General features: G+C 44.9%; 1 protein-coding gene across 2 annotated transcripts; it reads left to right on the forward strand.

Moving 5' to 3' along the window:
* The first annotated feature begins 10,840 nt into the window (after positions 1-10,840).
* CRTC3 (CREB regulated transcription coactivator 3) lies at positions 10,841-104,956 on the forward strand. Of its 2 annotated transcripts, none has more exons than XM_069466586.1 (15): positions 10,841-11,092; positions 19,584-19,682; positions 61,019-61,138; positions 69,219-69,280; positions 70,693-70,755; positions 72,807-72,907; positions 80,362-80,397; positions 85,000-85,085; positions 86,418-86,467; positions 91,921-92,138; positions 94,972-95,270; positions 99,281-99,466; positions 99,555-99,635; positions 100,994-101,096; positions 101,548-104,956. In XM_069466586.1, the coding sequence occupies exons 1-15, from the start codon at positions 10,961-10,963 to the stop codon at positions 101,754-101,756; spliced, it is 1,845 nt and encodes a 614-aa protein (XP_069322687.1). In that variant the 5' UTR covers positions 10,841-10,960; the 3' UTR covers positions 101,757-104,956. The 2 variants fall into 2 exon arrangements, with proteins under 2 accessions (XP_069322687.1, XP_069322688.1); XM_069466587.1 differs by having other exon boundaries at positions 101,551-104,956.
* Positions 104,957-144,179: the final 39,223 nt, after the last annotated feature.

Raw genomic sequence — 144,179 nt, forward strand, 5'->3', positions numbered from 1 at the left:
ATCACCTTAGGCAAATTATCCAAGTTTTTTATCAGTGATGGGACAATTTGACATCATGTACCTCCTGAAATGATAAACTGAGAAGAACACAACATTGCTCCTGTGCTGTTCCTACCAAAAGTGCAAAATTTGAAATTAATCATGAGGAAACAGAAAACAAACCCCAATTCTACAAAGTAACTGGCCTGTCACTTCAAAAATTTTCAGTCATGAAAGACAAATAGACTGAACAACTGGTCCAGATTAAAGGATTCTAAAGAGATATGACATCTGAACACAATCAGTGGTGTTAGATTTTCTTGTCCTGGGACTGTTGGCATTTTTTTTTTTTTTTTTTAAAGAGACGGGTCTTGCTCTGTCACCCAGGCTGGAGTGCAGTGGTACAATCATAGCTCACTGCAGCCTTGAATTCCTGGGCTTAAGCAATCACCCTGCCTCAGCCTCCCAAATAGCTGGGACTACAGGAATGTGCCACTATATCTGGCAAATTTTTAAAAAAATTTTTGTAGAGATGAGGTCTCACTATATTGCCCAGTCCAGTCTCGAACTCCTGGCCTCAAGCAATCCTCCTGCCTCAGCCTTTCAAAGTGCTGGGATTATAGGCATGAGCCACTGCTCCTGGCCATGTTGGCAAAATTTTTAATAATATCTGTAAATTCAATAATCGTATATCAATGTTAATTTCCTGATTTTGATAATTATAATGTGGTTAGGTTATATGAGAGAATATTCTTGTTTTTATGAAATAAATAGTACAGTATTTAGGGGTAAGGGAGCATCATATCAACTTGCCCTCAGATGGTTTAGAAAAAGTGAACATATATATAGAGAAAATGATAAAGCAAGGTCAGTAAAATGTTACCATTTGGGGAATCTGGGTAAAGAGTATATGGGAATTCTTTGTATTATTGCAACTTTTCTGTAAGTCTGAAATTACATAGAAAGTTTTTTGAGAAGAAATGAGGATTTTTACCTGAGTGCATCAGGATAATTTTGGCTGCAAGAAATGGAAAAATCAGCCCGATACACTGGCACTTCCTGTAGTCCTAGCTACTTGGAAGACTGAGGCAGGAGGATCACTTTAGTTTAAGGTTGTGGTGCCCTATGATCGTGCCCATGACCAGCCACTGCACTCCAGCAGTCTGGGCAATATAACAAGACCTCATCTCTTAAAAAAAAGAAAGAAAGAAAGAAAGAAATGGAAAAACTGACTTCTAATGGTTTAAGCAAAAGGGTTTTCCTTATTTCACATAATAAGACTAGAGGAAAACAGTTGCCAAGTGTTGATTTAGCCACTCAACAATGCTAACACTGATTTTAGTTGTTTTCTGCTTTCTCTTTTCATGGCTGCAAGATGGCTCCGTAGCTCCAGGCGTCAAGCAGAGTATAAAGGAGAAAGGGCCAGCTCCAGCTGGATAAGTCCCTGTTATCTGAAAAGCAAGTTTCCTAGAAGCTCTCCAGTAGTCTTTCCCCTGTGTCTGAAGAACCAGTCTGGCCACGTGGCCAACTCTATCTGTGAAGGAGGCCGGAAGTGGCTTTGTCTCTACAGTCTCTGCAACAGGAGATTGGAAGGAGTATTGGCCATAACAAGGAGTTGATTATTTTCAATTTTAACTACAGACCATATTAATTCTTTGACCCAGTTTATGACTCCATTCTTAATGGCAGTTTTTCTTAATTTTTGACCCATAGATCACCTATATCAGAATCAGTTGTTACAAAGGTAGAATCCTGGGCCCTAGCCCTATAAATCACAGCCTCCAGGGGTGGGAACCAGGAATGCAAATTTTAAACAAACAGCTGGATTCCAACAAAGTCATAGGCAAAGGTGAATGAAAACCTAGAAATGCTGGATTACAACATAGCAAAAAATGCAGTGCATAGTTGAGTTCACAAGAAAATCCTCCAGTGACTGAAAATCAGATAGTAAACACAGGGTTATCTATCCAATAATCCAGGAGCTTGTGTTTGCTTGCTTGCTTGTTTTTTTTTAATTAACTAAAATTCATATTTTGTTCTTATTTTCCTAGTTTTTACCTAATGTCCTATTTCTGTCCCAGGATCTCACTCAGGATACTACATTGCATTTAGTCATCATGTCACCTGAGGCTCCTCTTGGCTGTGACAGTTGGAGTTTCAGTTATTAACACCCACTGGGTAAAAGGAGACAATAGACTGACATGAGTCCAGGAATTAGACCTGGAACCCAAGCCAGGACCCTCAGAAGGCTGCACACTCAAGAAAAGGTGTGCTAGGAGGTAGTCCTCTGTGGGCCTTGAGCATACCTAGACATTCTTGCTTGTTATGCCACAAATGCAAAGCTCTGATCACTCTTTAGTGGGCCATTTCTCAGAGTTGTGTTTGCCGTGAGCAACTTTGAGTGATGAGGTAATGTCTCATGGGACAAAAAGCAGGTTGTTCCTCTCCTGTAGCGGAGCTCACTGCATGTGCAGACGATCTGGGCCCTTCCGCATCACCCCTGGGGGACTCAGTGGGCAAGAGGAATTGACACAGAAATGATCTTCATGCTGCCTGCTGTGCAGTGAGTCATAAACTGTCTCTGACCCAGGAAACTCACGCCTCCTGCAATCACCCACGAAACAGTAACAGGTTAATGTACTAGCTTGTAAGTTGGGTAAAATTGCGTATCTGAAAAGGTAAAGTCTACCCACCGGCAAAGTTAACAAGGGAGTTTGACTATCTCTGGCTAGGCTGTGGGAGGAATAAAAAGCCCCTTGAGAAACTAAAAACTTGGCCCAACATGGGCTTTAAGGTATAGATTTACAGTATCCATGTAATAAAATTCCCATGTCTGGTCATTGATACTCTATGACTCATGGAACAAAAACAAAACTGTACTTGAGTCATATTACCACTACCCAGGATTCCCACAGGAAAAAAAAAATTAGGCTCCCTAAAGATAAAGCATAGTTAAAAACATTTGGAATAATCCACCACGGGTAAGAGCCACCAGATACAACAAACAGGAGTAGAGCTCCCAAAACTTGAGATAGGAGAGCTACGTGCTGAAAGAGAATATAAATATCAGTAAAAGTAAAGGCATAAAAGAAGGAAGAAAAAAATAAGAAAAGAACAGGATTCTGAATAAAGAGTAGGCATATTTGAAAAAGAACTAAATATAATTTTTAGATGGGAAAACATAGTCCTTGAAGAAGAAAAAATGAACAGGTTAAACAGCAGACACAGCTGAAGAGAGAAGCTAGTAAAGTAGAAGGTAGATCTAAGGAAATTACCTAGAATGTAGCACAAAAATAATCTCCCTTTTATATTTGTGGGAAAATATAAAAGGGAGATTAAAAGACTTGAAAGATAGAATGAGAATGTTTAATATGCATCTAACTGAACTTCTACAGAGAAAGAATATAGAGAGAATATGGGGGAGAAGCAATATTTGAAGAGATTTTGGAAAATTTTCTAGCCCATTTGAAAGATACGGGTAGCAGAGTCTGCCAGTTGTTCTCCAGTATCTGCTCTCCTGTCATCTACAGCCACGGTCCTCAAAGTGAGGTCCCAGAGCGGGCAACATCGACACCATTTGAGAACTTGTTAGAAATGCAAATTCTCAGCCCCACCTCAGACCTACTGAATCAGAAACTCAGCAGTGGGACTCAGCAATCTGTGTTTTAATAAGCTTTCCAGTGATTCTGATGGGCGCTAAAATTTGAAAACCACTGGTCTATTATAATAGAATATTGGTTTTAGTTGGGCACCTACCTGACTGTCTTGTATCTAGGTATGGCCATGTGACTAAGTTCTGTTCAATGGGATAAATATAGAAGGAAGTTCGTGTGGAAGCTTCTGGGAATTTCCTTAAGAGACAGAATGAACGTACCCTTCTTCCCTTTTTCTCACCTTTCTCACTCATCTTGCTGCTTGGAATATACATGTCACCATCTTGCATCATAAACTTGAGGCTACGAATGGCACAGCAACAAGATAGTACCTTAACTTTTTTATAACAAAGAAATAAACTTTCATCTTTTTTAAGGTCGCTTTTGGGGAAGTTTTCTGTTACAGCCAAGTCTAACCCTGACTGATACAAGTCATCAGACTGAAATATACTCTTGAGTTCTAAATGAAATAGATAAAACAAATCCATACCTTGACATATTGTAACAAAACTGCAAAGTAATTAGCCAGGCGTGGTGGCGCATGCCTGTAGTCCCAACTACTCAGGAGGCTGAGGCAGGAGGATCGCTTGAGCCGAGGAGTGCAAGGCCGTAGTGAGCTATGCTTGTGCCACTGCACTCTAGCCAGGGTGACAGAGTGAGAATTCGTCTCAAAAAACAAACAAGCAAGAAACCGAAAGTAGCCAAGAAGAGACAGATTCTCTACAACAGAACAAGAAACAACAATTAAACTAACAGCAACAAAAGAGGCCAGAAGACAAAAAAAAAAAATCTTCAAAGTTCTGGGTTTGACCCAAGGATATTAATAATTGATACTTGCGGATATGGAGAGATTCTCTTATTAGCTTTACCAAACATGAGAAAGTTTGAGGACAACCTAGACCAGGGGTCACCAAATTCAGTCAATGGGCCACATCTGGCCCACTGTCTGTCTGTTTTGTAAAGAAAGTTTTATTGGAATACGGTCTGTTTGTTTATGTGCTGTCTCTGGCTGCTTTCATGCTACAATGGCAGAGGTGAGTAGTTACAAGGAGACCAGACCACAGGGTCTGCAACACTTAAAATATTAACTACATAGCCCTTTACAGGAAAAAAGCTTGCTAGCCCCGACTCAGACAAAGGGTACCTCTGAATGGGTGTGAATGCCGTGTTTCCTTTCTACTCCTTGAGAGCGGATGTCCAGGACGGTGGTGGCTGTGGTTGACAGGCTTGAGGAGCTCCAAAAAAATCTCTCAGGTTTGTAATTCTACCCACTGCCAGAGCAGCCGCATCAGCCCTGGGGACAACTTAGATTAAGGCAGCACGTAGGGAAACAATTTTGCTACTGTGCAAGCGAGGTCATTTGGGCCCTGCTTCGGAGTCCAGGTTCTGGGGCCTCAGATTCACAGTGTGTCTAACTGGTGCCATCTCTCTTTGCCTGTGCCTTACCCTTCTTGAACTCGGTCTAGGCAGGGGCTCTGCAGCGGCAGGCCTGGCCACAGCCCACCACGCACGGCCCGATGGTCGTCCACAAAGCAGAGCATAGAAACCTGAAACCAAAATGCGTGGGAGCCAGAGCGAAGGAAGAAAGCTAAGAAGCAGCGAATTTATCCTAGAGAACTTCAGAAGGACCTGTGGCACCAGAAGGAGAGCGACAGGGCTGAAAGTACACAGATTGGTCGAAAGTGCGTACAAGGAGCAGTTAGACCCCCTCCCCGCCTGCTCAAAACCAGGTGACTCCCCTTTCTTCTCTGACTGTAGACAGGAGGTTAACTCCGGGCAAATTAAGCCCGAAAGATTCCAGACTTAGGGTGAGACTCAGCAGAGGCTGGGAGCGAGGGGCCATCTGAAAACAGGGAGATCAAGAGAGAGTCTACGCATCAGCTCGCAAGACCCCCACTTCTCTTCTCTCACTCAGCGCCCAGACCACCAGCAGCCAGGCTCGTAGGCCTGGGTATGCGCCCGGAGGATTCTTCAGGCTGGAGAAATTGACCCGCCTTAGAGAAAAGCAAACAAATAAACAAACAAAAGCCCAGACAACAACCTGGACATACTGACATTTGGAGACATACAGTGACAAGGCCGGGTCTCCACCCGGTGCCCCTGCGTGCGGCTCCCCAGTGAGGAAGCTCCACACGTGCACACAGAGCTTCCACTCAGTCGTTCAGAACTCAGTGCTATTCTTTCTTTGTTACTTTTTCTCATTTCACAGTAATACATACTCGCTGCTCAGGTGAGGCTGACCTGGGAACTGACCTGGTTGAGTTCTGGGGTCGATGCGGAATTTGAGTAAAAGACAAATTGCAAAATTTGCTAGACATGCACTTATGGGAAACTAAAAGAAGGTAATCACATCTCTGATCTGGAGGAAGGGGGAACGGGGGAGCCCTAAGGAACTCCACTGCTCTAGCTCCTAAGAGCGCGGCTGGCATACAGTAGGGGCGAAACAAATGGTGGACTACATAGCCTTTACGTCTTCATGATATTTTGATACGTTTATAAAAATTTTTCTATTTTTCATAGGTCCTAGTTCAGTTTCCATAACAAAGGCTAAAAGAACAGGGCTTTAAACAAAATTGATGCTTATCTGTCAGTCATGCACTAGGCTAGAAGAAGTCCAGAGCTAATACTGTGGTTCTACAGTCCTGGGACCCGGGTCCCTTTGCTACCATTGTTCTGTCATTCTGCACACATGGTGTTCACCTAATGGTCTAAGAGAGGTGTCACCATTTTGTCACCAGATCCACAATGCAGTCAGTGAGAAACAGAGAAGAGGAAAAAGAAGGTCATTTCGTTTAAGGACATACTCCCAAAGTTGCACCTATTACTTCGGACCACTGGGCAGGGCATCGTTGCATGGCCATAGCTATTTGCAAGGGAGAATGGGAAACGTAGTCTTTAGCTGGCTTCAGCTGGGCCCAGATGTGCTCAGCTAAAGCTCAGGGTTTCTTTTAATAAAGGAAGGAGCAGAGATTGAATATTGGGAGACAACTAGCAATCTTTGCTACAAAATAGATACAAATATATATTTACTTTTTTTATTTCCAGAAGCAAAGAATCTGTACATATTTAGTGTTTCTGTCTTAATTATGAATGGAGAGTGAAGGATCAATAGAGGTTTGAGGAAAGTCTCTAGATGGAGACCAAAATGAGCAAATAAAAATATGAACTCGAACAAAACAGAGGCGGACAATGTATGGAATAGAAGAAAATGTAAAAACAGAAATAATCTACAATTACCATCCCATCCATGAAAGGAGTACAGGATGCTATTTAAAAAAGGGACCTCCGGAACAAGAAAAAGCTCTTAGAAATTAAAAGGTTAATAGCAGAAATAAAAGTTTGACAGAATAGCTGGAAGATAAAGTTGAGAAAATGTACCAGGAAATAGAAAAATAACAAAAGACAAAGAAATAGAAAATAGCAGAGAAAAGAAAATTAGAAGAGCAATCTAGGATACCCATGAACTGACTAACAAAAGTTTCAGAAAGAAAGAGACTTAGAAAATGAAGAGAAGAAAATTAATAAAAAGAAGAGACAATTTCCCAGAACTGAAAGATATGAGAGTCTAATTTCCATACACGTGCCCAGTGCCCAGCACAATGAACAACCACGGAAGAACAACACCAAGACACGTCATCATACAATATCAGAACGCTAAGCCTTCAGAGGTTTGGGGGGGGGGGCGCGACAAAAATAAATAAATTACAATTCTCAAGAACCCAGTCCTCTACAAAGGAAAAAGAAACAGAATGGGAGTGGCTTTCCCAACAGCAGCACGGGAGTGAGAAACAGCGAAGCAATGCATTCGAGGAGCTAAGCGAAAAGGATTTCCAACGACGACAACTGTTCGCAGCCAAACTAACAATCTAGCATGAGGGTAGAATGAAAACATCTTCACACATTCACAGTCTCAAAGATTTTTACCTTTTACGTACCCATTACCACCCCACCATCCCCACCCCTCCCCGGGAAGCTACTGGAGAATGTGTTTCACCGAAATGAAGGTGCACACATGGCGAGAGGACTACCTGGGATGTAGGAAGCAGAGGTCAGAACGCAGGAGACGCCGCAGGGCATCAGGGGGAGGGGAGGGGACACTCGGGGCCATAGCGGACAGCGGGCTAGAGCGCAGCGGCCAGGATGCAGAGGAAGGCGAAGCACCCCAGGAGAAAGGCTCTCCCCCAAACCGTCATTTGTAGATTCAGCAATATATTTCACAGCTCTGGCAAAGAGTTCGAGAAAGGATTTATAATAGGTTGAGAGAAATCTAAGCAAATCAACAACACAGGCAATTTTTAACTCCAAAAAAGAGTTCGTACCAAAGTGGAACTATACTACATTATGTAAACACTTAATATGGATTTACCAAAAATGATCCTAAAGCTACACTGAAAGAATGAGGGCAGGTCAAGTTATATTTTTGGTGGGACACAAAATGGCCAAATCATTCTTTTCTGTAATAGAAAATTACGTTAATATGTAAAAGTTGAAAAATATCATAAAACAGCAAGTAAGCTTATTTAAAGGGGGACTTGGGAATTCTTTTTACAATTATAAGCCTTGTAAATTTTACTTTTTATATGATTCCCATGTATTTATTTGATTAAAAAATTATCCCAGCTAATTGGGAGGCTGCGGTAGGAGGATGGCTTAAGCCCAGGAGTTCAGCCTGGGCAACAGAATGAGACTCTGTTCCTAAAAAAAAATAAAATAAAAATTTAAAATGACTAAGTTAATCACAATAAGAATAGAAATAGAATAAATATATTCCAAATCAGATAGAGGAAATACGGAACAGAGTGCGGACTGGCAGCTGCCTGAACTGATGGGCTGACACGGAGGAGTCAGCGCAGCGCCCACTCCGTGGTCTTTCTGCTGTCCTTCCCGCTTTGCAGACGCTGAAGGGCCAGAACTACATTTCCTAGATGATCTTGCAGCAAGGATTCTGGACAGTTTTGGTTCTTGCAGTCGCTTTCTCTCTTATGAGATGTGTAGGTGGAGGTGAAGCACAGTCCACGTATGCTGTTTCTGCAGGGGAGCACAGTTGTGGAGGCATCTAATTTTTCTGCAGTGGCTTCTCATCATGGCAATACAATACCTGTGTGGCTCAAGAGCTGGTAAGTGTAGCGACAGCTTCCCAATTCAGTACATGACTCACTGAGTTTAGAAGAGGCAGTGGCTCCGTTCTGCAGCGCTACTCTCAGAGTCATTCCTGAATGTTCAACTTGGAGTCTGCGGCTTCGGCCCTCCATCCTATACCTGTAATAATACTTTTGTACTTAAAACTATCTAGAATGGCTCTGTTCTCTGAAACTGAACACAGATAATGTAACAGGAAAGCAGAAAATAAAATGTAAAGAAAAAGCATGGTAAATAGCACAAAATATAACAGAAGAAATAAATCCAATTATAATTAGTAAAACAAGCTAAACTCTACCTAATAGAGATATAGTCTCAGATTAAGTTTCCTAAAAGGTTCAGCTATATGCTACATATAAGAGACATGAAAAACATAATGAAATACTACGCTGTAGTTAAAACAAATGAATTGATACTAATAAATCTCAAAAACATAATGGTGAATGAAAAAAGTTACAAAAAGATTATTCACCGTGATGTCATTGTTGTAAAGATTTTTTTTTTTTTTTTGAGACACAGTCTCACTCTATCACTGGGGCTAGAGTGCCGTGGTGCCAGCCTAGCTCACAGCAACCTCAAACTCCTGAGCTTAGGTGGTCTTCCTGCCTCTGCCTCCCAGAGTGCTAGGATCATAGGTGTGAGCTACCATGCCTGGAGATTTTTGTAAGGATTAAAAATAAAATTTGGTATTTATTCCATATGTAGTTGCTAGATCCATATGTCATATGTAATATAAGTATAAAAACACAAATGAGAATGATATGCAGCAACTTGAGCACAGTGACTATCTCTGGGGAAGAAGGAGAGGAATGAAGGTGGGGCTTGAGTTATGTCTAATTTTATGTCTTTAATAAATCCCAATTACATGCTGCAAAATGTTTTGATATCTGTTTAATCTTGATGGTGGAGGGTGTGGGTGGGTGTCATTAATATTCTTTTCTTTCTTTTCTTTTTTTTAGGACAGAATCTAGCTTTGTTGCCCAAGCTGGTGCAATGGCCCAATCACAGCTCACTGCAGCCTCAAACTCCTAGGTTCAAGCATCCTCCTGCCTCAGCCTCCTGAGTAGCTAGGACTACAGACACATGCCACCATGCCCAGTTAATTTTTCCTTTTTTTAGTGATAGGGTCTTGCTATATTGCCCAGGCTAGTCTTGAACTCCTGGCCTCAAGCAAAAGTCCCACCTCAGCCTCTCAAAGCACTGGGATTACAGGCCTCAGCCACCATGCAGGCCTTATATAATATTATTTTCTGTTCTCTTCTGCATAGCTCTAATATTTCCAAATTTACAAAACACAGACACAAGCTCAGGGTTCACCAGGACATCTTAGTGCACATCAACGTTTACCCTGAGTAGCTTCTGGACTGCAAAAGAAGGGGGAAAGCCCCCCAGGCTGACGTGGCAGGTTTTAGAAGGTGGGATTGGCACCTGCTGAAGCTGGGGTTTGGAGAGGCCACAGGGAGACCCTCAAAGCACCTGGAAAAGGGGCCGGGGCTGTGGAGGTACGGCTGCACCAGGGCGTGTCTCTACTTGGGGCAACACAGGAGATGGTTTGAAAAATTGATATCCAGATTTGGTACTTTTGGGAAGGGGTTGCTGACAAGACGTCAGGAGAACAAACGGAGGGAGGACGGCGAGCGGGAGTAGGACCGGTGGGCAGGCATGAGGCCCCTGCCGGATTTAGCGCGCGCCCCGCGCGGGGACTGAGGCGGAGATAGCTCAAGGTTAGGTCGCCCAGGTTCACCGCTGAAATAAATCACCCTAATTTGGAGAGTAGCGGGGCCGGGATACGGGCAAAACTCTAAACGAGCCGCGTAAACCCAAAGGCCATCCCCCGGTTGGAGAATTTCAGTAAAGCGGCAGCCCGCTGCCACCCGTCGGGCCGTTCCGCTTCGCAGACTCGCCGCGGGGCCCGCTCTGGGCCGGGGGGCCGGAGCAGCCCGCGGTGCGGAGCGCCCGGCGGGCGGCGGGAGACGGGAGGCCGCGCCGAGGGCGGGGCCGGGCGCGCGGGGGCGGACCTCGGCGCGCTCCCGGCCGCTCGCGGGCTCCGGGGCCGCGGCGGCTGCTCTGCCGGGTCGCGCGGGACGACGGGCTTCGGGCGGCGGCCGGGCGGCCTGCGGACGGACGCGCGGGCCGAGACGCGGGCCCCGGCCTGCCGCCTCCCTCTTCTGCGAGCTCGGGCCCGCGCCATGGCCGCCTCGCCGGGCTCCGGCAGCGCCAACCCGCGGAAGTTCAGTGAGAAGATCGCGCTGCACACGCAGCGGCAGGCCGAGGAGACGCGGGCCTTCGAGCAGCTCATGACCGACCTCACCCTGTCGCGGGTGAGGGCCCGGGCCGGCGCGGGCGGGGGCGGCCACGGCAGCGGGCGGGCCCCGCGCGGCGGGTGAGAGGTCGCGGGGCCGAGGCGGTGACGGGGCCGGGCCGGGGCCGCGCCCGGGAACCGGTGCCCGGGAGCGGGGCCGGAGCGGCCGCGGCCTCGACGCTTCCCCGCCTTGAGACCACCCGCTTGCCATTCGCGATCGCGGTGGAGGTGGGAGGGTCGCGGGGCCCAGTGTGCCCGGAGATGGGAAGGGGCCGATCCCGGGCAGGCGGGCGGCGGTGCGAGGGCGGCCTACGGGGAGGGATGACCGGAGCCCCGGGAGGAAATCGCAAACAGCTTGGAGGCCAGCCCCAGCCGCGCGTCGGCCCGGGCAGCGCGGCTTCTCCTTGCTCGGAACACTCACCGCCCGCGAGCCCTTCTGGACTGGCGGCGGGGAAGGCCGCGGGGCCCGAGGGTCCCGCGCGCTCCTCAGGAGCGCTCTGTGCACAAGTGAAGCCAGGGCCAGCCCCGGGTGGCTGGGGGTCTTGGTACTTGGAGACGATTCCGCGTCGAGGATGAGGCTCCCCTCTTTTAATCCTTGGAGGTGCTTTATCAGGTCCAGCTTACTTTGTTCAGCCCCGGATACGTAGTGAGAACTGACAGGGTGCCCACCGAGGAGGGGCCCCGAGGAACGAGTAAGGTGCGAGCCGGGACAAACACCTGGCAGGGTTAGGTAACTGTTGAGCGAGGCAGTGGAGGATGGAGAGCCAAGCGGAGTGTCGGCGCAGGACTGCAGAGAAGGGGGGTCCGCGTGAGGGGGGCAGGCCTTGAGGATCCTAAATGCTGACCTTGAAGGGCCATGGGGGGATGGGGGAGGCTGTGCAGAGGCTGGGGGTGGGGGTGTTGGCGGCTTGAGGGGGAGCCAAGAGCAGACTTGCCAACTCGTGGTCCCCGGCTCACTGAGTTGCAGACACGTTATTTTTTTGACCAGCCTCAGTGTTTGGGGAAAATTCTTAAATCTGTTGCCAGAAATTTTTAATTGGTAGATTTTCACACAAAATCTGAATTTTCTTATTCATATTAAAAATTGGGAGACCTGATAACACAGATTCTGAATTCCCATATGACAGCCACCGTCTGGAGCTGGGTGGTGGTTGCCCCTCAAATGGAGCATGAGCTGGAGTTTGCCACAGTCCACACTGCGCTCTGTCACGGTCCCCCGTGCCAAGGCTAGGTGTCAGTTGTCGTATATCATATTTGTGATGGTGTTTTCTTTTAGTGAAGTTAAAGGGGAAAGTGAAATTTTTCCTGTATTTACATTTCTGTCACACTGAGAGAAAAACATATGTATATGGATAAAGAAGGCTGAGAATTTTGTGAAAATGTTTTCTTCTGCCCTAACCACTTCACTGATTTATTGCTCGCCTGGCATCCCGGGGTGTTTACATTTGTGACCTTCCTCAGATTCAGGGATGAGCTCTGCAAGCTCAGAGCACACTGAAAAGAATGGGCGAGTGAAAGCTGGTGATTGTTGGGGCCTTGCTGTTACGTGTTGTTTAGATACATACTGTATGTTGTTTATGTCCAAATGCATGTGCTGTCTATGTCTGTGTACCCAAGAGTTGATCTGATCTCTCACCCAACTTAGGAAGCCCCCTTCAAACATCCTTAACAGATGAGGTCATGAGTAACATACAGTTTGTTTGTTTTTTTTAATTTTTTCACAGATCCTCAAAGTTCACTTAAATTATTTTGATTATATTATTCAAATATGTTCAAACATAAATTTGTATACAAAGTCTTTTGCTTATAGCTGTGATACAGCCATAAACCAAAACACGTGTACAAAATAAATCCAACCGAACTTACAAATGCAATAAATCCAAATTAACATTAATATAGTGTGACAAATGCTATTTTGCCAAACTAAATTGAGACTTTCAATGTAAATATGGTGCTAACTGCTATAGCTCAATTCTCTTGAATTCAGCAAACCTAATCAACTGGCCCGTATGATAATTCAGCCACCACTTTATTCAAATTACTACAAAATGATCATGTTACTTTGCCCTCACCTGATACAGGGACTCATTTACATGTTAATTCTCTCTGTGTTTTCTTTTTGTCCAGTTTCAAGTGAAGTAATACTACTTGGCTCCACTGTGTTCATAAACACATAAATCATGACATTAAATTTGCTTACTAAAATTTGTTTATTTAAAAAATTTCAGGGTTATTTTCATAAATAAATCACAAAATTGAAACACGTGTCATACAGAGCTCTAAGATTCCCCAAACATGTGAACCTCCAAGGATCCAAAGATCGAGCTGGAGAAAATTCCATCTAGTTCATAATTGGTAAGGGGATGGCAGATCTACTGACTTCCCATTACCAGCCCATGACAGACATCGCTAATCGTTGAGACAGACATGGCTAATCGATTCAGTCATCTTTCCCCTCTAAGCCTGTGTTGGGCTTTAAGCCCTTCTCTGCGTAATCACAGCCAGTTCTTCAGAGTTGGAGTTAAATCCTATTCACCTAGTAAGTAGCACTGACTAGATAAGGCAGAATTTTTCACTCTGGCTTTAGAGGTTCAGCCTTATCAGGAGGCAGAGGGAAAATCTGGAGAAGAGAGTGCTTAGAATAGTAAAGAGAGGGAAGAAAATAGAGGCAGGTATGCCTGGGAAGAGGCTGTTTTGTTGTTCGTTCAATGTATTCACTTGTCAGCACTCGAGTGCCTACTACGTGGTTAATAGGGTCCTGTTTGTTGGGGAGAACGGTGGAAACATGGTGCTTTCCTTCAAAAATCTTAATTAATTTGTTCCACAAATACTTATGGAGTCCATAGTGTGTGCCACGAGTTAGTATGGACACTGGGGATACAGTAGTAACTAAGCAAAACACAGCCTCCTGGTGGATTTTAGGATTTAATGGGAAGACATTCATTGAACAAGTAAGGGACACATTTTGATGAATGTTAAAAAAAAAAAAGGGGAAGTAGATGGAGCTCTGGTATAGTAGGGAGTTCCCACCTCTTCCAGTGGCCTAAAGTAGGGGTCCCCAACCTTTTTGGCACCAGGGACCAGTTTCATGGAAGACAGTTTTTCCACAGACTGATGGGGGGGCGGGGAGCGGAGCTCAGGCGGTGATTCGCGGCCTGTTTCCTAACGGGCCGTGGACTGGCAGTGGGCCGCAGCCCCGGGGGTTGGAGACCGCAGGCCTAAAGGATCAGTGGGAGTGGGGAAGGCCTTTGAGGGTGTCGAGAGAGGAAATACGCTTCGGGCACAGAGGACAGAGGTTCGGCAAGGAGACGATGAGGGTGATTTGAGATGAGGCTGGAAACATTCACAGGGATCAGGTTGTAGAGACAGGATCTGGGACTTGATCCCAAGAACAATGGAAAGTCATTGAAGGGATTGAACCAGGGGAGATTTGCATTTTAGGAAGATTCCTCAAGCTTCAGAGTGGTGGCTAGAATAGAGGAGGAGGCAGAGGAGCCTTTCTGAGGCTGTAATTTTGGTCTAGGAGATGTGGGGGTGGCATTTGCTAAGGTGGCCGTTACGGGGAGACAGAAGAGTGAACAGATTGATACTTAAGAGGTAGAAAGGACCAGATTTGGGAATGGATGAGGAAGGTGAGGAAATGTCTGAGGTGCCTTGAGGCCCATAAGGAGAGATGGTCCAGCAGGCAGTTGCTTATATGGTCCTAGAGAAAAGGAGGAAAGGCTGGGCGAGTGGTATAAATCTGGGATCTTTGCTGTGTAGCCACAGAAGTAGATTCGGCTGCCTGGGAAGGTTTATAGAGCAGATACTATAAACTGGGGCCTAAATTCTGTATTTGGCCCTCTGATATGTTTGTGGTTTTGGCCCAGAATGTATTTTTTTTTTTTTTTTTTTAAATTAGGGCTGGCTGGGCATGGTGGCTCATGCCTGTAATCCTAGCACTCTGGGAGGCCGAGGCAGGAGGATCGCTTGAGGTCAGGAGTTCAAGACCAGCCTGAGCAAGAGTGAGACCATCTCTACTAAAAACAGAAAACTTAGCCGGGCATGGTGGCACACGCCTGTAGTCCCAGCTACTTGGGAGGCTGAGGCAAGTGGATAGCTTGAGTGCAGGCGTTTGAGGTTGCAGTGAGCTACAGTGATACCGCTGCTTGCTACCCAGGGTGACAAAGCAAGACTTTGTCTCAAAAAAAAAAAAAAAAAAATAGGGCTAACAATGAATATTGAGATTTTACATTAAAATCTGGACTCTGGCTTCTTTTGAAAAATGAGATCACCTGGCAACACTTACCCCACATTTCTGCATGGCAGCAATTGCCTGCAGCTGAATAGTGACTGCCCCCTAATTAGATAGGGCATGTGTGTGCTTCAGTTTGCCACAGTCCCCAGCACTCCCCGTGGTACTCCTCACAGTGATTCCAGACTACTTCATTTACGTTCCCTACTTAGCAACCGCAGGCATGTGCGTCTGTGACCCTGCCATAAAGTGAAATGTGAAGAGGGCCTAGGAGAAGCCCAAGGAGCTACACCATTTAAAGGGGAGGTAGAGAAGAAGGAGCCGGCAGGGAAGACTGAAGAGCGCCCAGAGAGGCAGGAGAGAAGCCGAGAGGGTTATTGTGAAGAGGAGGGAATGTCAACCAGCTGAGCCCAGTGCTGCTAACTTGTTCTGACACAGAGGATGTGTCCTTTGTTCTAATCATGTGAAGGTCATCAGTAACCTTGGTGAGAGACACTGCATTCACAGGGTGCTGGGTGGAATGTGGGTTGTGAGGCATTGAGGAGTGGGTGGGAGGCAATGGAGACAGAGTTGGAAACTTGTCCAAGAAGTTTGGCTGTGAAGGGCAACTTGTGTTGAGAAATGACCGGAGTGTTAATTTGGCTTGAATATTTGGGAAAACCCATCATTTTAATATTAAAATAAACAAACCATGGTTATGTTATAGAATAGCGAGGTGTCTGAGAGAGGAGTAGAGAGAGAAGAATAGAAGGATTGAGTTTGGCTTAAGTGTTGAGGACTCTCCCCGTGCAGGGCACTTTGTCATCCCTTTACATGCATTATTTCAGGTACTCCTCAAGGTGACCCTATGTTGTGTGTGTGTAGAATTTTTCTCATTTTGTGATGAGCAAACCGAGGCTTAGAGAGGTATGGTGGCATTGTCAGTAAGTGGCAGAACTGGAGTGTGAATCTGGCTGTCACACTGCATGTCTGTATACTCATCCAGTTGTGTCTGTATTATTTGTTGAAAAGACTTTTCTTTCCCCGTTGAATCGCCATGGCAATTTTTTTCAAAAATCAGTTGGCCATAAATGTGGGAGTCTATTTTTAGATGCATTTTGGTCCCATTGATCTGTGGGTCTCTCTTTTTGACCCCAGCACCCTGTCTGTATTACTGTAGCTTTATGGTCGGTCAACTTAAGCCCTCCAACTTAGCTCTTTTTAAAAATTGCTCTGACTACTGTAGGTCATTTGTACATCCATAACTTTTAGAATTATCTCAATTTCTATAAAAAGACCTGCTGAGATTTTGGTTGTAATTGTGTTGACTATTGTTGAGACTTTCAAAAAGGAATTAATGAGGCTTGGCTCTCATTTCATATAGGCATTAAAGAACATTCCACTAAAGTGTGTGACTGTAGGCCAAAGGTTGCTAACTCAAGTTAACGGTAAGGCGGGAGAGGAAAATGAGGGGAGGGCCTGGAATGAGGTGACAAATGGTAGCTGATACTGGGCCACACTGGAGGAATGTGGCACAATGAGGACTTGGGCAAACAGGAGGACTCCAGCCCTGTCTGAGGCGGGGGGCAGCTTCTCAGCTCCATCCAGTGTTGCCAGGCAAGACCATGGATTCCGTGTTGTCCGATATTTCAGTCAAGAGGAGTTGGAAATCCAGATTTTTATGTAGTCTCCTAATTTTTTAAATCAAAATTTAAAATATTGAATAGGTCAGCATCTTGTAGATCAGATGGAACTCTCTCTAGGCTAAATGTGGCCCAAGGACTGCCAGTCTGTGCCCTCTGCCTTAGGCTAACCATTCTTTGGTCCTCATTTGCATCATCTGTAAACATGAAGGTGTTGAAGACAGTCTCAAGGTCCTTTCTAACTCAATGATTCTAAATTTTAAAAGAGGAAAACATCAGAATGTTTCCTCAAGGTTTTAAGAGGTAGCTGAGAATAGCAACAATAATGGTAATACCTTGAGAAGTTGTCCAGAGCTTTGCGTTTTATGTGCCACTGTCACGTCTGTTCTCTCGTAATCCTCACATCATCTTTGTGAAGGGAGGCATCCGAATAATTTGCCCCACGACTTGGGAGCTCCAGGTTACCAAGTCAGGTCTTCCGATTCCAAGTCCAGGACTCTTTCCTGCAGCACAACAGTCTAGGCTCTGGAAGTAGGTGCTTTGGGAGGGAGAGCAGTTTGGAGGACTGTGAGGGCCTTCAGCTCAGTTGAAGGGAAGTCCCTGGCTGGATTTAGAACTCAGTTTGGTTGAAGTGTCAAGGCTTCCGAGTAAGAGTTGAACCCTTTGTGAGAACTCTCTGAAGGCAGGGACTTTGCATGGATTCATTTTATTAAGCCGGTGCCTGGCATAGTACCTGACACACAGTTAAGTTTTTGCATAAGTAAATAAATGACAGGTTGATCCTTTGAAGAAGAAATTAAAGACTTTAGATTAAGATAGCTGGGAATTTTGTCTAGAGAATTTTCAAGGATAGAGTCAAATGCTTCTGTTAAATGCTTTTAGAATGTTGAGATCAAAAGCTGGGAGGCTTTTTTCTTGTAACTCAGGTCATAGATGGAAAAAGTTCACCATGTCCTCCTTCTCATATTTGACACTGAGATCTGGGCTTTGATTAATAGATTATAACCATCTCCCGGTGCAGTATGTTTGAGAAATCAAATACTGTGTGTGTGAGGGAAGTTAAGGCCACTGAAGGGTTTTGTGTGCCTTTCAAATTTCTAAACAGATACAAGCCCTCGTCTTTTGGAGGTACTAACTGAAACAGAATGATGTGATGATACCTGAGATTTCTTTCACTGGGCCATTGTGGGCAGTGGAGGGGTAAAGATGAGAGAAGATTGGATTGAAGTTGGCAGTTGTTGAAGCTAGAAGATGGATAGATAGGGTTTCATTATATTTGTCTCTATTTTGTGTATACTATTTGAAAGTTTTCATAATACATGTAAAAATAAAACAAAATCAGAGAGCTTCATGGGCTCAGCAGTGCTTTTGGTCAACCAAACTTTTACCTTGTCTTCGAGTTTGTAAATAGTGTGATCACTGAGGGAGAAATGGAACCCAGGAAAAGAGCGTGGCAGAAATGGGAACATGGGCTTTGTGTTCGACACTTGTGGCTCAACCTCCTGCTATAGCTGGGGGACCTTGGGCCAGTCACCAACTTACCTGATTCTGGGTCTCCAGGTCTGTAAAAGCGGGATAATTCAGTCTTCCCTGTGTGTTTGTGGTGAAGGTTAGGGATGAAGTGGGCAAAGCATCTGATGATAGCACCTGGCCTATCCTAGGGGCTCAGGTCTGGTAGCTTTTATTATTATTAGAGAGAGTAAGGAAAGGGTTAAAATCTGCCTTGGGCTTCTCATCTATAATCCCTTTCTTCCCTATATGAATTATAAGTGCCAAGGGTTATGTAACCACAGAGCTAATTTATTATTTTAGAAATAGAACTCTTACAGGCCAGATTGGACCACTTTGGGGTTTACAAGAACTATAACCGGTTTATTGCCTTTTGAAAAATGAAGTAGGGAAGAACTTAGAGAAGAAAGGCATATTAAAGCAGTGGGGTACCATTTTATACCTGTTAAACTGGCTTCCTTCCTTGCCGAAATTAATGATAATATCCAACGTTAGTGAGTTTTTTGATGAAACTATTTTCTCATAACATCTATTGGTAAGCCCTTTGGGAAAGCATTTTGTCAGTATGTATTGAGAGCCACTGGAGGACCCGTATCCAGAGATTTAATAATCACTCTTTGAAATGTGTTTAGGGAAATAATTCAGAAGAAGAATTGTTATATAGCCATTAATAATGATTATTTAAAATTGTAGAAAAGGCTTATGATGTAAGCATCCAAGATTGTATTTATGATCACAACTATTCAGTTCTTACACATACACGTAAATGGAGAATGGAAAAGAACGCAGAGAAGGGAAAACAGTTAATGTGTTAGGGCTGTGGATAGTAGCTTAGTTTTGCTTTAAGAAATTCCTCTATTGTTGTTAAAGACTGTGCCTGCACACCTAAGACCAGAGACTCAAAGACCTTGCCCGGGTACCTTACTGTCATAGCACATGGGACATTTGGAACATGGGTAAGTTCTTTCCAAAAATAGAGTAACCAAAACCAGAAGGCACTGGAAACATGAGGGTTGTGATCATTTAAGTAAAGAAGAAATCGAAACCAAGACTCTTGAACCATCGTACTTCAAAATACCACACTTTGATGCCTCTTTCAGATATTTGCTGTCATCTCTTAACATTCTTGAAATTGCTGTTTCCAGGTTCAATTTCAGAAGCTTCAGCAACTGCGCCTGACACAGTACCATGGAGGGTCCTTACCAAATGTGAGCCAGCTGCGGAGCAGTGCATCGGAGTTTCAGGTACCTCCAGATGTGTACTTTTCTTTCTTCTTTTTCTTTCTTTCTTTCTTTTTTTTTTTTTTTTTTGGTTGTTTTTTGAGATAGAGTCTTGCTCTGTTGCCCCAGGCAGAGTGCAGTGTCATCATCGGAGCTCCCTGCAACCTCCAACTCCTGGGCTCAAGTGATCCTCCCATCTTGGTCTTCCAAAATGCTAGGATTACAGGCGTCAGCCATCATGCCCAGCCTAGTCTTTTATTTTTGACTTAAAAAAAATATTTTTGATTTTTGTGACCTTGTCATTTGTGAAGATTACAGGCCAGTTATTTTGTAGAAATAACCCCCCAGTTGGGGTTTGTCTGATGTGTCTTTGTCATTAGATTCAGATTCTGCATCCTTGGCAGGAATAACACAGAAGCGATGCAGTTGCTGTGCCACCCTGGGCGTGCGATTCTGACCCGTCCTATTAACTACCACGTGCCCTTTTATCAACTAGGGTGGTGTCTGCCAGGCTTCTTCACTTTTCCCCCTTTGTCATGAATAAGTATTTTGTGAGTACTTTTTTCTGATCCTCATTAAACTTTCAAACTGTATGTTTATTTATTTGTTTCTCTGTATATGGTTTTATTGTTTCCTATTTTATTCAATGTTTTGGTGTTCACATTATCCCTGATTAGGCTGGTAGGGGCCCTCTTCTAAACTGAGAAAAATTATTGACAAACTGAGAAAAAAGAGAATCCCAGAGCACAGATTTTTTTTTTTTTTTTAAGTAAACTTCTTCAAGGTACAGTTTAATATAGTACACTTTACCTTTTTTGGGTACACAGCTCTATGCCATATAATCATCATCACAATCAAGATGTAGAGCAGTTCCATTACCCCAGAAAGTTCCCTTGTGTCTCTTTGTAATCAGTCCCCACCCCACTCTGTCCTCTGGAGACCACCAACCTGTAGTTGGGCCTTCTCCAGAGTGTCCCGTGAGTGGGATCACACATATGTCGTCTTTTGAGTCTTTCACTCAGCACGTTGCATTTGAGATTCACCTGAGTGGTTGCACGTATTAGTTTCTAGGGCTGCTGTAACAAATTTCCACAAACTTGATGGCTTAAAAACAATAGAAATTAATTTTTTCACAGTTCTGAGTCCAGAAGTTCAAAATCAAGGTGTCAGCAACACCGTGCTCTCTCTGAATGCTCTGGGGAAGAGTCCTTTCTTGCTTCTGCCTAGTTTTTGTTGGTTGCCGGCAATCCTTAGCTTGTAGCTCCATCTTCTCTCTGCCTCCGTCATCACTCCGCCTTCTTCTTTGAATTCCTCTTTGTCCAAATCTCCCTCTTCCTTCTCTTATAAAGACACCAGTCATTGGATTTAACTTGATTACATCTGCAAAGATTCTATTTCCAAATAAGGTCACATTGACAGGTTCTAGGGGTTAGGGGTTGAGCATTCTTTTTGGGGGACATAGTTTAACCCACTACATTTTTTTTTTTTTTTTGAGACCGAGTCTTACTCTGTTGCCTGGGCTAGAGTGCCGTGGTGTCAGCTTAGCTCACAGCAACCTCAAACTCCTGGGCTTAAGCGACCCTTCTGCCTCAGCCTCCCGAGTAGCTGAGACTACAGACATGCACCACCATGCCCAGCTAATTTTTTCTATATATTTTTAGTTGTCCAGCTAATTTTCTTTCTATTTTTAGTAGAGAGGGGGGTCTCACTCTTGCTCAGGCTGGTCTCGAACTCCTGAGCTCAAACGATCCACCCGCCTTGGCCTCCCAGAGTGCTAGGATTACAGGCGTGAGCCACCACGCCCGGCCTAACCCACTACATTGCATTCATTGGTAGTTCATTTTTTTTTATTGCTGAGTAGCACTCCATTATAGGGATGTATATAATTTGTTTATCCATTCATCAACGTATGGGCATTTGGATTGTTTCCACCTTTTGGCAATTATGAATAAAGATGCTATAAGCATTCATGTGCAGATTTTGTATAAATACCTAGTAGTGGAGTTGCTGGATCACATGGTAAGTGTATATTTAACTTTAACTTTGTAAGAAATTGCCAAGCTGTTTTCCAAAATGGCTGTACCGTTTCCTATTCCCACCAGCAAGGGATGAGAGTTCCAGGACGCTGTATCTTTTCTAGCACTTGGTATTTCAGAGTTTTTAATTTTTAATTTTTTTAATTGTGGTAAAAAACACATAACATAAAATTTATCATCTTAACCATTTTTAAGTGTACAGTTCAGTGGTATTAAGTACATTCATATTGTTGTATAACAGATCGCCAGAAGTTTTTCATCTTACGAAACTGGAACTCTACACTCATTGAACAAGAATTCCCCATGTCCCCATCCCCCCAGCCTCTGGGGACCACTGTCCTTCTTTCTGTTTCTGTGAATTTGACTATCCAAGTGCCTCATACAAATGAAACCATATACTCTTTGTCTCTTTGTGACTGGCTTGTTTTACTTAGCATAGTGTCCTCAAGGTTCATCCCTATTATGGCATGTGACCAGATTTCCTCCCTTTTAAAGGGTGAACAATACTCCATTGCAAGTGTGTACCACGTCATCCGTCCATCCACTGATGGACACTTGTGTTGCTCCCGCCTCTTGGCTATTGTGCATGATACTGCTATGGACATGGGTGGGCAAATACCTCTTAGAGGCTCTGCTTTCAGTTCCTTTGGGCATATGCTCAGAAGTGGGATTGCTGGATCATATGGTGATTCTGTTTTTAAGTTTTTGAGAAACTGCTGTGCTATTTTGTATAGCAGCTGCTCTACTTTACATTCTTACCAATGGTACACAAGGGCTCCGTTTTCTCCATACCCTTGCCAACACTTATTTTCTGTTTTTTGTTTTTTTGGGTTTTTTGGATAGTAGCCATCCTAATGGGTGTGAAGTGGTAGTATTTCCGTTTAAAAAATTTTGGTCATTGTAATGCATGGGTAGTGGTATCTCATTGTGGTTTTAATTCACATTTTCCTAATGACTAATGATATTGAACAACTTTTTGTGTGCTTATTTGCCATTATTATATCTTCTTTGATAAAATGTCTGTTCAAATCTTTTGTCTAGTTTTTAAATTGAGTTGTTAATTTTCTTGCTGAGTTGTGAGAGTTCTTTATTTTGGATACCAGTTTTTATCAGGTATGTATTTTGCAAATATTTTCTCCCAGTCTTTGGCTTGTCTTTTCATTTTTTTTAAACAAAATATTGAATAGCAGAGATTTTAAATTTTGATAAAGTCCAGTTTATCAATTTTATTCTTTCATGATTTGTACTTTTTGTGTCTTATCTAAGGATCTTTTGCCTAACTCAGGGTCACAAAGGTTTTTTTCCCATGTGTTCTTCTGTTAGTTTTACAGTTTTGGATTTTACAGTTAGTTAATTATGAGTTAATTTTTTTGTGTGATGCAAAGTATGGGTTTGAGGCCCACTTTTTTTGTGTGGGGATGTTGCATTGTTCCAGTACCATTTGATGAAGACTTTCTTTTCCCTATTGAATTGCTTGGCACTTTTGTTGAAAATCAATTGACCATAAATGTGTGAGTCTATTTCTGGACTCTGTCTTCTGTTTCATTGGTTTCTTTGTGTGTCATTTTGCTAATACCACACTGTCTTGATTACTGTACTTTTATAGTAAGGGTTGGAATCAGGTAATGAGAGTCCTCTAACTTTGTTCTTCTTCAAAGTTGTTTTGCTTATTTTAGTTCCTTTGCTTATCCGTAAAATTTTAGAATCAGCTTGTTGATTTCTACAAAAAAGCCTACTGGGATTTTAAATGGGTTGCATTGGATCTGTAGATACGTTGGGGAGAATTGACATCTTTGTAATATGGAAACCCATGAACACAGTATAGAAGCACAGGTTTTGATTCAAGTGAAGTTGCTTATAATCATTTATTTATATATAATCCTCTTATTTTTCCTTTATTATATTTAGTTATATATTTTTAAATTGACAAATAAAAATTTTATGTATTTATGGTATACAATTTGAGCCCAGGAGTTCCAGGTTGCAGTGAGCTATGATCACTCCACTGTACTCTAGCCTGGGTGACAGAGCGAATCCCTGTCTCAAAAAAATAAATAAATAAATAAACAGAAAAAAAGAAACATACAATTATTTTTAAATAGTTGGTGGCTACCGGATTGGACAGCGCTGCCCCAGATATACGCATCCTCATGCTGCGTTCTCCTTCCCACTTTCCGCACCAGCGTAAGTCCTCACCTGCCTCTAAAAGCCCAGCGCTCTAAGGTTCTCTCTCCCATCTTTTCTTCATCAGCAATCAGATTTCTGTGCCATGGCCAAAGTGCTTATTTGGAGTGATAAGAAAAGCACTCTGAGTAAATTTCATATCAAAAACTTTTAGCCTCCACTTAACTATTCTGAGGTACCTGAATTTCAAAAGAGGATGCCTAGAAAATCAGATCTCTGGTTGGTAGAATTTCACACGGTAAAAGGCAGCAGTTACTCAAAGGCTGTGTGCTAGGGCTCATCCTTAAGTTACAACACACACACAAATTAGGTGGTCATCTGAAATGAACAGGCTGACCCTGTGAGACCTTTGTGTTCTCTTGTTCCTGCTCCCCTCTGAGAGTGGAGTTAACTGCTTTTCTTTTTCACTCCTCATTAATTAATAAATAAATAATTAATTTAGCAAATGTTTCTTGAGCACCTACTATGGCGTCAGTCTCTGTGCTAGGCTTGGGAAACAGAAATGAATAAGGGCCCCTCCACAGAAGAAGTGTGCAGCCCAGTTAGTCCTTGTTTAATGCCATCAGCTTTGTGCCCGGTGTTGGAGGCCTGGGCAGTGTGCATCCAGCCACTGCCCGTCGCTGAAAGAGGACTGTTCTGCTCTGAGCCACAAATGACCTTGGAATCTCCGGAGACCGTTCCAGAATGGTTCTATCTTGAGTCACAGGTCAGAGAGTCTCTACTGAGACCTCAGAGTAGCTTCTTATGCCATGTAATGGTCTTTGGAAATTTTGTCTGTATTGCTACGGGCAGCTCCCAGCTCCTCGTGTTTCCTGAACATCTCTCATCTAGTTCTTTTGTCTCCTGCGGTTGTGGCAGTGACGTGCCCTAAGCCGCTGCCTCCCCTGGGTACTGCCCAGGGTGAGCTGTGGTGCGATAAAGAGGGTGGGTCCAGGTGGCAGACAGACCTGGGTTTGAGTCCTGGCTGCACCACCCTTGATTTATGATTTTGGGCATTTCTTTGTCTCTCGCAGCTTATTTTTCGGCATATGAAATAGGGAGGATGATAATGACTATCTGTAGGATAAACTGAGATGGTGGGAGGTGTAGGGCCTTGATCAAGGGATTTGGGAGCCACAGTGTGTTAAGGGAATTGGGGTGTAAAGATAACTGAGTCCTTCCCAAGCCACTAACTAAACTCTGGTCATGGGTCTTGTGTTCTTCATAGTTTGTGGCTTTTGTGTCATAGTCATCTGCTCAAAACTTAAAAGTGAGAGGGAATTTTGTTCCCCAGGTCGTAAACTTTAGCCAGCCCTGCTCTTGCTACAGCGTGCTCTCTGCCAGCCCTGAAACAGTATATTAGCACTTTTATCGAAATACTGTTAGCTATAATGAGATAGGGTAGCAGTGACCTTGGGTTGCTGCATGAGATTTAGAAGACCACATTTACAAGTTATTTTAGTATGAATTATTTCCAGCAAAGATTTTCACTGATTAATAATATCTATTTTATGTTGTGTCTTATTTTCTTTTTCAGAGATTAACACTTTTCTGACCTTGTCTCTAAATTCTATTTAGAGACATACCTTCCAAACTGCATGCACTTTGCAACTGTGATTTTTTTTTTTTTTAACTATCTCCATGTTTGATATGTTCGCTGGTTTGCCTTTGATTTTGACTTCCAGCAGCATGTTCTTCTATTCTGCCTAAAAAAATAGTGAGAAACACAGAAAGTTAGAGGGTTACTTAATAGTTTTGGAATGTGCATTTGTCCCAAAATAGGAGCTGTGACCAAGAATACGGTTGCCATATTTTTAATACATATTTGAATATTTCTTTTTTCCCCTTCCTTTTTATCTGACCATATGTGTTGAATAGAAGACTTATAGAATATGAGAGAAAAGTAGACAACTCAAGAATCTCTAGTAGTCTGGAATAAAGACTTTGTTTGGAATTATGGAAGGGGCAGGGCAACACTGGCCCCGTACACTGAATGGGGAACATCTGTATCCATGAGAACTTGAGCAAGAGAGCTGGAATGTTGCCATTTTCATTCTGCCTTTCATGTGCTCTCAACTGTCCATGCAGCGGAGGGTCAGGGATAGCGTGGATACTTGAGGGCTTTAAAATATCACTCCAGATAGTGCTTTAAAAGACCAAGTCATGTTCTATTCATTTAAATTTTTCAGGCCAGAAAAGTTGGAAGACATAGAAACTTCTGAGAAGTCTATCCATTGGATAAAACCAGTAGCCTACATGAAAAGAAATGCCACAAGTACTAAAGTAACAACATACATTTTGCCTTAAAAGGTTTAGGGCAGTACAGAGGCTGCATAGTATGGTGGGTAAAAGGTCACACTCTGAATTCAAATGCGGCCTCTGCTACTTTCTAGCTCTGTGACCCTTGGCAAATCCCTTGGCATCTCTTTGCCACAGTTTTCTCACTGTAAAATGGGGATAGTAGTAATGCCAATATCAAAGTTTTGTTGTGAAGAATAAGAGTTATTATACATAGCACTCTTAGAACAGCCCTTGGCAAGCACATTAGAGGTGTCTCCTCTTGTTACTGTTACTGTTGCCCTCGCTACGGCCACTGACTACTTCTGCCATCACTGCCACTGCCACAGCACGGCTTCGGCATCAGCCTGGGTTTGCGTTCCAGCAATGCTGCTTACCTAGTTGCTAACAAGCCTAAGCCTCCATTCTGGATTTGTAGAATAGGGGTGTTGGTAGTGCCTGCCTCACAGGGTTGTGGGGAGGATGAAATGGACTGAGACATGCGAAGCGCTGAGCTCCCTGCTTGCTGTGACAAATGCTTGTTGTCTCGTCATTGCTGGTGTTACTACGGTGGCGCTCAGCCAAGGAGCTGCCCACTCCAGCGTGTTGTACTCTGCCGTGAGTTGTGCCACAAATAATTTGTTCTCACTAGTAAAGTACCAAGGCTTGAGAATTATCTTTTAAACATAATTAGAGCTCAAGCAAGGTTATCGCCACCCTAACATTATTGCTGTTCACTTCCATCTTGAGAAGTGGGACAGCCTGAAGGAAACAGCCCGTGCTCCCAGGGTTGGCCGAACGTTGGCTACACCTGTTGGGACGTAGGTCCTGCATGCGAAAGGCGAGTACCTGTGTGGAGGCAGCAGATGAGGTCGAGAACTGCTGGCCTTGGGGTGCTGTCGTTCCTGCCCGAGAGGGCACCCTTCATGATCTTCCACGTTCGTGCTCTCGCGTTTGCCAAAGCGCTTTTCCTTCCGGTTGCCGGCCCGGAGCACCACGGTCTCCAAGCCCGGCTGTTCCTATCTTGTCCAAATGCATATAGATGCTAGGAAAGTGCTTGTTTTGACTATTAAAATCACTTTTCTATTACATTGAGCAGCTACTACAACTTGCCCTGAACTTATTCATTAATAAATAGTTAGTGCCTTTAAGCGTAAGATATTGTTGGCCGGGCACGGTGATTCATGCCTGCAATCCTAGCACTCTGGGAGGCCAAGGGGGGAGGATTGCTTGAGGTCAGGAGTTCGAGACCAGCCTGAGCAAGAGCAAGACCCCCCCGCCCCCGTCTCTACTAAAAATAGAAAGAAATTATATGGACCCTTGAAAAAATATATATAGAAAAATTAGCCAGGCATGGTGGCACATGCCTGTAATCCCAGCTACTCGGGAGGCTGAGGCAGAAGGATTGCTTAAGCCCAGGAGTTTGAGGTTGCTGTGAGCTAGGCTGACACCGTGACACTGTAACCCGGGCAACAGAGTGAGACTCTGTCTCCAAAAAAAAAAAAAAAAAAAGGAGTAAGATATTGTTGAGTTTACTGTCTGGTTAAGAAGCTTATAAATAAGTATATGGTAGACTGAGTATTTACGCAAGAGCCATAGCATAGAAACATTTACTGTAGTGTTCTCTTTCCTTCTTACCTTCCATTTTTAAACTTTTACATTCAGGAAAAGTAATACATTGCATTTGTTTATAACTTAGTCCTTAATTCTCTGTTTTTCATTTTAAAAGTAATCTCTGCTCATTGTATAAAATTTGGAAAATATGTAAAAATTAAGAAGGAACAGAAAAAATTAGCCCATCTTTCATCAACTAGAAATTATTTTAATGTTTCATTTATTTTTCATGTATCTTTATACAGGAAAAATCACTTTCTATATTATAGTAATAAACACCTTTAAGTATGAGTTGTCAATATTTCTGATCAGAGATTTCCACCAGTAGAATTATTTAGTCAAAGAGTATAAATATTTGCAAGCTTATTAATACATGTGGTTTCATTGTATTTTGGCAATGATATTTACCTTAACAAAATTTCTGACACTGATTGATTGGATATTTATTGCCTTAAGTACAAGAGATCCTTAGCTTTTTCAGATCTAACATTCCAAGTGCGTGTTGACTATTCAAGAGTGACTTCAAAGTTCAAGACATAAAGTAGTTTGCATATTTACTGAAGCACAAAATTTAATCACATAGGCCTAGCGGCTGGTGAGTGACCAAGGCTGCCTAGCAAATGTTTCACTGGGCTTCGTGGTTCTCTATGTAATACTTCTCATATATTGATTTAAAAACTCAATTTTCTTGAATGTAGAGACTTTTCTTGTGAAAATTTAAAAGGCTATTTATGATATACAATTATGCACAGAAAATCTATGACGGTGAGAGAAATGTGACTCAAGAAAATACCAGGAGTGTGTATAAATACTTTCATGTTAAAATAGAAGGTTTGCAAAGGTCGACTGTTTTCTAATTGCTTGATAGTATGTGTTAACATGTCATTTTTCAAAAGTAAATCTAATTTTGTTTTTAGAGCCAACTGAAGGAATGATTCCCTTTATAATAAATCGTGAAATAGTTATATATGTCTTTATAATGAAATATGAAAAATAAATACATTAATGAAATCATCAGTGAGTTGCTATAGATGTTTGCCTGCTATAGATATTTGCCCCTTACTTGCTTTAATTTTAGAAGAAATTCTTTGTATTTTGGCAGGAATGTCTTACTCTAGCTAGGAAAGAAAGTGTGTGGAAAACAATTTAGTCAGTGTCTGGGATTCTGAGAACAAACTTAAGAAAAGAGACTTTGCTTAGACCAATCACAAGCTTACCTTAACATCTCTGCTTAACCTTGTACTTCTGAGTAGAACCACACACCCGCCAGCCCCCAACATCATGGTCTAAGAGCAGCTTCTCACTCCCCCACTGTTTTGAACTGTTCCCCTTGAAGTTGCTTTCTCCTTCTTTGCTGTCAGGGAGGTGGGGATAGCTGCAGTTGCCTCCCCTCTGGCCCTAGAACGTTTCTTGCTTTTATTTTACAATCCATGACAAACTAGCTCTCCCCTTCTTATCTCAGGACCCGCCTCCCCAACCCCGAGAAGGTCTCAAACACATACAAAATGGTGGCCCTCTTGGAGGGGCTTGTGCTCCCACGGATCTGAACCTTTCACGTAGAGATCTGTCAAAGGTGTAGAATCAGTTTATGATATGCTGGCGTAACCCTGATGATGCAGGGGTGGGTGCAAATGGAGCCAGGTCTGTCTGGCTTCTGGCTTCTGTTGTCGCCTTCTTCCCCAGGTTCCTGGGCCCACTTGACCCCTGACTAGCCAGCCTGTCACCCGCCTCTAGGACCCAGCTGGATCTGAGGCAGAGGGACTGAGGCTGCCTCACACTCTGTAATTTGGCCTCAAGTCACCATTGCTGGCCTTGTGCCTCAGCTCTGATAACTGGACTCTTGTCTGGTTCCTGGGTGCCAGAATCCATGGTAACCTGCCTCGTGTCCCTGTGCCTTGTTTTTATCAGCTTCCCTCTCAGGGACTGAAGCCTGCCCTGAAACACAGTGACTGATGCACTTTCCTGATGTCAGCCACCCAGCTTGCCCTTCTGATTGCAGTCCAGAGTGCCCTGAATTTCTCTTTGTTCTGCAGTGCCCGCAGTCAGGAAGCCCCTGTTCTGGACACTTTTCTCAATAACTGGCAACGTGGTTCTTCCAGTTATTCAGGCCAAGACCTTGGAGTCATCCATAACTCCTTCCATTCTCTCATGCCCTGCATCTGAGCCTTCTGCAAATTCTTGGTTCTACTGTAAATGTATATCCGGAACCTGACTACCCTGGTCTGACCCATATCATCTATTCCCCGAATTCTTGCAATAGCTTCCTGACTGGTCTCCTGGCTGAGAGTCCTGTCCCCTTCCAGAGTATTCTCAACAGTGCCATCCGAGTGATCCTGTTGAAACATGAGCCACATACTATCACTTCTCAGAATCCTCCAGCGGCTTCCCATTTCTCTCAGCGTAACGCCAAAGGACCACGTGTGAACAGTGCCCTGGAAGGCCCCGTTACCTGTGCTCTTACCTGCCCACTGCACGTCTGCCCAGTACCCGTCCTCCCTCCGCTCCAGCCACACTGGGCTCGTTCTCTGTTCCTTGAACCCTCCCTAGGCTTTCTTTGCCAGGAACGTTCTTCCAGATATCGGAATAGCTTACTTCCTCACTTCCTTTAGCTCTTTATCCAAATATCAGCAGTCAGTGAGGCCTTCCCTCTCCAAAATCACAACCTTCTCTACTCTCTTCCTTGCTTTATTTTTCTGTTTAGTACTTACCACTATCGAACATACTGTATGTACGTATTTATTTATATTCTGTCTCCCATTAGAATGTAAGCTCCATGAGGGCAAGCGTGCTTGGTTCGCTACTGTGTTTCCAAAGTCTAGAACAGTACCTGGCCAGAGTATGAACTCAATAACTATTTCCTGAATGAATGAATCAGATAGTTGAACGTTTACTCATGTGTTAGCACTGTTCTGAGCATTTTATATGTGTTACTCATCGAATTCTCACAATAACCTTATGTGAAGGTACTTGTGATTCCCATTTTACGGATGAGAAAACTGAATCTTAAGAAGTTAAATGACTTGCCCAAAAAGATCTGAGCCACCACACAAATATTTGCAAAGGGCAGCAAGTTACAACAAACAGACTTTATTGTTACATAGATCTGTGTTCAAGTTTCAGATCTGTCAATTATTGGTTGAGTTAAAACTTCTCCAAACTTCAGTATCCTCACTTATAAAATATGGACAATGAATCTACCTCTCAGGTTATTGGAAGGGTTACATGAGATCATGAGTACATTATTTTTGTATGTATTTTTCTGATTGCTGGTGAACTTGAAATGTTTTCATCTATTTTTTGGCCATTCAGGTTTCCTCTTCTGGGAATTTTCTCTTCGTAACCTTTGCCCAGTTTTGGTTTTGGTTTTTTCTTATCAAATTGTAGGAGTTCTTTGACTACTAGAGATACATACTGTCTTACATGTTACAAATAACTTTCCTCACACTGTCATTTGTTGTTTGGTGATGTTTTGGAACCTTCTTTTATTCATCTAGTTAGGGATCCAGTGTTAGTGGTTGATCAAGTCAATGTGAATACAGATTTATTGGCTTGGCGCAGTGGCTCATGCCTGTAATCCTAGAACTCTGGGAGGCCAAGGCAGGAGGATTGCTTGAGGCCAGGAGTTCGAGAACCTACCTCTATAAAAAGTAGAAAAACTAGCCAGCTGTGGTGGTGCAAGCCTGTAGTCCCAGCTACTTGGGAGGCTAAGGCTGGAGGATCACTGGAGCCCAAGAGTTTGAGGTTGCAGTGAGCTATGATAATGCTACTGTACTCTAGCCTGAGCAACAGAGCGAGACCCTATTTCAAAAACAAAACAAAACAAAAAGAAAACAGATTTATTCATTCATTCAGTCTTTATCGAGAGGTAGAACTTTGTGGGATATCCATCCATTCCGTCAGGACACTCTAAATCCTGACTTTCAGTTTACGTTACTGATGATGGCTCTCAGCTTTGGTTTTAGCAGATTCTTGAAAGAGAATGTGTTTTCTAAAAGCGAAGTAGACCCAAACATTTCCCAAACTTTGGCCACATAATCAGAAATTTCAAAATAGTTCCAGGATTTATGGGCTTGGCTCCAAGTTATCAGGCATATGTTGTCTTCCGTGTGGGCAGATTTTTCTTTTAGCTTACTCCACCCTCCCTCAACTACGAGACATGAACAGGGCAGATGCTGAGTACTTCAGACATCTCCTGTGGTGAACTGCAGGGGCAGTCTCAGAAACTAGCTGCGTAATTCATATGGTCAAAATCTGGCAGGCTTTTATGAAATCGTGTGACTTCCCATCAGGCCACCGGCTCTGCACATCCTCAAGGGCTGGGCGTTGCCGCAGCGGGGAGTGAGTGCAGCACCCAGATGCCGCCTGCCCGAGGACAGGTTCTATTTGAGTCTGAACGATAAAAGGCCCTGAATGGATCACCACTGCTCCTGAGTTCACCCTCCAGGTTCAGGTTTAGTTTGTGGAGATGTCTCACGGAATAACTGTTTCGTAAGCCACTTGGGGGTTCAACAAAATGGATCTCTCAGATACCTTTAATACCACACAAGTCCTTTTCTTTGGTAAAACAGCTTCAGTAAAATCTCTTCCACGGTTTCTACAACCTGCCATCCAATGCATCAAAATAAGCAAAACTTTCACCATCTGCTTTGGTGGTCAGGAGTGCAGTTGCTTCACCACTAACTGGCACGGGGATCTTAGACAAGGGCCTGGGTCTCTCCATGCCTCGGTTCACTGGCTTGTCTGTGGCTACCAGATGTGGCTACTGATAGTCTTTAAAGTTATTGTGAGGATTAAATTAGGTAATACATGTGTATCCTTACAATAATGCCCAGCTCATAGTTATTACTCAATAAATGTTGCAAAGTTCCTGGTACAAACTCTCCTGTTGAGTGAAGCACTGGAGGCTGGGCATACCAGCCTTCTAATTTGACGTCAATAAATTGTTGGTTCCATTTTGCCCCTCTACCATTGTGGGTTCCCTGTCTAGGGCTAGAAAACTAAGCTGTTGCTGTTTTGGGGTAAGTAGTTGCATCCTACTTACTCATCACTGACTGAATAAAAGCACTTATGCTGAAGTCTTAACTGGCCTATCCTGGGGTCAGCCAGGCGGTGCCCTGACTCAGTCCAGCTTCCAGGAGAGGCAGAAAGAACACCCAGAGAGAAGACGAACCTGGGCGGTGGCAGGGTCAGGGCCAGGAACGAAGCTAGGCTCCACATTCCCTCGCATTCTGTTTCTTTGTTAAATTCAAATCATGTTAACGTGAAACAGTCGATCTTACCTTTCTCCTTGAATCCAGCCTCTGACTGCCAAGTCGTAAAAGAGGGGAGAAGAGGCACTACATGTAAAGTAGTGATTATAAAGTCCCCACATGTTTTGGCTGTTGAACCAGCCAAAGTTTTGTTCCAATTCCCTACAAAATTTCACAATAGTCAGGAGATAGAATTGGTCCCTATGTTATGAAACAGCTAGTTTTTATACTTTAAACTTTAAAATGAAGCTTTGGTTGTTTATTATTACTTTGGATGTTTTCCAAGAGTCAGAATAACATCTGTGGAAGATTCTACACAGGCCTCGATGCCAGACACTGTAGTTTCCTTGCTCAAAGGCAGTCGTCTGTGCTTCAAGGAACTCCTGGGCTATGGAAATTGGCTGCCTCCACAACAAATAGCTAATGTCTCGGCTCTTTTCAGTCTTCACTTCCCAGCCTCTCTCCCCTCCCATCTCTGTAACCTCTTTGGAGGCAGTCACCACGGTAACCACCTTCTTTTATGCTCCTTTTCTCGAGTGCAAGGGAGACACTTCCCCGCAGGCCTTGGGCAGGGAGAGTCCCTGTGCTGTGCTGTGTGCCCTGCATCGTTGGATCCCTCATCAGCCCTCTGAGATAGGTGTCGTTATCCCCATTTTACTGATGCTTAACCATTGCCATCCTAAGGTCACACAAGTGGCAAGTGACAGGACTCAAGCCCAGATTTGTCTTTCGTAGGCCTTTGCTCTTATTTTGTCAATTAAACAAGTATAGACACACAAAATCAATTCATTTTCACTTAGGAAAAGTGCCTTATTATTCCTTTTTCTCAGTCTGGACAGCCTTTTTCTAGTCCCCTGGAGCCATCAGATGCCCAGTTTAGTGTCACTTTTGTTTGGTTCCTTCTGTTAAATTGTATTCTGTTTGTTCTCTCCCTCAGCCACCTGAGCAGTCTTTTTCACTAGTTTAATCTGACTTTTAGTCCAAACTAAACTTTCCTTCCCTTGACTACCTAGGAAATCTGGCCTTGGATTAGTCTTACCTCTCCCCTGAACTGAGACTTTCTCACTGGACCTTGGTTAAGAAAGGCCGGGCAGCCGGGGTGGAAGAGGGAGGTCAGTCCCGGGGGGAGCAGCCAGGCCAGGAGGGCCGCAGGGTCCAAAAGATCAGAGCCCAGCGATGGTGGGACGGGCCGACAGGAGCAGACCAGGCCACACGGGTTATGACTTCCCCGTCACTGCGGCTGCTGACTTCTTATCTCTTCTGGGAGTCTGTCACCTGCCATCTTGTCTTTCATGGAATTGCTCAAGAGACGCTTTCTACCAGTCTGTGCCTGTTCTGTCTCTAAGTAGTTTTGGGGGTTTATTTAGCATTAATTAATGTAGCACTATCATTTAAAAGCTTTGGAGCTTCTTATGAGTTAAAATGTAACTCAAAATGAAGCAGAGAGAAGAATATTAAAAGGGAAAGGTTTATGAGAAGCAAAGCGTAGCCTTGGCTGGGCTTTCGCCAGTAGGGGATGGCTCTAGTTTGGCACGGACGTCCCTCCATATCTGACTACTTGCCCTGGCAGGTGACTCAGAATTCCTAGAACCAGGATGGCCCCTGTGGCTCTCTTGATGCAGCACTCCCCCTTTATAGGTCAGAAAACTGAAAGCAAGAAAAATTAGGTAATTAGCTTAATGTTACTCAGATAGTAAGCGGCTGGTGCTAGAATCAAGTTCTGCTTAGTCTGAAGTTTTTCAACCACTCCGTACCATTTGATCAACGTATTTGCCCTTTGTTTCCGAATGAAATGGAAAGGAAATTTAATTTTTTCTTCCTTTTTCCCCTCCTTTCTCCCTCCTTTTTTTCCTTCCCTCCTTCAAACAAGATTACTACCATTAGTGTGAGTGCTACCATTTTTATCACTACCACTACCGCACTGAACTTGTGCCGTGCCTCAGGCACTATTGGCTAAGTGCTTTGCGTGCATTGTTTAGTCTTCCCAGTAACCCCGGAGTAGGTACTATCACTGTGCCTATTTACAGGGGGATAGTGGGGGCTCAGAAGGATTGAGCAGCTTCCCTGATCACACAGCCCCGAGTGGTCCAGCCAGAGATGGAGTCCAGGCTCTTTGATTCTGGAGTGCGTGCTCGTACTACTAGCTGTCCTCCTGGCAGTCTTTTGTTCGTTTGCTGAATTACTAAAACAGAACTATTTTCTCTGAATGCAGAAGTTGAAACCTGTTGAGGAAATTCAACCAGAGTATTTCTTGAAGAAAAAAGAAACCATTTCCTGATTTCTTTATTCGTTAACCCTGTGACATCATTAGGGCTGGTACTTGCTGCTCTCTCGCCTTCACACGCAAGAATAAAGCAGAGAGAGTTCTTTAGGAACTTCTGAAGCTGTTTGGGGGGCCAGAAACTTGGCCCTCCTCTTTGAGTTTCTTTGCCCTACATCTGGTCCTTTAAGCCTGTGGAACTCACCATCCCAGCCATCGGATAAATAAAAGCCGCAAAGGCCCCGAAACTAGTCCCTGCGATTACTGTAGATGTTCTTTTCCGGTTTCCCATCTGCTTTTACTACAAACCCTGTTTCGCCCATTGTCAAAACCTTATCTCTGAAATTCCAATTTCTAAGCTACTTCTTATCCTTTGAATTTGTTATATTTGCCTGGGGTAGAAAAATCAGGAAACAGGAAACTTAACCAGCAAAGAAACATTTTGGGAGTATATTTGTTGTCACTATGAGCAATGACATATAGATTAAAACAATCATGAGGCTGGGCACGGTGGCTCACTCCTATAGTCCCAGCACTTTGAGAGGCTGAGGCAGGAGGATTGCTTGAGGCCAGGAGTTCAGGACCAGCTGGGTGATATAGCAAGACCCCATCCCTACAAAAAAGAAAAACTAAAATTAGCCAGGTGTGGTGGTGCACACCTGTAGTCCCAGCTACTCCGGAGGCTGAGATGGGAGGATCACCTCCTCAAACCAGGAGTGTGAGGTTGCAATGAGATATGATCGTACCACTGCACTCCAGCATGGGCAACAGAGCCAGACCTGTCTCAATCAATCAATAAAATAATCATAATATACCATAGGCAGGAGTGGTTAGAGTATGGACTCAGGAGTTAAACAGCTTGGATTCAAAGCCTGTCTCCACCTTTTATGAGCTTTGCTTTCAAGAACATAAGCTTTTGGCTGGGCGCAGTGGCTCACGCCTATAATCCTAGCACTCTGGGAGGCTGAGGCGGGAGGATTGCTCGAGGTCAGGAGTTCGAGACCAGCCTGAGCAAGAGTGAGAACCCCGTCTCTACTAAAAATAGAAGAAATTATATGGACAGCTAAAAGCATATATAGAAAAAATTAGCTGGGCATGGTGGCACATGCCTGTAGTGCCAGCCACTCAGAAGGCTGAGGCAAGAGGATCTCTTGAGCCCAGGAGTTTGAGGTTGCTGTGAGCTAGGCTGATGCCACGGCACTCTAGCTTAGGCAGCACAGTGAGACTCTGTCTCAAAAAAAAAAAAAAGAACATAAGCTTTCCAAGCCTCAGTTTCCTCATCTGTAAGATGGGAATAATAATAATGCCACTTCACAAGGTTGTTGATTAAATGAGACAATGTATATGAAGCATCTAGCACTGTGCCTAGAACATTGTCAATGCCACTAAAGGCTAATTTCTATCAAAGTAATAATTTAGCCTTTTTGCCCCTTAATAACATTTTGAGTTAATACTCAGTGTTTGGAGGGTAACGAAATTCGTTCTTGTGTACAGGCATACCTCGTTTTATTGCACTTTGCTTTATTGAGCTTGGCAGATAATTGTGCTTTTTGCAAATTGAAGGTTTGTAGTAACCCTGTGTCAAGCATGTGCTCACTTTGTGTCTCTGTGTCACATTTGGTACTTCTCACAATATTTCACACTTTTTCATTATTAATCTATCTGTTATGTTTGATTTGTGATCAGTGATTTTTCCTGTTGTAATTGTTTTGGGACACCACAAACCGCACCCATATAAGATGGCGAACTTAACGGAGAAATGTTGTATGTATTCTGACTGGTCCATCAACCGGCCGTTCCCCCATTTGTCTCCCTCATCTTGGGCCTCCCTATTCCGTGAGACACAACAATATTGAAGGTAGGCCGGTTAGTATCACTTTAAATCAAAAGCTAGAAATGATTAAGCTTAGTGAAAGCTGAGATAGGAAAAAAGCTAGGCCTCTTGCTCCAAACATTTAGCCAAGTTGTGAATGCAAAGGAAAAGTTCTTGAAGGAAATTAAAAGTGTTACTCCAGTGAACACACGAATGATAAGAAAGCCAAACAGCCTTGTTGCTGATACAGAGAAAGTTTTAGTGGTCTGGATAGAAGCTCGAACCAGCCACAACATTCCCGTAAGCCAAAGCCTAGTTCAGAACAAGGCCCTAACTCTCTTCAGTTCTATAAAGGCTAAGAGAGGTGGGGAACCAGCAGAAGAAAATTTGAAGCTGTCAGAGGTTGGTTCATGAGGTTTAAGGAAAGAAGCCATCTCCGTAGCAAAAAAGTGAAGCAGCAAGTTATCCAGATCTAGCTAAGATCACTGATGAAGGTGGCTACACAGAGCAACAGATTTTCAATGTAGACAAAATAGCCTTCCATTGGAAGAAGATGCCATCTAGGGCTTGTGTAGCTAGAGAGAAGGTGATTCCTGGCTTCAAAGCTTCAAAGCACAGGCTGACTCTGTTAGGGACTAATGCAGCTGGTGACTTTAAGTTGAAATCAGTGCTCATTTACCATTCTGAAAACCCCAGGGCCCTTAAGAGTTATGCTAAATCTGTTCTGCCTGTGCTCTGTAACTGGAACAAAGCCAAGATGATGCACATCTGTTTACAGCACGGTTCAATGTATACTTTAAGCTCACTGTTAAGACCTACTGCTCAGAAAAAAAAAATTCCTTTCAGTTACTACGTAGTTCAGTGCTTCTTCTTGGTTGATAAACAAGTAAAAACCAAAATATTACTGCTTATTGACAATGTACTTGGTCACCCAGGAGCTCTAGTGGAGATAGATATACAAAGAGATTAAGGTCGTTTTCATGCCTGCTAACACAATATCCATTCTGCAGCCCATGGATCCAGTAGTAATTTTGACTTTCAAGTCTTATTATTTAAGAAATACTTTTCTTTTTGTTTTCTTTTTTCTTTTGTTCTATAAGACAGCGTCTTGCTCTGCTGCCTAGGCAGGAATGGCATGCAATGGTGTGTGATCATAGCTCGGGCAGCCTTGAACTCCTAAGCTCAGAAGATCTTGCTTTAGCCTCCAGAGTAGCTAGGACTATAGGCGAGCACCACTATGCCTGGTTAATTTTTTTTTTTTTGGTAGAGGTGGGTCTCATTGTGTTGCCCAGGCAAGTCTCAAACTCCTGGCCTCAAGCAGTCCTCCCGCCTCGGCCTCTCAAAGTGCTGGGATTATAGGTGTGAGCCACCGTGCCCAGTGAGAAATATATTTTATAAGGCTGTAACTGTCGTAGATAGTGATTCCTTTGATGGATCTGAGCAAAGTACATTCAAAACCTCCTGGAAAGGATTCATCATTCTAGATGCCATTAAGAACATTCATGATTCGTGGGAGGAGGTCAACGTATCAACATTAACAGGAGTTTGGAAGAAGTTGATTCCCACCCCCATGGCTGACTGTGAAGGGTTCAAGACTCCAGTGGAGGAAGTAACTACAGCTGCGGTGGAAACAGCAAGAGAACTGGAATTAGAAGCAGAGCCCGAAGATGTGACTGAATTGCTGCAATCTCATGATAGAATCTGAACGGATGAGGAGTTGCTTTTTATGGATGAAACGAAAAATCTACTGGTGAAGATGCTATGAACATTGTTAAAATGACAACGAAAGATTTAGAATATTACGTACACTTAGTTGCTAAAGCTGCATCAGGGTTTGAGAGGATTGACTCCAATTTTGAAAGCATTTCTATGGATAAAATGCTAATCAGCAGCAGCAGCACATGCTACAGGGAAATCTTTTGTAAAAGGTAGAGTCAACTGATAGGCAGACTGCGTGGTTGTCTTATTTTAAGCAATTGCCACAGCCTTCCTCAGCCTTCAGCAGCCACCACCCTGACCAGTCAGTGGCCATCAGCATCTAGGCCAGACCCTCCAGCTTGCTGAAGGCTCAGATGACTATTGGCATGTTTTAGTCATAACATAATTTTAAATTAACAATATACATTGTTTTTTAGACATAATTCTGTTATTACACAGTTAATAGACTATGGTATAGTGTAAACCTAACTTTTATATGCACTGGGAAACCAAAAATTTCATGTGACTTACTTTATTGCGACATCCACATTATTGCAGTGGTCTGGAACGAAACCCGCAGTATCTCTGAGGTATGCCTGTACCTTACTGCAGACATTGTAAATTGGTGTGCAGCTTTTGGAAAGCAGTTTAGGAATATGTATGAAGAATGTTCAGATATTCATATTCTTTGATAGATTCTACTTCGGGAACTCTGTCTTAAGAACATAATCCAATATATGAGAACAAAACCTTAAGCCTGATAATGTTATAGTATTATTTATCATAGTGAATATTTGAGTTCAGTATAATATGATACATCTGCTCAGTGCACTTTAAAATTAGGAATATAAAGACTGTGCAGGCAGGGTGCGGTGGCTCACGCCTGTAATCCTAGCACTCTGGGAGGCTGTTGCGGGTGGATTGTTTGAGCTCAGGAGTTCGAGACCAGCCTGAGCAAGAGCGAGACCCCGTCTCTACTAAAAATAGAAAGAAATTATATGGACAGCTAAAAATATATATAAAAAAAAAATTAGCCGGGCATGGTGGCGCATGCTTGTAGTCCCAGCTACTCAGGATGCTGAGGCAGGTGATTGCTTGAGCCCAAGAGTTGGAGGTTGCTGTGAGCGAGGCTGATGCTACGGCACTCTATCCTGGGCAACAAAGTGAGACTCTGTCTAAAAAAAAGACTGTGCAGCTACATTGGAAAATACTTGTATTACTATGTTCAGCAAACTATTTAAAAAGGGATACAAAATTGTATGTACTGTTGATTATGGGAGTGTATAAACTTTTCACACAGTTGCTAGGACGTAGCTCATTTGTCCCTAGGATCTCTTTGACACTGTCACTCTGATACTACTTTTCAAAAAATATGGCTAAAAAAATCATCAAGTCATGAGCGATACAGAGGACTTCTTCCTATGCCTGCGTTTCATCCCCAGTTGCCAGCCTCTCATCTCGGGTGGGGGTCAGGGATGGAAAGATAGTGAGGGGTGAGGTAGGGCTCAGAGATGCTGTGAGGTTTCACTTGTATCTTATGTGGGTTTCTTCTCCAATTCTTGAACTGACGTTTGCAGGCCTTCGGCGGGGAAGAGGGGAGGAGTATGTGGGTATCAATATGATCTCTTACTCTTGACTTCAGCACTCTTAGGAACATCCTCAGAGAAACTCCTTCCTAACAATTTCTTCAGTAATACATATGCTATATTGATGTTCTAATAACACTTCTTTATAGTGATTACTTTGGGAAAAGAATAATAATTCTTTAGAAGCTAACCCAGCAGGCTATAAAATAAATCATTGCTTTTAAAAAGTGTAATAGCTGTTGTCCAGCAGTAGTCAGAAAAATTAAAATAAATAAATAAATAAATAAAAAGTGTAATAGCAATGCATCCTCATTAAAGTTTAAGCATCCAGTAGTTAATGAAGTGTTATGCAAAGTAAAAGTCCCCCAAAATGTGAGGTGGGTTAGCGATGAGAAAGCGCCTGGTTGTTCGTGGTCTGTTGTGCACATTACTTGATGTTAAAAACACCGATCCTTACTTTGGCTTCCAGAAGCTTCACACTTCGACAGAGTGCAACAAAATGTTCCCTGACCAGAATGACTGTATCAGAAGGGTCTTGCTAAAATGTCCACCTTGGGAATAAAACTATGAAAAACATGCATAGGGGAAAAAACACTGAATGTTGAATAAAAACAGTAGTTGTATCCACCCCCCTTTCTATGTTCCCAAATTATCTATAATGTGTTATATTTATTTTATATAATAAAAGTCCAATTTTAAAAATGTTTATTGACTGCTGTCTGTGTGCCAGGCATTGTGCTTAATGCCTGAGACACAACGATGACCCAGACAGGCACAGCCACTGCCCGCAGATCTTCAGTCCAGCGGGAGAGGAAGATGATCTTACAAGTCGTCGTGACACCGTGTGATAAACGCACGGCCGAGGAGTAGAGGGGTCGGGCGAGTGCTGCCTAACCCAGACCGGGGCAGAGGGATGGGGAAGGCTTCCTGGAGGAAGAGACGTCTGAACTGGGCCCTGAGGGCTGTATAACTAAAGATTGGAGTGGGGAGTGTTCTAAGCAAAAGAAACCGCATTTGGCCAAGCTCGGAGGAACTGAAAGTTTGGTGAGACAGGAATGCAGATGGAGTATGAGAAGGGAGTGGCGAGAGATGAGGCTGGAGGGTGAAATGGGAACCAGACGACGGAGGACCTGACTTTCTTATTATGAAATTTGGATTTTGTCCTAAGGGGAATGTAAAGCCATTGGGAGAATATTCATTTAGTTGCTTACCTGCTTGTTCATTTATTTATTCTATTATAAATACATATTCTTGTAAAAAAAACTCGAGTAATACGGAAGCACGAAAAGTAAAAGTCTCCTTTCTGTCCTCACACCCTCCGCTGGTCCTAATCCCCGGAGGCGGCTCTTGCTAAGTGTTGCATCTGCACCCTGCTGGAGGTTTTTGTGGAGTCTATGCAAGTACGTGTGTTCTGTGCATGCTGGACACAAAGGGAATTATGCCATACTAAATAACTTCCCTCTTAAAAACCAAACGACACTAATTAGGTGTCTTTCCTTATTGGTACATAAAGATGTGCATTCTTGGCCGGGCGCGGTGGCTCACGCCTGTAATCCTAGCACTCTGGGAGGCCGAGGTGGGCGGATCGTTTGAGCTCAGGAGTTCGAGTCCAGCCTGAGCAAGAGCGAGACCCCATCTCTACTAAAAATAGAAAGAAATTATATGGACAGCTAAAAATATATATAGAAAAAATTAGCCGGGCATGGTGGCGCATGCCTGTAGTCCCAGCTACTCGGGAGGCTGAGACAGGAGGATCGCTTAAGCTCAGGAGTTTGAGGTTGCTGTGAGCTAGGCTGACGCCACGGCACTCACTCTAGCCTGGGCAACAGAGTGAGACTCTGTCTCAAAAAAAAAAAAAAAAAAAAAAAAAGATGTGCATTCTTTTTAATGATAGCACTGTCTAGCTTTGTATAGCTGTACCGATTAAACAACTGCTTTCCCACTAGCTCCTGGTGATCACCATTCTACTTTCTGTTTCTATCAAGTTGACTATTCTAGGTGCCTCATGTAAGTGAAATCATATGCTATTTGTCTTTTTGTGACCAGCTTATTTCACTCAGCATAATGTCCTCAAAGCTCATCCATGTTAATAGCGTGTGACAGGATTTCCTTCCTTTCTAAGGCTGAATAATTCCATTGTGTGTACATACCACACTCGGTTCACCCACTCATCTGTTGATGGCACCCGGGTTGCTCCCATCTCCTGGCAGTTGTCAATAATGCTGCTGTGAACATGGGTCGCAAGGATCTCTTTGAGACTCTGCCTTCAAATGTTTTGGATGTAGACCCAGATGTGGGATTGCTCGATCATATAATAACTATTTTTAATTTTTTGAGAAACTGCCATACTGTTTTCCACAGTGACTGTACTATGTCATATCCCCCACTAGCAGTGCATAAGGGTTCTAATTTCTCCATATCCTCACCGGCACATGTTATTTTCTATTTTTTTTTTTTGATTTTTTTATAGTATCCATCCTAATGGGTGTGAGGTCATACCTCATTGTGGTTTTGATTTTCATTTCTCAAATGATTAGTGACGTTGATCATCTTTTCATGTGTTTGTTGACTATTTGTATAACCATCTTTGGAGAGATGTCTATTTCATCTTTGCCAATCTAATGGCATCTCATTGTTTAAATTGGCATTCCTTAGTTATGAATGAAATTCATTCATTCATTCATTCAACAAATAAATATTCAGTGGCCCCTGTGCATCTGGCACTGTTCTAAATTGCTGGGGATATAACACAAAAGACAGGCTGAGCATCTCTTTATGTTTCTTTGGCTATTTATATATCCTATTGTGTACACAATATTTTGCTTATTTTTATATTGAATACTTTATCTTTTTATTGATTTATAAGAACTCTTTATTATCTATTAAGTAAATTGGTGTTTTGTGTATTGGTTTTCTATTGCTGCATAACAAATTACCACAAACTTAGTGGCTTAAAAAGACACACTTCTAAAATTTAACTTAATTTGTATTTGTATAAATTTAAGGGGTACAAATGAAGTTTTGTTACATAGGTATAATGTGTCATGAAATCTGGGCTTTCAATGTAATCATCGTCCAAAAAGGACACAGATTTTTTTTTTATTTTTTTATTTTTTTTTATTTTTTTTTTTTTGAGACAGAGTCTCACTCTGTTGCCCAGGCTAGAGTGAGTGCCATGGCGTCAGCCTAGCTCACAGCAACCTCAAACTCCTGAGCTCAAGTGATCCTCCTGTCTCAGCCTCCCGAGTAGCTGGGACTACAGGCATGCACCACCATGCCCGGCTAATTTTTTCTATATATATTTTTAGCTGTCCATATAATTTCTTTCTATTTTTAGTAGAGATGGGGTCTCGCTCTTGCTCAGGCTGGTCTCGAACTCCTGAGCTCAAACGATCCGCCCACCTCGGCCTCCCAGAGTGCTAGGATTACAGGCGTGAGCCACCACGCCCGGCCAGATTTTTTTTTTAATTTTTAATTTTTTTTTTTTTTTTTTTTTGAGACAGAGTCTTGCTCTGTTGCCCAGGTTAGAGTGTAGTGGCATCAGCCTAGCTCACAGCAACCTCAAACTCCTAGGCTCAAGCGATCCTCCTGCCTCAGCCTCCCGAGTAGCTGGGACTATAGGTGTGTGCCATGATGCCCCGCTAATTTTTCTGTTTCTAGTAAAGACAGGGTCTCACTCTTGCTCAGTCTGGTCTTGAACTCCTGAGTTCAAGTGATCCTCCTGCCTTGGCCTCCTAGAATGCTAGGATCAGAGGCATGAGCCACTGCGCCTGGCCTCAGATTTTTTAATCTGACAGTTTCTGTAGATAAGAAGTCCAGGCATGGCTTAACTGGATTCTTGGCTTCAGGTCTCACCAGGCTGCAATCCAGATATTTGCTGGGGCTGTGATCTCATCAGAGACTATTTCCAAGTTCCCTCTGGTTGTTGGCAGAATTCATTTCCTTGCGGTTGAAAGACCAAGGCATCGGTTTCTTGCTGGAGGCCACTCTCAGCTCCTATAGGAAACACGTCTGTGCCGTGTGCACCTAATTCATGGCAGCCCTCTTCCTCAAGGCCAGTGAGGAAGAGTCTTTCTGGTGTCTTTGCTAGCAAGACAGGGTCTTATAAATATCATAACATAATCATGGGAGTGACATCTCATCACCGTTGCCAGGTCAGAAGCGAATTGCAGGTCCTGCCTACACTTAAGGGCGGGGATCACACACAGGTACGAGCACCAGGAGGTGGGGACTCAGTGTGGGGGAGGGGGCTTGAAATCTGTCCACCGCAGTCTTCCATGTATATTCCAAATACTTTCTCCATTTAGTAATTTTTGTTTGAGAGTTTTTTGCTCTAACTTTTATGGGTGAAATGTGTTGGTCTCTTTGTGGCTGCTGTGTTGCAATTTCTACTGTGTTTAGAGTGGGCTTCATCACTCCAAGATTTTTCAAACATTCACCTATTTTTAATCCATATTTTATTCTAATACCGTTATTATTTTGGAATTTATTTGATGTGAGATTTGAGACAGAGATCCCACTTTTTTATGGCCAACAGGCTGTCTCAATTGTTGAATAATTTATTTTTTATGTGCCTCTTTCTCTTTTTTTTCTGTTTTGTTCCACTGATACAGCTGTCACTTCCTCTGTCCATTTCCACATCAGTGTATTACTGTTGCTTTAATATGTTCTTTGATTTTAATGACATGTTTTTTGGATAGAGATATGTGAACATCTATTCATTTGGTCCAGTCTCTGTCCTCGTTACCCAGTTCACTCTCCCTAGGCAACCAACGTTACCACTTTTGTTTATTCTTTCAGGGATGTTTTATATACAGTCAGCAAACATGAACAGATAGTCCATCTCACCCCACACTTTTCCCCAGAAGGTAGCTAACCATGTACATTTCTGTTCCTTGCTTTTTTCACTTAATGTATCTTGGAGATCTTTCCACATCAGTTCACAAATTGTACCCTTATCTTTTTTTTTAATGATTACGCAGTATTCTATTATATGAATTTACCAGGATTTATTTAACTAATTCCCCACTGATGAACATTTAACTAATTTACAGATTAAAAACAAACAATGCTGCAATGAACAACATTATAGACATATAATTTCATATACATGCAGGTAAAGCTGCAAGAAAAACGTCCAAAAGTGAAATGTTGGGGCATGAGTATATATACATGAGTAGCTTTGATAGATACTGTCAACTTGCTCTCCCTAGAAGTTGCACATCCCTCTCTGCCGTGTAGAAGAATGCCTGTTTGCCCACATCCTCCCCAACTCAGTGTTTTGTCAGACTTTTTGATCTTTGTTAATCTTACAGATGAAAAATCATGTCTCTGTGTAGTTTTAATTTGTATTTCCCTTATGAGTAAGGTGTGTTTTTTTCCTACGTTTATGAGTCATTTGTGTTATCTTTACTCTGGACAATCTGTTTATATCTTTTGCCTGTAATTCTTTTGGATGATTGATCTTTTCATATTGATTTTTAGGAGCTTTCTATATATTAATGTTAGAAAAACTGGCCATTTATCTGTGAATATGAGTTGTAAATATTTTCCCAGTTTGTCAATTGTCTTTTGACCTTCTTCATGATGGGATGTTTTTTCTAACAGAAATTTAAGAATTTTTATGTATCAAAATTTAATGTCTTTTTTAAATTGCTTCCAGAGGTGTGTTTTTTTTTTTTTTTTTTTTTTGCCATAGTCAGAAAGCTGTCTTTTCTTGTTTCCTGCATTTTAAATTTAAAATCTTTGATCTTCAGGAGCTTATGCTAATGTAAGGTGTGCAGTATGGATCTGGCTTAATTTTTTTCAGTTTGTGGCCTGTTGTCTCAGCACTGTTTACTGAACAATCCTCTTTAATCATTTGAAATGCACTATCATATACTAAATTCTCACACATGTTTGCTTGTATTTTGAGATTTCTTATTCTCTTTTATTGATCTATGTGTCTATTCATGTTCCAGAATCACAGTTTTAATTTATTATTATAGCCTTATATTACATTTTTAAAATCTGGTAGGATTAATTCACTTTCGTTCTGCTTTTCAGTGATTTTCCAATACATGTTTATTTTTCCAGATGAACCTTAAAATTGGCTTGATAGCGTCTTTTTAAAAAATCCTTTCATTAATGGGTTTTATGCAGCAAATCTGATGTGATCAGATTTGTGTTTTAGGAAGATTACTCTGACTGCATGTGGAACTAGGTTGGAGGAAACAAGATTAGAGACAAAAAGATCTGTTAGAGGGTTGTTGCACTGATCCAGGGGAGAAAGGGTAGGTGGGCAGTTGGGGATAGTGCTGGGCTGAGAGGTGTTGTTTAGAAGGTCAAAATGATCAGGCTCGGTGATGACCGGGATGGGCAGGGATTGGGGAGGAAGCACTCAAGGATGACCCCAGACTTGCTGTGTTAGGCACTTGGCTGTCACCATTCCTCGAGATTTGAAACACACAAAATAGAGCTGGTTTGGGAGGAAGATGCCAAATTGTCTTCTAAGCATGTTGAGTTTGAAGTGCCTGCAGGCAGTCCTAGAAGAGATGTTGCGGGGGCGGCGGGGGTGGGGGGCCATGGAATATACAAGTCTGAAGTTCTGGAAAGAGATCTGGGCTGGAAATAACAGAGTTGCGTGGCAGAGCCTTGAAGAACCCCAGCATTACAGATGTTCAGGAAGTTCAGGAGTCTGCAAAGAAGGCTGGAAATAAACACTCAGAGAGGTAGGAGAATAGTGGGAGAGCGTGGAGTCACAGGAGCCAGGAGAGAACGTTTTCAAAAGAGAGCGAGTTGTCAATAATTTCAAATGCTTCCAAGAGGTCAAGTAACTTAAGAGCTGGAAAAGTCCATTTGGATTTAGTAGTTACCTTTTGGGAAATTTTGGTGGAGTAGAGGGGCAGGGTGCTGAGGCCTGAGTGAGAGTTGAGGCACCGCCTTCCTCACTAAGGTTGGCTGTGGAGAGAGAGGCGCGGGGTGAGGAGGAGGAGAATGATACATCAAGTTATCAAGTCATGTTTCTGTTACCTTCCCCCAGCTGCACACGGGGGAGGCTGGGCCTTGTTTAAATGCAGATGGAAAGAGCCAATAGACAGAGGAGGGAGTAGTTTGTGGTCCTGTTCTTTGAGGACCCTGTAATCTTGAGAAGGATATAGAGCTTAGAGAAATTGGCCAACGTGATCTGTCTGGAAGGAAATAATCCACTTATAGTGTTGGTATTTGTTCCCTGACAGTTTTGACTTTTAGTTTTGTTGAGTTTTCTAATATTTTTGTTTGGCTATTTAGAGAAGGAACTTCTAGGAAATTGGGATCAGGTTTAGAGATTTAGTTGAAGATTAAGTTTAAAAAGCCAGGTACAGACAGTGTGTTGGTATGCTGCCATTTGTGTGAAAAAGGAGGAGCAGAAGTCACAGATACTCGTATTTGCTGCACGTACATAATCACTATTTGGAAGGATTCAAAAGAAGCCAGTAACCTGGTTACTCATTGGGAGGTGGGAACGGGGTGGAAGGGGAATAAGGGTTGGAGGTTGCCTTGTCACTGTCCATATTTTTTATTTGTTAAGAATATAAATATATTATTTATTCAAATAATTTGATCTAAGTTGGTTGGTTATCTTTAAAAGTGATAATTCCAGCCGGGCCTAAATTTTCTTAGTTCCTACTGGCTCTAAGTGTCCGTGATCTGTCTGTTCTTCTGTGTCTAAGGACAGCCAAGACGCCAACTCTTGCTTTAATCCGACGTGGATCTGTTCCTATACAATTGGCCCTTTGCACCTGTGGGTTTCGTATCTGTGGATTCAACCAATTGCCGACTGTGAATATTTGGGAAAAAAATATGTCTGGACTGAACATGAACAATTTTTTTTCCCTGTCATTATTCCCTAAACCAGTGTAATAACTGTTTATATAACATTTATATTGTATTCAGTATTATAAGTAATTTGGATTTAAAGAGTGAGGGAAGATGTGCATAGGTTATATGCAAATACCATACCCTTTTGTGCCAGGGATTTTGTTATCTGGGAGAGGTCCAGGAAGCAGTCCCCCAGGGATACTGAGGACGACTATGCTCTACTCTTCCACTGGGGACCAGCAGCCTTAGGGGAGTGGACAGTCCTGGATCTCGGGTCAGAGAAGAGGACTATGGCCTGGAACATCCTGGGTCGGTCTGTTACAGTTTGACCAAGTGGGCTATAAGGCTGGCTTGCAGGGGAGGAAAGGAGAAAGGGAGCAGTCACTATCCTGACCCAGGTGATAGCCTCATCTCCCCTTCCCGGCTGTGGCACATCCCAGTGACAATCCCGCAACTTTCAGTCTCCCCGTTACCATTATAAATTATTTCTAGAAACTGCAAAATCTCAAAATTTTTCCCAAGAACAAACAGAAGTAAAATATACAAGAAATTAAAAAAAATCTTTACCATCTCTCACTTAAGTTTCACTGTGGTTTTAGAGCAAATATCTGAATGATCGCATTGATTAAACATACTTCAGTTACAATCTCTAGTTTTATCTCTGGTTTTATGTTGCATGCACATTGCACGTCTCCACTAAGGAGCACCAGAGGAAATACAAAAAATCACCTCAAAACTTTGAAAACCTACCAAAGTAATCAGGTTCCCTAATGATTATTTCTCCTCATATATTTTTTAAGGTACCAAGTAAAGTAAATCTCCTAATTTGAGAAATACATTCAGTTAGAACTGTGTTAATGGTGCCCAGTCTGAGTTCAAATGCCACCGATTAAAGTGCTCAGCTGAGCTGTATATATCATTCTTCTGGAGACTGAGGAAGCTGGTTAGTCACTGTGCCCGGGTCCCACTGGTGCAGAGCTGAAGCTCAGAGCCAGTGGAGGATCGGATTGTTAGCTTTATTCCTTAGTAACTCCTCAGGCGCACCAGAGTGGTCAGTTTTCCCTCCCCTGTCTGTAGGCCGAAGTGGGAACTTGCAGATAGGAAGAAAAGGCTTCCTTAGTTTTTCTATTTGACAAAAGGAATGCCAAACCACCGTAACGCAGAGTCCCCAAGCAAGCAAACAGATTCTGTTGCAGTTTTAACTCAAATTAAATGGGAAATCTGGTTCCATGGACTAATCCTTCTCCTGTTTTGTTTTGTTTTTTTTTTTTTTTGAGACAGAGTCTCACTCTGTTGCCCAGGCTAGAGTACCGTGGCGTCAGCCTAGCTCACAGCAACCTCAAACTCCTGGGCTCAAGCGATCCTCCTGCCTCAGCCTCCCAAGTAGCTGGGACTACAGGCATGCACCACTATGCCCAGCTAATTTTTTCTGTGTATTTTTAGTTGTCCAGCTAATTTCTTTCTATTTTTTTAGTAGAGACAGGGTCTCGCTCAGGCTGGTCTGGAACTCCTGAGCTGAAACGATCCGCCCACCTCAGCCTCCCAGAGTGCTAGGATTACAGGCGTGAGCCACCTGGCCTGGCCCAGTCCTTCTTCTTTTGATAGCTTGGTTCTTCATGGAGACTAATGATCTTACCATGATGAATTTTTAGCAACCTTTCATCTGGGCATTTCCCCAAGACATGGTGAATGCTTTGAGAACATTTTACAGCTCAGCCTAAGGGAGAAGGTACCAGAAGCATGGCTGTATGAAAAAGGAACGGCCTGCCTGCGAAAGTCGTCCATCCCATCCTCAGAGGGGCTGGCAATGGCTAGACCGCCGTAGGTGAGGATGCTGCCTGGTCGCCTTGGCTGGCCGGAACATCATTCCTGACTCTTGTCAAGGCTTGTGAGTCCAGGCAGAACAGGACACACTGTGTGTGTCTTCTCATGAGCAAGTAGCCAGATGAGAAAAGCACCCTATGCTCTTTTAATTCAAAAAACAGGATGTTAGGTTTTTTTTTTTTTAACTCAATATGCTTTATTTAGAATTGCCATGTGCTGTTATATTTAACTAAATGTTCCAGATAATTTTATTCTTTCCAGACATGTTTTCTCATGCACTTTTCTCATTCCTTTGTGAAATTATACACTTATGTTGTCCTTTAAAGGCATCAATAGTGTGAAAAAAATTTTGTTTGCCGGCTATATGCTAGAAAACTTGACCTTCATCTCTCTTTTTTAATTTTTTTTGGTATGTGCATAGAAGTTATTGGGTTGAAGCTGATAAAAGCACCCTTAATTTATTATACTGTCATAATTTTAATTAAAAATTTAAACTTTTTATTTGGGAACTTAAACTATACCCCAAAGTAGAGAGTAGAATAAAGAACCCCACATACTCATCGCCAGTTCCAGTGATTTCAACATCTTGCCACTCATTTCATGCACCCCGCCTTGGTTTTTCTTTTTCTTTTTTTTTTTTTTTTTGAGACAGAGTCTCACTCTGTTGCCCAGACTAGAGTGAGTGCCGTGGCGTCAGCCTAGCTCACAGCAACCTCAAACTCCTGGGCTTAAGGGATCCTCCTGTCTCAGCCTCCCGGGTAGCTGGGACTACAGGCATGCACCACCATGCCCGGCTAATTTTTTCTATATATATTTTTAGCTGTCCATATAATTTTCTATTTTTAGTAGAGATGGGGTCTCGCTCTTGCTCAGGCTGGTCTCGAACTCCTGAGCTCAAACGATCCGCCCACCTCGGCCTCCCAGAGTGCTAGGATTACAGGCGTGAGCCACCGCGCCCGGCCTGGTTTTTCTTTTTTAATTCCACATCACCGATCTCTCCTCAACTCAGTGAAGTGTTTTACCCAGTCGCATCCCAGAGGGGAATCTGGTCTGATGGAGAGTGCCTCGGGGCGGGGAGAGGCTGGAGGGGATGAAGCGAGGCTTGGGCGTGTTGACTCCTTCCCTGCTTGACCTGAAATGCCTGCCTGACCTTTCTGGTGTCCAAGGGCGCCTTTGGCCTTACTCTGTCGGCCAGCCTGCCCTGTCCCTGCTCAAGGCTTAGTGCGTCAAAAAACCAGTTCTTCCCTTCCATAGTCCTTCCCACCCCATGAGAAGCAAATCATCTCCCTCTGCAGGAGATCAACGGGGGCAGACCCAACTCACCCAGAAGGAATTTCTCTAGTCTTTGTCATGGTAGCATTGAAGTTAACAGGGGAACTATACTCGACTGAAGGCCCCTCACCACCAGACATCACAGCGGGCAGGGGTGGGGATGGAACAGGGACTTTAAAACTTCTACTTCTGTGGGGCTCGGGTGGCATTCCCTGGAAAGACAGTAAAATGCCCTTAGGGGCTTGGGTCTGTGTGCCGTGCCCACGGCTATCCCTGAGGATTTGAAGTTGAAACTCCTCATTTTATTACGGAAATTTGTGGCTATAGAGAATAAGAATTCTGCTCCCGTGTAGCCATCACCAGTTTTATAATAAAAATTATCAATATTTTGCCATATAAACTTTTTGATCATGCATCCTACTAGTAAAAAGAGTTTTCTGTTCCCAATTTGGAGATGTTCTCTGTTTATAAATTGTGTACATATACTATTCTACTGTTACATTAAGTACACAAAAAATAGAAAACCAAGTGGAAACAGAACTTGTAATGTTTTCCCCATACCCTTTATTTATCCTGTACACCCCCTAGGGGCACACACGCCACTTTGGAGCCTGAATATTTAGGAGCATCATATAATTCACCAAACATGTGTTGGAACCCAGTAGGTGGCAGACACTGTGGGTGCTGGAGGGAAGGCGCTGGGGGCAGGGGCAGAGGTCACGCCGCCTGCAGCCTGCCCCGTCAGGGTCGTCAGGGTCTTCAGGGTCGGGAACTGCATGCGACTCTCCACGTGGGAGGCTGCCTTCCACGTGGACCGTGAACTCTAGACCCCTCACTCTGGGCATGTTTCATACTTTGTTGCTATTTCTTATTCTGACAGATGATTTTTCCTGGTTTTCTGCGATCATTTCCGTTGTTCCGAATTTGATCTTAGTTGCTTTAAAAAACACCCAAACTACTGTTTTATCTCTGTCATTTTCTGGAGTAATCTTTTAGCTTAGTTTATCTTATTAAATTTGCTTCCCTTTTATCTTTCATTTAAAAATGAGGACTAGGACGGGGCAACACCAGGGACACAGATGCGGTGACAGACCGGGTGCTGGCACCCTCTCTGGTCTGTTCTGCGTTTCATTGCTGCTTTTCATTTTTCACAGCAGGACTTGTTTGGTCCTTTGGCAAAGATTGCATCCCAAGTTCAGCTAGTCAAAAAAGGCATAGCCTCCGTGTTTTAAAAAAACAAAGACAAAAATAAACTACCCATCCAGGCGGTTCTGGGGTTCTTACCCCTGCAACACTGGAATAGACTAGCCCTGCGGTCCCTGAGCCCCGGGGCCTCGGCCCGGTACCAGTCTGTGGCCTGTTAGGAACCACATCATGCATCACTGCCTGAGCTCTGCATCCCCGGGTCCATGGAAAAATTGTCTTCAAAATTGTCCCCAAAAATGTTGGGGACCATGGACGAGCCCCAAAGATAGTGTAGTTAGTATTGGCAAACGGCTTAGGGGAAAGCCTTACTTTGTTCCCAGAACAGCCAGGAGCCTTGCGGGAGCTTTGGGAACTGAAGACCCCGCCTGCTGGCAATGTAAGCACCAGCTACTGCTGGCTCTGACGGGGCAGAGGGCAAAGGAACAGTGTGAGGGACCGCAGTCAGGGAGGCTGGCTGGGGGCTGGCAGGGCTGACCCTGGAGATTGGTAACATATTTTGAACTTCTCTTTAAGTTTTTCTTTTTAGATGGTGGTATAATAGAGTCTTTAACCAAGTATGAAATCCTTTTTTCTGCTCAGTTTATAAGGTAGAATTAAAATGGTCCATTTAACCTCAAGGCAGTGAATTAATAGCATGCTCTGTGTCGTGGGCAGGTCTTCAAGACTACCTCCCCGTGTCAGGAGAACCAGAGGAGGTGCTGTGTGGCCGGAATGATGCCCGGCTGGGTTCCCAGGAGCCAGCTTTGTTCCTTTGTTACTTAGACTTCCTTTTTTAAAAAAGAGGGAGCCTATACCATCTTTCACTAACTAAAGCCTGTATATAAATAAAAAGCCCTGCAAGCTCAAGGAACCTGCCCTACTTCCTGAGCTTGTTAAGTCTCCATTCTTCACCAACAGAAATTTATTCAGTACTGGGGATTATTTTTCACACATTTACCAAGAACTAAAGAAGCAAACTACAGAAAAACAAAACAGCATCATGGGCAAGCTGGAGGTCTGTAGAGCTAAATATATGCCCTCGGGGCCAAGCATTAAGGACCCTGTCTATTAATAGTACCTTTCCTACCAGCTAAACTTTCAACCAGCCTCCTATCCTACTCAGGCTCTACTGGAGAAGTGGAAACAGATGCAAACCCAAGAATATACAGAAATTTAGAATGATGGAGGTAGCATTTTCATTCTATAGGAGGCAGCATGGTTTGGTCAATAAATATCTTTGGGACTTTTGGCTAACCATTTATAAAATATTAAGTTAGATATGTATCTCAAGTAAGACTACTGGATCCAATATCAAGTTGTGGCGTGCTGTTTATACTATGACATGGTCAGATGTCTTAGCAGGGCAATTATCTTCTTAATTGAATCTTAGATCTTCGGTAGATTTACAAGAACGTAATAAAATTTATGTGGAAAATTTCTTAAAATCTTTTTACTTTCCTTTGCACATGTGTGCAAATATCCACTTAAAATCTCAAAAGTGATTAATTTTATGTAGGTTATTTAGCAAAGAAGGCAAAGTGGCAAGGCGAAGAGAACATGGAATGAGGTCAGGATGCTGAGTTTCAGATTTCCGGGCTGCCACACACTAGTTGTCTGGCCTTGAGAAAAATCACTTCATCTCTCTGGATCTTGGTTTCTCATCTGCAGGAGGAAAGAGTGGAATTCCATTGTGGGCAGCGGTTCTTCTTGCCTTTACTCGTGTAGCTCACCTTGACAAGCCAGCAGCCCCTGTCCCCTTCCTTTGCTCATCCCCACCATGTTTTCCCCTGCTGTGGGCTGTAAAATGAGGTGACCCAGTTTATTAGGCTCAGGTGAGGTGTAGTGGAGAACCCGAGGAGGGGCTCCCTCCTGAGTGCTCTCCTCTAGGGTTCTTACTTGTTTTTGTTGTTTAGAGCTGCAGTCCCCAACCCCAGGGCCACAGACCAGTATTGGTCCAGGGCCTGTGAGGAACCAGGCCACACAGCAGGAGGCGAGCTGTGGGCAAGTGAGCGAAGCTTCTTCTGTATTTACAGCCGCTCCCCAGCACTCGCGTCACCACCTGAGCTCCGCCTCCTGTCAGACCAGCAGCAGCGTTAGATTCTGCATTATAGTGAGTTGTATGATTATTTCATTATATAGTATAATGTAATAATAATAGAAATAAAGTTCACAATAAATGTAATACGCTTGAATCATCCTGAAACCATCCCCCTTGCCCCCCAGTCCATGGAATAATTGTCTTCTCTGAAATCGGTCCCTGGTGCCAAAAAGGTTGGGGACTGTTGCTTTAGAGGCTTTCTTTGCTTCCTGGTTTGCTGCTGAGATGGTTGCAGTAGCCACGTAAGTGACCCCTGGTTCCGGCTTGCACACTGTCCTCGTAGCATAGAATAATGATGACAGCACTCTCCGGTGCAGTTTCTCTGTGATGTCGAAGCTTCATGCCAGCACACGTTTCTAGTATTGACAGTGATATTCCAGAAAGATGTCTGTTGCCCTTGCAGGAGTTTTATAAGTTTTTTCTTGTTCGCCAGTCATCATAATGTCTATAAACGAAGCTCTTGAGAATTGTCTTATGCGGGATTCCTTCTGTTTGAGAGTATGACTGGGCACCCCTTTGTAAAGGTGCTGAGGTTGTGGTATTCTGGATCAAGACTTTGCAAAGGAACCATTTATACGCTTAATCCTGCTCTTCTGCATGTTTTGATATATTTTTAAAAATATGGTAGAACTTCTTACATGCAAAAATGTATTTGGTCATCCTATTAGCATTTAGAAACCCATATTTCACTTGAAGGTATTTGCAAATTACATTTTTCCTCTTTTTAATAACCATGCATGGAAATACAACTGTAAGCTAGAATTTTCTATTTTGCCACAGAAGAAAAAAATGTGTCTTGGTTGTTCACACATGAAGCATACGCTGAAGCACGTATACTTTAATAATGATAAAATCTCCCTGAGTTGACAGCAACCAACTCTCCCGATCTCAAACTGCACCTCATTTCCTGACTAAACATGGGCTTAGTAGGAATCTGCCCATGGTTTAGCAGTCAAGTGAGAAAGATCTGGGCTTTCTGATTAGCCACAAACTTAACGATATGCCAGCAATGTGGTATATCTACTAAAAGAGTTAATGCAAATAAATGTAGGTCACGTTGATAGATCAATAGTGTCTAAATTAGAGGAAGTAATTCCACTCCCCCCTGACCCCAGAAAGGTGAGGAAATCCAGTTGCAACTTTTCAGCCATTCATCCCTGGCTGCAGCTTTCAGACATGATATGATGAGGGTACATACATGTTGTGGCATGTAGACGGGCACCCACACATAAAGATGCCTAACTGAGATCTAGATCCCTTTGGGGAGTGCTCTGAGGGTATGGTACTGTCTGCCATTAGCTCTAGATTTCTGTTGGGAAGTCCACAGCTCTGCTTCTTTTAGAAGATTCACACGTCCTGTTTCATTTCAGAAAGAGTTCTGCCATCCACGTTAGCCATGTCAGCCCCCTCCCTGGTCTACCTATGGGTAGCTTTCGTATGTGAGGCACGGAAGCCCTCCCTTCCTCATTTGGTGTCTGGGTTCCCTGTTCTGAAGCAAGTTAGTGCTTTTCAGAGCCTGTATCCAAGGCCTTCCTTAAAACATGTAGGTACCAATTTGTTGTTCTTTTGACTTTATACCTCCCTTGTTGCTCTTCAAGAAAAATGAGACTGTTCATCTCATTGCAGTCTCGCTACCTATTAGCTAGCTTTGCCATAGTAACAATCCAAAAACTCTGGGACTTTCAACAAACATTTCCTTTTCACTCATACAAAGTCAGTGGGACTAGAATACCAGCGTGGCTCTCCTCCATGTATCTTCTTCTTCTGCAACCGAAGCTGAGGGAACATCCCCTATTTGGGACGTGGTATTCTCATGGCAGAAGGAAAAGAGTCTGAGAGTTTCCGTTTGGACAAGATGTGTATCACATCTGCTCATAAACCACTGGCCAAAGCACATCACACGGCCCAGTCGACTCTTTTCCAGCCATCCATCCCAGGCTTCACCTGTCTGGGGACGTGGCGTGGGCAGCAGATGGTGCCTAATGGAGACCTAGGCCCGTTGGGGGAGACTTTGAGAGGCTCAAAGTGCTGGGGAAGCCCCTGATAGTGATGCTGCTTTTCCTGACCACAAACGGACTCCGCAGGGCAGCCCTGCCTTTAAGACGCTTCCCAGCGTCCCACCTCCTGACATCCGCCCTCCCTCCTAGTGCCCAGGTATCCCCGCGACAAGGCAGCTCCCACACAGGTAATCTCATTTCATTTTCACAACAAGCCTGTGAGGAAGTTATCATCATCATCATTTCTAGTTTATAGACAAAGAAGACAAAGTAACTTGTTATATGTATATATTAAATAGTAAGTAGAAGATCTTGAGTTTGAACTGTTTCTCTGACTCCAAATCCTATGTTCTCTGAATGACAATGTGGAATGTTAAAAATACTGTATGTACTGTGTGGGTACAACAGGGTCCATGGTGTAAGAACTATATATGGATAAAAGTTGAAAAGGAACAGAAAAAATGAAGTATTTGGCCTTCAGGATAGCAGAATTTTATTTCTTTTTATGTTTTAAAGTTGACTTAATAAATACATTTTTTAAGTAACAGAATTTTAGCTCTTAGCAAGCAAGAGGTTGAAAGTTGGTGGGAACGGAAGAATCAAGCATCTGTTTGTCACTAGCTTTTTTGGGACCCAGAGACTTAGGCCAACTGTCAAACACCATAGTGTTTGACAGGTTTCTTCATTCTAAAACCTCCTTCAGTCCCCAGCTTCCGTGTCTGAACAACTGCTCTAGCTCATTTGATGAGCAAGGCAGGTTCCTGTGAATTGAGAAGACTAAAGCCAAATATAGTTTGGATTAAGATCAGATACTGCACAGAGAGTTGAGGTCGGGCCACAGTGAAGAAGAGAAGAAAATATCAAATGTTTAACAGAGAGTATCGCCTAAAACTGAGTACAAGCAGTACTGCAGGATTTGGGCCAGCAGGGGTGAATGCAAAAGAGGCAGCTGTAAATAGAAAATATAAACGTAATAGGAAGTCTAGAGGCATTTCAAGAGCTTTCTGCTTTTGAGAGCCCCTTCCAAAGACCCTTAGCCCCACCTTGTAGACTGGCCTCTGGGTGCTCAGTCTGGCAATAACTGTGCTCCTAGATGGAAACTTTATGTTTTCAAGTACATTTAACATTATTGTAGTAAGCATATGATGATATTAACAGAGAATCCTCCTTTTTCTTTTATCTTGGAACAAAGTTATCTTTCTCTTAAAATTATTTCTATCTTGTATAATCAAGTTTCTGATAATAAAATGTACTATGGGCATGCGTCCTCTTGATAAACAAAGATATTTCCATGTATTTATTTTTGGTATTTATAGTAGGGGTTTAGTTTTATTTAGACACATTTTTATTTAAGTCATATTTTCTGAAATATTACATTTGAACCTAGTAAAAAATCATTAAACAGTTAGCTCACATAACAGGTATGACTGGGATCCCGCAAAGCTAGCCTTATAGAAGGTTGAATTTTACGTGGAAGAACAGACTAAAGGTTATGTATCATTTGCCCAAACCAATAATGTAGTTATTTTTTCAAGGTAAACTTTTAATAATTTAAAAAGTAACAAAAGTGATTGTAATTTTTAGATGTTCTTAAAACATACAATTAATTTTGAAGGCATTCAGATTTTACAGATGAGAAGCCTAAGAGCCCTGCTTCAAGATCTATGCCTTTGTTACCAGATTTTAGACTTTTAAACTCTATTTTGAAAAAATTTCAAACCTTACAAGAATAGAACAATGAATTTGTACGTACCCTTCACCTAAATTCACTAATTATTAGCATTTTGCCCCATTTTCTTTTTCTGTCCTTCTCTTAATATGTGTGTGTACATACATTATGTTTACTTATTTTCTGTGCCTCCTAAGAACAAGGAATTCTCTTACATAACCAGAACTACACTACAGTGATCAAATTAAGGAAATTTAAAAATTGATACAGTATTATCTGATCTGTAGATGCTATTCAAAATTGGCTAACTATGCCAATATTACTTACAGCATGCCATATCTCCCTCATCTCCTTAAATCTGAATATTTCCACAGGTTTTTCTCTTTTTTTGATCTTTTATGACTGATATCTTGGGAGGAGACAAGCCAGTTGTTTTGCAGAATGTCCCTTGGCCATTTGGGTTTACCTGACATTGCTGCATTTTTATTCAGGTTATGCGTGTTTGGGAGAGTTACTGCTATGTGAGATAAGAGATGGCGTGTCCTCTTGCATCATGCCAGGAAGCACCTGATGTCAGTTTGTCCCATTATTTTTTAGGTACTTAATTTATTATTCTCTAGAATACGCATGTATGCTCTATTGTCTGAGATCAAATCCAGCTTACCTATGTCGTAATAGATATTTTTATTTCAGCCCAGAAGTTGTTCCTCACTAAGATCTCTTTATTTTGTAAGTTTATAGATTTGGAGTATAAAAACAGATTGGAAGGGTGGACGCGGTGGCTCACTCCTGTAATCCTGGCACTCTGGGAGGCCAAGGCGGGTAGATCGTTTGAGCTCAGGAGTTCAAGACCAGCCTGAGCAAGAGCGAGACCCCGTCTCTACTAAAAATAGAAAGAAATTAGCTGGAAAACTAAAAATATATAGAAAAAATTAGCCGGGCATGGTGGTACACGCCTGTAGTCCCAGCTCCTTGGGAGGCTGAGGCAGAAGGATCGCTTGAGCCCAGGAGTTTGAGGTTGCTGTGAGCTAGGCTGATGCCACAGCACTCTAGCCCGGGCAAGAGAATGAGACTCTGTCTCAAAAAAAAAAAAAAAAAAACCAGATTGGAACTGATAAACTAAATTAGCCCAGACATTTTATTAATATTAGTCTACTTAGGAGAAATAGGAGTAATTCTCAAATCCAGTCTGAAGAAATACATGTTTAACAAAGAAAAGTTAGTTCTTAGCTAATAAAGGAAGCTCCTCTATAAAGACATAATCTGTCATAGGATTCCTTTCATAGTAAGCTATCTGTTTTATTATATGTGATTCAATTTATATAAAAGAAACTGTTTTAAATTATAAATATTAAGGTGATAGATATGTTAATTAGCTTGATTTAATCATTTCACTATATGTGTATGTATATATATATCAAAATATCACATTGTACACTGTAAATATGTACAATTTTTATTTGTCAGTTATACCTTAATAAAGCTGGGAGGGAGTAAGTCTGTTCTCATGTATCTGACAAAGACATCTATTGTGTAACATATACACATTGCACCATTGTGTGAGATTTAATGGTCTAGCCTAGGATTTGGTTTTTGACAACCAAAAAGATTGCCCTTTATGATGCCAGTCTCAAAAATGTTGAGAATGTACCCCAAGCATCCCTTAAGAAAGGGTTTTGGGCCAGGCGCGGTGGCTCACGCCTGTAATCCTAGCACTCTGGGAGGCCGAGGCGGGTGGATCGCTTGAGGTCAGGAGTTCGAGGCCAGCCTGAGCAAGAGTGAGACCCCGTCTCTACTAAAAATAGAAAGAAATTATTTGGCCAACTAAAAATATATATAGAAAAAATTAGCTGGGCATGGTGGTGCATGCCTGTAGTCCCAGCTACTAGGGAGGCTGAGGCAGGAGGATCAATTGAGCCCATGAGTTTGAGGTTGCTGTGAGCTAGGCTGACACCATGGCACTCTAGCCTGGGCAACAGAACAAGACTCTGCCTCAAAAAAAGCAAAAAAAAAAAGAAAAAAGAAAGGGTTTTGGATTTATTGATCATGAATTTATCTTAAATCTGTTTATATTTTCATTTGTGCCAATTGGGAAATAATGAGTTGCATGTTCCACTTGTATGTAGGTATTATTCCTTTTTTCCTCCTTCATTCAGAGGTTACAATCTCGACATCTAACATTCTGAGTCAGTGAAGTGGTCTGCGTATAAGGACTAAAACCATGAGAGTGGATGTCTCAGTACCGGGAGTGGCCACCCTCAGCTTCGGCGTATCACTGCCACGTGGGACTGTGGGGCCAGAGTGGCCAAGATGTTCTCATTTTTCCCTAGAGGCCTCACATCTGAATTTTTAAACATTGTGCATTCAGCAGAAAAATGTAAAAGACGCTGCAGAAAATAGATATCTCATGGCTTCCTAGTTTATCTCTATCTGAAATCTCTCTCTTTCACATTTCAAGTGTACGTTCTAGTTTCTGGGATTTTGTATGAATCCCTAGTCCCCCCGATTCCCCACCTCCTAACTGTGACAACTTTTATCACAGCATTCTTTCAGCTTTCCTCTTAACACTAAAGACTATTTTAAAGTTATTCTGTGATTACTACATAGAAGCAGCTCCATGTGCTACATTATTTTATTGCCCTTGACCCAAGGCACACTAACATACGATAGTAAAATTACAGAATCAGTCCTTTCATCTGTTGCTGTTATCAGTTGTTGTTCTTGAGGGTGAGTGGCAACTTCATGGTCGGAAGCCAACTCTTCTAACCTTCTCTCTGCAGCCGTCATTTCATCAAGCTGATAACGTCCGGGGAACCCGCCACCACGGGCTGGTGGAGAGGCCAGCCCGGAACCGCTTCCACCCCCTTCACCGAAGGTCTGGGGACAAGCCAGGACGACAAATATCCTTTTTTGCTGTCTGAGGGGAGTATGAGTTTTGAAATGTGTGAAAGGTCTTCAGGTTTATCTTCCCTGCATTCCCCTTTGGCCTCAGAATCTGCATTTTATCCAATGAACGGAGGCACTAAAAAATAAATGAGCTGGAAACTAGAAACATCTCTGCAGCCAGAATTTGGAAGGATCACAGTAGGTGTTTACTGTATGAAAACATCGATAAACATGTAGGCCAGCCCCATTGCAAGGTGTTCTCAGCATTTTCTTCAGAAATCAACAAAGGCAGAGTTAAATCTGCCTTTGAATCAGGTTAGAGAGATTTAGTCTATCTAGCAAAAATGGATATACAGATTCGTGATTTATTTGTATTTCTCTTGATGTGCTGATCTGCTTTTGGAACTTACAGAAGAAATGTCATGTGATTTTTTTTATTTGTGGAGTTTCAAACTCAATAAATGACAACTAACCTATAAATCTAGTATTTAGGAAAATCTTATGCAGTGATGTGTACTCACACCAAACTCTGCGGTGATATAGAAATAAAGAAAAGGAGATGATGAATCCGTTTGACAGTTTCATGTAATCAGTACTTCCTGGGGGTGGAGGGGCGTGGTGGGGGCGGGTGCCACTGTGTGACCGGCATTGTGCCGAGGGCTTTGGGGATACAGAACTGAGCTGGGCTTTGTGGGAGAGGACGCAGAAGTGTGCCGGGAGGGCCTGTGCTCTCGCTTCACTCTTCTCCGCACTCAGGCGCAGGGGTGGTGGGAGGAGAAGAAAGGCGGGGTGAGTCTCACCGCGGAGAGCTGAGTTCCTGGCAGTGAGGGCAGAGCTGGCTTCAGAGCCTAGAAACCAGGAAGTGGGGGAGGGCACTCATGTTTACGGAGCACCTACCCGTGCCAGGCACTGTGCTGGGTAATCTGTATGTCGTTTAGTCCTCAGAAATCACTGAGTCCTTTATTTTTTTAACCCCCATTTTCTGATGAGGAAACTGAGTTTCAGAGTACCTTGACTTGCCCAGGATTCCACTGCTGTGGATGTAGGATCCTGGATTCAGTCCAGGTCAGGCCCGTATTTAATCTATGTGGAGGCAAGGACAGTAACACCAGGGGATGTTTGTGTCTCCCCTCTCTCGCCCTCAGGGACACACCACATGTGGGCCACAGAGGTACCCGGGCTAGTTTCGTATATTATGTGGCCATTATGAGGGAAAGTAAAAGTGGGAAATGATCTTGAGAATTCTTTTCTGGAATGTCTGATAACTTTAACATAGAATGAAAAGGGTAAGAGGGAATTGAGGCAATTCTTCCCTCATTTGCACGTGTGGGGGTGGGTAGCACGTCACGTCTTTGTCCACATTGCTGGGAATTTTCAAGCTAAATACTTCGAGTGTTTCTTTGCTTGATTTAACTATATATATACATATATATTTAATTTCTCAATTGCCGCTTTCTCCTGTCAGTGCTCTCATATCTGTATATGATACATTATATGTATATGTGTATATATGGCCATCTCAAATACTTTTTGAAGCAAGTATAGTCTAAATATGTTGTGTATACATAGCTTTATTAACCAAAGGAACAGAAGAGGAGGGAATTGAAGAAAAGAGGAAGAAGAGAATATTAATTCCTTAAAAATTTTGTTAAGTATCTACTAGTGATCAGGCACCATTTTAGACACTGTGAACACAGCCCCTGCCCTTAAGCTGCTTGTAGTTCAGTGGGCGAGGCGGCTTAGCAGACAAGCGGCCACAGCACGGTGTGGCATCTGTGGCTGAGGCATCGCAGGGCCTGCGTGAGCACATCAGAGGTGCGACCTCAACCAGTCTCGGAGAAACAGAAAAGGTGTCCTTGGGCAAAATTTAAGGCGTGAAGGATAAGAAGTAATGGCATAATGTGGTCATTCAGCAGATATTTACAGAGCCCCTCTCTGTGCCAGGGGCCGACCCAAGCACTAGGGACCTGGTGATGAATTAGGGAGACAGAGTCCCTGCTTTCTTGAGTTTGCAGTCCTGTGGGAGAAGACAGACAGCAAACAGGCAAAAAAGTAATTCAGATGGTAGGTAGCAAGTGATATATAAGAGAGGAAAGTAGTTGGGAGGGTATGTTCCAGGCAGATGGAAGAGAATGTGCAAAGTCCCAGAAAGGGAGACTATACCAGGTGTTCAGGGGACCCTGTTTCTTTGCAGGTAATGTATTCTGGGGTCTAAGCTGACTCTGTACATGGGTCCACTTGTGTGAGCATCCACAAATCTAGTCAAATCCTAAGGGAAGGAGAAGCAAAAACCAAATTAATATACAGATAAATTAAAGTTGCTCATCAGACTGTAGGAGTCTGAGTCACTGATCATGAGCCCCTAATTGGGTTCCTAGGACCGGACATCTGCTGATTCAAAGACAGTTTTTTAGCCCAGAGTTGCCCATGGATGAAGCAGTCTCTTCTGTGGAATCAAGGGTCCGGGAGCTCCTAGTGAAACATAAACAAGGGATGATTTTATAGTGAAGGTGTTAATCTACTCAGGAGAATTTGGAGGAGGAGGGCTGTGATTCCATCTTTGCTTTCATGGCCTGCATCCTGTTGGTTGCAAAATAAGTCACTGAAAATTGTTGCTTTGTACATTTATCCATTACCTTTTTAATGACATTTCATCATTTGAAAGTATGAAAACTGGCTTGAATCTTTTTAGAACAAAAAGAAAAAAATGTATTCAGGACCCTTATTACAGCTGTTTCTTGGTTGGAGTGTTATTTTAGGATGGACAAACTGGCTTAGACAAGGTTCAGTCGTATGATAGAACCTCAGATAAAATGAACATTGTTCCACAGATATTCCAGCTTCCTCCCCGCGTGGGCAGCCACAACAAGCAGGGCTCTGGCACAGGAGATTCCTTCTGCGGTGGGTGGCCACACTGCAGAGAAGGCTAGTGCAGTGGACTTGGCTGTCGCATGGGTGGCACCACGAGCAAAGACCAGGGCACTGCCTGGCCAGGCCCCGGGCGGGCAGCGGAGAGGTGCCTGCAGAGCTTGCTCCCGGCTGGGGGCTTGGGCTCGAGCACTCGGAACAGAAGCTTCTCTACCTTTCTGCAGCTGCCCGGTCTGTGGCAGCCCTTCTCACTCCTTAGTCAAGGGCAGCAGATGTGCTGTGTCTCAAACACCATCTTGTTGAATTTCTAAACTATTAATATAAATTCACAGCAAATGAAGGAGTACTTTCTCAGACCTGTAGGTAATACATTGAGAAACAGGGGACATGCCGAAGAATCATAGAAAATACCTTCTTCTAAAGGAGAAGTATTTTTTGAAAGGGAGAAAAACATGTTTAGAAAGTTTCCCAACAAAATTTAGAGTTAACTAGTATGAACAGGCGTGAAGAGATGCCTTCACACCTGCCGGAGTTAGGAATGATTCTCCTCTCTGGGGTGGGCCTTGCTTTGATTCTTTTCATCACAATGAGATGAAAATTTTAGGACACTGTTTCTTTGAAATGCATGGCCTATTAAATTTGATAAACGCCACACTCTCTGTCCCCTCTTGGAGCCTCACAGTGTACGTTCACAGTGTGTATTAGCGCTCTGAGAAGCCTGGCAGTTAAGAAAGTTCGTATCTTTAATCCAGGGTTTCCAAAGCTTGTGTGATCACAAAACCCAACTTTTTCGTAATACTCGTGTCATCTTGAGGAGAAGGAAACATTGGTCTTTAGAGTTTTAAGGGAAAGATACTCTGGCTGCAAAACTCCACGTGCAACCTGCTTGCCACTCATGTGCCGAGGGAAACAGGAAGATGCAGGCCTCGGACAGGTCCCACTGTAAGACGGATCCTAGTGGGATGTAATTGAGGTAAAGGGACGAGAGGAAGACATGGCTGAGAAATCAGGAAGGAACCAAATTGTGGCCAGTTTTCTATATCAAATCTGACTCTGGAACGTGTCTTGGTAGTTGGGTTCTATTAAGCAGACTCGGAGTCTGCTTACCCCACCAGCTGCATGGAAGGTCACAGGCCTGCCCCACAAACTGTGTCCCTGGCAGAACACAGAGTTCCAGAGGGTAGGAGAGAAAATGACCGGCCTCCAGGCTGCCGCTAGAAGGCAGTTCCTGAGCCCTGCCCAGGTGCACTCACCACATGGGGACAGGAAGCCAAGAGAAGAACCCTGGCCCTGCTCACCCTGCCGCCAGTCAGGCAGCACAAAAAAAAAAAAAGAAACGAGACAGGGTGGAACTTGTTTTCAGCTTCTGTGGCTCAGTAACCCCACCCACTGGTAAATGGGCCAACAGATGTCCTCTCTTATCAACAGAAAGAAGAGCTACTCCCCTTCCTTTGGGGAAGAGTAAGAGCTGTTCCCTCCAACACCCCCACTTGAGCGGAGTAGGTCTCCCCAGTTGATGGATCGAGGCAGTGACTGGAGGAGGAGGATTTTCCTCCACAGACCTGCAGGGACACACGGGGAGAGAGGGAACAGGCTGGGATCACTCTGAGATCCTAACTTGAGCATCTAGGTGGATGGTGCCCTCATTAAATAAGATGGACCATAAGAAAAGGAACAGATGCGGGCAGGAGAAGGTGAGGGGTGATTAGTTAGATTTTAGGTGGAATTTGGGGTATCCGGGGAACCCACTAGGCAGCTGGAAATACGCGCTTGGAGTTCACGAGAACTGTTGGGAGCTGGAGGGATGAGTTTGTGAGTTACTGGACTGTGGGTGGCAGTTAGAGCCAAGGCAAGGGTGGGGTTGGCCAAGGTGAGCCTAGAGGACAGGGGTTCTCCTCCAGGGAGACAGGCCCAGAGGCTCCTAGGAAGCACCTCCCAAAGCCTCTGCGCCCAGAGTCCCCAGCCTGCCCCTGCTCCCGCTCTGCCTGGTGCCCCGTGGTTCTGAGTCCTCCTCCCTGTCCTGTCCCTCTGAGAGCAATGGGAGCAGATGGGGCTGAGGCTGTGCAGCCACAGGACCCCAGGGGACATCAGGAGGGAAGGAAAAGGAGGGGAGATGGCAAAGGGGCTGCAAGGAGTGCACAGAGGGGTAAACAGAGGTCTATGACAGTGTGGGGATGTTTTTTAAACTTTAGTTTCTATTTCCATCCACTGCAGCTACCTCTTCTTAGTTTATCCTTTTCATAGGATACTCCTTTTGTGTTTTCTCCAAGCCTCCTTTGTAATGTGGAAATACTCCTCGAGCCAAAGGCTTAACTAAGCTTAACTAATGAAGGAAGTGACAGAGGAGGAGGAGTGTGGTGTGTTAACAGCCCAGCGGCCTGTGCTTCCCTTCTGCTGTGTGCAGGCCCCCCGCAGGCAACCAGAAATGTTTGTTGAATTAAATGGTAAATTCAGGTTTACAAATAAGGGCGTTTTCTCTGTCTGTAGGTTGTTCTGTAGGGCCTGTCAGTGTTATGGGGTAACCAAAGCCACCTGAATGAAGTTTTCTGAACTCCTCGAAAAAACATATAAACCTTTTCCAGGTTTTCCTTGTGTTGCTTTTAACTGTAAATTTATAAGGGGTTCTTTTCGTGCCCACAGTTCTTGGTTTTAAAATATCCATTAAATTAGATGAGACAGTGAGCATTAAGAGAGCTCAGAGGTCATATCTTTAACTTTTTCTCAGCTTAATTATGCCAGAAATTTCAGGAATTTATTATATTTTCATGTTGTTAATATCCAGAAGGTTAAAATGCTGACTTACACCTCAACACTGAAACAAGCAATGTTTGACCATTACATTTCTGTCACACCACTGCATTCTGCTCTGTTGCCAGAGCTGTGTAATTGGACTTAGTAAAGATGGCAGCCTGCTGAGAAAAATGGTGAACTTCTGCTTCATGAAATTCAGCTTTTCTAGACATAGATGCGTCAAACCCTGCAGAAGAGAGAAAGGCAGAGAACCACAGGTCGTGAGACTTGACGTCTCTTCCCTGATGGCTTTGCCAGCTAGCACACTGCTGTGCTTCCTCTCTCACTGTGGTCTTCATCAACTTTTCCTCCCCGGTCTCCTCCCCGGTCTGTTCTCATCTGCACTTCACATACTTTAAGCCTCATCATTAATGTTGAAGAAATGTCTCTCTCTTGAAAATATCTCTTTAATTGTATTGATTCAGGATCAGATTAAGAAATAAAATAATGAGACATGTGAAGGAAAACTAATCCATAGAGGATGAAACTTGCAATCCTGATCCTCTCCTGACAAAGAAAACGTTTCACACTAAATCGTGACGAACCCACGAGAGCCCACATTCCCCTGATTCCCCGATCTGTGCTCACTGGAGATGCCCAGCCCAGGCCTCTCCATCAAGCCTCCCGTTTCCTCCTGAGCCCAAGCAGGTAACACCTTCTTTGCAGTTGCCATCCTTCCTCCCAGGAAGCTCCATGTTTTCTGTTTCCGAGGGCCCTGGGTGTTAGTGCGCTGTGTCCTGAGAGGCAGCGTAGCTTAGTGGGAGCTCCTGGCTTGGAGTCAGGGAGCTGTGGGTTCGACCCCTGATCTGCCACACCAGCTGCGACAGGTTTCTCAACTCTTCTAGGACTGAGCCTCAGTTTCTTCAGCTGTAAAATGGGGGTAATATCATCTGCCTCCCAGGATTATTAAGATTAAATGAGGCTGTGAACTCACTCAGCACGGGCCTGGCACGTAGTAGGTGCTTAGATATCCATTTCCAAATTTCTGTCATTTAGGTATCTTCTTTATTATTTCTACCTTAAGAAATAAAGGTTTGGGATCAAAAATTATTGGTAACTGCCAAATTCGTATTTCATCCAGTCAGTGATTCGGGAGACAGAGAATGGGCGTGTTTTGGTGGGGGTGGTAAGGAGGTGAGCCAGCCTTCTAGAAGCCTGTGTTCCCGTGGGAGGGACGAGGGGGAAATGGCATTGGCACTGGGTTAGAGGCAGGAAAATACCGCAGGTTTGTGGAACTCAGACGGCTGGAGTGAAGACAGGAGCAGAAGGAAGCACTGTGGCCAGGCTGTGGAGCACCACGATTACCAAGCCAGTAAAGTTTGATTTCACCTTTTAGGCTGAGGAGAATGACTGAAGATTTCTTAGCAGGAGAATAATATGACCATAGTCTTAAGAAGACTATTCTATGGATGCAGTTAACTAAATTAATGAAAATAGTGCACTCCTGTAGTCCCAGCTACTCGGGAGGCTGAGGCAGGAGGATTACTTGGACCCTGGAGTTAGAGGCTGCAGTGAGCTATGATTGCACCACTGTACTCCAGCCTGGGCGACAGAGCAAGACCGTGTCTCCAAAAATTAAATAATTCATTAATTAAAAAAAGAAAACAGCTATCCGGTGCTCAGTGTGTATAGCAGCACAGCATCACACTGGGTTCCCCGCGCATCTGGAATATGTTCTAAGGCATGCTGTACCCAGGGAATGATACAGAATTTATGAAACAGCCCCTGACAACACTGGAACATTGGGCAGTTTACATTTCTCCATAAATCCAGTGCGGTTCTTTTTGGGTTATAAGTACCAGGAACCCACCTTAACTTGAGAACAGGACATTTATTGGCTTATGTCACTGGAAGCCCAAGGCTAGATCTAAGAGGTCATACAATAGCATTGAGACTGTATCTCTGTGGTGCCACTCTGTGCTGACTTCACGTGTAGACAGGCTTTCTCTGATGGGAGACACCAGGCTCACGTGGCCCGCAGGCTCACAGCCTCAGTCGGGCACTCCTTTTGTTCCTCTCAAAAGCACTCTCCTTGGTCCTGCTTGGGTCATGATCCCATCCCCGAAGAGTCACTGTTTCCACGGGGATGAAGTGCTTTGACTAGGATACCGGGCCTGAGTCCCCCCATGAGACAGGGAGGAATGACAGCCTCACCAGGTCTGGAGTGGGAGTGGAGACGTTCTTGAAAGCAAAAGATGCTGGGCAGGCAAAAACAATGAGAAACATTCCATGTGAGTCATGCAGAGACCACACTGGTTAGAAGACAGAGGAATAGACTGTCCTAGAGGAAGTTGATAAGAGAAAGCTTGGAGGAAGAACCGTCAGGTGGAGAGAGAAAGATAAGAGCCCAAAGGCTCAGTTTAACTCTGTGAGTCCACCTTCTTAATTCTGCTTCAGCTTTGTTAATTCTTACTTTTCCTTTATTAAAAATTCCACTTTGATGGTAGTACTTTTGGAGCCAATTACTCCTCGCAGGCCCTGGATGAGAGTTGGCCGAGGTAAGCCATATTTTAAATGAGATGATGGGCATGTGTTTTTTTTAGATGGTTTCACTTTATTTTACCCACCTTGAATGTTGTTTTAGAAATTTATGACAGAAAGCATAGAATCTTATTTTCTCTTATAAAACTTAAGTCTGATTTTAGTAGGGGGGTTACTTGAGGCCAGGAGTTGGAGGCTGCGGTGTGCTATAATCACACCTGTGAATAGCCACTGCACTCCTGCCTGGACAACGTAGTGAGACTCCATCTCTAAAAAAAAAAAAACAAAAAAAACCTTACGTCTTTCTATATATAATTACAAGCTTATATAGAAGTCTAGGATGAAAAATTATTTAAATAAATCTAGATCTTCATATTTAAAACAAAACAGAAACAAATTTGTAATACATTTACCAACAGAATACTCTGGTAGTCTTATGTTTGAGATATGGACGACTAAGTGCCTTCTCTCAGGGTGTCTTAGTAAGCTGCTGAAAGGAATGAAACACTCTTGAAATGGTAATTTGCATGGTATATTTGATTTAGGGTCTCTCTGAGTATTTTTGTACCCAATATAGGAGACGACAGAATAGAAAATTAACTGAAAAAGACTGCTGCGTCCATTTGTGTTATCATTTTCAGACCACCAAGTCAGATTTGGGAGGCAGTTCAAATGTACATATCAAAAATATTTATCTCTCTGGGTCGAGATCTACTCTCTGTCCACTGGGAATCTGACTGGCACTTACTATGAATAATATGGTCTGGATCTTGGGATAAGGATGGTAACAACCGGCCTCTACCTCAAGTGGGTTTTCAACTACCCTCGAGAATCTAGGGACCAGAGACTGTAGGATAAATACAATCTCTTATTTTAAATCAGAAAAAGGCATATCCAAACTGATATTATGTAGATCCAAGAATAAAATGTCTTATGCTTTCCAGAGCATGAGGATTGGTCAGATTAATATTTTCATAACCTGGGTAGCTGTAGCAAGTACATTCCTCTTCATGGCCATCCATACAGGAATGCAAAATGTTTGCATCCAAGATTGCCAAGCCCCCCCCCCCACACACACACTCAGGGTACGTGATGAGGGGTCACTGTTTACACGTCTGGAGTAAGACCTTACAGCCCCTGGAGAGGAGTCGATCATAGATTTGAACAGTTTCAAAAGGGATTCAAAGGGGCTTGTTTGCCCTTTCCTTGATTCCTTATGGCCTGCTGGTTAATCTTGTTCTTGTGGATTTGTGCTAGTTTTTAGCCTGGAGATCAGAGGAACAATTAACAGTTTAGCAGTGGTGAGCACTGTGAGCGCGGGCGCGGGCGTTTCTGAGTGCCTCTCAGGGTGTACGGGAGGGGCCTGGGGCTCTCCTTTGCTCCCTGGGGTTGAACTGCTTTTCCTTTTATGTTGTTCCGGTTCTTAAAGGCAGCAGCCTCCTTGGAAAGAAGAAAAGCACCCTGGGTTCAGGCTGACGTCTGCACTTAACAGGTACCCGGGCTGTTTCCTAGAAGTAGATCTTAAAGGAGACCGAGCAGTTTGGTTGTCCTGATACTCTTCACATATTATCCGGTGGTTAGAGTGTATTTATGTCCGCTGTGTTCATATGAAGTGTTAAAAAACCAACCCTCCCAGTTATTGAGTGTCCACAGGGGACAGCGCAGAACATGAGGTCTGGAGCGGGACTACCAGGGTTTGCCTCTCACTGTGTGACCTTGAGCAGATCATTTAACTTCTGGATGCCTCAGTTTATTCATGTGAAAAATGGAAATAATTGTACCTATATCGTGGGATGGTTGTGAGAATTGACTAAGATAATACATGGGAAGCACAAGTGTTCAGTAAACATCAACTTTTGTCGTGATCACTTTGGGCCAGACTCCAGGAGGGAGAGTTCTACCTAGGTTATTTGTTTCAATCCTGACAGCACCCTACAAGAATGAGTATTATTTTCTGTTCTAAGAGTTAGATGACTTGTCCAGGATCCGTTAGCTAATATGTGAAGGGACTGGATTTAAAAAAACAAAAAACAAACAAACAAAAACCCACCTTTTTAATAGTGGGGAATGTGAAACATACACAAAGGGAAGACTTGCAAGAGGCCCCTGTGCCCGTCCTCAGCTTGGATCCTCCCCAGAGCCCTGCCAGTCCTGTTCTCCCCCAGGTCCGCCTGGCTGGATACAGTATCTCATCTGTAAATATCGCTAACAGTATAAGGCTGATGACCTTCTTACTTTTTTAAAAAAACATAACCTTTGCACAGGTATCATGAGGGAAAGAGAAATAAAGGAAAAAAAAAAACATAACCACAATGCCATTATTACACTTAAAATTAAAAATAATTCCTTAATACGATTTAATATCCAGTCTGTAGTCAGATTTTCCCAGGTGTCTCTCTGCATTTGATTGGGAGTCTCTTCAATCTCTTTGAATGGATAAAGGTCTGGAGTCTGAACCCAGTTCTCTCTGATTCCAGAGGCCACACTCCTCCTGTTGCACCACATAGATTCTCTTACTTTGTCTGCTACATCCCTCAGCTGAAGCCATATGGCTTAATAGCCACCTGAGTCTCTCTCCTGTAACAGACTGCAATGTAGCATTTTGGGCTAATTTGAAGTTGCTCATAAGTCCTTTTTATGGCAGAAAGTTTGACCCTCAGATGAGATAAATAAATAGTCATCTCTTGGAGCCAAGGCTATGTATAAATTGGAGCTATCTGGAAGAATTTTGGAAATTTGCAAGGGATCAGAGGTTCCCGAACTTTTCTCTTAAGACCACTTTACACCCTCAAAAAATCACTGAAGCCCTCAAAGAGCATTTGTTTATGTGTCTACCAATATGTATCTATTGATATTAGAAATTAAATTGAAAACATTTTAAAACATACTTAATGCATTTAAAAATAGCAATAATAAACATTGAACATAACTAATATCTTTTTAAAAAGAAACATAATTATATATTGCAAAACAAAAAAAAAACTTACTGCAAACAGTGGCATTGTTGTACCTTTTGCAAATCTCTTGACAGCAGTGGGGTCCTTGCCCCTGCCGCTGGGAGACCCCACCGTGCTGGGGGAGTGCAAAGGTGAAAAGGCAAAGGACGTTTAGCATTATTTTGAAGATAGTCCTGACCTTGCGTACTGCCTGAAAGGGTTTGAGGAGCACTGCTCTAGGAACATTGTTCTCCTAGTGCAGCCACGGGTTATACCGGTCACAGCCGCCTTCTGACTTGCGAAGCGTAGTAAGGTCTCAGAGGGAGGCCGTGAATGCAAGGCCTGCCTTCTGGAACCAGATCACCGTGCTGTCAGCTCCAAAGTACACGCCTATAGAGTACAAATTAAAGCCTTTTGGGGCGTGGGCAATTCTCAGAGGCTGTTACTGATGTAAGGAACTTCAGGTAGGTCCTAACCCCTCATTTTACGGGTGATTGTAAATTGATTATTCTTGCCTTCTTTCCTGTTGGAAATATTCAGCAAAGAGTATTGCGTGTTCACTAAGGAAAAATGGATGTTCAGCCAGACTCTCTCCTCCCCTCCTTAGGACCAATTCTGATTCTGCTCTTCACACGAGTGCTCTGAGCACCAAGCCCCAGGACCCCTATGGAGGAGGGGGCCAGTCAGCCTGGCCTGCCCCATACATGGGTAAGACGCACAGGCCCCCTGCTCACAGCGGCTGTGCTTTCTCATTCTGTCCTGTAGGAACTGAGAGAGGAAAGCGTGAACGGTGCACGCACCTCCCCAGCCGGGAGGTCTTCGGAGGAGAAGCTCCCGGCAGGGGAGGTGCGTGTGTGTGCATGACGCAGTCAGGATGGGGTGCGGGTGGCACGTGCCTCGCCCTGCTGCCCCCATGGCACAGTCTCCCTTGTTGGTGTCTCTTGGCCCTTGCGCTTCCTCCTTTCCCCCCAGCACTGGCCCTTTTCTGGGCGCTTATCGTCTTCTGCGTGGACTCTGACGATAACTTCCTAACTGCTCTCCTGCTTTCTGCAGTCTTATAGCCCTTCGATCCAATTTTATGCTGGGCTCTCTGCAGGGCCTCTTTTCCCACCCAGGATCTGAACAAACTGAGAACTAAAACCAGATGTAACAGATGGAGCTAAGTATCACCTTTACTGCTGATGAGACCAGGTTGAGGAAGTGGCTTCTCTCTGTGGATCCGTGGGCCTGTTACAGCTGAACCCCAGAATGAGGCAGACTCTGCGAGTGGCCAGCAGCCCTGGCCGGGGTGGCCCCCTGGGAGGAGTAGTCAAGTAGGACTGGGACAGGAAGGACAGAGCAGGTGACCACCCTCCGAGGGAAGGCACGCCCTGGGAGGAGGAGGGAGCTGGATTGGAGCTGAACATCGCCTGCTCGCTCATTCCCCTTCTGCTGGTCAGATCGCCACTCTGCCTCCCTTGGGCCAGCGTGAGTACAAGGGTGGGGAGAGGCCACGAGTGACCAGGAAGGGGAAGAGGCATACTCACGCCACCTCGCACTATCTGCTCCCAGAGTGAGCCCCAGTCTCCCTTCCAAGTACTGACCAGATCCAACCCTGCTTAGCTGCTGAGACCAGATGAGATCAGACGCGTTCAGGTTGGTATGTCCACAGACTGAACCCTAATCTGATCGTCTTACTCTCCTGCTCAAATCCCTCCATGCCACCTGCTCCCCTCTGGAAGAAAAAGTCCAAATCTCCCATTTTAGCACGACACAAGCCCCGGATCTGGCCCCTGCCCACCTCTCTCCCTTCTCTCCCTGTTCCCCTGCCTCACTCCCCAAGTCGGTGTAGACCACTCTGAGTTCTCCTAGTGTTCCATCCTGTTCCCATTGCATCCTCTCTTAGCTCACGCCTGGCCTCCTGGGCAAACCCCTCTCGAGCCGCAAGCCTCAGCATGTGCACCCACATTTGTGGAGCCATCCTTTTTTTTTTCTTTTCTTTCTTTCTTTTTTTTTTTTTTTTTGAGACACAGTCTCACTTTCTTGCCTGTGATAGAGTGCTATGGTATCAGCCTAGCTCACAGCAACCTCAAACTCCTGGGCTCAAGCAATCCTCCTGTCTCAGCCTCCCGGGTAGGTGGGACTACAGGCATGCACCACCATGCCTGGCTAATTTTTTCTATTTCTAGTTGTTTGGCTAATTTCTTTCTATTTTTAGTAGAGACGGGGTCTCGCTCTTGCTCAGGCTGGTCTCGAAGTCCTGAGCTCCAGCAATCCTCCCCACCTCGACCTCCCAGAGTGCTGGGATTACAGGCGTGAGCCACCGCGCCCGGCATGTGGAGCCATCTTTGACCTTTCTCCTCAGCTCAGAATTACCCGTGTCCTTCTAACATTGCACAGCTCCTACCTGCAGACAGCTATCTTAGCACCTGCGACACTTGACTGCTTTTTACGTGGATGTGCTTTCCCTTCTCTGCTCGTGTAGATTTCTTGAAGGCAGCATCTTAATGGTCTCATTCTCTCTAGCCCCTGGCACCGTGCCTGATTCACAAGAGCCCTGTTTGGTGGAGAGGGGGAGAAATCACACAGGGGCCACATGTGCAGAGCACTCGCCAAAGCACACTCTGCGTGCTGGCGCTTAACCTGCACGTGAAACGAGGTTGATTCATTCAGACACATTCCAAGCCTGCCTGTCTGGGGTTTATAATCTAGAAAGAACAACAGTCTTGCATTATCCATTCCGTCTGCAGTTTTGCTCCTGTCCACAAGCAAGGGCTATGTGTTTGCTCTTGAAACAGGAATAAATAAATCTTTGGCCAAGTTACCAGCTTTTCTGCTTTTCTTTACTTTTTGGACTATTTAACGTCTAAATAGTCTCTGTTCCTTCCAAGGAGAACATTCATGGTCTTGTTTCCTTGCGAATAGTGGGGATGGGATTTAATGATAATTGTTGCTGTATTTGTTCCCTTGGTACAATTTGGAGAAAACTACATTTGCCTAAATGATAGTTTGCTTGTAAAGTATGGAGCCTTCAGAATGGGTTAGGGCCGTCTACCCATGTTTCCACACATGGGAATATGAGAGTAGAGTTGGCAATGATGTTGGAATTGGAGATGGGTCCACCGCGCACTGCTTAGAGGAGCAGAGTGTGGGAAGAGGGAATAGTTTGGCTTCAGGATGGGTAGAGACGGGAATATATAAACAAAACCTTGAGAAAGCAGGGGCTGTAATGGGGGGGCCGCCTGTGAGCGCAGCAGGACCTTAGTCCCCCTGGACAGGGAGGGGGCGGGGCAGACAGATTGTCACCCCGGAGCCCCTGCGTTTCTGCCTCTGCCGTTCCTTCATTGGCACTGTCCTCTGCACAAAGCTTCCACTGCTCTAAACAGGGGCCAAAGGCCCAGAGAGAACAAGGGGACCATAGGCAATTTAAGCAAGGAGTTTTTGAGGCTCACATGCAAAGAAAAAAAAAGTAGCTGAAGAAAGTGATTACCTGAATTGAAGTATTCATGCTAAGAGTGATGTAGCCTCTGAGGGAAGAGGTGAGAAATGTCAGAAGGTACCAGGATGAATAAGAAAAACAAAAGAACATAAATATTGTTCCAGGTCGACAGAGTGATAAGAAAAGCTAGAAAAAAAGAAAGAAGGCCGGGCGCGGTGGCTCACGCCTGTAATCCTAGCACTGTGGGAGGCCGAGACGGGAGGATCGCTCAAGTTCAGGAGTTCGAGACCAGCCTGAGCAAGAGCGAGACCCCTGTTTCTACTAAAAATAGAAAGAAATTAGCTGGACAGCTAAAAATATATATAGAAAAAAATTAGCCGGGCGTGGTGGCACATGCCTGTAGTCCCACCTACTCAGGAGGCTGAGGCAGTAGGATTGCTTGAACCCAGGAGTTTGAGGTTGCTGTGAGCTAGGCTGACGCCACGCACTCACTCTAGCCCAGGCAACAGAGCGAGACTCTTTGTCTCAAAAAAAAAAAAAAAGAGAGAGAAAGAAGTGTTCCTGGATTGGCTTGATAAGCGTGGTGGGTCTCTCCTCTTCAAATCAGCAGTTAGCAATGCTGGGTCACAATCTCTAACACCCACGGAAGGTGGGCTGACCTCCAGCCGGGATGTCTGAGCTGTGTGCCTGCTCCTGCAGTTGCCTTGCGAGTAGAGCAGAATCAGAAACACATCCTAATATGGGTGTGTTTACATGGGAAAGCCAGTGTGTTTAAAATATTATCCAAGTCTCCAAGGATGGGAATTATTTCTGGAGAATTATATTTGTTGGTGGGAGCTACTTTAAATAGCTTCATGTATTTTCCCCCTGTAATTCATTAGAGTTGTTCATTTTCTTTCCTTTTGGATTTTAAAAATATCAACTAGCTTTGCAAAAAGGTATTTCTTATTATAGGACCAACCAAATAAAGATTTAAAAAGTGATGGGAAAGTATAATTAAAGCCCAGAACTAGGTTCTATAGAGAAGTAATAACTGTTCTTTCCCTGGGAATCCGTCCTGAGCGTAGCGATGTAGCCCACTGTTTGTTGTTGTGAGCAGATGATAGGAGAGCATCTGCTCGGGGCTGAACTACATAAGCAATAAACTGTGATACGTTCACGAACAGAGCTTTGTGTCCCAAGAACATAAAGCCATTAGTCTGATACATGTTTAGTAATTTTCATAATGGTTCTTGAGTTGCATGACAATTAGGCATAAATGTTGAGTAGCTGATATAAATGACAAAAATAAACTTTTATATAACTAAACAACATTTTTATAATTTCTCTCTTGGTTAATTATCCAGACTCTATAAAGAGAAATGGTGACCATTTCCCTGGCAGCACGTGCAGTTTAATTATCATTTCACACATACATGCAGACAGGCAAGCACCAGGGCTCTCTGGGACATTTGCCCTGTCCCATAGCCTAGACCGGTCCCCAGCTGCCCTCCTCTCACCACCAGCGTGTGGAGGAGGAGGCTGGGGTGGTCCGTGCTCTTTCAGGGAGCAGTCTAGAGCTGAGGGCAGAAGACTGCGTGGCAGTTACAGTCCCACGCCCAGGGCTGTAGAAGCTGAATATCACCATCTTTGGAGACTACGGTCCTCAGCTCCTCCTCTCAGAGCGGGGCAGCGGGTATGTCTTGGACTTCAGTGGCCTTTCCACCTGCAAAATAAGCTTTGACCTACAGAGTTAAGGAGAAGGTTTAAAATGCACGTAACCCTGAAGGGTGTAAGCCTGCTGATTGCGTGGATGGGGGTGAGAGGCCGCAGGGAGCACAGCATCCCAGGTCTAAAGAAGGACAAAAAGAGTGTCACCTGGATGGCAGAAGGGCCCAGAAGGGGGAGGTAGAAACACCAGAGGCTTCTTTTAGGGTATGCTCTGGCTAAGTGTCCCCTTGTCTTCCCTTTTACTTAGCAAATCCAGACAGTGCGAGGAGTTATTTTAGCTTTGCCAGGCATGGGAGCCGCAGAGGGAACACGGCCTCGGTGCAGCTTGGTTAGGAGAGGTCGGCCCTCGGTGGCTCTGAGGCTGCGAGGTTTCCTGGAACACAGACGCAGCCCTGGTCATCGCTGTCCCATCCTCTGTGGGACTGATACAAATTAGTTTCCTCTGTTTCCAGATAGCCAGTCACAACTCGTTCCTTTTTATTTTTTAACCCTTTGTTCATAGTGATATCCTGCGATATTTTTTTATCCATAGTAAAAATCCAGGCTTGGATATTTTGATCATACATTAGCTTAAGTCGTTAATGTTATCACCACCACCATCCTTCTGGTCACCCAACTGCAAAACCTGGGACTTATATTTGGTCACACTCGTGCCCGTGCCCCTCACCTCCATTCAGTAGCCGAGCAACGCGTCTCAAATCCGCCTCTGATCTGTCCTCGCTGCCAATATCTGACTTTGTCCTTCTTGGCTGGACTGTTGTATTAGTTTTCTGCTTGGTCTCCCTGCCATGAGGCTTTTCAATCCATCTCATCCTCTGCTGCAAGAGCAGTCTCTCTGAAGCTTGGTTCCAACCACGTCACTTCTCTAACCAGAACCTTCTATCCCCCACATCAAGCCAGACTACTGGTAGCCTCCGTCCGCCTAGCCTTGTGTCCCACTCCTCCCATCCTGCGCTGCGGCCAGACGGTGGCACTCCCTGCCCCTGTTGAACACATCTTCCCTCTCTTCCTCATCCCTTCCCTGCCCCTCTGCCTCCTCCTCCCCTCCTCTCCCTCTTGCTTCTGCTCCTGTCCTTGCACTGGGGCACCCTTTCAACTTCACTTCCAGGTGTCTAAATCCTCCCAGGTACAGCAAATTGGTTAGGAAGACAGCCATTCTGCAGGCACACGGCCAGAATTCTAGTCCCAGAACTTACTAGCAGTGTGATCTTGGGGATAACAGCACCTACCTCACAGCAGTACCGTCAGGGCTACACGAGATCGTCTGCGTAAAGTACCCGGCACATAGTAAGCAAACAGTAACGTTGGCTGCTGTTACCATTTTACCATTACCCTTCAGTGCCTAACTCAGGTGCCACCTCCTCCATGAAGCCTTCCTTCCCTTCCAGTCTGATGGAGAGGGTGGCACTGATGGGATATCACATAGGGTGTCCGCCAGCCGCCCAGGCAGTTTCACGTGCTGGCCCTCAGTTGAGTCTTTATGTTCCAGGGACAGGTCAGCCTTAGTAATTACACCAAGAGTGATTGGTGTCTTCATGACGAAGAGATGCTTTGACATACCATACCAGATTGCTGTATAAAACTTAGCTTTTAATTTTTAAAAGGATAATCACCTTTTGGTGGTCAGAATAGTCAAGTTCCCTGCCTTTTTGCAATAGGAGGGTCCCAGGAAAGCCACAGTATAAATCGAAAGCTTCTTTGCTCTTCCTTGGACAGTGCTGGCTGCAGAGCCACACCTGGTATCTCTGCACCTCACTTTCCCACGTCCTCCTGTTCACATCACCGACTTTAGATGTGCTCACTCACTGAGAAAGCTGCAGCCCACTCCCCAGGAGTGGGCCAGGGACCGTCTGCAGTAGTCTCCTGAGATAATGATTAAAAATGTAGATTCGTTGGCCAATTCTCAGACCTTCTGAATCAAAATCTTTGAGGATTGACCCCCGTAGTCTGCATTTTAACAAGCTCACCCAAGTAGTCTGGATGTGCACTAAAATTAAGTTTTCAGTAACTAACTTAGATTCTGTATCCATGGGCCTGGGAGAAATTCTTTGTGACTGTGCCTAAGATCAACCTCTTAGTGCTCCTGGCTCCACTGAAATTTTATTTCTTCTACCATATTCTATTTTCTCACCTGGCCCAGCTAGCACTTAGTGCAGGATCTTAATAGATACATGTTCAATGAATGGTTATTAGACATTTTGTTTAAATTTTATAGACTAATCAGCTTAACTTGTAGGTTCACCTTAGCCAGAAACTTATCTAAACTTAGAGCAAAGTATAAAGGCTTAGAGTAAAAATTTGTCCTGATTCTGTGTACTGAAAACTTATTTGTTATATTTGATTGCTCCAAAGGGAATGGTAAGATATTACATTCTTGGCACAATTCTTTAGTTTTAGCTCAGAGCAATAGGAAATACTATACTTTGTCATCTGCAGTATAATTTATGGATAAAAAGTACTTCATTCAGCTAGAACTTATTCTAAGTCAGATTTTAAAAACTTTATGAATATACCCTTTAAATTGACTTAGACTCCAGATATATTTACTTCTTAAAATAACTTGACTGTGCAAGAAATATATATGTAACAACATACAGCATGGAGCTTCTAGTTTGTTCCTGGAGACATCAATGGTTAAGAGTCAAACAGAGATGTGGACTTTTGGAGTTACCTGCCCTCACCCTCATGATGAAGCATTTGTAAGAGTGTTCCCATCTGTACTTCTTTACTTTGTGATTTGAGTAGAGGCTCTCAGACTTTGTAAAAATTGTTTTTCTCTCAGGACAGAGATAGTAAGAAAATTTAAGACTGAGACAATTTTAAAAGAAAAGAAAAGTAGATAGGAACCAACGGTAGACTCAAATTAGCTACATCTATTTTTACTATAACTGCTAAAGCACCTTGAGTGAACATCCGTGTATAAAAGCTGCTTTAGAATTTTCAAAATTCTATTTTAAATCAGAAAGAGTTACTAATTCATGAATAGATGAAAATGAGAGCACCACATAAAAGTGTTTTTTTCCTTTCCCACCAGGTTTCTGTGACGGTGAGAATGATGGACACGGGGAAGGTATGAACTGGTTTTACCTACCTGTTTTGGAATGGGATGCTAACTACAGTGTATATAACCTTTCAATAGCTTAATTAATTAATATTTGTGTTTTCAGCCCTCCCCAAAACGCTGACAACTGCTGATTGGCTTACTTTTTAGAGGGCCTCTAGAAAATTAAGGCTAGCCGTGATCAAGGCCATGAGAAAGGAAATGTGTGATTACATTACAAAGGTTCCTTGTTATCCAAGTCCCCACAGTCCCATGGTCACAAGGTTGTTCAAGGAAGCAAACGTTGTAATCACGTGAAAATATGAATGAAATGATCATTTAAACAATTAGTTATTCCAATATCCTTCCCTCCTCAACACTTGTCTCTGCCCATTTAGAAAGTCTTTGTGAGTCAGTAATTGACAGATACAAATAAACAATGCAAGGAAAATGCAAATTGTTGCAAAATGAAATTGAAAATCTTGCAGAAGATGCTGAGTTTCATAAAGCCAATTAAAATCATATTGGAGGCCGGGCGCGGTGGCTCACGCCTGTAATCCTAGCACTCTGGGAGGCCGAGGTGGGCGGATCGTTTGAGCTCAGGAGTTCGAGACCAGCCTGAGCAAGAGCGAGACCCCATCTCTACTAAAAATAGAAAGAAATGATATGGACAGCTAAAAAATATATATAAAAAAAATTAGCCGGGCATGGTGGTGCATGCCTGTAGTCCCAGCTACTCGGGAGGCTGAGACAGGAGGATCGCTTGAGCCCAGGAGTTTGAGGTTGCTGTGAGCTAGGCTGACACCACGGCACTCACTCTAGCCTGGGCAACAGAGTGAGACTCTGTCTCAAAAAAAAAAAAAAAAAATCATATTGGAGGTCTGTGGAAATGACACTCAAAGCCATTGACAAATGAGGGTCTGACACAGTTCATTTATTCATTCAGTACCAGGCACTGTTTTCTTTTCTCTAAATCTTTATATATCTGGAATTTAATTTTCAAAATCTGAAAATAAACAACTACATTAGGTTTATATGTCACAAAGATAAGACTCATGGGGAATACGACAAATGAGGGGCATCTGGCACCAGAGGCACAATTCTCTGTTGTCATGCTGCATACGCCTTTCTGGGCAAGCCATTTTGGGCCATGAATAGAATCATGAAAAGTTAAAACATCAGGAAACATCTAATCCTTTAGAACAGAAATAAAGAAGTGGCTTCAAGGTTGTTTGCATTCCCCAATGAATTCTTTGAAGAATTCCCAACAAATCTTGGATATGAAAAGAGACTGAAAACAGTGGAAAACTGTCCCCATTCAGGCACTGGAGTCTGCCCCAACCATGTTCCAATCATCAGCCTCTGCTGAGTGGTTGTGAAGCCACCTTACCCAGCCCTTGAAACGTATCCTAGCATCCAGCAGTACCTTTCAGAGCAAGTTTTTATTCTTGATCTCCCATTGTACTAGTTTGTAAAGGCTCTCAAAGCCTATTTTTCTTGTCCTCCAGTTTGTTGAGAGTCAGCTGTAGGGTCAGAATTTACCGGGCACTATTTTAAGCGCTCCTCAGCAGAGAGCCTCTGCCTTCATGGAGCTTACATGTATTTCTAAGGGAGTATATATTAATAATTAGACTGGGTAACATTTGAAGAAAAGAAAATCAACAAGAATATTGACAACATAAGCTCTTCAAAAGAGTGGTTTGAATATCAGGATTAAGAGACACCTGGGTGATAAACACCATACTGTTATGATGGTGATGGGAAGGTAAACTGTGAAGAGTGTTGTATCATGCATGCTCCTACCATGCCATCAGAGAAATTGGACCCCCATCCATACTTAATCCATTTTAGGAGTCCACATTGCAATTATATCCCAAGTTGTTGTTTCAAAATATTAAGGGGGTACACATGTTTTTGTTACATGGATACCTTTTATAATGCTTAAGTTGGGACTTTTATAATAGTATGCCCATCACCCAAGTAGTGTTCATTGTACCCAATAAGTAAGTTTTTACCCCTCCTCCTTCTCCCCTCCCCTCTTCTTGATTTCCAATGACCTTTACATCTCTTTGTGCCTGTGTATGCCCATCAGTTAGCTCCCAGTTATTAGAGAGTACATGTGGTGTTTGTTCTTCCATTCCTGAGATACTTCACCTTGGATCATGGTCTCCAGTTCCATCTAAGTTGCTGCAAAAGATGTTATTTCATTCCTTTTTATGGCTGAGTAGTACTCCATGGTATATATACCACGTTTTCTTAATCCACTCATGAATTGATGGGCACTTAGGTTGATTCCACATCTTTGCAATTGTGAATTGTGCTGCAATAAACATTCGAGTGCACATGTCTTTTTGATAAAATGACTTATTTTCCTTTGGGTAGATACCCAGTAGTGAGGTTGCTGGGTAAAACAGTTAGTCTACATTTACTTCTTTGAGGAATCGCCATACTGTTGTCCATAGAGATTGTACTAATTTGCAGTCCTGCCAACAGTGTATACATGTTCCTTTCTCTCTGCATCCATGTCAGCATCTGTTGTTTTTTGATTTTGTAATCACAGCCATCCTGATGGGGTAAGGTGGTATCTCATTATAGTTTTAATTTGCATTTCCCGATGATTAGTGGTGATGTGCATTTTTTCATGTTTCTTGGCCATTTGTCTATCTTCTTTTGAAAAACTTCTGTTCATGTCTTTTGCCCTCTTTTTAATGGGTTTGGTTTTTTTCTTGCTGATTTGTTTGAGTTCTTTGTAGAGTCTAGATATTAACCGTTTGTTGGATATATAGTTTGTCAATATTTTCTCTCATTCTGTAGATTGTCTATGCTGTTGATATTTCCTTTGCTGTGCAGAAGCTTTTTAATTGAATCAAGTTCCATTTATTTATTTTTGTTCCTGTATTTGCCTTTGGGGTCTTAGTCATAAATTTTTTCCCAGCACCATTTATTGAATAGGGCTTCCTTTCCCCAGTGTGTGTTGTTGTTTGCTTTGTCAAAGATCAGTTGGTTGTAGGTAGATGATTTTATTTCTGGGTTTTCTATTCTGTTCCATTGGTCTATGTTTCTACTTTTATACCAGTACCATGCTATTTTGGTTACTATACCCTTGAAATATAATTTCAAGTCTGGTAATGTGATACCTACAGATTTGTTCTTTTTGCTTAAGATTGCTTTTGCTATTCGCATTCTTTTTTTGGTTCCAAATGAAGCATAGAATTATTTTTTCTAGCTCTGTGAAATACGACGTTGGTATTTTAATGGGGATTGTGTTGAATCTGTAAATCATTTTGGGCAGTATGGACATTTTAACAGTGTTGATTCTATTAATACAATCCATGAGCATGAGATGTTTTTCCATTTGTGTCATCTATGATTTGTTTCATCAGTGTTTTGTAGTTCTCCTTGTAGAGGTCTTTAACCTCCTTGGTTTATATCCTAAGTTTTATTAAGTGGAAGATAAAATAAACTGATTTTAGAGTTTTTGTTTCAAACTCCTTTCTCAGAATTTACTCTGAAATTTTGGGCCCTGTTTTAAGTGACTTCCTTCTGGGGTCCATTATCCTTTGGTCCCCGTGCCATTCTGGGTGGGGCTAAGACAAGACAGTCATGACAGTCACAGTGGAGCTCATGTGGTCACTGGAACCCAACAGTGGTCCTAGTTCTGAGTAGTGTCTCTAATGTTGAATCTCCTTCCTGACTTCGGATCACTTCATTCCTGTCGGCTGGCCTTCCCTTGTTTTGTGACTCAGCATTCTTGTTTTACCTGGTATGACTGAGAGTGCTCAAGAAGAAAACCCTTGACTGGTCCCTTCATACAAAGCCAGGTGGTTTTCTGGCATTCAAGAGCCAGTAGGGGTCCCGTCAGCTGCCCGGCTTCACATCCCCTGGGCGACTGGTTCCTCACTGTGCCCTACTCCCTGGACACTACCGAGCAGCTTCACTGCCACCGTGTCCTCCATGTGCTAGTCCTCTTCTCCGTTCCTTACTTCCCTCATTTCACCCTCCCTCCATCATTTTGGCCCTCTCCTCACCCCTCTTGTTCCATCCTCTCCTGTGCCGAGCTCGCAGAGCCCTCCGTGACCTGGCCTCAACCTTCCACGTTTTAACTCCCACCCCTCCCCTTTACTCAGCCTGCACTCCCAACTCTACTCCGTAGTTGTCCATCACTTCCTTTCTCTCTGGGCCCTTTGTCTTATCTTCCCCTCTCTTGGAACGCCCTTGTCCTGTGCCCTTGTCCTGTGTCACTAAAGGGCGTCTTTCAGTGCCAGCTTCAGGGCCTTCCTGGTGTCTCCTTTGCGCTTCGGCAGCACCGTTCCCTCGGCTCTCTTGGGCTTCCGCTGGTTTCTCCTTTCAGCAGTGGTCATTCACGGGTTGCCCTCATCCCCCGCCAGACTGTGAATTCCTCAAAGCTTGAGCCCATGTCTCACTCATCTCTGCAACCCCTAGAGTAATGTGCAAAGTGCCTTCCCTAGGAGACAGTCCATAAATAAATCATTTTTATGTGTTAAATAAATCATTTGATTTGTTAAGTTATTGTTTTTTTTTTTTTTTTTTACAAAGATAGGTTGTTTGGCCCAAGATTGGTAGGATGGTTGCCGTCTAACACAATGAATGTGCTGCTTTTCCCCCCTTTAGTAGTGTCTTTCCCTGGCCCGTTGAAAGAAGAGAATCTGTTAAATGTTCCAAAGCCACTGCCAAAACAACTGTGGGAGACCAAGGAGGTGGGTGAACAGTACTCAACTGTTTGTTGTCACTGAATGTTTGCACTTCAGAGGTCATTGAAAAATCTTGCAGAGGTGAAAACAAGAGGAATTGGGGAAAAAGAAGAAAATTTGGGGACAGAGATAGGAAGAATATGCTAGGAAATGATGTTTCAAGTAAAAATTATTGCAGTTATGCTGATGAAACAGTACAGTGATCTCTTGACTCCTAATTCTCATATGAATTTACTCATTCAAAAAACCTGTTAAGCCCCCATATCTTATTCGTATTGCTAAAAGCTCTAAAACCTGATTACAAGCCATAAGCAGATTTTTCTGCTCTGTAGCCAACACTTTCTGTCAGGCTCCAGCTTCTGTTCAGAATTACTGATATACCAGATAACCCTTCTAAAATCAAGGGCATTTGACCTGAGTCCTCCAAGAGTCAGTAAACAGTCATCTGCTTAACTGTGATTTCTGTGAGCCTTTGAGTATTTGCATCAAGAATTGTGCCAGCTGACCTCCACCTAGGCTCTCTGTACACCTCCCCCACGTGGAAGAGAGGGAGGGCCCACGGTACTTGACGTGGCCTTTCTTCCCATAGGGAATCTATGTCGACTTTGAGAGAAAACAGTTACTCTGTTCCAGCCCTTAATGATGGAGTTTGAGACCAGCCTGGCAACATAGCAAGACCCCATCTCCAAAAGAGTGAAAAAAGCCGAGCACAGTGGCTCATGCCTGTGATCCTACCACTCTAGGAAGCCAAGGCAGGAAGATTGCTTGAGCTCAGGAGTTCAGGACCAGCCTGAGCAAGAGCGAGACCCCATTTCTACTAAAAATAGAAAAATTAGACAGGAGTGCTAGTGTGTGCCTGTAGTCCCAGCTACTAGGGAGGCTGAGGCAGGAGGATTGCTCAAACCCAGGAGTTTGAAGTTGCTGTGAGCTAGGCTGACTCCATGGCACTCGCCCAGGCAACAGAGTGAGACTCCATCTCAAAACAAAAAAGAAAGAAAGAAACAAGTAATGAAAAAAAAATTAGCCGGGTTTGGTGGCACGCACCTGTAGTCCCAACTACTTGGGAGGCTGAGGCGAGAGGATCGCTTGAGCCCAGGAGTTCGAGGCTGTAGTGAGCTATGATCACACCACTAGACTCCAGCCTAGGTGACAGAGTGAGACCCTGTGTCTAAAAAAAAAAAAGAAAGAAAGAAAACGTAAATGGCTGCTCTGAGATGCAGTTTACATGTGCTGGCTCTCACTTACGCTGACTAGAGGCTCAAGATCCTTGAGACACTTTTCAAAAACTGGAATTTGGCTTTACAGTGAGTAAGCCCGGCTTTTGTTGTTTCTTCCCAGATTCAGTCCCTGTCAGGGCGCCCTCGATCCTGTGATGTCGGAGGTGGCAAGTAAGTAACATTCTTTCTGTCTGCGTTTCAGGGACCGTCCTGAGGTCTTCCCAAAAGTCTTACTGCTTTGTCACAGAACTCTGAAAAACGTAACTTGCTATGTATAAATTGAAAGTCAACTGCATTTTCATAAAAACTGCTCTCTTTTGATACTCACATTTCATGTGTTTAAAGCAATTAAATTACAGAACCGCAGTAACAAATAAAACTGATGTAAACATGACTCGCCTGGCAGAAGCAGAAGTGTGCGGGCGTCGGGAAGACCCCCAGCCCGAGCCCGTGGCAGACCTGGCCATCGGGTGACAGTTGGCCGGAGGCAAAGCAAAGATCAGTTAACCTGGCAACTGGCTTACATGGAAGTTCATTAAGAGAGTTTCTATAAATATACTTAATGCCACTGAACTGTGCACTTAAAAATGGTCGCAGTGATAAAGTTTATGGTGTGTAATATTTTACCACAATTTTTAAAAAATATACAAATGGAAGATGAATAAATAAGAAAATTCATAATATCAAAAGTTTCCATGAAACCATTCATTAGTTAATGGATTTAATAGTATACAAATTTACTCCCTAAAAGATTTGAGACAGCTTACAAAAATATATACAGTATAAAAAGGTAAAAAAAAGTTTATGAGGAAGTTGAGTCTGGGGAGGAGGAGGAGATGGCAGAGATAACGAAGCCCATCCGCCTGCCGAGGGCGCGGCTGCCCCTTGTGCTGGGACTGGCTGGAAGAACTGTGTGCCCTGGGTCATCACAGGGAGGACCCCCCCAGGACCTGACCATCAGGGTCCCGAGACAGCCCCCAGAGAGCCGTGTGAGGCTGTTCATCACAGCGTCTCTCAGTGCAGTCCGTGGCGTGGAACCAAAGCCAATGCAGAAACAGTGAGGTCTTCCCAAGGCCAAAATAGTGTGGCTTCAAAATGGGACCCTTGAATGAGCACCCATTTTAGAGGGTCTGTGTGAACGAAATCTATTTCAGGCCGTCCTCAAGCATCATTCCCGCAACAAAGCCGCCTGTGAGCATTTCGCAGCCATGTATCCAGGGCACTCTCTGCTGGGTACCTGGAGCCCAGACAGTCTTTTTGGATGGTTAGATATAAACTCATGTAATTAACAGCCTGCTGAGCTGAGGCTTGACCTTCTCTTCAGAAAGTCAGAAAGCCTGCGGGGACCCACGGCCAGGCAGAAGGCCCCCCACCCAGGGGTGCAGGACATGCCTATGGACAGGGTCAAGGTTTTCCTCAAGAACCAATTTTGGCTCAACCCTCAGAAAACCTTCAGGCTCTGAAGGCTTATGTTATAGACATGGGTTGCAATGCTTTAACCCCAGAGAGTTTGAAAACAGGTGTTTCTTAGGGAAAGAAAGTTGTTTCCTTGCCCTTAAGTGAGAGGTAAAATTCCATTCGGTGACTCCTAGTCATGCAAATATTAATTGACCCCCTAATTCTAGGCACCAGGTAGGTCAAGTCCCTGCTTTCAAGGAGTTAATGCTCTACTGGAGCAAGATGGGCAAAACCAAACAAGCAGAGCACTGTACTGTGTGTCAGGTGTTGGCAAACGCAGTGAAGGAAGGCGAAGCAAGGAGACGGGCAGCTGTGGGTGTCAGGAAGGCCTTTCTGATGAGGGATGAAGTGAGGGGCAGAGGGTTCCAGCCGCGGGAGCAGCAAGTGCAAAGACCGGAGGAGGAGTGGGCCTGGGGCGCAAGGGGCTGGTGTAGCTTGGATCTGACTCGGAGAGCAGAGTCATGGGAGGGTTTGGAATCAGGGAGAACAGCACCAGCCTTATCTCAGATCCAGGAACGACTCCAGTAGGTAGTAACTGGATTTGGAAAGTAGCTGCTCGCTGCAGGACAGTTGTTGTGGATGTTACCAATGACCTGTTCACCATGGTCACGTCGTGTTTCCATTCTTGCTGTGCCTCTGGACACTGTGCTCCACCATGTCCCGTCCTCCCCCTGCCTTTCTTCCCACCTGGCTGCCCACAGATCTTTCTTCCCTCAGTCAGAAAGCCCGTCTGCTCTCCCCATGAGCAGCTCTGGGGTCTTAAATTTATTTTTCTAGTCTTTGATCTTTGGCCCTGTAACCAGTTCCATACATCCAGGCATGTAAAAGACAAGATTCACGTTCGGTTTTTATGTAACCAGAATTATCCTTCTTCATCCATCCAGTTGGAGACCTTTCCTGCTGCCCTAGTCCTGCTTTTACCAGGAAGCGAGAGGCTGCCAGGGGTGAACGCTCAGCTTCCCTCGCCACTCACTCCCCTCCGCCGTCCTCCTCCCTGTTCCCAGGGACACGGGGGTCCCCCCTGTCCAGGGTGGGCCGCTTCACCCATTTCCCGGTCCTCATCCCACTGGCCTCTCTCCCCCGCTTATCCTTCCCTCTTGTTTCCAGAATTCTCAGCCACACTCTTTGAAAGCGCGTTTACGCAAGTCCTCCTTACCGCTTGCCCACTCCGTGGCCCTCCGTGGCCTGGCGTCCACCTCCATGTCCCAGGAGGACTGCCCCGAGATTGCTGGTAACTGAGAGACATCCCTGCTCCGTGTCCTTTTATATGACAGGAATTCAAGGCGTCTAAAAACAGAGTTCGTTGTCTCACCCACACCCCTGCCCTCGTTCCCAGTCTGCTCCCGCACCTTCCACGTTTCCCGTCTTAGGGGTGGCCCCGACAGTCCCTGTGTCAGGAGCCCAGGAGCCAACCCTGAGTCCTCCCTTCCGTATCTCCAGAGTCTGTCGCTGCCTCCAGGCTCCGCTCTGTGCACCCCACATTTCCTCCCCTGAGTCCGTCACCACGCTGTCCGCGTCCGCAGGCTCCTTGTCATCAGCACACTGATCCCAGCCCCATCTCCCATCACTGCCCGGCGCTCCAGCACTTGACCCTCCTGTGGCGTATGAGTCCTGGCGGTTGCTAGGGCACCCTGTGGTCTCACGCCACCCTGCTTCTGCCCGTGCTGTGAAGTCTGCTTGAAATGTTTTTCCTGCCTACATCACCTGAAGTCTTTAGCCTTCAGACTCAGCTCAGATGTCCTCCAGGAAGCTCTTCCCATCTGCTGGTCCCTCCCGCCACACCGTGCACCTCTAGGCTCTGACCCTGCACTACTGAATTGTACCATATTGCAAGTCATGTCTCCCTGCTTTGTCTGAGTCTCTTAAAGGCCCAAATGCCAGGGGCCGGGCCCAGGAGGTGCTCTGCTGACATGTGCTGTATTGAATGAAGTGTCCTCAATCGAATTCATTACTTCCCCCTGCACCTTCTCTAACTATTCTCCCCTCTTCCACCTCCCTGTTCTTGTCCTGGCCCACCCCTGGCCCACCCCTGGCCCACTGCAGGTGGCCCTTCTCACAGCTGCTCCCTGCCTCTCTCTCTGTCCCCTTATGCCATCCTCCACGCTGTAACCATTTCTAGAGTGACATTCTCCAGCTTAACCTGAGCTCCCTCTTTCCTGCAGGCCCTGATCCAGACTCCCGAAAACAGCATGTCACCCCCCTCTTGTTTTCTCCCTCGCCCGCCTCTCCCACTTCATCTGCTCGCCTCCCGTCCCCACGCTCTGCCCTGATGCCTCGCCACGCCAAGCCACTTGCAGTTCCATGAACACGCTGTGTCACGTCCTTAGCAAAGCCTTCCCCTCCACCACCTAGCCTGACATCAACAACTCCCGCTTTTGTGCTCCCCGTGTCATTTGTACCTCTGGTTATACCTGCTGTCACCAGACCTGGCAGCGCACGCTTCCTGCCGTCCTGCAGTGGCTCGCCTTCCCGTCTGTCCTCCTCCCGTCTGCAAACTCTGTGAACAGGGTCCTCGCAGACCTGGGCTAGGAGCCTCTCCCTGGACTCTGCTTTTAGAGTCATGAGTCCAGGGGACCACGGGGAACGTACTACCAGCGTACGCCCCTTAGGCCTGAGAGGTGGCTGGCAGGGAGGCAGGGTGTGGACAGAGCTGGGCTGCGTAGGCTGGGATAGCCACACGCGTGCACTGCGGTGCGGAGCAGGGCTGCCGTGGGACGGGATGTGCACTGAGGACTGGCTGCCTCTCCCTGTGTGTTCTAGTGCAGAATTCCAAGAAGGCTGAGAATTCTACATTTAAGTCTGGCCGCTCAGGCTGTTATGAAGGTATAACTTGTCCACATTTAAGTCTGGCCGCTCAGGCTGTTATGAAGGTATAACTTGTCCACATTTAAGTCTGGCCGCTCAGGCTGTTATGAAGGTATAACTTGTCCACATTTAAGTCTGGCCACTCGGGCTGTTATGAAGGTATAACTTGTCCACATTTAAGTCTGGCCGCTCAGGCTGTTATGAAGGTATAACTTGTCCACATTTAAGTCTGGCCGCTCAGGCTGTTATGAAGGTATAGCTTGTCCAGACAGAAACATAGAACAAAGTTCACTTAAGGGTTTGTTCATTTGATTTGTAACTTTTAAAAATTGAAACAGATGGTATGCAGGCCTCCTGTTGTACTCTTGCCCCAGGCCTGCAAATTTTCAGCACAGGCCTGACCACAGATACACCCTACTCGTCAAATACACCCTACTCATCATTATGTCCCCAGCACGTAGCCTAGTGCCCGGCAGACAGTGACCAGCCAACAGATTTTGATAAATGAATGGCAACATCTCTTTCTCACTTTAAAGTTTATGAAGTCTGTAATTTAAAAAATACATACTGGAAGGTGTATACATATACATATAAAGCTATATACATATAAAGCCGTGCCTTACATTTTATAAAATATAAATAAAATTATAAATCACTTTTATTAAAAGGATTTTTTTTCTATAAAATTTGGATTCAGTCAAAAGGCTGCACTCAAGGATTCAGAAGGCCACATGTAGCCCCAAGGCCACAGGTTCCCCACCCCTCAAGGATCCATGTTCCCAGAACAAGAGAGAGCCTACACTAGGACTTTGATCTTTGATATCCATTGCTCTTATTTGACAAGGAAGAGATATCAGACATGTCCTATTTCCCAACAGCCAAATGCATTGTAGAAAGTAATACAAGGCTGGGCGCAGTGGCTCAGGCCTGTAATCCCAGCACTTTGGGAGGCTAAGGCAGGAGGATCGCTTGAGACCAGGAGTTCAAGACCAGCATAGGCAACATTGTGAGACTCCCATCTCTACAAAAAAAATTCTTTAAAAAAATTATACCTTTAAAAAAAAAAGGCCAGTCGTAGTGGCTCATGCCTGTAATCCTAGCACTCTGGGAAGCCAAGGCAGGAGGATTGCTTGAGCTCAGGAGTTCAAGACCTGCCTGAGCAAGAGTGAGACCCCGTCTCTACTAAAAATAGAAAAATTAGCCAGGTGTGGTGGTGCGCACCTGTAGTCCCAGCTACTCAGGGGGCTGAGGCAGGAGGATCGCTTGAGCCCAGAAGTTTGAGATTACAGTACTCTAGCCCGGGCAATAGAGTAAGACTCTGTCTCAAAAGAATAAAGTAGTATGTATCTTTCTTTTTTCAGTGCTTTTCCACACAATGGTCAAAACATAGGCCTCTCACCCTTTTTGGGGACCCTGAACACTGGAGGGTCGTTGCCAGATCTAACCAACCTCCACTACTCGGCGCCCCTGCCAGCCTCCCTGGACACCAGTGACCACGTGTTTGGTAGCATGAGCGTGGGGAATAGCGTGCGCAACCTCCCAGCTGCTATGACTCACCTGGGGATAAGAAGCTCCTCTGGTAAGTATCTCCCGTTTAGGAAGGACCTTGGCTGAGTCTCCTGGTGGCTTAATCATAGGTGGTCCCCAGCCATGTGGCCTGGTCAGTGAATCACTGACTGTCAGTGACTGTATCTCAGAGATAACTGCGTGCCTTCCTGTATCTCCTGACCCTTCTGACATTGCACTTTGCTGGTTCTGTTTCTGACGGACGTGATGAGTTTGGGGCAGCTCTGCTGAACCTCAGCCCTTATTGTCTTCACCAGCCCATGTACCCAGGGGACTCGGGGGATAAGATTTGGGAGTCAAGAAATAAACATCCATTCTATGTTGGCTGAACAGTGTTAGTGGCTCTTACATGATGATATTTTATAATTTAAGCCATCTTTCTAGATTCCTCCAATTTTTCACTGGATTTTAAAAGAATATTTTAAATTTTAGAAAATATATAGTGGATATGATGAAAATAAGCCTGGTACTGGTATATTTCAGTTCTTCAATCAATTGAAGAATTGATTTCAGAGACCACCTTTATTTTTGTTTTTGGGTTTTGGGGGTCATTTTATTATCCTCAATAGTGGCATATCTTTCATCTACTGAAACTGGGTTTTGATATTTAGAAATCAAGTCATATATGGGAAGATTTAATGTAAAAAGTGAGTGACCAAGCCACAGTTCCAAGTTATTGACTCAAATTTTCAGAAGTGCTTAAGTGTGTGGCATTAGCTGTATTTAAAAAATGCTACCCATGATGTGAGCTGGGTGTTTCTGTACAGGTTTGATTGTCCACAGCTCAGACCTAGTGTTGCAACATGACTACATTTGCTTGAACCCTGAAAGATACTCTTGTCGGTGCCTAGGCAGGTGCTGGTGCCCGTACTCACGGTGGCGTGGTGCAGGCCCTGGCCGTAAGGGCACTGCCGAGAATTGTGCTGAGGAATGCGTCACCTGGAAGGGAACCTCCACCATGGTCTCCAGGTGGAGGAAGTGTTTGCTGGTTTCCACTCTGGGTTCAATGAGCGTATTTATTCAAATCAGAACCCACCACCTAAGTGAGAGTGGTCCCCTGAAAGGCTCCTAATGACTGCAGTGACGCTGCCATTGTGCAACACAATTGTAGGTTTGAATAATTGTTTCCAGAAACCACCTTTATTTTTGTTTTTTGGGTTTTTTGATTTCGTTATCCTTAATAGTAGCAAGTCTTTCATCCACGGAGTCTGGGTTTTGGTATTTAGGAATCAAGTCATGTATGGGAAGATTTAGTGTGAACAGTGAGTGACCCAGCCGTGTGGTGCCGTTTGGGATCCAGCGTGTTGCAGAGAACGTGTTCTGTGGGATCCAGGATGTTCTCTAGGTAGAAGCACTGGTCTCTTGGTTCTGAGTTTACTTGATTTGCTTCATAGTGGAAACTCTCAGAACTTTTAGGCTTTTTTAGATTCAGAGTCTGAGCAATTTACCTTTTAGGTGAACTCTCAATGAACAAGGAGTCCAAGGTCACAGAAATAAAGAAGCATCAGCGTAGAGCTCCCCTGGGTCTCGGGGAAGCTGGCCTTTCCCAGTACAGCCTTTGACACTTCGCTTCAGGCTGAAAATGTCATGTTTCATCACTGGCTAATCCTCAAGCTAGCGTTATTTTGTCCAAAACACATCAGAACCAGTGTCAAGTTTTTACAGTTTCTGTGTACTCCTTAACATGCGTAGTACACATATATTTAAAAGATGTTTAAGCTTTCTTTCTGAATGAGTTTTTTAAAAATCTACATTCAGATATGTAGCTCTAATTACTGTTTGAGCCAACCGAATCTCTGATCTTTTTGTAGATTATCGTGTGGTGGGATAATTATACAGGGTTTTATCATAGATCACTTCCTGTCTTCTAAAAATAATTTGCCAGCTTAAAATGCTTGGTTTTGTCATTTCTTCATTTCCATAACTTTTAAGAAACACTTAATTTTTTATCACCACAAAACAACACACAGTCCTGCTCACCCCAGCTGCTGGTACAAGGAGGATGGGGGACTTTAAAACACGGACGCTGCCAGTTCAGATGCACCCGGCAGCAGCAGCACAATTAGTGATTCACTGAGCGAAGCTGCTCCGTGCCAGGCCCCGTGCCAGGTCCTAAGGATCCAGCAGCGCAGGGTCCCTGGCCTCATGGAGCTTGTGGCCTAGCAGCCTGCGCTGTAGAAATGCCGTTCCCACACTTCCTTGCTCATGATGACATTCACCCCACCCCTCCCCCAATAAACAAAGCACCAGCAAAAACCTCCTTTGCCCTGAGTTGGAATGGACTATGATGAACAATTTCCCGAGAGTCAGAAAAAGAGAGAGGGACCCTGGGGTGGGAGATGGGGGCATATCCCTTCCTGGGACTCCCTAGCGTACTGAGGGCATTTAGAGACACCACCCAGCAGCTCCTGAGGCCATCACGCTCAGGGAAGGGATGTCCTCCAAAGGCAGCAGGGGACCAGGCAGTACGCTTGGGACAGAGGCATTCACGGCTCTAAACAGAATGTGTCGCACAGCCCTAGGGTCCTTTCCCTGGGTTGGAGCTGAGCACACTGAACGCTGGCCTCTGCCCCCTAGTCTTGCTCTCCCTGTGGTTGTTATGTGATCTCATTGCTCTGGGGGAAAAATCATTCTCCTCCCGATGGCATCGTCTCTGTTTGGTGCGGGTGCCTCTTTCCCTGCCATGGGCACGGCGGGTGAGACTGCCATGGGAGAGCCGCCCAGGAGCTCCTTTCCATTCCGAATCATCAGCACACATGACAGTAGGAAGTTGTTTTTCATCTTTGGAAAACAAAAGATTTAGTCTGAAATTATAACAAGTAACCTGTGAATCTGTTGTCTTCCAGGTCTCCAGAGTTCTCGGAGTAACCCCTCCATCCAAGCCACGCTCAGTAAAACAGCGCTCTCCTCTTCCCTGAACAGCCACCCGCAGACGTCTGCGGCCAGCGCGTCTGCCCTGCACCCCTCGCTCCGTCTGTTCTCCCTGAGCAACCCCTCTCTCTCCACCGCAAGCCTGAGCGGCGCCCCCCGGCGCAGGCAGCCCCCCGTCAGCCCTCTCACGCTCTCCCCCGGCCCCGAGGCTCAGCAGGGTTTCGGCAGACAGCTCTCTTCAACCAGCCCGCTGAACCCCTATCCTGCCTCCCAGGTAAAACAGACAGACCGCAGTTCAACAGGCTGAAGCGTGTGAGAATCGCTTTCCTCCTCTGGGCTGTTGTGGATTCGGTGCGTTACTACCCCGAGCATCCGCACGGTCTCACATGCAGTCAGCTCTCTCTTGCACGTGAAATCAGAGCAGAAGCGTGAATCATTCAGAATGCATTGATGATTTTCTAGTAGCAGATTTGCCGTGTTGATTACTCTTAAGCAAATATTAAACAATTTTCAGTTACTAGAACTCACAAACTTGGGGTTGGTGAACAGTAGGGTGCGGAAAATGCAATCCCAGTATGTCTAGGATGGCTGAGGGAAACCAGGTTGGGATTTCAAAATCGGTATGGGAATCAGTCAGGCTCTATAAGTACATTAAGCCACAGGGGAAAGCCAAAGAAAACATTTAATACCTTCCTGAAGCTTTGATACTGGATTAGACCTCCTCCCTAATTACAACTACGGATTTAAGAAACAATACTTTTATTGTTCATGAAATAGTAGGAATAATGAGGATTATATCTCTGTGAAAGGAGTAAAAGAAGTCTATGGAGAAAGAGGCACATTTTGAAGTCACAGGCCTGTTATAGACATACTGGGCTTGAAACGCTGTATTTGGACTTGTTGACTTTGTCTTTATTCTAAGCTCTCAGGGTGGTTCTCTTACCATCATCATCAATGACTGTGTTTTTAACCTATTGGTCACACCCTAGACACATTATAACATCACTAACTATTCACCACTTCACCATAAATGAGTAATGATTTAACCAGGAGGAGCTGACAGAACACAACAGGAGTTAGAAGATTTGGTTGTTAGTCACTCTTTACCAATTACTAGCTATGGCATCTTGATTGTATGAGTAATCCCTTTCGGGTGGGTGAAAGGGCATTTCATACATTTTTTTGATGATTCTTTTTATGTTATTAGATTGCCTTTAATTTTATTTTGCACGATTATTTTATAAAGTATTCCTGCTTTCTACTAATGGCTACATTTTAAGGAGACTATGGGTAGAGAGTATCCCCTTTTAGATTTTTATTTAATATTTAGATTTTAAAAATAATGTTATTCATACACATAGTTTAAAAAGTCAAATAGTTCTAAAGGGCTTATTGTAGAATAACAACTGTCTTCCCCTCTTCCGCTAACAATATTTCTCACTGCGTAGAAATGGTGGCTTTCAATGATTTTAGCTAATCTCTTTGGTATAACCGTATGATTTCATGCTTATTTTGTTCCAGATTTTTGGTGTTGGGCATTATCTAATGATATCCTACCACCAAAGATTAGGACTTAGTTCTCTTTCAACTCTCCCGCAGCCTCCACCACACACACACACACACACACACACGCACACAAATACACACACATATTTCCTGCCCACCCTCCTCATTTATTATAATCTTGCCTAGAGGCCGGGCACGGTGGCTCACACGTGTAATCCCAGCATTTTGAGAGGCTGAGGCAGGAGGATCACTTGAGGCCAGGAGTTTGAGACCAGCCTGGGCAACATAGCAAGACTCTGTCTCTACAAAAAAGAAAAAAGAAAAAGACTGAGCAATACTCAGTGTTTAGTTTTATATGGTTATAATAATGTAGTCAGAGTTGAACCACATAGGATACTATGAAATAACAAAATGAATATTTTTTCTTTCTAGGAGTTAATAAATATCTTAATTTTTTGTTTGGTTATCTATGTATGTATTATTAATTCAGGTATTCCTCTCAATATGTTTAAAAACTCCTCTGGTAGCTTTATAGGAAAGAGTGCGTGTGATCTTGCATGACTTAAAAATGTCTTTATTCTACCTGCCATTTAATTAATAATTTGGCTAGATACAGAATTCTAAATTTGAAATAATTTTGACCATTGCCTTTTAGGTTCTGGAGAAATCTAATGCCATCTAATGCCATTCTGATTCTTAATACTTTGTGTGAGATCTCCTTTTTTTCCTCTGGAGGCTGCTAGGGTCTTCCCTTTGTCCTCACTGTTCTGAAACTTCAAGCTAATGTGGCCTGGTGTAAGTCTGGACATTTGGTGGGTTCCTTTGAAGGAACCAGATCCCCAAGTGCAGCCCCTCGACCGAATCCAAACTTCACGGAACAAATCCCTTTGTTAAAAGGATTTGTTCTGTAAAATTTGGGTTCAGTTAAAAGGCCGCATTCAAGGATCCAGAAGGCCACAGGTCCCCTGCCTCTGGCTACACACTGATATCCTTCATTTCTGGGAAATTTTCTTTAATTATTTCTTCAATATGTCTTCCCTTCCATTGTCTCTGTTCCTGCTTTCTGGAATCCCTATTGTACGACTGTTGGATATTCTGGACTTTCCCTCTATTATCTTTATTTTTTCCTCTTTCCTCTTTTCCCTCTTTGTTTATTTGCCCTGCTTTCTGGAAGAGTTTCTCAATTTTATCTTCCAAGCCTTCTGTTGAGTTTTTCCTTTCTGATCTCATTTTTAAATTTCCAGTTCTTTTTGGTTCTTTGAATGTTCCTTTTTTATAGCACCATACAGATGCAGTATCATGTTTTATCTCTCTGAAGTTTTTAGTGGTAGTTTTTGTTCTGATTTCTTTTTATTTTTTTATAATAGAAATTTTCCAAACGGCATAAAAGTAGAGAACATAATATTATATAATGGATCCTTCTATACCTGTCATCCAGCCTCAACAATGATCAGCATTGTTATCTTCTTTAATCCATATCCCCGCTTTTAAAACAACGTATATAGAGACAGATATTTCAATATATATAACAGATAAAGATTTTTTAATAGCTTAAATATCATACTGATAATTTTGTTTTTCCCTGCCTACCTCTTCCTACACAGGTCTTTGCGAGTTTCTGTTCTCTGTATGGCTGGTCTGGTCTCTGGCCTTGGTGTCACACGCCTTCCTCTGGGCCTGGTGACCATTGGTGCTCTGCTCATATTTAAGAATGGGACACTAAGAAGCTGACTGGCAGCTCTGCATACGTGGGTGGGCTTGTTGATTGTGCTCTTCATTGTAGAATGATCTAGCTCGGCCATTTCCTTGGGGAACTTCTGATGTCCTAAGTTTTAGGATTTCTCTTGGGCTCATCAGATTCCATAAAGGACACCATTCCAACCTTGCATCTTGGCACATGCCTGGATTCCAGCGTTCTGAGAGCTGAGCTGGGAAAGAAAGGCAGAGATCTCAAGACTCAGTGATGAGATGTCCCGTAACCCTGTGTTTTCAGTAGAGCGCCTCACCTAAGGTCCAGAGACCCCCGGCGCGCAGTAGGGAGGGTGGGCGGCACAGAGGCGCAGGCGGGGCAAGGGCCCTGAAGGCCCACTGCCCCTCACGGAAACTGTCACCGGATTCCCCCTGCTCCCTGCTGTCCCCAGCTTCAGGGCCTTTACTGGTGGGAATCAGATCGCCTCTTGGTCCCCCGAGGCCAGCTTAGCGTGTGGCTCTCGGCAATGCCAAGCTGGTTACCACTCATCAGTCTGCGTCCCTGGTCCAGATTCTGTTGCTATGCTCTTCTCTCCTGTTATCTTTGTCCTCGTGTTGTTCACTATCATTTTAGTGTTATTTATCATTGTTTTGGTGTGGTTTGTTAATGCTTATTGTTGTTTACTGTTGTTTCAGTGTCTCGTTATAGGAGGGTTTGGGGAGACAGCAGAGCTAAGTGCCTTTTTCAATCTTCCATCTTTAACCAGAATTCATGGACTTGAAAAACAAAAGAAAACATGATTTTCACTGAAAAAACCAAGAGGCAATTGGTTAAATTGGCTGTTTTCTTGTTTTTCAAAAAAAGAAAAAAAAGACACTAGAGATTGTTGTTAAATGGGAAATGCTTTGTGGGGAAGTGAGATTTGAAATACTTTGAAAGAACAGAAACCGGCCCCTCACGGCGGTGCTGGTGCTTAGATGCCACAGTGCGGACGAGCTCAGGCTTCTCTCTCACTTTGAGTTTCCTGATCCTGAAAGACTTACTACTAGAAACTCAGAAGCTAGTTAGTGGCTTTGTTTGTTTTATAGATGGTGTCCTCAGATCGAAGCCGGCTTTCTTTCCTGCCCACGGAAGCTCAAGCCCAGGTGTCCCCGCCGCCCCCTTACCCTGCGCCCCCCGAGCTCCCCCAGCCTCTCCTCCAGGAGGCCCCCGCCCAGCAGCCCCAGGCAGCCTCGGCACTGCCCCGGTCCGACTTCCAGCTTCTCTCGTCCCAGGTGAGTCCCGGCAGGAACATCGGTGAGGTGGGAACGTTTAATTTGCTCCGAGTTCCAAGCTAAATGGTCACCTCCTTGTCCCCTGAAGGGATCATCTGTGACCAACTTCTTCCTGGATGTGGGCTTTGACCAGCAGTCCATGAGGCCGGCCCCAGCCTTTCCTCAGCAGGTAGGCGACTGCCGCTGTCTTCCCCTTCCTTGGTGCATCAGCTGCGCATTCAGGCTGTTCCGTGTGCAGAGCCCACAGGCAAATAGACCAGATGCGCTACTCCCCTGGTCTCAGGTGTGTTCTGTGCCTGTGAGAGCCTGGAATCTTTCCGAGCCCTGCAAGGCTGGTGCGGGCTGAGCTGCCTTACGTAGCACCAGGCCTCGCAGAGGAACTATTTGGGCAAGTGGTAGAAGACTCTCAATGACACTCTTGTTATAGAATCATAGAACCATTAACACTGGAAGGGACCACAGCAGCCAACTAATGTCCACTCATGTTGAGGCCCCTGAGGCATAGGGAGGGGTGGGGCCGGTCCCCGTAGCAGAGTTGGCAAGCGGCGCGGTGTTTTGTCGGCAGGCCTGGTTGGCGCACCCAGCAGTGTGTGGCCTCCTAGGAGAGCCTGGTCTTGGGGACAGTGGGGTTACTTCCGCAGGGTGTCTCCATTCAGCCCCTTCCTTGTGCTGTTTAGTTTCTCCCTAATAATGACCATTTTTAATAGTCCCAGATTTTACAGTGTTCAGTAAGTATAGATTGGGTTCTAGGGTGGATTAAGAGTGAAGGAACAGTTGAGCAGTTTCCGGAACTTAATAATAATTGTAGAATACTTAGCTATTTCCTGAGTGGGCCATGGGGAAACCTTGTGGTGAGAGCCAACAGTCCTTACTTTCCCATTTTCTAAAGAGCCCATTTTGATCTGGGTGAGAATCAGTGTTTCCCTGAAAACTGATGGAAACTCCTTCTTTTGGGGCATTTGAAAAAATGACTTAGAAAATTAATTTCAGGGAAAACACCTAAAATTGGCCCCAGTTATAACCAGTCCTCACGGAGGCTTTATCATGGACAGGTGCTCACCTGAGGTGCTTCCTTCTGAGTAGGAAAAGGACACGCAGAAAAACACTCTGTTTTCTGGAAACCAAAGAAGAAAAGAGTCCATCACTTCCTTGCTTACAGGTGGAGCCTCTGCAGGGTTCCCACGATGGTGGTTGGCAAAGGCCTGGCGAGGCCGAGGAGGAGAGATGTCTGAGACCCAGAGGGACTGCAGAAACCATGAGCACTGGTGTCCCTTGGGCCGGGCAGCGTGTGGATGGGGAAAAGTCACCCACACTGTGGACCTCAGGGACCCTCCTCCACCCCAGCATCTGCCTGCCTGACAGGAGTGCTCTGTGTGTGTCACCGTGAAGCAGAGCACTCTGGGATCCTAGAAAAAGGGAATCTCAGCCAGTTTGCATGTCTGGCTTTGCTCTGCGAGCACATTGCACTATCCACTGGTCCTTGGAAGCCAGGGTCCTTCCTCACAGTGTGACCTTTGATGCTTCCAGGTGCCCCTGGTGCAGCAAGGTCACCGAGAAGCACAGGACTCGTTTCATTTGAGACCAAACCTGTATTCCAACTGTGGGAATTTCCCAAACGCCATCCTGCCAGGTGAGCGGGCCACCCCCAGCTTCCCTACTGTTCCTACTTCTCTGTGCTTTAACAGACACCTGTGTAAGACAGCGTAAACAGCCTAACATGAGGGAAAGCAAACAGTGCAAGTCCTCTGGCTCAGCTTCTCTGTTTGCGACACCAGTGTCCGGCCCCAGGGACCGCGAGGCAGGAGGGAAAGGGCCTTTTCTGAAATATTTAGTCTTAGGTGATTGACAGTTGTTCAAAAGGAGAAAGCCCGCAAAAATGGGGAGTTGTGGAGCTGACAGAAAAGACTGTAGATTCCAAGGCGGGAGCTGTGGACCCGTGAGTGAGCAGTCCCCGGCGCGCACTGTCCTGGCTGGGAAGATGACAGGGAGAGCATGGGGGGGCAGCCATCAGGAGTCACCTCAGTAGCCCGGGGCCTTCACGCCTCCTAATCGCACTGTCCCCCTCTCGCTGCTCCTTGCAGAAGACTCGAGCACCAGCCTGTTCAAAGACCTGAGCAGCGCACTGGCCGGCATGCCGGAGGTCAGCCTGAGCGTGGACACCCCGTTCCCGCTGGAGGAGGAGCTCCAGATCGAACCCCTGAGCCTGGATGGACTCACCATGTTAAGTGACTCCAGCATGGGCCTGCTTGACCCCTCTGTTGAAGAGACATTTCGGGCTGACCGACTGTGAACAGAATGTGACCAAACCGGAGAATTGTTTTCTGAAACAGCCAAAATAGAATGGAATAGAATGGAGCCAGCTAGCACCCCTGGGCTTTAGTTATCTTGACACGGAAGGAACCAGTTCCATAGCTCCAAGCTTGCAGATGAGGTCCCATCTCAGACGCTGTGGCTTTTTCTAGACCACAGAGCTACAAACTGCCTCCCAGGCCTGTGCTGGCAGAAGCGTCGCTGCGTCAGGCTGTTGTGGAGCTGCCGCTGCCAGCTCCATGCCATTCCTCCTTTTTATTGGCCATGCAGTCGGCCAGCGCGTAAAAACAGAAAACGTCCCATAACCAGAGGCCCCAGGAGCGTGTGTAGCACTCAGAACCACTGATCATCAGCACTGCAGACAGGATCCCGGGGCGGGGTGGCCGGGCCGGCCTGCGTAGGTGGCTCGGCGTCAAGCAGCCGGACGGGCACTGCAGACGCCGTCTGGGGCCTGACTGTGAGGGCGAGGCGCCATCCAGCTGGGGACGTCCCGGGCCCAGTGGAGAGCCCGAGCGCGGCTCTCTCAGGTGCCTCGATTATAACATGAAGAAGTTTTACCACAAGTCGGAGGACAGGCTCGAGTGAGGCCACCTGAGTGCTCATTTGTCTCCCGGTTTGTAATCTGTTTCTGCTGCTTCACTACACCTTTTCCTTACGGACGGGAGGAGGAGGAAGACTGTCTTATCCAGTCACTGAAAAGGGCTCCCTGGCAACGGAGGAGCCTGCAGAGAACGACGCTCCTGCTTGGTAGCTGGGGAGGAAAGCGGGGTTGGCCGGGGGCTGCGGGGACCGCACAGGCACACGGCATCTTCCAGACAAACTCGGGGCAAGGACAAGGACAGGCCTCCCTCCCTAAGACCGGTGGAGGGAGCCCCTGGAGTCCCTGAGCAGACCCGGCAGCTGAGCTTCCCTGTCCCTCCCCAGAGCTGTTTCTCTGTGGACCAGGAGTGTGGTGCCACCCCACTAGACTGTAAGCTCCTTGAGCAGGGACAGTGCCTTATTCCTTATGGAAGCCCTGGTACCTAACAAGTGCCTGGCAGCGCGCTCTGGTGTGCCCGAGTACGCGCTGCGTGACTGCGTGTGGAATGCATGAATGCGTGAATGAATGAGCCTGCCTTGCTGCAGGGCAGTCTGATCTGTAGCTGTCCCCACCCCGCCAGAGCCTCTCAGAGCTTTACTTTCCTAACACTTGTGCCTATGGCTGAGCACGCACTTTAATATGCTTTTAGCATTGGCGACCAAACTGCGATCCAGCCGGGCCCCGTCTGCTGGGGCTGTGCTCCACAGCGAGGAGGGGGACGCCGTCTCCAAGTGAGGCCTCCCAGGGCCCTGGCCAGGCCCCCACCTCGAGAGATCTTCCCTTTCAGATCCACGTTTTACTCTAAATTGCTTTCAGTAGAGATTCATTCTTTGAGGCTGAAGAAATAGTTTACAGTAAAATGAAGCCCCAATTCCTGGAGCCATCATTAGTCATTGATACCTTATCATGAAATAGTCTGACCAGATTCCACCACCGTCTGCCTCCCGGCGCTGGGCTAGGCCTGAGCAAGAAACCTGCCGGCAGGTCTGAAGGGGGCAGAGTGCCGAGGGCGGCTCTAGGCGAGGAGAACCCCGATGGAGAGATGAAAGGCACCGGAACCTCTGCCGGGACAGCCGCTGCCCTCTCGGGACCCCAGGTGTGTCGCTGAGCGTCGCTGGACTGCCCCGCCCAGAGAGGCAGGTCTGCACGATGAAGGTCTGAACCTGACACATCTGCCCCTTTCGGCAAGAAGAGCCTTTGTCACCAGACCTGGGCTGCTTGGCCTTCCCAGACCTCGTCCCACTTCACTTCTGCCCTCAGAGGCCTTATTTCTGACCTTCAGGTCACCCCCGGGGCGCACCACTCCCCCTTCCTCTGGACGCCAGGTGTTCCGGTTTCACCTCTGCCCCGAGTCTTCAGTGCTGAATTGCGAAATCAAACGTGAGTCCTCCCTGCCTGGTTTCTGGCTCAGGAAGGGGCTCCTGGCCTCCCTCTGCAGCCTCGTCCCCAGTTAAACGTTCAGATCCCTTTATGCTTGAGATCTCAGAGGGGGGCGACTTTCCGTTAAGTAAAAGGGCCTTTAGCTGCAGTGCTCCCCGGCACCCCGTGTGCTGAAGGAAGCCAGCTCCTGTGTCAAAGGCCCCAAAATCTGATCTCGCCCTTCAGCAGGGAGTGGTGCTGAGGTTGTCAGAGTTTTCATTTTTGAAAAAGAGGTTGCGGCATTATCCATGCTGACCATAGTGCCTTACCCGTGGGGATCACGGTGCTGGGGCCCCAGCCCACTTTGTCTGCATAGCATCCCCGCCTGACAACAGGAGACCCCAAGACCTACACGAGGCATTGCCGCCCCCCGGCGTTCTCCGGGGCACCGTGGAAACGGAGCCTTCCAGGGGAAGTGATCTGTTTGGGGAAGTATAATGATGACAATGTGCTTCAGCACTGAATTAAATTTGTCCTTAGGTCCTTCAGTCCAGTCTTTTCTTGTGACAAAGTTTTGGACATTATACAACCCACCTTGCCTAGGTGGTATCGGGGACACACCAGGGACAGTGTGGCCCTAACCCTTCAGCGGGTAAGCCTGCACTCACTGCTGCCTTTGTAACAAACCTGTCACGGTCCTCTGCCTTTGAAGGGGCCACACACTTCAGAATAAACTATTTTTCAATACTTAGTTTTGTCACAAGAAATCAATCGTTGTACTACTGCCATTTGCTAGCAGTTCCACAGCATAGAACTGAAAGCCTATCTGTGTTTCCATTGTTTCCCTCCGTATGGTTGTGGTTTTTAGGACGTAGGGTGTTAGGAGAAAATGTTCTTGATCGTGTCAAGATGAACATAAATTCTCCTTCATCCTGTTGCATTTCTCCGAAGTCTACTGTATATTACCTGCGCTGAGACGCTGTATATTCGTCTGTTTGCGTATGTGAGGACGATTCCCGTCCGACTCTCGTTGGCTCTTCTGACTTCTGCACAGATGGTTCCGAGTGCGTCTCCGCCGCTTCGTGGATGGGACCATCGCAGCAGCTGAGCAGACTTCCTGCCAGTGTCCTAACTCCCAGGGCCCCTGTTAAACAATATTTAAGGATTGGAATTTGTATAAAGTAGCCTCCAAGTTTTATAATGCATCATTTTACAACTTTGATAATTAAAAGCAGCACAATAAGGTTGTATCTGCATTTGGTGTTTTCCTTCAGCCTCAGGTGAGCCGACTTGGTGGAAAGCCTTTCTCTCCCACCACCTCCCGCTTGGCTCGGCCTCCTGTTCAGACTTCTGGGCCTTGGCGGGGCGGGCCCCGCACCGGCGCTTGCCAGACATTCTCACTACGGGTGTCCGGTCCCTTCACCTGCAGGCGGCTCAGTCTTCTGCCTCCCACGGCCAGCAGCCCTGCAGACCCCTGCAGACCCCTGCTCCAGCCCACCCTTCCCCAGCTGCCCTGCCCTAGCAGTGTTCACAGCAAACAGCTGCACCCAATGCTGTCATAAAAGTGACTGTCCCCTTCTGAAATCTTACTCAGAAATCCCATTTCTGACCTCAAGTTCCCAAGCCCCCATTTCTGCTCTGGTCCACACACACCCCGTTCTTTAACTCCACTGAGAATTCTGCCCCTTGTCGCCTCTTTTCTCAGCCTGCCTGTCCTCTCCTGGCAGCCCTTCCTCCAGTTACTGGCATTCATGACACTCCCAGCACCGTCCTGCTCTGACCTGAGCTTCACATTTTTTGCTGCTGGGAGCCCTGCCGGGAGAACCCAGCAATGCCACACTGTCCGCTGACCCAGTCCTCTCCTGCCACCCGGGGCACCCATACCTCCTCCTCAAGCCCTCACTGGACCTCGCAGGGGCCTCCTCTCTTCTCGCCCAGCAATTCCAGGCCCTGGGGGCCAGCTCCCTCAGCCTTCCACTTGCTCCCCATTCTGTCGCCTTTCCCCTGCAAACTTGCCCAAGTCTGTCCCCATCCTCCTGCCTTCCCCTGTGTCCCTGTGCTATGCCTGGGTTCTTGTTTTTGCATGTGTCATTGATCTGATCTTTTTCCAAGGGCTTGCTGCCAGTCACTCCCTTAGGCCTTCTACCCAGCCCTCTCCATCAGCCTGTGAATATGCCTCAGTCTCCATCCAGCCCTGCTGCCTTCCTGTCCTGGAAGAGAGCTCATGTTCAACGCCATTCCCAGCCCTTCCCACCCACAGCCCATATCTGCAAACTCCCTCTGCCCTACACGATGCCAAGTCTTCTGGCCTGTCCCAGTCCTGTCCAATGTCAGTGCCTGTCCTACTTGACCCTTCCCTATGTGTATCCTCCTCCTGCACCATCTTTTCTTCTTCACATCAGCTGTCCCCAGGCCACCCTGTCCAGTCCTCCAGGCTGTTGACCCTCACGTTTATCCTCCTACCCCCACCTGCCTGTCAGCTCAGGCTCATTCCCACTCCACCCCACGCTGCCTTCAGCTTGTCCTTTGTAGATCTATGTGCTCCAACAAGCACTCAAGAGTCTCCTTCCCCACAGCACTCTGAACTCTGCAAGGACAGAATTCTACATCCCCAGTGCCTGGCACATAGTAGGTGCTCGATAAATATTTTACAACTGTTGATCTGTCCTCCCTCTCTTGGAGTGCAGGCTCCCCCTACCCGCATGCTCAAGCTGGAGAGTGAGCCGTTCCCCACATTCCTCCACCTCTCAGATCCAGGCTGAGTTCCCACGGGCTGCCTCGGGACGCCATTCCTCTCTCCCTCGCCTGCGCTAACCTCATCTGGCTCCCTCCTCATCTCCCGCCCCACCAGGCAGCCTCTACCTGCCCTCAGAACTTAGCAGAGCAACAAATTTTCCTTAATCTCTCTGCACTTCAGTGTCCTCATCTATAAAATGGGACAATAAGTACCCCATTTCATGGTGCTGTGATGGTGAGATGAACCCACACAATTCAAGCACTTAGAATTGTGCCCTGTACGTAGTAAACAATAAATGGCAATTACTGTAAGTAATATTATTTGTTGCATGGATCTGCCATCTTTCACAGATAGGATACACAAATCTTTAGAAACACTGGATTTGTACACTTGCTTTAAAATACCAAATCTTAGTACTGGGAGAAATGTTTTAAATTGATCTTATTTTGGTCCTGTTTGCTTAATGAGTCTGTACCCTATGCAAATATGGAAATGAGGGTTTACAATAAGCCGGTTGTATGCGGCTGTGTCCCAGTGTAGACACTAGATGGAGCTGAGACTATGAGAGTGGCTCTTAGGGCCCAGAAATGGCCAGACAGAGCCACCTGAAACCACGTGACCCTTTAGACTGGGTCGGCAGTGGTGTCGGTTACACTGGATCCCGTGACAATAGGGAGGTAAACATCCTTAGCGACCACTCGGACTAGTGGGCACGGCTAGTCCCTCACAGGTCCCTCGCAGCAACCTGAAAACAAGCCGGGCAAGGATGACTTCCTGGCTCTACAGAGAAGGAAACGGGCCCAGAGAGGCTCAGGTCCCCCAGCTCAGCAGTGGCAGCCCAAGGCCCTGCACCCAGCAGGCCTCGCTCCAAGGCCTCCTGACGTGTGGCCGGTGCCTCCCTGCTGGGCGCAGCACCTGACTCCCAGGCTCAAAAGCGAATCCTGAGGTGTCTGGTCAACACACTTCCCTCCCCGGTGCCCCCCACACTGGACTTCAGTGAGATGAATCGTGTGCCTCACCCTGGAGAGGAGGGCTCTGAGCAGCCCCTGGGAGTGCACGGCAGGGCCGGGCCTGGCTAGTGAGATGGGAGCACACCTCCCTGGCAAAGGAGCACATTTATTTTCTCTTCTCCAGAAATGTATTTTAATTTTTTTAAAGGCTTTGCTTTCATAACAATGGTGCATGCTCATGATAAGAAATTCAAGTACCACCGAAGAGCAGCAAGACCAACATTCTCCAGTGGCCCAGAAACCCGGCACCCCCCAAAATAGTCACGGCTGCTGCCCAGAGAACGTTATAGAGATGCCGCTCTACCTCATCTCCAGAGAAAAAGACGGGGAGATGGTGGGAAATTTTCACAAAAATGGGCTCGTACAATACCCCCTCTTTTTTAGAAAAAGTACTGTATTTAAATTTAACATAACAAAAGGAAACCTAAATGTAACTAAAGACATTGCCAAGCTGCAAATAATTATGCTTCTTTTTATGTTTCTAAATTATTTCTCTAAAGGAGAGAAAAATATTAAGCGGCTGGATTCATTCTTTCAACATGTTCCAACTGCAGACGGCATCTCTTGACAACCCGCGATTTAGGTTGAGGAAATGAGCTCACCACCACTTCCTACCTCCTTCCCCCTCCCAAATTTTGTGAGTTCGTATTTTTACATTGTCAAGGTTTACACTACCTACATCCTGCCCTGTAGCAGTCGTTCCCACGATTGTTTGGCGTCAGCTGTATGTGCGTGGCTTCCCTGCTCGCTGCCTGTCCTTTCAGAATGGGTTTTTCCATTCCTGAGTTACTTTCATTCAACCCACGGCGGCCTTGACTTTGTCATCAAGGAGGCTTTTCAAGAAGGGCTGAGTTGGTCGCACTCACAGGGGTGCAGCTGCCAGGCTGCAGGTTGGAGACCTGAGCCCTGATACGGGAGTGGGTGGGCTCTACAGTTGGCTGATTTATGCCCGATGAAACTTACATAAAAGGGACAAGCATTATACCTTCTCTTATAATTACTTGCTAAAAAACTGAGTCTTGAACTTGTATGTGCTGACACATAGTTGAAGTTTCAGAATTTGGAAATAAAGAAAATGACTTGGGTGGGGCCCAGAGAGTACTGTGTCCGGAGAAAGGACATGCCAAGCTTCTGGCTCTGGCACCAACCCCTCTACCCCCCAGCCCCTGCCCACTTCATCCCTTAGGCAGCTTTGCCCTATCGCATCTTCACTTGGAGAAATCTAACTTCTCCTTCAAGGCCTGGGTCACCCCCTCTGTGAAGCCTTCAGTAAGTTTTGAATTGTTGTTTGCAAATATTTACTTCCCTCCCCTCCTACTGTGAGAGGAGTAACTCTAGGCCCTCCCACACCTTTCTTTAAAAAAGATTGTCCATCACCACGCCAGCTGACCCCTCTCTAGTCAACCCCCAAACCCAGACAACAGGCACCTGCAGACCCATGGCAGGCCCTGACCGCTTTGCTCTTGGGCTCCGCTTTGTGACTTTCTTTGGCCGGTAAAATGTTTGGAGATGTGACCTGGGACTAAGCTTTGACATGGACTTGGTGGCACAGCTCACCCTCTTATGCTTCTGCCTTTGCCATGAGAAGAGCTTCCCCCTGGGTAGTCCCAGGTTCCAGAAGAATGAGAGATGGGACAGTCCCCAACCAAACCCATGCCCAGGAGCCAGTCTAGCCAGGCCCAGCTGAAATTTGCAGGGCTTCCCCAATCAATCTGCAGGTACATTAGCCAGAAAGAAATACCTATAATAGTAAGCCATTGAATACTGGGGCCATTTGTTACACAGCATTGCTGTGGAAATAGCTGACTGATACACATTCTATGTTGATTTCCTCTTTGTGCTTGAGTTGTACTCGTTCCCACAGCTCTACTTTCTTAACTGTAGAGACGATTTTTATTGTAGAGAATCCGCCTTCCCACTGTTCTATGAGCAACTGCCGCAAAGACTGTGTTGAATTTGATTCTGACTCCCCAGTACCCAACTAAATGGCACTCAGTGTCATCCTTTTCATGCTTTCCATCTGCACCCTTTCTAAGACAGTCTGAGTGGACAGCCCAAGGCCTCTGCTTCTAGGACTCACCTGCAAGTTTGGACAAGAGGGTTCAAAAATCTAAGCTTTGGTACCCACTGCTGGGGAAAATAACTCAGAGCATGGCTGCTTTTACCTGGGAACACTGGAGACCACAGTGGCCACTTTCCAGGCCAAGCTAATACGTGGAAACAGGGAGAAGATCCTTGTAAGTACGTGCAAGGGGTGAGACCAGGAGAAAACTGAGCTCTATGTCCAAATAAACAAAGAGCCTTGGAGTAATGGAAATCTCGAAGGCTGCTTTGCAAAGTGCCCAAGTATCCAGGAGCAATGAGGGCCATTAACTAGCAAAACGGAGAACTACCCTGGAGGTGAGCCCTGGGAGCCAGAATTCTGGGACAGCAAGGGCGGCTGTCACCCGGGTTTCCCAAACTCTGCCCACCAGCATCTTGCTATGATAATCTAGGTGTGACCTGGACTTAAAATTTATCAGGCAAACCAGGATCCTTTTGAGAATGAAAGGAGACACCGTGTGTATAGGAATGAGACCTAGGGTTCGGGGCCCCAGCACATGGACTCTAGAGTTGTAGTCTTGGGTTCAAATCTAGTTTCACCTTCCTGGCTGTGAAGATGGAGCAAGTCAGTGGCCTCTCTGTGCCTCAGTTTCCTTGTATATAAAATGGGGATGGTGATGCCCACCTGAGGGGGTGTGCCTGCCACTAGGAAGCAGTTCCTAAATGTTAGCTATCATTCTGCTGTTATTCTTTGATTAAATGGATCCTTTATTGCTAGACCTCATAAATACAACAAAGGGAGTTGTTGAGAAGGACCAAGCCCGTACTCTGAAAGGAGCACCAAACATAGTGTTCTGGATGCACAGAGGGTTCCTGCCAGAGCCTCCACCCCGCCCCTCTAACCAGCCTGGCTGGGCACCAGCAGCTGTCCTCCGTCTTCTCTAGGCACCAGCTTTCCGGCCCATGAGCCTCAGGGCTAACTTAGATGATTCCTGTCTTTCCCTGCTCAAAGCCTGGCTTTTTAAGAACTAAATATTTAGCTGGTTTCTGCAGGGGCTTTGCCTCCCTCCAACAAGCTCTGCAAACTGCCAGGGGCATCTCACTGGTTGCAAACTGGAGGCTGCTCGGGCCACTCCGCTCCCAGGAGCCTGGCCAGTGTAAACCTGGTCCCCGTGCAATGCTTGCTCAGTCCCCAGGTCAAGCAGATGTTCTGGCCCAGGAATCTGAAGCCTGAATGGGAGAGACACAGAGTCCAGGAGTCGCTGAGATGGAGCCATGTTAACGGTCATGCCGAGGAGAGAAGGTTCTGCCAAGGCCCCAGGGTGGCTGTTACTCTGCCGTCAGACGGCCTGGCCCTTTAGCAGGTCCTCGGCCTCTGTGTGCGGCTCCACTGACTCCCATACGTCCCCCGGAGCAGAGCTGGGAAGACAGAACTCCTGAGGAGCAGCCTGGGAATTGCTGCAGCTCTGTCCCTGCCCAGCCTGGGTGGCTGGTCTCCCATCTGGGCTCCTGTTGCTGACTCTGCCTTCTCTTTTGGATCCGGTGGTGGCCGTGGGGGCTGGTAAGATGTGTGACTGCCACCTGCTCCAGGATCTTCCTGCAGACAGATCTCCATAGCCAGCTCTCGGGAACTCCCTGTGTCCCACCTTCACACGGCCCTCGCCACTGCCAATGGGACTGTCTCATCACTTCCCACCCAGGGTCCTGCAAGCCAGCTTCCGCAAGCAGGGCCTGGCGCACACCGGCTGCCGCGTGCCAAGAAGGGATGCACAAACCGGTGTTCGCCCGGCTTCGGGCCTGGCTACTGGGTTAGGCACAGTGAGGAGATGTCTGCACTGAAGGACTTGTGAGCTTGTGAGAGTCTTTGAAACGCCAAACCATTTCCAAGAGGGTGACGTGGCGGTTAGCATTTCCCAAACTGTTCGTCCCCGGAATCCTTTCTGTCTGGAACCTTCTGGGACTGCTGTTCTGTGGGGCACACGGGGAAGGCATGGAAGCAGGTGGGGCAGCTGGGGCGGGATGCGGGAGAGACTTAGAGACCTTAAAGGCCCAAAGGAGAGGAGGGGAACAGATGGGGCAGAACCTGAGGGAGAGCCCAGGGGAAGGGTGAGGGGTACCACAGAGCCTCCAGCATGGAGGACTGGGTGGCCCATGCTCAGGGTGAGTTGGTGACACGGAGCCTCTACAGTCTACCCCTTTGGTTATCATCATCCACCCGTCCTCCATACTTAAACTTACTAACAACAGAACCCAATAGCAAGACAAGTGATGTTTCTCAAAAAGAATATATCTGTGAGGAGTTCATAGCTTCGCTCCAAACCTGTAGGGTTTTCTGTCATTCTTTTGCCATCTTGCCCACGTATTTATCGCTTGCCCAGGGCACCCCCTGGGTAAGCTGTGTGAAAGCCGGGATCTTGTTCACCCTAGATCCTTCCCACTTAGAACAGTAGGCACATCGTAGGTGCTCAATAAATGTTAAGTTAATGAATTGTGTCCATGAAGTCCCCTGTCACATTGAATAGGGCTGACCTGTGTAACCAATGTGATATTGTAGAAATGACAGTGCGTCTTATGAACCCTTAACTCCCATGGTTAACTGCCTCATTTTTTGGCTATTCCCAATTTCAGATTCCAGAGAAGAGGAATCTGCTTGGCTCACCTTGTCTGTGCTAAGCCATGCTGTAGATTGTCAAGGCGCCTAGAAATTGGAGGCTCTGGAGAGATGTGTCTGCCCACCTTAGTCAGTCAAAAGGGGTATGGCCTCCTAGACACTGTGTTGACAAATCTAGTACAATCAAGTCACATCGGGCTCTGTCCCCCAGACAGGAGTGCAGTGGCACAATCATAGATCACTGTAACCTTGAACTCCTGGGTTCAAGTGATCCCTTTATCTCAGCCTCCCAAGTGGCTGGGATTATAGGTGCACACTATCATGCCCAGCTAATTTTTTCATTTTTTTGTAGAGACAGGGTCTTGCTATGTTGCCAGGCTCAATAGGGTCACATCTTATCTGAGGATTGATTCTGAAATGGGTCACATCTTGTCTGAGGATTGATTCTGAAATCTCTATGTAAGCCTTTATCACATATAGTCAGAGTTACTCATGAAGATCCCTCAAATTACCCATACATTTCTGCACTATACAGTACTACCTCTCAAACCCCCAGCTCTTCCAGCTTTTCTTCCAAAGGCAGGACAGATGGCTGTTTCTGTGGTTGAGCACCAAATGAAGGAGTTGGTTTGCTTTATGGGTCATGTTGTTTGAAAAATACACATCTTTAGACATTACAGCCACAGTCCCCCTGATTAGATGCTCACAGAATAAGAGGCACGTGGGACCCATGTGAGACCCACTGAGAGAACGACAGTTCCCGTCACATCTATTTCTGCTCATTCTGGGTCACAGTGAGTAGACTGTAAGTTTGCCCCTCCCCTCTTCCCTCCTCCCCTCTCCTTACCGCTTTTCTTCCCTCTCCTCTCTTTTGAACACATATAAGCTACAAGGTTTTAAACAGCCACTTGCTCTTGTTGGATTTACACATGAATTGCAAGGAAGTCTGAATATAAGTGGAAGAAAATTAATCTGATATCAGTGAGAAAGCCCTGAGCACAGACGTAAAAGAAGAAAGCAGCAAAATCATATTGATAATCCTATTTCTTGAACTAGATCTCACATGAAAGGTAAGAAGATTTTAGAAAAAAGCTATTACCTATTCTCAGGGAGATTAGACAAGGACAGCGCAGGGGGAACTGGGTGCTTCATCATATTAGATCGTCCCTGGAAGCTGTAATGAATAGGCTTACAGGAAATTGGATTATTAAACAGACGATAAACAAGAGAAACCTATGTGGCAAGTGGGGGATAGTAATGGAGAGATTTAAAAAAATCAAGAGAAAATGCCAGGCTTTTAGGATAAAATGTGAAGATATAGTATGGGGGGGAAACACCTTAAGTTTCCGGATAAAATAACTCAGGTGGAACAGAATCAATAATTAAAAATTTGTTTATTCTCTTTCTCCCCTTTTCCTCTCCCCACCCACACACAGACACACACAGACATACCCTACACGACTGTCAAATCCACAAGGGCAGAGAGTTTTGTCTGTTTTCTTCACTGCTGTCTCCTTGGAACTTAAAACAGTGCCTACACTGCAGTAAGTGCTCAATAAATATTTCTGGAATAAATGAATGAAAGACTTTAAAATGAACTCAGATGGGTCATCTTGTACCAATGAAGATGAGATGGCAACCCAACCCTAAGATATATCCTGGTGAAATTCTTTTTTTTTTTTTTTTTTTTTTTTTTTGAGACAGAGTCTCACTCTGTTGCCCCGGCTAGAGTGAGTGCCGTGGCATTAGCCTAGCTCACAGCAACCTCAAACTCCTGAGCTCAAGCGATCCTCCTGTCTCAGCCTCCCGAGTAGCTGGGACTACAGGCATGTGCCACCATGCCCGGCTAATTTTTTCTATATATATTTTTAGCTGTCCATATAATTTCTTTCTATTTTTAGTAGAGATGGGGTCTCGCTCTTGCTCAGGCTGGTCTCGAACTCCTGAGCTCAAACGATCCGCCCACCTCGGCCTCCCAGAGTGCTAGGATTACAGGCGTGAGCCACCGCGCCCGGCCCTGGTGAAATTCTTAAACTTGGTGTGCAAATAAAGACTTCTCCCAAATTTTAAGCAGAAAAAACAAATTTAGATGATTTTTGAAGATCTTAATAATCAAGACAATCTTGAACTTCACAGGCAGAAGTCAATACCTGAGACATGGAATGGAAGCTACAGAATCCTTAAGAGGAAAGTGTGTGACTAAAAGCCCACCCCAGCCAACAGAATGGACCCCCTCTTGGCCAAAGGGACACCCTCAAACAAAACCTTACAGCTGAGTTGTGGCCATGAGAAGGGAGGTCAGACCCTCTGCCCTGTGCCTTTTGGGGTTATTCTTTGTAAGAATAAGATACAAAGCCATTAACAAGCCTAAGACCATGTAAGGCAACCGTTAAACCACACCTGCGGGTCATCAATTTACTTAATAGATCACTTGAGTCCAGGTGTATGTATGTCTGGTGCTTTGTCTCTGATTAACTGTCTTTCTTATCTTAGAACATTCCAAGCTTTTAGACAAAGCCTCATGTCTAACCAATTACAAATCAAAGAATCTTTAAAGCCACCTATAATCTGTAAGCCTCCACTGAAGATGTCCCGCCTTTTCGGGCCAGACCACTGTGTCAATTTATGACTTTATGTGTCATTCCTGCCTCCCTGAAATGTATAAAAGCAAACTGTAACCCAACCACGGGGAGACCACTTGCTCAAGGCTTCTTGGGCGGCTAGCCAGGCCATGGTCACACGTATACGGTCCAGAATAAATCTCTTTAAATTATTTTACAGAGTTTGGGTTCCTTTCCGTTGACAGGAGTCTCCCAGGACTCCTGAAAACAGCCTGAGGTCTGCCACAGGGGAAGACAAGGCAACGCAGAGGCTAAAGGACGCCTGAGAAGGGAGAGCGCTTCACCGTGGCACCCTCTGTGAACCCACTGTCCCCTTCTCCTGGAACTTGGGTTCTGGTGGGAGGAGACGGGCAGTCCAGGAACAGGTGAACCGACGACTGAATCAACAACTGGCGAGCAGCACGGCCCCTGCTCTAACGAGCCCAGCCCACCCCGGGCAGGTCCCGCCCTGGGCTGCCGCAGGCCCCTCGCCCTGGCGCTGACCCCAGGACTCTTCCCAGGCGCTCAGACCACGGGTGGGCAGGGTGGCTCGGGCTGGGCACCCCCTGCAGAACTAGGGCAGGGACTTTTGGAGGCAGGGCCCGGCCCAGCAGCAAAGGCGCATTCACTGCGGCGTGGAAAGAGGGTCGGCCCCACCTGGGGAGCGCCGGGCCAGGCCGCCCCCGTTAGCGCCGGGCTGCGAGCCACGAGCCACGTGCCTTGCGCCTGCGCCGTTCCCACATCCTCCGGGCCGCTCTCCCACAGCCACCCGGAAGGACAAGCGCACCCAGGCGGCCCCCGGAATTGGGGGACCCCTGAAGCCCGGGTCCTCAGCCCCTGGCCACTCCGGTGCCTGCTTTCAGCCTGTATTTATTGAGCACCTACTATGCGCGAGGAGCTGGTGGGCAAACCAGCCACAGCCTGCCCTTGCGGGGTTTTCGCCCTGACAGGTCGCCCCGCAGCCCCTGCCCGGCCCCACGTGCTGAGCCCCCAGAAGGCGCCTCGGACTCTGGCCCGGCCTGCGCACGCTCAGAAAGGTAGGCAGCACTTTCTGTACCTTGGGAACAAAAATAAAAACCCAGTCACTTAAGTGGCACTCCTACAGCAGCGCTGACTTCATGACTGGAGATAGGGGAAAAAAAAAATTCTGGTGTCTGAACAGAGAGACATACTTCGCAAGTTTTATTATACTGACTGAGGTGCCTGATTCCCAGCCCTTGGGGTGGGGGCAAGCACTGACTGGCCGCCCCCCACCTCCCGGGAAAAAAGGATAAAAATAAATTCCCAGAACAGACCCAAGAGGGCACCCCCAGCTCCCCCCAGTCCCAGGCTCGCTTTGGTGACGGGCTCACTGGGGACCGTGGGGATGGAAGGTTAAGAGGCAAGGAGGACTTGCCTGTCGGTGGCAGGGCCAGCTCCGGGAATCCTGCCCTACGAGCAGCCAGGCCTGGGGGCAGGGACCGGGGCGAGCCAGAGCCGCTCTCCCAGGCTTTGCCTCTGTGGCATCTCTTTTTTTTTTTTTTTTTTATCTTCCCCACTGTGTCCCCCTTGGTCCTTCCAGCTCTATGTCTCTGGGTCTCTCTGACTCTTTCTCCAGCTGCCTCTATGTCTCTCTGCTTCACAGAACATCTACTTCCCCTCCCTCCCGCTGCGGGCCGGCTTTCTCATCTTGCTGAAACAGGGCTGGTCGTCCCTTGACGGTGACAAGTTTGGTGCCTACAGTGACTGATGCTGTCTCTACATGTCCCACTCCAAATCCCCAGCGCAGAGGGTGATTGGCTCAGCCTCTGTAGCACGGCCAGCTCTGTCCGTGGCCGCTGTGGTGTGAGCAGCGGGCTGGGGGACACGGTCCACTCTTGGGCGTGGCAGTGGGTGCGAGAGATCGCAGAGAAAGGGGCAAAAGCTGGGGATACACCTCAAAAACGCTTCTAGTTAGGGTAGTGAAACTGCTCTGTATGCTACTGTAGGGAGCAGGCCCCTGGTCCCCTAAAGGTTCATGGCAGAGTCACTGATGTGCGGCAGATTGATTAACGGGCGAAAAGGCGTACACATTTATGTAGCGTGTATAATACGGGAGCCTCCAGAATGAAGACTCAAAGATACAGGGGAAATTATCCACTTTTATGCTTAGGTTCAACAAAACATGGACAGCTGTGTAGAAATGTGATTGGACCAAGAGGGTATGATCTAAGGCTAATGAACTGAGTGGAGAAACCCAGCTAGGCCTGTGTAGATTCTTCTTGGCCTCTCTGAGCTGCGTTCCTTCCTTGTGGGTGCGGGCCGGGCCCTCTCTGGAATGGGGGTCTGTGACCTACAGTCAGACAAGGTAGGTCAGATAATTTCTTTATGGTCAATTTTTATACAGAGTAAAGGTTTTATGGCTGGCTTTTATGACCTGCCTTGGGGAAGGAGGACTGTGGTTTCTATGGCTAGCCTCAGGGGAGAATGGGACTGAGAGACAGGGGGACAGGAGGAGGTCAGAGAGCTTTTGCTTCTGAGGCCTTCATTATAGGGTACTGTTTCCGAGTCTCATCAATACTGTACCAGTGGGTGTATGCCAGGATACCTTTGTCCAGGCCCACAGAATATACACCAAGATGAACCCTAATGTACACTGTGGACTCTTGGTGATGGTGATGTGTCGGCGCAGTTTTAACAAATGGACCACTCTGGTGGGGGTGTTGGCAATGGGGGAGGTGGGCAGGAGGTATATGGAACCTCTCTGTACCTTCCTTTCAATTTTGCTGTAAATATAAAACTGATTTTAAAAAATTGTCTTAAAATTTTTTTTAAAAAACTACAAAAAAGGGCTTCTATGTTAAGAACCCCACAAAAGGAGGTATTCCTGGAAATCCTGAGGGAAGAGCCGGAATGTATCTCTTCTAATGCCTTGTGCTCCCTTTTGCAGATTTTACAAATATATATAAATATATGTACATTCCTAAGGCTTAAAGATAAATTTCACATGTGACTGTGAAATAAGGTAATAAAAGGATGTCCCTGTTCTACTTGACTGAAAGGTTTTCTAAATACAGTATGTTGCACTGGTTTCTTCATGCAGCCTTTTCCTAATTTAAAGGTGCTATAATTATATATCATGCGCTGACATTGCTGAAAGTCTGTGTAAAAACTTGGCCCAGGAAGAACCTAATCAAAATATGCAGTTTCCTTGATTTAATATGACCAAGATTTTATCTTTAAAATTCTACATGTTTTCAGAGAGAGCTCTGGGAACAGAGCTTTTTCTGTCACTCTTTCTCAAGACGAGGGTGTCTTGAATCTCGGGGAAGGAACAGGAAGGTACATCCTCATGCAGGAGAGACATCTCTGAAAGGTACAGCTGCTCAGATGTGGGGCCAATGACGATTCATAGATTTCAGGACTACAGCCTGGGGAGATACTCCAGCTTCTTCTAGATTCTGAATGTTGAATAAACTACTGAAGAGAAATGTCTACATCAGCTTCTTTGTAGAAACTAAACACAGCAATATTCCCCCATCCTGAATCACAGAGAGATTAATTGTTGTTCAAGTGGCTGTTTCTCATCCAGGGTGTTGGCTGGGCCTCTGGTTTCCTGGGAATTTCCTGAAACCATGGTTTGTCTAGTTTCAGACTTTGCTCTGAGAGTCCCGGGGAGGGGCTGGGGCCCGGGGCTGCCCTCCTAGCCCAAGCAGAGCAGCTCTGATTTGATCTGTTTTCATTTATTTTCCTAATTTAATTGTTCTTGGATTAGTTGTACATTAAACATCAGTTAAATAGCAATAGTCCCTTAATCCAGCCCTACAGAGTTCAAACTCTTTAAGTTATTTTTTAAATATTTACTTCTGTAATCCTAAGTAATATGCTTATATGACTATTGATTTTTTCAGTTTGAACCATCATCTTCTGACTTCTGCCTTCCTACTGTGGAAGATGAAGGTTAAGCTCTTATCACACCCTCTCCCCCTACACACTCACACCTACACACAAACACACCGTTCCCCCCTCCTTACCTTCCTAAGAGAGTTACATCACGATGTTTAATGAAATCAGTAGTGTTTACACTGTGATGACTGTAGAAGGCGCTGTTCATACTCTGCCCATCATGGCACGAGCACCGAGCTTCAAGTGCGGAATCAGGGCACAGATTTCCAGAAGAGGCGACCGATAAAAGGAGGCTTGAACACGCCCACGACACAAGGGGCAGAGCGCAGGGGGCGGAGCTGGAGGGGGCGGGGGCGCCGGACCGAGGACAGTGGGAACTGCCCGGGAGTTTAGTGCAGGGTAGTGTTGAGGTCAGCTTTGCATTTGGAGATGCCTGCGGTGCCCTGTGAGGACGGGTGGGGTGGGGGGCGCACCTAGAAGCGGTCTCCTGGGCGAGGAGTGGCACTGGCCTGGAGGAGGCAGTCGGGGGCCGCCATCTGGGAGCAAAGGGGACAGCCGGCCCAGACGGGAGGATGTCGCGTTCCGGTCTGGATGTGTTGAGTTGGAGGTGCCTGTGGGAGATGTGGGGCTGAGGTTGAGGGGGGAAAAAAGCAGGGCTGGAGCACGGTGGAGAAATACTTTTTTATTAATAGTTGGCTCCAGAATTTCTGTTAAGAAATTGGCTTTGTGTGGGAAAAAATCGTGCTAAGAGCTTGCTGTAGAAGGTGAAACTCCCACTCCCGAGGGCCGGGGTGTCAGCAGATCTCAAGACTCAGAGGAGGGGAAGATGCTTCAGATGATAGGATTTTGGAGTTGCCGTGGCAAAGCGAATCATGGAGGGGGCGAGAAGCCGAGATGGCAGAGGCTTTGCAAGGCCCCCAAGTCCTTGCCTGGGAGCATCCCCAAGACCTTTGCCAAAGTCTGATGACCCCACAGTGGGGTGTGATTAATGTTGTGAGGGAACCAAGGAAGAGGTTGAGTTTTCCATCACAGTCCACCTGGTGCGGACAGAGCGGCAGCGTGCAAGGAAGCCAGGTCCCAAGAAGAGCTGAGGCCAGAGTTCCTGGGAACCAGAACAAACCTGGGGGGGCCTCTCCATTGTACCAAGTGCGAGACTGGTGGTTCACCTGGATTTCAAGCGGATAGAGAGCCCCTTGCTAAATTATCCCAGGATGGCATGGAGGGGACAAGGTCCCCAGATTGGGGTGGGGTGAGAGGGGAAGAGGGCCTGCCCCGGCTGAGCTCTGTGTGTGAGCTGCCTGGGGCATGTGTGGCCGCAGACAGAGGGGAAAGGGAGATTTCAAGGAAGAAGAGGCCCAAAACATCAAGTGGTGCGGGGAAGCCTAGAGCGATCAGGACTGAAGAGAGTCCACTGGGTATAGTGACAAGGAAGTTGGAGGGATCTGCGGGGAGAGCTGCTGCAGTAGGTGGGTGGAGACAGCAGGTGCTGGACTGCAGAGGGGGAGAGGGAACAGGTGCCACGGGTTGACTGTGTTCCCCCAAAATCCATCTGTTGAAATCCTAAGCCCCGAGGTGACAGTATTAGGAGGTGGGAACTTTGGGAGGTGATCTAGGATATGGGGCAGAGCCCTCAGGAATGAGATTAGTGCCCTTAGAAAAGGGACCCCGGAGAGCTCTCTCCCTCTGATCTCTGACACGTGGCAATAACATGGAAGAGTCGATAATCTGCAGCCCGGAAGAGGACCCTCTCCAGAACTTGACTGTTCTGGCCTTCTGATCTCACTTCCAGCCTGCAGACTATGAGAAATAATTTCCTGTTGTTTATAAGCCACCCAGTCTAGAAGATTCTATCAGAGCAGCCTGAATGGACTAAAACAATAGATGGTGAGAAATAGCACAGAGTATGGACAAAACTTTCTAGAAACTTAACTGTGAAGATGTTCCAGGAGCCCCTTGGTTAAATTCTCCTCCAAAGACCTAAAGACCCTGTAATACCATCGTGCAACTATTTTTGTTTTTCTCTCTCTGGAAAAACAAAAAAAGAATAAAACAAATTGTGACTGTTGTAATTCAAAGTTCCACTCAAATCTGTGTGCTCCTTTCTCACAAAGACACATTTTACATCTTTGTTACAAAATTAATATGGAGTTTTTTCAAAAGTCTCTAGGAGAACTCTTGAGTCAGAATTGTGCCACTAACTGCACAGAGAGGAGGAAATGGAATTCTGATTGGAAGGTGTCATTGCCAATCATCTCTGCTCCCAAAAGAAGCTATGAAGAAGGTTCAGAAGACCCCCTCCCTTTAAAACAGGTTGTTTGGTTGTGAAAACTCCACTCCCCAAAATGGATGGGAGATCCAATTCTCCTTGAATATGTTTTTTTAAAGTACACCAAAGGAGAGGACTAAAACCAAGTGTTTAAATAACCAGACCTATATGACGTTGTTGCATGGAGGAAAAGGAAAGTAGAATGAACGCTTTGGACTGGTCTCTAGCATTCTTGGTGTCTTGACATTTCTACCTCATTTCTCATAGAAATGCAAGCAATTGCACAGACACAGAGAACAAGAGCTTTATGTCAATACATTAGCTTGACACAAAAAGTGGCAAGTCTGGTGGGTGGTATCTTAGGACTCAGAAGGCTGTGAGTGGCAACCTACAGAGAAATGACAAAGTAAAGGGAGGGGGACCAGGACTGACCCCTCCAAGCTACTGATAGCCAGGATTTCACTATCTAGGTGAGAAGGGCTTGCCATTAAATACCAGAGTAAGGCTGCGACCACACCAGTATATTGTTTTCAGACGTTCCGTATTAGCTGGCTGGTAAGTTGCAGAAGTTCATTTCATGGCGTGGGTAGTTTTTCCTAACAAGTCAATGCTCAGATTGGTCTACTCACCAGGCTCACATTTGGATCACGAAAATAAAATGAAAGCCCTATTGGATTGTTGGTACATCTTGGAGCAAATTCCTTAGGGACAGATGGGTGAGAGGCTGTTGGTTGACATTTAACTATAGTTCCAAATTTATCAAACATCTCCCTGCAATATGTCCACGTCAGCCTGGAAGTGGACGGGACTTCACGGCCAGAGAAGCTGCCTGCCTTCCAGGCTGTGCCGCTAGTACTCTCCTCCTACCTCATGCTGGGCACAGTTCACCTGCTTGCATTGTGGGCTTGGAGTTTTCTTTGTGACAAGGCTTTTTAACTACAGATGCAATTTCTTTAATAAATATGTGGATATTCAAATTACCTATTTCTTCTTGAGTAAGCTTTGGCAGTTTGAGTTTTTCAAGGAATTTATCCATTTCATTTAAGTTATCAAATCTATTGGCATAAAGTTGTTTATAATGTTCCTTTGTTATCCCTTCAAAATCTATAGAATCTGTAGTGATGTCTCCTCTCATTCCTGATATAGGCAATTTGTGTTTTGTGTTTTTTTCCTAATCAGTCTGGCAGGAGGTTTATCAATTTTATCAATATTCTCAAAGAACTGGCTTTTGGTTTCATTGGTTTGATCTATTGTTCTTTTGTTTTCCATTTCATTGACTTCCTTTTTGATTTATTTTTATTATTTATTTATTTATTTATTTTTTGAGACAGGGTCTTGCTCTGTTGCCCAAACTGGAGTGCAGTGGCATTATCATAGCTCACTAGAACCTCAAATTCCTAGGATCAAGCAATTCTCCTGCCACAACCTCTGGAGTAGTGGGTACTACAGATGGACGTCACCACACTCAGCTAATTTTTCTATTTTTTATAGAGACAGGGCCTTGCTTTTCCCAGGCTGGTCTCTAACTTCTGGCCTCAAGCAATCCTCCTGCCTCAGCCTCCCAAAGTGCTAGGATTACAGGCATGAGCCACTGCACCTGTCCCTTCCGCCCTCTTGATCTTTATTATTTCCTTTTGTTGGTTTACTTTGGATTTAATTTGATCTTCTTTTTCTAGTTTTTAAGTAGAAGCAGAACATTGACTTAAGATCTTTCTTCTTTTTTCTTTTTTGTTAATTTTAATTATTTTAATATAAGATGAAACATACAGAGACAAAAACTATGTGGCACACTAGATGGCATGTTCATAGCCTGTGTTGTTTCTCTTCTCTAAAACATGTCCAGATTTAAAAGTTGCTCAAACATTGTAGCAGCAGTGGATTTGGTTTATATATATATCAAGTTGGAGATAATCAAATTTTTAAATATACTTACCATTTATTAGCAAATTCCAATTCTGTGAGTCACATTACAGAAAGAGTTGCACTAGCACATTAGCCCATAATAACATATTTATAAATAATATTAATGAAAGCATGATTTGGGAAAACTCTCTGAGTCAACCTAAATATACATTAGATTATATATATTTTTTTAAATTTCAGAATATTTTGGGGGTACAAACATTTTAGTTACATGATTTGCTTTTGTGCAGTTTGAGTCAAAGTTATATGTGTGCCCATCACCAAGATAGAGTGAATTGTACCCATTAGGTGTGAATTTATCTGTTCCCTCCTCCCCCCTCCCACCTGCTTGGTTTCTGTTGAGTTTTACTACTATATATGCACATAGATGTTAATCAATTAGTTCTAATTTAATAGTTAGCATATGTAGTGTTTCTTTTCCACTCTTAAAATACTTTGCTTAGAAGAATGGTCTCCAGTTCCATCCAGGTTGTTACAAAAGGTATTAGTTTACCATTTTTTTAATGGCTGAGTAGTACTCTATGGTATACACATACCACATTTTATGAATCCACTCATGTATTGATGGGCACTTGGTTTGATTCCACATCTTTGTGACTGTGAATTGTGCTGCAATAAACATTCAAGTGAAAGTGTCTTCTTGATAAAGTGATTTTTTTCCTTTGGGTAAATCCCAATAGTGGGATTCCTGGATCAAATGGTAGGTCTACTTTAAGTTCTTTGAGGTATCTCCATACTACTTTCCATAGAGGTTGTACTAATTTGCAGTCCCACCAACAGTGTATAAGTGTTCCTGTCTCTCTGCATCCATGCCAGCATCTGTTGTTTGGAGAATTTTTGGTAAAAGCCATTCTCACTGGAGTTAGGTAATATCTCATTATAGTTTTGATTTGCATTTCCCAAATGATTAGAGACTTTGAGCATTTTTTCATGGTTTTTGGCCATTAGTCTTCCTTTTAAAAAGCTTCTGCTCATGTCTTTTGCCCACTTTTTTACGGGATTGTTTGGTTTTTTTCTTACTGATTTGTTTGAGTTCTTTGTAGATTCTGGTTATCAGCCCATTATCGGATGTATAGCATCCAAATATTTTCTCCCATTTTAGAGGTCATCCATTCACTCTATTCATTGTTTCCTTGTCTGTACAGAAGCTTTTAAATTTAATCAAGTCCACTTTGTTGATTTTTGTTTTTGCTGTGATTGCCTTTGGGGTCTTCTTTATAAATTCTTTGTTTAGGCTGATATCTAGAAGAGTTTTTCCAACATTTTCTTCTAGAATTCTTATAGTTTTGTGTCTTAGGTTCAAGTCTGTTATCCACCATGAGATAATTTTTGTAAGAGGTGACAGGTGTAGATCCTGTTTGTTTTCTACATGTGGCTATCCAATTTTCCCAGCACCATTTATTGAATAGGTATTCTTTTCCCCAGTGTATGTTTTTATCTGCTTTGTCAAAGATCAGATGGCAATATGAGGCTGGTTTTCTATCTGGATTCTCTGTTCTGATCCATAGGTCTACGACTCTGTTTTTTTGCCAGCACCATGCTGCTTTGGTTACCATAACTTTGTAGTATAGCTTGAAGTCTGGTACAATGATGCTTCCTGATTTGTTCTTATTGCTTAAGGTTGCTTTGGCTATTTGTGGTCTTTTCTGGTTCCATACGAAGCATAGAACTGTTTTTCATACATCTGCAAAAAATGACATTGGTATTTTAATGGGGATTGCATTAAATCTGTAGATCACTTTGGGTAACACAGACATTTTAGCAATGTTGATTCTGCCAATCCATAAACATGATATGTTTTTCCATCTGTTTACATACTCTGCAATTTCTTTCCTCAGTGTTTTGTAGTTCTCCCTGTAGAGGTCTTTCACCTCCTTAAATATATTCCTAGATATTTTATTTTCTTCATTGCTGTTATGAAAGGTATTGAGTCTTTGATTTGATTCTAAGCTTGACTGTTGTTGGTGTATAAGAATGCTACTGATTTGTGTACATTGATTTTGTAATCTGAAACTTTGCTGAATTTGTTTATTGATTCCAGGAGTCTCTTGGCAGAATCTTTGGGGTTTTCTAGATATAAGATCATATTGTCAGCAAAGAGCAACAATTTTACCTCTTCTTTCCCCATTTGGATACCCTTGATTTCCTTCTCTTGTCTGATTGCTCTGGCTAGGACTTACAGCACTATGTTGAATAGACGTGGTGATGGTGGGCAACCTTGTCTGGTTCGAGTTCTAAGCAGGAATGCTTTCAATTTTTCCCCATTTGGTATGATGTTGGCTGTGGGTTTGTTGTATATGGCTTTTTAAATTTTGAGGTAAGTCCCATCTATGCCTATTTTGTTAAGCATTCTTATCATAAAAGGGTGCTGGATTTTATCAAATGCTTTTTCTGTATCTATTGAGAAGATCATGTGGTCTTTGTTTTCACTTCTATTTTTGTGGTGAATTACATTTATAGATTTGTGTATGTTGAACTATCCTTGCATCTCTGGTATGACACTTACTTGATTGTGGTAAATTATTATTTTTTTATGTGCAGCTGAATTCTATTTGTTGGGATTTTATTGAGAATTTTTGTATCTATTTTCATAAAGGATCTTGGTCTATAATTTTATTTTTTTGTTGTGTCCTTTCCTGGCTTTGGTATCAAGGTGATATTGGCTTTGTAAAATGAGTTGGGGAGGATTCCTTCCTTCTTGATGTTATGAAATAATTTCTGTAGTATACATACCAGTTCTTCTTTGAAGGTCAGGTAATATTTGGGTGTGAAACTGTCTGGTCCAGGACTTTTTTTGTTGGAAGATTTTTTTATTGCTGTTTCCATTTCGATACTTGATATTGGTCTGTTCAAATTCTATTTCTTCCTGGTTGATTCTAGGGAGGCTGTGTGCTTCCAAGAATTTGTCCATTTCCTCCATGTTTTTAAGTTTATGTGCATAGAGATTTTTATAGTATTCTGAGATGATATTTTGAATTTCTGTGGTATCAGTTATGATTTCTCATTTTGCATTTCTTATTGAGAATATTAGAGTCCTTTCTGTTCTGTTTCTGGTTAATCTAGCAAGAGGCCTGTCAATTTGGTTTATCTTTTCAAAGAACCAACTTTTTGTTTCATTAATCTTCTGTATAATTCTTTTGTTATTGATTTCATTTAGCTCAGTCTGACCTTGGTTATTTCTTTTCTTCTGCTGGATTTGGGATTGGTTTGCTCTTCCTTTTCCAGTTCCTTGAGATGATTCATTAAATTGTTGATTTGTAATCTTTCTGTCTTTTGGACATAGGCATTTTAGGGCTATGAATTTTCCTCTGAGGACTGCTTTAGCTGTATCCCATAGATTTTGTTTTTGATAACTTGTGTCTCCTTTATCATTCAGTTTGAAGAATCTTCTGCTTTCCATCTTAATTTCCTCCTTGACCCAGCTATCATTCAACAGTAGGTTGTTTAGTTTCCATGACTTTGTGTGTAGATGAGTGTTTCTGTTGGAGTTGATTTCTAATTTTATTCCTCTGTGATCTGAGAAGATACATGTATAATTTCTATTTTTTAAATTTTTTGAGGCATGTTTTATGGTCTAAAATATGGTCAATCTTAGAGAATGTTCCATGAGATGATGAGAATAACATATATTCAGTGGTTTAGGGGTAGAATGTTCTATAGATATCTGTTAGCCCATTTGTTCTAGAGTTCTTTTTAAGTCCATTGTTTCTTTGTTAATTTTGCTTGGAGGATCTATCCCATTCTGTCAATGGGTGTTGAAGTCCCCAGCTATGTGCTGCAGTTTATCATTTTGTTTAGATCAAGTAGGATTTGCTTTATATATCTAGGTACTCCTGTGTTAGGTGTGTAAATGTTTAGAATAGTTATGTCTTCTTGTTGAATAGTTCCCTTTACCATTATATAATTACCCTCTTTGTTTTTCTTTACTTTTGTTGATTTGAAGTCTATGTTATCTGATATGAGAATGGCTACACCAGCTTTCTTTTGGTGTCCATTTGCATGGAATATTATTTTCCATCCCTTCACCTGGAGTCTGAATGAGTCCTTGTGAGTTAGATGTGTTTCCTGGCTTGTATTTTTTTATCCATTCCATCAGCCTATGTCTCTTGAGTGGGGAGTTCAAGCCATTCACATTTATTGAAAGAATTGATAAATGGAGTGGATTTCTGTTCATCCTATTGAGTATAACTTTATTGTCCTGTTTTTACCTCTGGAGCCATTGTGGTATCTGGGCTCTGACCTTTAGCTTTTTAGTGATTTTACACTGGTGGGTGCCTATTGTGTTAATCCATGTATAATGCAGTTCTGAGTACTTCTTGCAGTGAAGGTCTGGCCTTAACAAATTCCCTCAGTGTTTGATTATCTGAGAAGGTCTTTATTTCTCTCTCATATAAGTAACTTAGTTTTGCAGGACACAAAATTCTAGGGTGGTCATTATTCTGTTTGAAAAGACTGAGAATGGGGCCCCAATCCCTTCTAGCTTGTAAGGTCTTAGTTGAGAAATCTGCAGTTAGGTTGATAGGTTTTCCTTTACAAGTTACCTGATTTTTTTCACCTTGCTGCTCATAGGAATGCCTCTTTCATGTTTACTTTGGCAAATCTAATGACTGTGTGTCATGGTGATTGCCTCTTTGTGATGAATCTCCCAGAAGTCCCTTGAGCTTCTTTTAGCTGGCTATCTAGATTTCTAGCAAGGCCAGGGAAATTTTCCTTGAGTATTCCTTCAAATAGGTTTTCCAACCCTTCTGTATTTCCTTCTTCACCCTCAGGGATGCCTATGATTCTTATGTTTGGCTTCCTTACATAATCCCACATTTCTTATAGGCTTTGTTCCTTCCTCTTATTTCTACGTTCTTTCTGTTCAATTGACAGAAGTATTAGCTCAAAAGTATTATCTTCAAGCTCTGAGATTCTTTCTGAATCTGCCTCATCTAGCCTATTCTTAAGGCTTTCCACTGTGTTTTGTAAATCCTTGAATGAATTTTTCATTTCCAGAAGTTCTGTTTGGTTTTTCTTTAATAATTTGATTTCTTTAGAGAATTTTTCATTCACTTCCTGCATTGTATTTGTGACTTCTTTGTGTTGGGTTTCAATTTTCTCTTGTATATCATTGAGCTTCCTTACAATCCATATTCAAAATTCTTCAGCTGTCATTTTAATCTTTTTGTTTCGGTTGGTATCCATTGGTAAGGAGTTATTGTTTTCTTTGCGGGGTATCCTTTTGCTTTGATTTTTCATATTCCTGGAGTTCTTTCACTTGTTCCTTCTCATCAGGCCTCTCAATCAAGAGCTGAGGGTGCTAGGGTTGGCTTATGGACCTGTCCACGAGTCCCCGAAGATTGGTCATGCCAGGGAGAGGAGTGCTGGTCCTGGAGTTGCCTTTAGGGTGTTTTAGTTGGTTTGATGAATCTCTCAGGTTACACCGCTGCACTGTGGTGGCTCCTGGCTCCGCTCTCAGTGGCAGGCTTGGTTGGGAACGTGCCTCCACCACAGAGAAACAGGCTTCCCAGCACTAAGCTCTCTCCCAGTTACTATGAAGAAGAGGGGTGGCAGGCTCCCCGCACTGCTCTTATGTCAGGGGGGCACTGGGTCCTGCCCCCCATCCAAGCTGCCAGTGGGCAATCCTGTTAAATGCCACTGCGGTGGCTCTGCTCTCAGTGGCCAGCTTGACCGGGTACGTGTCCCCACTGCAGAGCAACAGGTTTTTCGGCACAGAGCACTCTTATGGTTGCTATGGCGCGGGGTGATCCATGGTTACAGGCTGGTTTGAGCCAAAAATTACTTTCTGTGGTGTCAGGAATGGAAGAGGTGCAGAGCAGGAGGCATCTAGGTGTAAGAATGCGCGGGCTCTCTGGTCTCTCATGGTACTTCCCTGGGGGTGAGTGTTTTATGTCCTGCTGTTTGCTGGAGTCACCCACACTGGGGGAAGGAGAATCCCCTTACCCTTTCATTGTGCTCCAGGCCTCTCTGGATATGGACCACACTGCTGTCCTCTCTTCTCTCTTCCTCTTTCTCAGCTTCTCAGCCCTTCTCGGTGGGGTCCCCTGACACCTCTGCTGTCTCTCCCTGTGATCCACACCCAAGCCACAATTGTTCTCCACTCTCCTCAGTCCAACCTTCTACCCTTCAGCCAGGACAGTCTGACAAGCCATGTCTCTAGTTGGCCGTCTCGGCTCACTGTCCTCTCTTCTTTTCCAATGTAAACATTCAGTGCTGTGAGAACACTGGACCTTGACAGCATTCCTGACCATCGGATCAAGTCAGCTGAGGCCAGCAGGGATCCAGATCGCGGGTTCTCAACACTGGCTGCACATTAGAACCACCTGGCGAGCTTCTACAACTAGCCGTGCTTTGGCCCCATGCTAGGCCGATGAACCAAAGATTTCTGGGAGTGAGCCCCCGCACTGGGAGTTGTTAAAGCTTACCAGGTGATTCTGCTGAGTGGCCAGGGGAGAGAGTCTAGGCCAGTGTTTTTCAAACTGTATGTGATAACAGCAGTTTTATTTTTCATTTCCAGTTTTTTTGTCCTTTTATTGATTGATACTTTTGTAACATACAATAAAAATGAATCATATGGCTCTTAGAGGTTTCCCTTACAAAAAGTGGCACTATTGCCCCCTACTCCCAGGCGTTCTCATCATTCTCTAGCATTATCAACGATGGAGGAAAGGAATTTTGTAGAAACATGATCATGCACGTGAACATTTCAACAATGTAGTTACCTCATTATGGACCAATGAGAAACCAGTTTGTGGACTGCTGTAGTCCAAGGACCGTGCTTACAGCAAAACTATCTGGACTTCTTGACTGTATGAGTCAATAACTTCTTTCTATTGTTTGAATTAATTTGAGTTGGGTTTTCAGTTATAAGAGGAAGATTCCAGTTGAGGCATAGACATACCCATCTATGCTGCAATCATCTATTCACATGATCTCTGTCTCACCCTCTTTCCCACACGAGATCTGCCACCGTCCCAGAGTCTGTGCTCAGTCATGGTTTGAGGGTGACTGTGTGATAAATGTGCACCCTCATTCTGGCTCCTGTTCCAGAGCAGCATTAATGTAGGAGCTCTCCCAAGGTGATACAAGCTTCCCTTCCTCCATTGTTGATAACACAGAAGAAAATGAGAACATCTAGGTTTAAGAGGCAATTTTTTTTTTTTTTTTTTTTTTTAAGACAGAGTCACGCTCTGTTGCCTGGGCTAGAGTGCCGTGGCATCAGCCTAGCTCACAGCAACCTCAAACTCTTGGGCTCAAGCGACCCTCCTACCTCAGCCTCCTGAGTATCTGGGACTACAGGCACGAGCCACCACACCCAGCTAATTTTTTTTCTAATTTTATTAGAGTCGGGGTCTTGCTCTTGCTGAGGCTGGTCTTGACCTCCTGACCTCAAGTGATCCTCCTGCCTCAGCCTCCCAGAGTGCTAAGATTACAGGCGTGAGCCACCACGCCTTGCCTAAGAGGCAATTTAAGCACATTTTTTTTTCCATAAAGGAAACATGTACAAGCCACATGATTTGGAGGTAGCTTTTCATCATTTGATCACAAGCTCCTCTTTTAACTTGAAGATATGGATTTTAACATATTTGCATTATTCTTTTTGCTACTCAAACCATCCCATATTTAGCCAGAGAGAGCCCCTTCACGTTGGCTCCTGTATCCTTTTAATCAGACTCTGTAGTCTCTGATACCTTCCTTGTTTGGCTGTCCCAGGCTTAGACTGGCCATTTCTCAGGAGCCCTGGTTCCTTTTAGTGAAGAATGTTATTTAGAGACCAAGAGCTAGGCAAGATATATACTCTTTTTAAACACAGAAAATACATAATTTTCCAGACAATCTGTTTCACCATATCTAGAGGCCTTGTCATTAAGTCAGTTAGTGGCCTGACAACCATCACACCACTTGGGATTTGGAGTCAGTTTGGATCAGGGTTTCTCAACCTTGGCACTGCTGCCGTGTGGGCTGGATGATTCTGTCGCGGGGTCTGGTCTGAGCGCTGCCGGGTGCTCAGCAGCAGCCCTGCCCTCTACACAACACTAGATGCCAGCAGCACCTCCCCAGTTGTGGCAAGCAGAAGTGTCTCCAGACATTGCCCAATACCTCTTCGGGTGGCAAAATCATCCCCCATTAAGAACCACTGCATGTCCTCTGGGATTCTATGGAAAACTTCCTGGAACAAAGCGGAGAAAATATGACTCGTGATGTAACAACCATGACAGCTTCCTGCCTCTGTTTGCTCATTTGCTAATTGGGCTCGTGGCTACAAGATAAAACCACATATTGTAGGAAGCAATTTACCTGTAAGGAGTCGCCAGGGTGAAAGTGAGGTGCAGACTTCATGTCATGAGCAGCCCAGCCTGCAGCCGCTTGTCACTTTTTGCTAACTTTGCTGAGACAGTCCAGCATCCGATAGAACTGACTCAAGGCCTGGAGATTGCTCAAACTCTTGTATTCCCACCAGGCCTCTTTTTAATGTTATCCTTGTTTAAGATCTTTCATTTTACTGTCACCAAGAGAAAGTCCCATTTAATTCATACCAGATGCTGAGTGAGTCGCCATGAATCAATACAACATCATCCAAAACCACCAACATGAATCATAAGGACAAACAGGATTTTTTTTTTTTCTCCCTGCAAAACAGTGACTAAAATAGAGCCTTGCCCTTTTAGGAAAAAAAAAAGTATCAGGTTAAGAAGAGGCTTAGGCCCCTATGTGTGTAATCCACGGGTCCCTGAGCAAGGTTTAACTGCCGGTCACAGGGAGACGGCGAATGAGGCCTGCAGCTAAGCCAGGAAGACACTGGCTAGAGATGTCCTGGAGAAGGGATGTGACACTGAGGGTCTGGCCACCCCTGAAACTGTTACACAATCCTGTCTCCATCCGAGTCCCAGAGCTGTCTGAGTCTCCTCCACCGCAGAGGAAGGGGCTCCTGGGAAGTGCAGAGGGTCTTGGGGGGGTCGGGGAGCGTCCGGGAAGCCCTCTCCTGCGGGTGTGGCGGGGAGATCTGTGATCCTCGTGTACACTTGTGTTCTCCATCCTGCCTCTTTCCCTGGATTCTGGGAATGCCACTCTGATTATGGTGGGAGTCAGAAATGGCGTCTGTCCTCCCTGGGGCAGGGGGCAGGGGGCAGGTGGGGCCGGCAGTGGACCCCACCTGGGCGCTAGAACTTTGACCCTTGAATGGAGGGAAGCAAAGCAGAGGAGAGCGCGGGGCTGCCACACCTTCATCGTATGGCCAGATGAGACTGGCAGTCGCTCCTGCTTCTAGGTGCTCAGAGCCTTGCGGTGCGTGTCCCCTGGTCTCACAGACTTGTGCCCAGGTAGTCAGGACCATGCAGAGCTAGAACCATGCTCCATGACACCTGCGAGGTGCCAGTCGGAAGGGCCCCTCCATAAAGGCAGAAGTGGAGCAACGGAGGTTGAGAGCTCCCCACAGCCACTGCCATCACCGACGAAGGAGCTGGTTCACCTCGTGTGGGCCAGTGAGGAATGACCAAATGGGACCTGTGACTGCCAAGACCCACAGCAACAAAGAAGATGGAGCTGTTACTGGAGAGGCCTCAGTGCCCCTCCAGGCGTCAGCCTGTCTGCCCAGGGTCTGGGCGATGGTGCACAGGCTCGGAGCCGGCCCCGCCCCCAGCTGCCTCTAGGAATCTGTCCTGGCTCCTCTGGGCCCCTCTGTTCTCTCACATGTTGTCTGTGGCCATCTCTACGTTTGACAACCCCACTATGTGTCCCCTACGTCTAGAATGAATGCTTCAATTCTTCATTCTCTTAAACCTCTGAGCCCCCTCCCCATCCCCCTCGCTCCAGCAGAACATGAGCTTCTTATTCCACAGAAAAACTACAGACCACCACACAGGGACGCCTTCAACGTCCCCATACAAAACTTACACCCTCCTCCCCTCTGAGCTGCCCCATCCTGTGCTCTGTAGGCTGTTTAGCAGCATCCCTGGCCTCTGTCCATCAGCAGTCCCTGACCTTTTTGGCACCAGAGACCGGTTTCATGGAAGACAATTTTTCCACGGGGGTTGGGGGAGGTTGGGGGCGGGGGAAGAAGGGCAGAGCTCAGGCAGCGATGCACGCGATGGGGAGTGGCTGCAAATGCAGAGGAAGCTTTGCTAACTCGCCAGCAGCCTCACCTCCTGCTGTACGCCACCCCCCTCCCCATTCCTGGGTTTCATGTAAGACAGTTTGCCACGGAGCGGGGCAGTGGTCGGAGTTCTGCGGCCCGACCCCTAACAGGCCATGGACCAGTACCGGTCTGTGGCCCCGGGGTTGGGGACCGCAGCACTAGATGACCCCTGCTAGGAGTACCCCTTAGTTGTGAAAATCAAAAATGTCTCCAGACATTGCCAAAGGTCCCCTTGGGTGTAAAACTGCCCTAGGTGAGAACCGCTGATCTAGACCGACGGCCAGCCGCGCTCTCGCACGTGTGACCCACATCCACTCCGTGGGAAATGCATGCACGTGACCGACCTTCCCCTATCTCAAGCCCGGTGGGCCGACAGGCGGCCGCACCACACCTCCCCGTGGCTGGCTGGGTGTGAGTCAGACACGCCTGTGTCCCCCTGGCTCCAGGTGCCACCCTTCCCGTTCTCCAGGTGGCCCCTCAATCGATCTGGGAAAGTAGGAGCCCTCCCCGCGCGCGTGGGCGCCGCGGTGCAAGCCTCTCCTGGAGAACTCTGCTCCCTGGTCGCCGGCTCCCCTCGCTTGGCCCGTCCAGCCTCTTTGTGCTCTGGTGGTCAGTGTAGTGACCCGGAACTGCTAGTTCTCAGACAGCTCCCTCCCGCCCCTGCACAGGTGGTCTAGCGCCCCCGTGGGAATCGAGGACGAGGACGGGCTGCCCCGCGGTCTGGGGCCGCAGCCAGATCGGAGGCGGAAGAGCCCGGTGCTAACATCCGGGTGCCCTTTTGAGCCACCTCCTCTCCTCCGCTCGGGATTCTTACTCTCTCCTGTTTATTCCACCTCTCCCTCCGAACTGGAGCCTTCCCACTGGCATTCAAACACGTTTAAAGCTCTCCTGAAATTAAAAAACCAAAAAAACTGCCTTGACCCCAAATCTCCTTGCACTACCTCTGAATTCTCCCCGCCCCTTCGCAGCCAAACTTGTGAAAAAGCTGTCTGCATCCCCGATCTCCCTTTCCTCGCCTCCCACTCATTCCAGCCTGGCTTCCGCCTTCGCCATCCCCAGCAGCAGCTCTCCCCGAGATGGTCAGCGGTGCCCGGAGAGCAGAGCGGAGGCTGGGCGCAGGGCGCCGGCCCGCCCGAGCAGGGCCCTGGCCGTGGGAGCAGCGGCAGAGCGGGCCGTGGGTGCGTTACCCAGGGTTGTCAGCGGCAACTGCAGACGGTAAAATGAAACTTCGGAGCAGTGCCAGAAAGAATATCTGGCCTCAAGTCCTGGGAATGTGCCAACATCTCCTTGCCTGCATTCATTCACTTCATTCATTCACTCAGTTTTTATTGAGCACAACTTGGGCCAGTGAGGCAGGCACCTGACATACGTTTTATTTTTGTGAGACAGGGTTTCACTCTGTCACCCTGGGTAGAGTGCAGTGGCATCACTGTAGCTCACTGCAGCCTCAAACTCCTGGGCTCAAGTGATCCTCCTGCCTCAGCCTCCCAAGTAGCTGGGACTACAGGCGCCATGACACCTGGCTAATTTTTCTGTTTTTAGTAGAGGTGGGGTCTCTCTCTTGCTCAGGCTGGTCTTGAACTCCTGAGCTCAAGAGATCCTCCCGCCTCAGCCTCCAGAGTGCTAGGATTACAGGCGTGAACCACTGCGCCCAACCTACCTGACACACACTTTTGACAGACACAGACGTAGTCTCTACCCTCATGGAGCTAATCTTCTAGGCATTAGTCAAAGAGTCATGGAAATACACAATGACAACCGAGACATTTGATGGAGAAATACAGTGTACAACGGTGGGATCTGATCTCACCTGGAAAGTCAGAGAAGAGATTTTTAGGCTGAGATCTGACCAATGAGTAGGAATTAGCCAGTCCAGGAGGAGTGGAGAGGAAGGAGGTGGAAGAGGCTTCGGGGAAAGGGTTCTCTTGGTCCCCAAGAGACCAGGGGTTCCAGGATTGGAAAGAACCAGCAGGGGGCAAGTGGGGAGGGGGAGGAGAGCTGAACAGAAACTGGATTTTTATCTCTGCTGCCTTCTTTGTGCCAAGCCTTTCTCCTGCTTCATCCCGAGGGACTTCAGCACCCCCTGTCCCTCTGGATGGCTGTGGAAAGCCCAGGACTCTGGCCTTCGTGCCTCTCCCCCCATATCCTGCATGTGGTGTTCCACAGAGTTCTACCCAGGCCTCACTCTCCTTCCTCACTCTTCCTCAACATCATCTTCTACTTTTATGAACCATCGCTTCTGGCTCATCTCCAGCTCCCTAATTCTCCCCTGAGATCCAGGTATAGAAATCTGTCTGCCCAGCGATCATCTGCACATAGAGATCCCGTTCACCATCACAAACACAGCAGGTTGTAGAGTTAGAAAATGTAAGGCTCTCTTTTGTTGGAAAAAAAAATGTGGAAAATAATATAAAGCCTCTCTCTGTTTTGTGTTTTTTTTTTTTGAACCTTGATTAAAAATGAATCAATTAAGACAAAGAATCTTGAACAGAGCCTGAAACCTTCCACCTGAACCTACCTCTAAACTCGGTGTAGATTGGGAGCTATGAATAGTCTTTCTTTATGCCAATAAGGAAACCAAAATTAAACATAGAGCTTTGATTAGCTGATTAGTCAAGTTGAAGCAACATCCCAGTAAAGCTAAATTTAACTGTCCCCTGCTCTAGATCCCAAACTACAGACTTCCTTTTTTATGATTTTTTCCAACTCAGTGTAATTGGATTGTTGAGTCTGCCTGGTGGGTATGTGAAGGGTTCATTACACTATTCCTTTGTGCACATTTGAAATTTTTAATAATGAAATTAATCAAAAAAGGAAACAAATGTCTCTCTTTTTCTTTTCTTTCCCCTCCCACCCCCAATGACTAGCCTGTCTTGATTAGTCGATCAGTGCTTATCAGCAATGTAATCCTTCACTTCCTGCTTTGAGAGAGTTGCCTGGACCCATGAAACATGCTTTTTGCGAGAAATCGGGTGATATGAGCCACATATCTGTGCCCTGAAGTAGCAAATGACATCATCAATGAATTATTTTTCTTTTTGCTGCTTTTCTTTGTTCTTCTAACCATATGTGTATGTAAATGTGTGCGTGTGTGTATACTCTGAGAATTTCTGAGCAGGGAGGAAGTGGTTCAATCTGCTTGTCTCTGAGCAGCCGTTGGCTTTTAGAATAAAAAAGAGACTCTGCCTTGTTTCTGATTCAAACGCACCATGAGGCTTGCTTTCATCCACCACTTCTAAATTTAAACGCCTGTCTTCTCCCCCTGTAAAACTTAATCCTCTTTCCCCATAACATAGTAGAAAAAAACTTGGCTTTACATGGTGTTTAGGTTAAATCTGCAAGAGGAGCTTAAGTATTGAGTACAAGAAACATCAAGGAGAGAACACAAGCTGGCTTGGAAACCTGCTGCAGCTCAGAAAACTCTGTATGCAAAGATACCGTACAGCTAGTGTAGGCATCCAGGCCAGAAGGGCAGTGCACAGGAGCCTAATCAGTCAAGGCCATCGTCATGGTACGTCTAAGGACTCAGCGCTCCCATTCCTTCAACCACAACTTTTATTCCTTCCCACACTGCTGTCTTCATGTTAGCAGAAAAAGACAATCTCTCTTGACCAAAATATGAGGCCTACAATAGTATCATTTTGCACATTTCACCCACCTTGTTTAAATTTTTGTTTTGATATACACTTGTCTCTGGATATCCGTAGTGGATTGGTTCCAGGACCTCCCTCGGATACCAAAATTCTCGGCTGCTCAAGTCCCTGATGTAAAATGTAGTAGTATTTGCATATAACCTACGCACATCTTCCCATATACAGAACTGGAAATCATCCCTAGATTACTTACAATACCTAATGCAGTGTAGATGCCATCAAAATAGTTGTTCTCCTGTATTATTTAGGGAATAATGATGAGAAATAAAAAGTCTGCAGTACAGATGCAATTTTTTTTAATATTTGTCATCCGAAGTTGATTGAATCCACAATGTGGAACCCATGGATACGGAGGGCTAACTTCAAACATACAGAAATCCTACAAGAACAGTATAAGGAACCGCTAGATAGCCTTTACTCTGGCCCCAATTTTATTTTCTCTCCTTTTCTTTCTTTCTAAGTCTTACTGGGGTTTATCAATTTTATTAATCTTTTCAAAAAATCAAATTTTGATTTTCTCTATTTTTGTTGGTTTTCCATGTCATTGATTTCGACTCTTGTTTTTATTATTTCCTTTCTTCCTATCATTTTGCATTTAATTTGTTCTTCTTTTTCTTGCTACTTAAGATGAAAAGTTAGATCATTGATATGAAACTTTTCTTCCTTTGTAATATAAGTATTTAAAGCTATAGATTTCCTTCCACTGAGTATGTGTGTGTAAAAAAATAGTAAAGTTATAAATTTCACTCGAAACATAGCTTTACCTATACCCCATAAATTTTAATATGTTATGTTATTATCTTTCAGTTAAGATATTTCAAAATTTTCCTTGTGATTTCTTCTTCGACCCATGAGTTATTTAGTAGAGTGTTGTTTAATTTCAATTATTTGGGGCTTTTTTAGATTTTATTGTTTCTAATATAATTCCATTGCGTCCAGAAAAACATACTCTATAAGATGTTGATCCTTTCATATTTATTGACTTCTTATGATCCAGCATATTATTTGTTGTGGGGAATATTTCATGTGCCCTGGGGGAAAAAAAGTGTATTCTGTAGTTATTGGACATAGTGTTTTATAAATGTCAATTAGGCCAGGTTGGCTAATCGTATCATTCGCGTCTTCTATACCCTTACCGATTTTGGTTTTCTTGGTCTATCAGTTACTGACAGAGAGACATTAAAATCTCCATCCATGACTGTGGATTTTTCTCGTTATCACTTTAGTTCTGTTGGTTTTTCCCTCATGTATTTTGAAGCTCCATTTCTGTTGTGAACTGAATTGTGTTCTCCCCCAAAATTCATATGTTGAAGCCCCAATCCGAGTTCCTCAGAATGTGACTGAAATTAGAGATAGAACCTTTACAGACATAAGTTAAAATGAAGTCATTAGAGTGGGCCCTAATCTAATATGACTAGTGTCCTTATAAGAAGAAAAAATTTAGACACAGATACAGACAGAGGAGAGATCATGTGAAGATACAGGGAGAAGACGGCCTTCGGAAGGAACCAACCTGCCAGCACCACGGTCTTGGACGTATAACCTCCAGAACTATGAGAAAATAAATTTTGGTTGTTGAAGCCATCCATCTGTGGTACATACTTACAGCAGCCCTGAGCAAACTAATAACAGTTACTAAGTGCACCACATTTAGGATTAATTCTTCTTGATGAATTGACCCTTTTATAAGTATGAAGTTTCTCTCCTTATACCTGTTTATTGTGAAGCCTACTTTGATATTAATATAACCATATCAGCTTTCTTGTTCTTTTTTTTTTTGTATTTTTTCTTATTAGCTGTATCCTATCTGCATATTATATATTTACCCATCCTTTTACTTTCACTTTCTTTTTCTCTATATATTTAAAGTGTGTTTCTTCTTTTCTTTTTTGAGACAGAGTCTCACTCTGTTGCCCAGGCTAGAGTGCCGTGGCATCAGCCTAGCTCACAGCAACCTCAAACTCCTGGGCTCAAGCAATCCTTCTGCCTCAGCCTCCCGAGTAGCTGGGACTACAGGCATGCGCCACCATGCCCGGCTAATTTTTTCTATATATATTTTTAGTTGTCCAGCTAATTTCTTTCTATTTTTAGTAGAGACGGAGTCTCGCTCTTGCTGAGGCTGGTCTCTACCTGACCTCGAGCGATCCTCCTGCCTTGGCCTCCCAGAGTGCTAGGATTACAGGTGTGAGCCACCGTGCCCAGCCCTGACTACTTCTAAGAGAAGCAGAGAACAACGTTTATAAGATTTTTCAGGATAAAAGATGCAGGCAACTTTCATTCACATATGACAAAAAGAGAAATATCTTTATGGAATTTTAAAGTCACAGAAAATGTAAGCGCTCGTGAGCCACCGCGCCCAGCCTAAAGTGTGTTTCTTAAAACAGCATAGATTTGGGTCACTTTTCTCCAGTTTGATAATCTCTGCCTTTTAATTGAAGTCTTAGTCCATTTACATTTAGTGATTGGTATGATTGAGTTTAAATCTACCATCTTGCTAACAAGGTCTTGTTCCACCTGTTTTGTTCTCCTGTTTCCCCTTGCCTACGTTCAACTAATCAAATATTTTTAATAGTCCATATCATTTATTCTATTGGTTTTTTAGCTCTACCTTCTTATATAATATTATGAGTTTAGTTCTAGGTGATTACAATATGCATCCTTAATTTATCACATGCTGCTTAGAATTAATTTATACCAATTCCATAAAATTTATAACCTAAAAAGAGAATAATTCCATTTACTCTCCCTATCTTTATTCTATTATTGTCATATGTTTTACTTTGACATGTTTTAAACCCTATAATAAATGATTGTTGTTTTTTGCTTGAAATAGTCAGTTGCTTCTAAAGGAATCATAAGAAAAAAACAAAAAATATAGTCTTTTATATTAACCCACATGCGACACTTTTCATTCCTTCCTGTAGATCAAAGTTTTTATCTGATATCCTTGCCTTTCAGCCTGATGAACAACCTTTAGCATTTGTTGTAGTGCAGGTCTGCTGAGGATGAATTCTCTCAGTTTTTGCTTTTCTGAAATTTTCTATATTTCATGTCATGGCTTCCAGTAACTGTGGGTTCCACGTGAGCATCGCCGACAAGAAAAGATGCACAAGTTCTCAGCATGTTGGTGTGTCAAAGAAAAGCACTGTTTCCTTTTGCTGGTGAGGTGATGAGTGAGAAAATTATAGTTGTAGCCAAGTGAGTGCCCAATACTTCAGGAGGCAGTGGGTTTTACAAACTCGTTTGGATTGGCAACATATCTTTGTTTTGGGGTTGCCAACCCTCTTCGGCTAAATAGGAAGTTAAAACAGAGATCCAGGGCCAGCCAATAGCAATCAGGAAGATCAAAATCACAACCAGGCCGGGCGCGGTGGCTCACGCCTGTAATCCTAGCACTCTGGGAGGCCGAGGTGGGCGGATCGTTTGAGCTCAGGAGTTCGAGACCAGCCTGAGCAAGAGCGAGACCCCATCTCTACTAAAAATAGAAAGAAATTATATGGACAGCTAAAAATATATATAGAAAAAATTAGCCGGGCATGGTGGTGCATGCCTGTAGTCCCAGCTACTCGGGAGGCTGAGACAGGAGGATCCCTTGAGCTCAGGAGTTTGAGGTTGCTGTGAGCTAGGCTGACGCTACGGCACTCACTCTAGCCTGGGCAACAGAGTGAGACTCTGTCTCAAAAAAAAAAAAAGAAATAAATAAATCACAACCAGCAGCCCCGGGTGACTGCTCATCATGAAGCACAAATGACTGCAGTGGCTGTTTCCCTGGCAGCTCCTGTTTGTTTCCTCAAGGACAAAGCCGCAAGCACCGTTGCTCGGCCTCTGCACGCCCCTCCCTGCCGACATTATAGTAAAAGTCTTTTTGTAGTCGTGGACTCAAGGCCAAAATCCCTTTCAGCAAACTTTCAGGAAAGACGTTTTTCTGGTGAACTTTCACAAGTTTAGGCTGTACGTGGCAGCGTGGTTTGTCTGGAATGGTTGGCTTCTTAGGTTGGGTTCCCAAGAGCAAGTACTGAGACAGGAGCCATGTGCCGACGATTTATTAAGGAAGTACTCCCAGGAGAAACAACTAAAGGGGATGGGAAAAGAAGTAATGGAAGGAGAAGCAGCCAAGCAAGAGTATGATTTTGGCCAGGTCCCAACCTCAGTCTGATGCGGAGGTGAGTTCTGAAGGGCAAACTACTCTTCAGAGTTTGTCCCACCTCAAGCAGAGGAGCTGGGCTTTCATCTTCCTGCGCCAGTCGGTGGCTGTGGACACAGGGAAGAAGGGCACATGCGCTCGCAAGCAGTTCTGGCTCCCCTTGTGTGCGGTGTGCAAAGCAGCCCCACTAGACCAAGGGTGCTCCTCCCAGCAAAGTCACAGGCACAAGCATTGGAAACAAAGGTCACAGAAGAGAAACGGTAAAAGGGACCCAATGGGATATAGGTGAAGTGCCCACAGTAGCTGCTACGGTAGGACTTGTGGCCGGAAGGCCTTGACATACTTTTTAAAAAATACATTGTACTAATTTAGTAGGATGTATTTAACATATGATTTCTTTAAAGTGGGTTCCCCTGGGATTATAGTGGAAGTTTCGTGGGCCAACCCATTCATATTTCAAGAAGAGAAAGTCTTGCCTCTTTGATAGCTATGTGTCTTATACTTGCAAGAACTCTGGGCAAGGTCTAGGCCATTTGAATCAGGTTTTGTAAATGGCAATAGAAATATCACCATATACAAAATATATTATCATCATCAAAGAGTTGTTAAAAGTTTGACCAATTTAGTTTTTGAAATCCTATTTTGTCATTTTACATCCCCTCTCCCCCTGTTGATTCTATAGTGGAAGTCAATACTGAAAACCTTATTGCATCTGAAAGTCTTCATAGACTTACTTCCTTTACTGTTTGACCTATAAAGTTTCTGTCCCATTATATTATATTAAAGGACAAGGATATTTCAAATCTGAGTATTGAAACTTTTAACTACTCTTTGATGATGATATTTCTATACATCTGTGAACATACATTTCTATTTATGTGATCAATTATTTCTCATCTGGATGAAATTAACCGGAATAATACCGTTGTGGATTGTGCCCTTGCTGTTATATGCTTAAAAAATGGCAGACATGACAGTACTGTGGTCCACAATGGAACACAGTGAAACACATCAGTAGCATCTAATTATACCCCCATTACTCACGTGAGCCATTCCAGGAAATCATGTGAGCAAGGCAAAGAAGAAGACTCTTGGACGCCATCAAGTGGCCATCTGGAGAATACCTACGGTGATCTGGGTGTAAGAGGATCCGCCTCTACATTAATTTCCACCTTGAATTTGGGGCCTGGTTTTGGAGTAGAGAAACAATAAAGGAAATTGTCAGAGGAGCATAATTGGTGGATAAAGATGAAACCAAATCCTTAGCCCTAGATGGGAGAAAATGGCTGCAGTAGCCAAACATTATTTTTTTTAAGACTTTATTTTTTGAGAACAGGTTTTTCCCCACAATAAGCCCTTTGCACTCCTAATGAGAATGGTTTTATGTTCACGACAAACAACATTATAGTATCCTACAGAGTATTTTCACTGCCCTAAAAATCCTCTGTTCTCTGCCTATTTATCCCTCCTTCCCCCTCAACCCCTGGCAACTACTGATCTTTTTGCTGTCTCTATAGTTTTGCCTTTTCCAGAATGTCATATGGTTGGAATCATACAGTATGTGGCCTTTTCAGATTGGCTTCTTTCACTTAGCATTATGCATTTAAGTTTTCTCCATGTCTTTTCATGTCTTGGTAGCTCATTTCTTTTTAGTGCTGAATAATATTCCACTGTCTGGATGTATTGCAGTCTGTTTATCCATTCACCTACGGAAGAACATCTTTGTTTCTTCCAACTTTTGGCAGTTATGAATAAAGCTGCTGTAAACATCTGCGTGCAGGTTTTTGTGTGGACATAAGTTTTCAACTTCTTTGTTTAAAAATCAAAGAGCGCCATCACTGGATCATATGATAAGAGTATGTTTAGTTTTGTAAGAAATTGCCAATTCTCTTTCAAAGTGGCTGTACCACTTTGTATTTCCATCAACAATGGATGAGAGTTCCTGTTGCTTCATCTCTTCATCAGCATTTGGTGTTGTCAGCGTTCTGGATTTGGCCATTCTGATAGATGTGTAGTGACATCTCACGGTTGTATTAATTTGCATCTCCTGATGACAATATGATGTGGAGCATCTTTTCATATGCTTATTTGCCATCTGTGTATCTGCTTTGAGGTGTCTATAAGGTCTTTGGCCCATGTTTTAATCAGGTTGTTTGTTTTCTTATTGTTGAGTTTTAAGAATTCTTTGTATATTTTAGATAATAGTTCATTACCAGATATGTCTTTTGTAAACATTTTCTTCTAGCCTATGGCTTGTCTTTGCATTCTCTTGACAGTGTCTTTTGCAGAGCAGAAAAAAAAAACTTTAATTTTAACGAAGTCCAGCTTATTCTTTCTTTCATGGATCATGCCTTTGGTGTCACATCTAGAAAGTCATCACCGAATCCTAACCAAAGCATTTACACCTAGAATATCTCATAAAGCTTCTTTAGAGGATACTCTTAAGGCATGTGAAAAGTCATTTTTCTGAAGACATTTTGAGATTTATTTCTCCTCATTGTTTTCTCATAAATATGAACAACCCAAAAGTTATAGCTGGAATTGATAAAAATATTGACAGATTTATTTAAAGGGTACATGTTTTGATGAAAGCAATTCATCACCTGTTAAAATGTCAGATAAAAATCAAATAGGAACACAGAAAAACATCTAGTACACCCAACTTCAATTTGGCTTTAAAAAGTTGGAGCATTTCATTATCTAATTAAACTTGATTTCCTGCAGCCAGGCAGCTCCACAGCTGGTGTATTCCGTGATGTTGCAGAGGACCCAGAGTCCTCTGCCTTTCTTGTCTGCCCTCTCCAGGCTAGATTCCACCCTGGTCGCAAGAAGGCTGCTATAGCTCCAGATGACACATTCGGGCCCAATAAAGACCAGCAAGAGAGAATGACTCTTCCTGGTGGTCTTTTTTTTAAGGAAAAAGGGAACTTTTCTTGGAAGCCTCCCCACCAGATTTTTCCTCTGTCTCAGTGACCAGAACTGTACCACATGTCCATGTCGGACCAAGCCCATCCAGGGACAAGGTGCCTGACTAATTAAGATTTGCCCCTTACACGCCTGTAATCCTAGCACTCTGGGAGGCTGAGACGGGTGGATTGCTTGAGCTCAGGAGTTCGAGACCAGCCTGAACAACAGCGAGACCCCGTCTCTACTAAAAATAGAAAGAAATTATATGGACAACTAAAAATATATATAGAAAAACTTAGCCGGGCATGGTGGCGCATGCCTGTAGTCCCAGCTACTCGGGAGGCTGAGGCAGGAGGATAGCTTGAGCCCAGGAGTTTGAGGTTGCTGTGAGCTAGGCTGATGCCACGGCACTCACTCTAGCCCGGGCAACAGAGCGAGACTCTGTCTCAAAAAAAAAAGATTTGCCCCTGAGCTGGGGATAGAGTTGGTTAGGGGAGGTGAGCATAGATTCAAGATTCTGTTAACAGACAAGAGGGGAGAAAGGTTGTGTGAAGGCAGGGGTGCATGAGAA

Source organism: Eulemur rufifrons, chromosome 3 (assembly GCF_041146395.1).
Source record: "Eulemur rufifrons isolate Redbay chromosome 3, OSU_ERuf_1, whole genome shotgun sequence".
NCBI lineage: Eukaryota > Metazoa > Chordata > Mammalia > Primates > Lemuridae > Eulemur > Eulemur rufifrons.

Coding starts and splice junctions, on each gene's coding strand:
- CRTC3 (XM_069466586.1), top strand. CDS start 10,961: ATGGCCGCCTCGCCGGGCTCCGGCAGCGCCAACCCGCGGAAGTTCAGT. Junction 11,093..19,583: donor CCGACCTCACCCTGTCGCGG/GTGAGGGCCCGG, acceptor TGCTGTTTCCAG/GTTCAATTTCAGAAGCTTCA. Junction 99,467..99,554: donor TCCAGCTTCTCTCGTCCCAG/GTGAGTCCCGGC, acceptor TGTCCCCTGAAG/GGATCATCTGTGACCAACTT.